This window comes from Xiphias gladius, chromosome 15, assembly GCF_016859285.1.
Source record: "Xiphias gladius isolate SHS-SW01 ecotype Sanya breed wild chromosome 15, ASM1685928v1, whole genome shotgun sequence".
Taxonomy (NCBI): domain Eukaryota; kingdom Metazoa; phylum Chordata; class Actinopteri; order Istiophoriformes; family Xiphiidae; genus Xiphias; species Xiphias gladius.
In genome coordinates, this window is record NC_053414.1 from 19,773,038 (window position 1) to 19,894,933 (window position 121,896).

General features: G+C 41.4%; 1 protein-coding gene across 6 annotated transcripts; it reads right to left on the bottom strand.

Annotated features, from left to right (window-relative positions):
* Nucleotides 1–49,079: 49,079 nt before the first annotated feature.
* LOC120800031 (septin-9-like) lies at nucleotides 49,080–120,840 on the bottom strand. Of its 6 annotated transcripts, none has more exons than XM_040145769.1 (11): nucleotides 120,804–120,840; nucleotides 91,989–92,663; nucleotides 67,448–67,633; nucleotides 63,288–63,416; nucleotides 63,046–63,127; nucleotides 62,266–62,403; nucleotides 57,884–58,001; nucleotides 55,329–55,424; nucleotides 54,896–54,992; nucleotides 52,252–52,303; nucleotides 49,080–51,286 (listed from the first exon to the last, which is right to left on the bottom strand). In XM_040145769.1, the coding sequence occupies exons 1-11, from the start codon at nucleotides 120,823–120,825 to the stop codon at nucleotides 51,070–51,072; spliced, it is 1,812 nt and encodes a 603-aa protein (XP_040001703.1). In that variant the 5' UTR covers nucleotides 120,826–120,840; the 3' UTR covers nucleotides 49,080–51,069. The 6 variants fall into 6 exon arrangements, with proteins under 6 accessions (XP_040001703.1, XP_040001702.1, XP_040001701.1 ...); XM_040145768.1 differs by lacking the exon at nucleotides 120,804–120,840 and adding an exon at nucleotides 106,431–106,521; XM_040145767.1 differs by lacking the exon at nucleotides 120,804–120,840 and adding an exon at nucleotides 100,516–100,740.
* Between the last annotated feature and the right edge of the window lie 1,056 nt (nucleotides 120,841–121,896).

Genomic DNA, 121,896 nt, shown 5'->3' on the forward strand with positions numbered 1-121,896 from the left:
TGAGGTTGAAGAGAGTGCCATTGTGGGCCAGAGGGCCTCCTTATGCAACCCTGTCTCCTAGAAATTATGTTTATATACAACTATTTTGAAACACTAAATACGTTTTGACGGAGACGTAATTGCAACTGGATTACGTTTTCTATAAACCTAATGAGGAAATGTTGTTAATTTATGTATGGGCAAGTCTAAAGTATGTTAATACTGAACGTATCAGTAACATGTTCACAGACAACATATTTGTATTCTGCCAAAATATCCAATCTCGCAGTGCAATATCCACTTATAGTGACTACAGCATTATTAAACTTTCTTAGGGTTTTATTTAGACACTCGCAGCATGTGGTAACGGTTAGGGAAAGATCTTAGTCTGGTTTAATACAGAAAAGTTCACAGTGACTTCAGACGCTACATGTTTATTTACATTTAACCAAAACCATGATCTTCCCCTAACCTTAACCAAAGTGCTTCTGTTGCCTAAACCTAACCACACACAGCACTGTGGATGTGAACCCTGCTCCCTGGTGTGACAGTAGTGCGCTATGTACGTCAACCACCCACCCAAGCCACCTCCTGGTAGCTATGATTTCATTAATAAATGTACCACTTCATTCATACACTCTAAAAACAAGAACAAAAAAAAAAAAAAAAAAAAAATTACCTCGGAACATAATCCAGTCAGTGATTATGTTGCCACCGCATCGTTAATGGGAAAACAGTTTAGTAGTATATGAATATAATTTTTAAGAAACCGGGTTGCCCTTTGATATAATATTAAAAGAAAAAAGACTATTGCAGCTTTAAAGTTTAGATTTTTAAAGAGACATAATAGTATAGGAAGTAAACTACTGCAGAGCACAAGGTGTGTCAATGATGCCTATGGTTTATGATGCACATACACAAACACACAGACAAACACACATTCACAAAAACAGACATATTGAGTCACACATGCGTAGTCCAAGAATGGTGCAGGGCCAGGCCGGGAACTATTTGTTCTATGTGAGTAAAGGCTTATTAAAGGTGCACAATGCTCCCTCGGGAACAAGGGAGATTGCCGTTGCAAGGGGCTAACACAAAAACACAGCGGACACGGACTTCTGATTCTCACACCCAAAGGCACCATATCAAACACACATACACGCACACACACACACACACACACACACACACGCACACACACACACACACACACACACACACACACACACTCATATGTACCGACACACAGCACCCTGTGGTACTGTCTAATCACACAGCCAGTATGTATTTCTGTGTAGTTGTCTCAAAGGAGTGTCCATGCTGGGTTTACAGTTCCCTGGTGAATGCCAACCCAGTATGTGCATGTGTCTTGATCATGTCTTGATCACAGCGGCAGCTCTTTTCACACAGAGGGATTGTTATGATCAAGAAGCTACAGGAAAGGTCAGGTGTGGCTAAGTAACTGTAGGGAGAAGAGAAAATGGAGTGATGGAGGAATTTGGCCAGAGTTAGAGAGGTGCAAGTAAAAAGAGATAGGGGAAGAGAACAAAACCTGAACGAGGGGACTTTGTGCAGTCTGGAAACTGAAACAGAGAGAAACCAACTGCCAAATCAGCAGACAGCTTGTTGTGAAAACAGCTAAAAAGCAGAGGTGATCAAGCAATTATCATTTTTTAGTTCAGAATGGATTAGTGAAATAATAATTAAAAAAAAGTCACAAAAACCATTTGAAAAAGATATTGTGAAAGGATGAACAATGGCACATATGCATTCAGTTTGTAGACTCTGTGTTGTCCACTCTCATACATGCAGACACACTTGTACCATACCCCCAGACACACCAAAAAACAAACACATACACCCAGAGACAACCCCATTTCACTGCCATGTGACACAAAATGGGATTTTTGTGTTTGAGCAGAGGGGGTCCGATGGCTACAGAGGGACACATCGAGAGGTGAGGGCTTTATAATCGCTGATGCCAGATTGGATGTCAGCTGCAGCATAAGTGACTATCTGTCACCAGCGCGCCGAACGTGAAGAGGCCTCTTTATAGATGGCCAGACATCAGACAGCACAGAAAAAGCCTCCTCCCTCCAGCCCACTCCACTGCCCTGCAGGAGGGATTGCCACTCATGCAAACAGAGGCCTGCATTCATGCATACATGCACACAGCAGATACACACATGATGTTCACCCATACTGCTGTAAACACTCATGCACATGCAGTGGCAGGGAAATGCTTGAAGACACAAACAGGCTCATTTGCATTGCAACCCACACACGACTCCTTCTTCAGAAAACACATCACAGACGAAGCCTTGGGCCTCCTTTAAGCTCTCACTCGCACAACTGCACACTACAGTTTTTGGTTTTCTGCTCGTGCATAACAGCTCACTGCATTGCTCACACTCACAGCAGCAGCAGTACCTCCAATGGCCATCAGTTCAGAGGAAGCTCGGGATGTGTGTTTGGCATTTTAGTGATAAAATAAGTGAGTTTTACTTCAAATTCAAATGATTATGGTTATTCCTTTTATACATCATTTTAGATACAGATGAAACCCTTGGAAAATTTACTTTTAATTTAAGAGCAGTGAAGAAGAGACAAAGAAAGACAGAGAAAGAGGGACTGTGGTTGGATAGAAAGATTGACACGAACAGTGTTTGTTTTCATCACTGGGATCCTTTGCCAAACCATGCATGTAATTTGCCTCCATTTATACATTTGTGCCTTTATGTGTAAGTGCGATTATGTGCTAATACGTAGTCTCTGTCTCCAAGTGTCCACACGTACAATGTGTGTGTGTATGTGCTTGTGTGTGCTCTGTCTAGCAGTGGTGGTGGCAGCAGCAGTGGCAAACACTAATCTGTGCTGAGAATCATTATCTGTGTTTCCTGGGCCATTAGACTAATGCTAAGGGATAACACAGAGAAGTGGATGAGACCTGACACTGACAGGGGGCTAATCATCAGGACCACCTCTCCCTACGAGTTCAGCTTTGACACTAAATATCCCTCAGAGGCAGGAACCTGAGGCACTGGCAATCAGATAATTGCAGAAGCTTGGAGCATTTTATTAATAACATTTCAATAAATTGTCTCAAATATTTGAACTAGCTGAGGTGTGTGTGATTTGATTTGACACTTGAAAGGCCTCAGAACTGCTTATATCCCTTTTGTCACAGTTATTAATTATTAATGTACTCAAATACTGATCATTTAAAGGTAATGTAGTTTTCTGGTCTAATATGCTACTGGAATGAGTGTGGGGTTTTTCATTGGATTTGAAAAAAAAAAAATCTCCAGGGATATCAAATCTTCAAAAACTGGTAAGTATGAAGTGATGCACAAAGCCTGCTGAAAGAGATACAGGTGTATTCCTTACAGCATCATAGTTCCCCTAACCCCCACAATTACCCTAGCAACAACCATCTCAGAATATTCCTGGCATGTGGTGTTGGAGCTTTCTCTTCACCAAGCATTGGCACAGCACGGCAGCTGTAATCTGCATACCACTTGATCTGACCAATGAATCGCTTCCTGTTTAATCATTCCATTTGACCTAGCAACCAAAAGCACCCGGCGCGCTTTTGACTAGTAAACAGTAAAATGGAATCCTCGGGACCTTGGAAGATCAAATGTTGAAGAAAGTGCTAATGAGGCAGGTTCCTGAGCCTTTTTTACTTTTTAATGAGCTACTACCCAATGTGGGTGACCCCGCTGCTTCACATTGCACTGGGGCTATTGAATGCACCCCCATGGATTCATCGAGGCTACAACTCAATATTAAACAGTCACAGGTGCGTATTTACTCGGGGTTAATTCACTGTCTTGTCCCCATGAGAAATAAACTAGATTGCATAGTAAAATAAAAATAAAAATATGGAGACGGAGAGGAGACAGGAGGGGTTGATGTGTATCAGATAATTTACACCTGATAAAAAAGAGTGCTTGTCTGTACATGTACAGTATGTACGGTGTGTGTGTGTGTGTGTGTGTGTGTGTGTGCGCGCGCACGCCTTCACCTGCTTCAAACACAAATCTTTAAAAGCTGAGAAAGCACTGTGTCCCTGTCTTCTGTCTTCCCAGTATAGCTGAATTCTGGCTTTATGTCAAAACTGACCTGACTGAATGACTGACGCTTGGCCACAGAAAGGGCAGAGGGAGGGCTGCATTTGATCGAAGAGAGGCTGAAGAAATATAGCACACACAACCACACATACACACATACATACACGCAGACGCACACACTTCTCTACTGGAAGAAGCAGTAGTAGGCTCCACACTGGGCCTGGCTACAAAGAAACCCCACTGAGGCTGAGCAGACAAACAGAGGTGGCCCTGGGCTGAGAGAGATGATTGAACCGACTGACCAAGCGACGAGTGAGAGAAACTTCAAACAACCTCCAAGATGAAAAGATAAAGGGAAAAGAAAAGAAGGATGAGGAGGAAGAGAAGGATGAGCAGGAGGCCACCGCTTCATTAGACCTTGCAGGACAGGCTGGTAGACTTATGAAATGGATGGAGGGAAAGAGGAACTAGGAGAGCAGAAAAGAGGAAAGGAGATGAGAGGTAGAAGGGAGGGGTGGAGGAACGAAGAGGGCCCCTATTAGCGAGGTCCATCACCTTTTGGCCTGCCTGGATCTACTCATCTCCATAATAGGCCGACCCCCTGTGTTTCAGGCTCATTAGAAAGGCAGACAGCAGGGCCAGGCAGACACACGCCTGTCACCTCTCTGCTCCCATCGGGGACCTCGATGAGACACAGATAAAAGAAAGATGAATGGAGAGATGGTCGAAGAGAAAGAGAAGGATGGGATGGAAGGTTGGGCCCCAGGTTTGATCAGGAGAATAGAAGAAAATAATAAAAAGCTGAACGGCTTCTTTGGTGGAAAGACAGAGGAGAGAGGGAAAGAAAGAGTGGCTGTGTGAAAATAGATCTGCCTAGAAACAGTAATTTGATAGGAGTAGGGGGAGCACAGGAAAAATAGTTTGCTCTGATTTGCCATTGTAAGCCAAGCATATGCGTATGCAACACTAAACACAGAAGTCCATATAAACCCAGAATCACTTATGCATCTTTATACAAGAGCATAGTTTCCACTTTTTTGTCCCACACTTTTTCCAGTTTTAGTTTGATTCAATCAATCCCTCTAGGTCTGAGTTTATTTACATTATGGGGTCTTAGAATGAGGCCTTAGAGGAAGAAAGCAATACTTCTAACTCCTTTGCATGTTTATGCCTAATACTCTCCTAAAAAAACTCTAGTATTTGATATATACCGTGAGTTAAAGAAAAACGACAGCACTCTTTGTGGTAAAGATGTAAATAACATGTATCAGGACCCTATCAAGAAAAATAAAAGTTGATTCTTTGTATTAATAATTCAACATTTTACATGACATTTCTTTTTTTGGTTATGCTTCTAATAGTATGAAAAGCATGACAACCAATTTCAGCATGGTTTGTTATTTGTCAAATTGATATAGATTTACTAATTAAACTTTTGCCTTTGGCTGTACAGCACAGACAGAGAGAAGAACAGTGGAACTATGAATAAACTGAGGGTCCGAACTACTTTAGCTTAAAATTACATATGATCCCGAATGAAAATGATGATTCAACTTAAAATCGTCTGATGTACCTGTGTTAATTGTTATTTAAAGTTTTAAAAATGATTAATTAATGAAAAAAAACTTGAAAATCAAGAGATTCTCCAGGATCCTCTCATGAAACATGACAATCAAATAGCAAAAGGGCAAAACCATGTCACAAATGTGTTCCTCTCTCTAAATCCTTGTTCTGTCTCTTCTTATAAAAACAAACAAGCTTGTAAGAAGCGTGATGCTGTACATGAGCAAAAGAGGTTGATTGACAGTCAGCCTGGCCATTCAGGACACTGATGGTTCGTTTGGGATCTTCCCTGGGGAGGCCTTGTTTTATTACATGCTGCTACTGCTATCGATTAAGCTGGCATCCCTATGACAGACTGTAGCCGGACCAGCCCCGAGGGTCAAAGGAGCAAGGTCAAGAGTGACAAGGTCGATGACCTCATCTGGCCTTTTCACTATTGGATGGTGATCAGTTACCTCATGGCTGACTGACCAGTGGGTTAAGTCGATTTTGCATCACTCCCGCAGGGAAATCATGGCTGATGAAATCACAACTGCCCCACAAGGAGGGAAATTACAGATGACTGAACCTACAGGAACCTTAATAGGAATGTGATAAAAGAGTTTCCAAATATTTGATATAAAAAAATGGAGCAGACACTTCCCCAATCCATTTAAAAATGTATTTAGTGACCTTCCCTCCTGTAAGACAAAAGAAATACTTAAACTGATCAATCCTTTGCTGCTTCCTCCCTGTCTGATAAAAAAGCCTGATCTCACCTTAGATCTCTCTATTCCCGTCATCCCTCCATCCATTTGAGTCTCTAGCTTCCATGCTCTCCCTGTCTCTCTATCATTTAAATTTCTTGCCCTCTTCTCCTGCATCAGCTCATTACAGCCCTCCCTCATCTGTCAGTTCTCCTTTTTTTTTCTTTTGTTGCTCTCTTTCATTGCCTGTTATTTCTTCCCCATACAAACCCTCTCTGTGTGTTGTGTGTGCATTTGCTTGCCACACACACACTCAAACACACGCACGAACACACACACGCACGCACACGCACACACAAAGGCTGCGCTCCCCAGAGGAAGAGCCTAGCTGTACAGTGTATCAGTGTGCTTCAACAGGTGTGTCCTTTGGGTTTTCGTGGATGTGAGGACACTGGACTTCCCCCCAAGCACCCTTTCAATGTTTTACAGCAATTCAACCATTAGTAAGTGCATTAAAATGTAAAAGTTTAATGACTTTTTACACAAAATGACTACAATACAGGCTATTGGCAGGGGTTACATGTGTTCTTATCAGACTGAGAATGGTGCACATTCAACTAGTCCTTCAAAGAAAATGACAAAATCTAAATCTTCAAAATGACCCATATCTGACCTGGTTCTCCTATCGAAGACATACAAAAGGCATATGACAATTACAAAAATGATATTAAAGTTTATGGAACAATCTTCATCATAGGGAAAGATCATTAGAAGAAATCAACACTGATTGTTGTGCGGCCGTGCAACAATGTCATGTTACATCCACTTCTGACAGACAGCAGTCTGTACGCAGCATCAAGTTAGTTGTTTTTTTTTTTGCATTCAAATCATGGAGGCCAAACCAAGAGGCCTTAAGTTATCTAACACCTGGTTAACAGCTGGTGACATCAAGGTAAGCGGAGTCATCAGGTAGTGCTACGCAGTGGTGGAAAGTGTATTTACTTAACTACTCTACTTTAAGACAATCTTAGAGTACTTGCACTCTGATTATTTCCATTCTATGCTACTTTATTACTTTATGTATTGAGTTCTTACAGTGTGGTATTGCTACTTTTAATTAAGTAAATGATGTGAATACCTCTTTCACCACTAGTGGCACAGCACTGATAGACACCAAAATCTAATAAAGCAGAATGTAGTGGACAGACTGCTTGATCCCTGGGAAGTGGGGATCAGAAGCACCACAGCAGTGAGCGTTTAGGAGCGTCACCACCAAAGATGACAAAACAGAAAAAATACTAGAGGTGTGAATTACCACTTTCATCAAAACAAACCTGGGATAACCTCTTTCTCTCTCTTTCCGCAAATACATACTGACTGGAACCTTTTATGTTATTAATCAAGCATGCATTTGGGGAATGCAAAAGCTGCACTCATATACAGAAACCAAATACAATACAGCCTTTAGGACAAAAAAACATGCAATCGCTATCTAAACACACATCAATTAAAATGCGTCCCTCCTTTCCCTCTCTCTCTCTCTCACTCTCTCTCTCTCTCAATCTCACTCACTCACACACACACACACACACACGACCACACGCAGACACGCACACACGCACACATGCACACACAAAACCCTCCTCAGCAATGCACACACAGAACTAATTGAGTGGATTTCAGATTTTACTTCCTCACAACTGATACACTGGAGATCCCTGAACAAATGTATCCAGCTTTTACTTAAAGCTCTCCCTGGCGTCTTAGATCTACGCCCCCCCATATCTTCCTAAGTCTCTCTCTCTCTCTCCCTCTCCTCCCATCTCTCTGTGTCTTTCTCACCCTCTGTTGGTAAAGAAAAACCCTGGCTCTTGGGGAGCTCGACCATTTACACTAACTGGCCTCACCTGTCAAAGAGCCATTGATGGAGATGGAGAGAGAAGAGAGTTGAAGAAAGGAAGAGTAAAAGAGACGTATGAATGCATGTGTGTATATGTCTCCCTCCATGACGAACCCCCCCGAGTCTAATGTTTGCTTTGATTTGCCCTGCTGGCCATGACCGTGAGCTCATAGTTTATTTTGATAAATTGAAGGGGAAGCCTTGCTAATAAATCAGGGCCTGTGATGAAGAGAAACCTTAAATAGGATATTAAGATGTATATCAGAGACTCTGGTTGTACTCTGACAAGTACACAATTGCTCCCTCTTCTCCCTGTCTTTCTTTTTCTTAACAAACTCATTCTATCTTCCCCTCCTGCTCTCTCCCCTTTTTCTCTCCCTCTCTCTCAAGTCAAATTGTCCTTGTTTCTTTCATGGCACCAGCAGTACGATTTCTTATCAGGGCTGTGGAAGGTGGGAGTGAGGGAGCGAGGGAAGAAGAAATGAGAAGTAAAAAGGGGAGGGGGGGGTAGGAAGCCGGAGAGCAGACGGGGTTCTCTGCTGCAGCCTTTGTGTTGTTGACTCAGTGGCCGAGCGTGAATGCAACACACAGAGCTTCATTACTGGGGCGCAGGGGCTATCTGTGTGACAGGATGCTGGATGGGGAGCGTGTGTGTGTCTGTGAGAGCATGTATGTGTGTGTTCTGCATTTGTAGCAAGATGCTAGATTGAATTTGTGTGCCTGTTCCTGCTCCTGGGAGTGTGCACATATGTGTGTGTATGCTTATGCATGTGTGTCTTCCTTAGATCTGCGACGTGAGCACACACTCTCACAGTGACTTATTTACTCCAGAGGCGAGGCTCTAACCCCAGGTACAGAGCCCTGCACAAAATAATTGCTTTTTTTTCCATCCCCCTGCATCACGTTGCCTCTTTGTTCCTAACCGCTCGCATGCAAGAAGTGAAATCTATTTGTGAGTAAGAGTGTATCCGCATGCATATGAATAAATAAGAATGTGTCTGTCAGTCTGCCTGTGAATATGTGCGTCTACATTGATATGAGACCAAGAATGTGTACAATAAAACTGTACTAATTTGCCGTCCTTGAAAGAATTAGATTTGGAGATGGACATTAATTTCTTCTTTGTGTGACTACAGAAAAACATTTAACCTAGCTTAGCTCAAGCAAAGGGAAAAAGCTAGCTTCCCTCACAGAATTACCTCTGTATTGAAAACACAGTGATGAAATTTATATTAATCTCATCAAACTCTCGGTGAGGCATACTAAGCTAAACTGCCAATTTTTTTTTCGAATATTCCTTTAAACTGTATTTGTTGTGTCTGTGTTTTCAAATACGCTCACATCCTCTTTCAAACAATGCAGCTATGCAAATCAGCAACCACAACTGTGAGTAATTACCAGTTCAGCATTCGACCATCATTTCATCCAGTTTCAGAGAAAATGGCTCCAGTATCTGGTCTATTAGACTGTTGAGTAATGCTTTTAACTCCGTTCCCATAATTAAACCCAGTGTACAATTGAACACTCAAAGGCGGGTTACTTGCATTGCGTAATGATTGCAATTAAGGGTCGCACACAAAGCTGGGGCTGCTTTCGGAGTTGCCGTGCATGACGCTGGCAATTAATTGAAAATGCAAATACACAAGCTGACGAATGAGAAGAGTGCTGGGTCTACACTGCGTGAAAAGACTATCCGCCAAGGGGGGGGGGGGTGCTTGTATTCCTTCAGAGAGGAAATCAAACCAATTGGATATGAAGCATAGCCGTGCCGCTGGGGAGACCGTGTTGTTTGCTGAGACAGTGTGATACTGCTGACTCCGGGCACAGACACATTAAGACGCTGATTAGACAACAACAAGGTCGCGGAAAAACAAAATGGCTCTTATAGTTTACATTTGCAACTTACAAAAAAAGGAAGCTCATATAATCTATTCATATAAGCACTGCGTAGCCTCCAAATTTACCAATTTATCAGTCAGACGCAGCCTTTCTGTGATCAGTCATGCTACTGCTGCTGCCAAACTGCTACCAAATATTGCTCTCAGTCGTCAAAGTACTTTGATATCTGAAAAGTACCAGGCGAATAAAAATAGACAGACATGTGGACACATGGACAGAGCCACTGTGTGCCGTTGTCTTGGCAACAGAGAAGGAGCAGCACGCTGGACTCTGAGTGCGGATGGAGGATGAGAAGGGTTGGAAAACACTGCGTAAACCCCATTAAATCTACCCAGCACTCACAAAAATCAGTGCACAACATCAACCTTTGTAAAATATTCACCTCTATTTTTCTTTCCTAAGGGGCGAGGAGACACTGGCTACATGAGGTTATGGAGAAGGGCTATTTTTCCTCACAATTGTTCATACAGCCTCTCCCAGAATACTAAATGAGCTTGTAGCAATCCACCAAAAAGTTGCCTATTATCCTTCATTGCTATAACACCTTGATCGACTGACTACCAACATGAACCCTGACAAGAGTCTGAGCTGCAGTCCAAAAAAAAAAAAGGAATCCAAGCCTGAATTTCACTATGAGTGACTCTTATGTGATTGCTTTGAGTCTTATTGTGCAGCAGACTGATTTATACTGTTGCTACAAATCCAGTATTTGCGTGTCCAATTGAGCATGTCTATAGGCATTCATCGCATTGTCATGGTACACCGGCAATGTGACAGTAATGGTGAGCTGTCTGTATCAGTGCCAGCTATCAGTGTTCCACATTAGCTGCTGCTGGTTAACCCTAGTTGGCCGTGGCATGACACAGCCGGCACAGCCTGGCAGAAAGAGCCGGGTTTATAGAAGCACAGAGTGGATAGAATGGGCAATTCAGGTCAATTACCAACTCCACCTCCGATTTTCTTCACCCACTACTTTTCCCGGCACTGACTCTCACATGATCGCTCTGTGGTCATTGGAAAAATCAATGGCCCCCAGCTCGCCACTTCTTCCACTTCCACCTGTAGGTTTCTTGAATATTCAGATTATAAAATTTGTTCTGCATCACTGACATGTTTCGCTGCCAAATGACTGGTGATTTTAATTCAGTCCTCTTTTCTGTGCCTTACGGGGTCAGTGGTGACTGGCAGTGTCCAGCTGGCTGAACCTGGCAGAGAGTGAAGGATAAGCATCTGGCATCCAGGCTCCTGTATATCTCAATGAATGCAGAATGAGACTGACAAACGTCTGAGTTACACTGCCACTGTTGAGCAACTGGTGAAATCAGACGTTTCAGACATCAGCAAAAAAGTCGGACATCAGCAAAAAAGTGAACAGTTGAACTCCTACGGAGACTGGGTTTGCCATTTCAAATGACAGACTCCAGGGTATATTTTGTTAAATTATGCTCCCTAGTTTTAGTTATCATCGACTGCTTCTCCCTTTCTCTATTACAAGATAAGAGAAACTGGTCTACATCATGAGTGAGCTTTGTGTAAAGCTGTGCAAAATGCTGTGTAGTTGCCGCAACCATTGCAAAGTTCTTTGTGATATAACAAACTGATATAACAGTCCAAAGAGTGAGTTGTGTGAGTTATGTTGACCACAGGTGGTACTGTATAACCACAGCATCATGAAGGCATTTAAATTTGACGTTATGCTTTTGACTTTTTGGTTGCATTACCCGGACTTAAGGACCCACCAACCATAAAATCATTCCAGCTTTGGTCTTTTATCATGGTCTGAATGCAGTTTGTAATTGAATATTTGAGCCAAACTTTGAAATAAAATTCAATAAAAATATTATTTCCCCTCAAAAATGTGTGTTGGTCAAAATCCAACCGCAGACAAACACACATCCAGGAAATGGTCTCCCTCTTCTCAGTTTGGCACTGAAAAGCATGGCCGGTCCTGGCACAGAGAGCCATACCACCTGGCCGATGCCAACTGTGATGTATGGGTTCTGCATTGGTAGGAGCCCCCTGCACAGTGGCACGGGGTCAACAAGAAGGGTACCGCCAGTCTCATGAACAAAAGGCACTTAACTTCACCACTCTTCATCAACATCTCTATTCTTCTCCTCTGCGCAGAATGGGCTGACCCTGTCGTATGCCGTGAAGCACACATGCAAATGCACACACACAGGTTCATGTCTGTGTGTGCGCCTCGTGACAGATGGGGGATGAAGTTGTCAGACCCTCGCTCGGCGGTGCTGTAGGCCCTTGTCGGCTGGCTCCTGCTCGTTAACGTGTTAATTAGCCTTCTTGCTCCTCCTGTTTGGTAATTACAGTCAGCCTGGGCCAGGACACTCATCAGGGGCCACCGAATGCAAGACGGCAGGGCAGGCAGGGTTAGTGTGGGGACATATGGCTGAAATGGTGTGAGAATACATGGATACACCAAAAAAATGGAATGTTAGAAAACTGGCCAAACTTAACATAATGCAAGATTAGACAAAATGTGCTGGCAACTGTGACTATACTAGTATGTTTGCATGTTTTCTCTCTTTAATTACAACAATTTATATTCAACATTTTTTCTGATCTCTTCATTTGTTTCAAACTTTTATTTAGACAATGAAGATCCACTGAGAGAAATACACTCTTGTCCTGAAAGGCTTAGTTCACACTTACACAGTTACACACACTCACACTTAGAAGTTGCAACAACCACAGTCTGATCTGTTGGCCCCTGAAAAGCTCCACTGGGGTGGTTATAGATCATGGGCCTTGCTCAAGGGACAATTAAAATGTATCCTACAGGTCTGGGGATCGAATTGGAGTCCTTGTAGCCAAATGTATTAGATCCTTTAAAGTATTTCTCCCACAGTTCTGGAAATCTATTGGCTTCCATTACCGTGAGCATCAAGTCAGCGTACATTTTTGTCATTATTACGTTATCACTGAGCGGTATGCAGTTTAAGTGAAGATTAATTAATGAAGTAGTATATAGACAACATGGGAATTTCTAAAATATAGTATTATGGTATACATGTAAATCCAAGGAAATGAGGTTGTGACAATGGGCAGACATTTAGAATGTAAAAAAATAGCATAAGATGTATGTAAACATACACAACCGGCAATTTATACACTTACAATTGCTAAACTGGAAAAGATTTGGTGGAACATGTGAATAAGAAGTACCAGAAAGTAGTTTTGATTAAAGGATTACTAGAATGAATGAAAAGAAAACAGCACTGAAAGAGAAAACAAAAAAGGCTTAAATTGTCATTCACTTTGACTGATTACCTTGAAGTTGGCACTGATATCTATAAAAATAAATGGGGTGACAAAAGGGAGAAAAGATGGAGATAATATATGTAGAAAAATATGAGCAATGTGTAGGAGAAGGTAAACTAAATGAACATGCTGAGCAAACAAAGCAGGCAAGAATGGATAAAACATGTTTCTAAACACCTTGAATGGACATCAGATAAGTGCTAAGAGAGGTGGAGTGGTGGTGAAGGGGTGTCACCATCTTTACCGTTATCTCTCCCCCTCTCTCCCCCATCTCCCTACAGGAAGCAGCCAGTTCATTTGCCTATGAGTGTCTGACAGAACCGATTAAGAGCAGTTTGTTTTATAGACGTGGGCTAATTGAGTTGGCTAGATTGCTGCCACTCGGTTCGCTCTCTATATTGAAGATTACATATTTCCTCTTCATATCTTGGTGCTGCAGCCGCCCGACCCATCTATCTCCATTCCTCCTCTCTTCCATTCCCCCTCTACCACCATGTAAAGTGAGAAGTGGCTTTGGTCCTTCGTCTAATTAGTGCTCCTCTCCATCACTCTCCCTCTGCCTTGTTCACTACTATATCCTTGCCCCAGAGACCTTGCTTCGCCTCTCTCTCTGTCTCTGACCCCTCCTTCCCATTATCTCCTCCTCTTCCTCCTCATCTTCCTCTTTGCACCAATCCATCTTTCCCCTGCTTCATGTCTCTGTCATTATTCACCCACCCCCTGCCTCTGTCCTTCTCTTTCTCTCTACACCCCCCCCAACTCCACCACTCCCTCCCTTGCTCTCTCCTTCTCAGTGAGTTAATTAGGCTCATCTCTGGCACCCTCTTGCCAAAGCCTGTGCCCACAGGGCCAGCCGCAGCACTCCGCTGATGATTTGGGGGCTCTATTTTTAGAAGACAACATAGGGAGAGGAGAAGCAGAGAGAGGGAGAGAGACAGCTGAAGGTCATTTGGTACTTTAACTTTGAGCATATCTATATCAGAATGTGAGAAAAAAAAACCAGGGAAAACATAAGAGGGAGAGAGAGAGAGAGAGGTAGAGTGAAGCAAAAGCCTTACAAGTGGATTCCGTAACTCAAGGAAATATATACATACGCAGTTCTTGAAGTATAGTAATTTCACAGAGGAACTGCACAAAAACGATTAATCCAAGATAGTTTACATAAAATCACATAACTAAAAGAGTGCTGCCCTGTATATCTCAGTGATAGATGCCACATGTTGAAGAAACAGACTAATATGTGTCATCATAAACTCAACTCACTAATGAGCCAAGTCCATTGAGAGCTGAGTATGCACACTGTAACTCACCAGACAATGTAGCGCTGACATTGTGGCTCATTCCCAGGTAAGCCATCCATACTAAAAATACACATCTTCATGGGACGTGCTTTGTTAAATTGCCTCAGCAACCCAGTGGAGCTCCACTGTTACTTTGACTCTTAGGACAACAGAAGCATTTCAGTGGTCTAAAGGTGCAGTTCACTAGAAAGAATCCAAATCATTCCACTTTTGTTTTGCACCCTCATGATCTCCCACACTGTAGTGCGGCAAGGACAGAATGAGTCACTCCTCATACGTAGGCTATGGAGGTGAGGAAGGTCTCGCTCTTCTGTACAGGAAAAAAAAAAATTCTCCCAACCTGTAACACTGTGGTCTGAGAAAATGAGGAATCTAAATTTGTGGGATGATAAAAAACATCTACATTTGCTGCATCATGCATTACAGCAGATCCTGCAAAGTGGTACAGTTGTGCCAGCTGTGTAGCAAACAGCATTTGCAGGTAATACTCGAGTTGATTCTGATGAAGTAGGTTGTAGTGATCCAAGACAATTTGAAGAGACTGAAGACCCGCTGTAATGTTTGAAATAATTCTATATGTTCAACTGGATTTCACTTTGACTCCAGAGTAATTTTAATTTTCAAAACATCTCATCTTATTTCAGGCAATAGCTGGAGGCATGCCTGAGGGAACTTGTTATGAGGCAATAACAGCACACCACAGAGAAACAAATGTACTCTACTTTGCCGACTGCTGACTGAGGTTACATTCTCTCACCACTTTACTAATATACCAGGGGTCTACTGTATGAGAACAAACAGGACCACAAGGCACAGATGCCTAATACAGACAATATAGACTCAGATGACACATATAGAAACCAGGAATAGCAGAGACGGTATGAGTCAAACCACCAGGAGTTAATTTACTCCTCTCCCTCTAATAAACAAAGCGATCACTGACAGTGACAGAGACACAATTATGAGGTAATTACGCAAAATAACAGATTTTCCCTCTTCACCATCCATGCTTGTTTCACACGGGTACCCCCACAGATTACAACAGCCCCTGTCAACCTCTACTTTCCTGTGCAACTTTTACTCCCCCCCAACCCACACACTCCCCAAACAGATACATGCTCACATGTACTTGCACAGCATTTGAGTATACACACAGATACAGACACACAAAAACACACACAGATTTATGCAAAAGGTTATTCATGCGAGCATGTGCTCACTCACACACAGAGTCACCCCCCTCCCTCCCGGAGCTCGTCTTAATTAGCAGCCAAGTCGTCTCATGGCAACACACTCGTCAATCTCCCGCTATGCAGCCTAGTACTAATTAACCGATTTAATCGGGAGTGTGTAGCGGAGTGACACAGGGCGCAGGTTCTAGTCCCTGAACCGCCCACCTAGTGTAAAAATCCACCACTAGCTCCCTTATTGGACTGATCTCCATTTCTCACCACCTAACTTTTTCGTTATCCTTTACTCTTCCCCCACTTCATCCCTCCTTCCCTGCTTTACTGCCTCTTCTCTTCTATCCTCCAACACAACCACTGACTTATTAGATTACAGTTATTGACCCAGGCAGCCTCGGTGCCCTGCCAACTGGCAAGCTCCCATGCCCACATAGCCTGTTGGCACAGGCACCACCGCTCATTTCACAACATGGTCATTATCTTGGGCAGCTCCATGGGGAGGGATTACGCTAAATATGTAAATGAGAGCAACGTCGAAAGTGTCATACTCAAGGGAGGAGAAGGACATGTTGCAGAGAAAGCTTCAAGCTGTGTCTCGGTGTCAACATCATATGTTTGTAAAACTGCAAAATTACAATTTGAAGAGTCCGGGGTACATCTCAGAATCAAACTGAGCCAACAGCCACTGGATAATGGGTAACTGCAAAAATGAAATCTTATTTCCATAAAATGTTATGTAACACAATCTGTCTGATTCACAATTTGTGTTCCATAGACAGTGCTGCCTCCAGCAGTTTCAGTCCCAGCAATTTCTTTGTTTTTGCAGAAAATGAATGAATCCCCTTTTGTTGCTGTATATTTGGAGGAAACTAAGTAGAAATCAAAACTTTGCCCATCCCACTTACCAGCCAAATTTGATCATATTTGAAAGAAAAAGGAATACAGTCTTCATCTGTGGGGCGATCCAGATGTATGCTGCCATCACTCCCAGTAGAGATGGAATTAGTGACTTAGCAGCATTTGGAGAATGAATGATGTCTGATTAATGCGAGATGAGAAAGTAGATTCCCCACTATTCTTTGTTTCAGTCTATGAGACATCAGGGGAGGTCCTTGGTTAGAGCAAGAGTGGAGCTAGTGGCTCTTGCAAGCTGCCCTGAGGGCTTCTCTCTCCTACTGCTCAATTACAACCGAAAATGATAAAGCACCTCAGCTACAAAGCTGCAGGATCCATGTTGGAACCTCGTCAATATTTCAGCTCCTTTCCTTTATACTGTATATACCCTTATCTGTACAATGATAGGCCATATCACACCCCCAGCCTGGCTCCCCTCAGGCAGTGGGTGATGTTTGGAAATGAGCTGTTACACCTGAATGAGAGCAAGAGCAAATCGAAAGAGATGGGGTTTCACTGAGGTGTGTATGTCTATGTGTTTTATGTGTTTAGGGGGAGGCAGGGCTAAATTGTCTCAAACTGAGCCTGAATCTAGTGAAAGTTTGTCCTATAAGTGAGGATACAGTCCATCTCTGGGGACTCTGCTGCTGAGTCACAAAAAGACCCCTCAAAAGGCTGTTGACTTTGGATTCCATCGGCCTGGCTCGTTTTAAGACACACCTTTTTCTTCTTTTCCTTCTCACTCTTGTCCCTCTTGTTGTCTTCCCACTTAAAGGATAATTATAGTTTTTTACAACTGGGGTCATATTTTTCTGGTATAGGCCATCAACCCTTTTGGTAGTAATCCAACTGTACTCATCAAGTTAATTGGCGAGATCTGGAAAGGTTTCACGATTGGTAATAAGAAGTCAATAAACATGAGCAGTCAGATGATCAGAGAGAGTTTAAAACAAACTACCAGGTTAGCCCAAATTATTTGGAAGAGAAAATTAAGTGAACATAAAACTTTGATTACGCAAACTGCCCATTGTAAACATCCATCAAAGCTTACAGACTGATTTCCTGTTTCTATGTTGATCTAGTGTACTCAGTGTGGTTGTGTATGCACACGTTTTCTGTTGGCAAAGAGGGATTATTATTAACAACAATACAGGGATGTTCACCCTCAGTTTCACCTACAACTGGTGTAACAGATAATCTGTCTTAAATGTTGGCTTGCTCATAACCTGTCTCAGTCTGATCATCAGACCGCCTTGTGTTTCAATACACTATAATTTAGCTTTGTCGCCGCGTTCTCACATCTCAGCAGTTAAATTTGGTGAGCACAGTGTTATCATACCCAAAAAGAGATGACAGCCAAACCAAAAATGAGACCCAAGTTTTAACCTAAATTAAATGTCAAAATATGTTGTTTGTAACTGCCCCTAGAACAACACATAGAGGCTGCTCTGAAAGTCATTACAAATCAATGAAAAATAAATTAATTTCATGCTCGAGATAAAGTTTGGTTAGGTTTATGCTCAAAACGACTCGTTAAGTATGGCCAGATGTCATGGTTTGGGTTAAAAGTGCTACTTTTTAAAGTTAGCGGACATTTGTCATCGTGGTAATATAATTACAACCACGCAGTTAAGGTTACAGAATGATCGTTGTCATTGTTAAAAGAAACTAATGCTGACAGTTGGTAGGAAACAGGAAACAAACACTGTTTTCCATGTTAAAGTTTCCTGTGGAAATTAAAGGGCTAGGTAAACATATTGTTGAGGGGTATTTGCTGAAACAACTAATTATGTCTCAAAATACTGTTTAAGAGAATGCAAAGTAAAAACAGCTAGAGAGCAACAGATAAAGAAGCCAAAGAAAGAAAGGGAAAAATAAGGGATGATGAAACTAAATCAGTACGTAGGAGTGAGGGTAAGTATCTGGGAGCCTATTGAAAGACAAGCTGAAGGGGTTCTGAAGGCCCATTTTTCTCACAGCAATCCAATATTATCACCGACTGCCCTCAAAAAAAAAACCACACATACACACTCTAACACACCATGTAGAGGCTGTACCCCCCCTTTTTGAAACCCCCTGGCTCTCCATCACGGCTCCTGGTGCCCGTTTTTCACAGTAGGTAGCTAATTCCGCTTTTATCCCCAAGTAATATTGGCCTTATCGCTCGCGCCACTGCATCCATGCCGAGATTCAGTGAGCCACAGGGTGGGGGGTTGGTGGTGGTGGTGGAGGGGGTGAAGGGAGGCGAGGCAGGTGCCGGTGGAATGTCTCCTTAGTGGAACTGATTGCGTTTTGCGGTCACAGAGCTGTTGCTCCATTACACACAAGCACACACACACAGACACACACAGACACACACAGAGAGTGAGGAACCAACTCCCCTAGGTCCTGTTCACTCTAGGCCCTTCTTAGACCACCAATATTGCCACTGATATTGCCTTGGTGTTACATCAGTCAAGATTCACACACATGCATAGAGTACGCATGCGCACGCACACACACACACACACACACACACACGCACACACACGCACACACACGCACGTCTTCGTTCCCCTAAATGCTGCTATCACTTGCCATCCAGCCATCTCAAGGTGCCTGCAACCTCTGCTCCTGCCACAAGGTGAGTCACACACTCACACACACACACACACACACACACATAAACACACACACACACACACACACACACACACACACACACACACACACACACACACACACACACACACACACACAGGGAGGGGCAGGAAAAAACCATTTCACATTTCGCCCACCCTTCTCCTATGACTATTTTTACTTTTTCCCCGTCCACATTTTCTCATTTCACTCCTCAATTACAACTGAGACCCAGGGCTCCCCTTGTGCCCCCTCCCTCTCCCAACCCACCCTCTTCACCCCCTTCATCCCCGCTCAGAGGATAGGGTCCCTCTTTTTCAGTAAACAAGGTGCATATGTCAGTATACAGCAGCCTTGTAACGTACTCCGCTGCTATATCACACCACACATTACCATGGTAAGGTCTCTTGCTGTCATTTACCCTTACACACACCCACACACATACTGACGGGCTGACACACAGTACTTGGGAGACTGTGCAGTATTGAAAGCTAAATGTCACTAAGAGGTTGATTCTGCACACACAGTGAATTTGAATTGCCTACTGTTCAGCACATAGAGCTTAACACACTACACTTGAGCATTCCCATCAAACTGGGGGCATTTCCCCTGATGCCTATCTGTGCTGTGTTAATGAAGATATATGGTGCAGGTACACTGATGACATTTTCACGGGCAGCAGACAGCTTCCATCTGTCGTGAGGCATCAGTTCATACAATGGCTGACTGCTTGATGATTTGGCAAGTCCATGTTTTCGGACAGAACAAGAAGCAGGTAGGGACGAGTTTAGGGGAATGAGCCCTCTGTGCTGTCAGAAGGAAAACTATGTGATTTTATGTTATTGTTTTCTAGCATTCAAGGATTACATGGCCCTGATTGATTGCATGGCACCTTGGTTTATATCAGTTATAAGAACATTGTACTTACCTAAGTAATTTCTGAGATCTAGGAATATGGCAATGCTAAACTGTTACAATGAAGTCTGGAAGGGTTATAAACAAGCCAGATATTCAGCCACTTTAACTGAAGGTAAAACCAAAAGTGGACACAAAAACTGTCTGTAATAATCCCTTTTGCACAGGAAATCTATGTGTGACCACAGCCAGAGTAGCTCAAAGTTGAACCAGTTGATTGGTCTGTAAACGTGATGATTATTTAAAGTTGACAAACATTTGACAGGAAATAAGGGGAAACAGAAGGATAGGTGATCACACACAACAAAGTTCCTGGGTTGGACCCAAACTAGGGACATGGATGATTACAAGGTCAGCCTCTTAAATCACTTGGCCACAGGGACACCCAAGTTTCTTATCAAAGTTTGGCTAGTGGGGGTTTGTTGTAACACACTATAATGGGCATTTGAAAGATGCCAAAACTGCGTGGTTGTTAACCTAATCTGAGGTCTGTTTTTCAGTCTTTGAAGAGTTTTTTATTCTCTGCTATTCAAATTCTCAACTATTTCCTTTCCGATGCTTTCCTAATTCCTCTTTCCTTTTCTCTCTCCCTTCTCCTCTGTCTTCCTTTCGCCACCAATTTACCCAAACCCTTACTCTCCCTTTCTCCCCTTGTGTTGATCTCTCTGTCTCTCCCTCTCCGTCTCGAGATGGTTGTAGCTGGGAGGGCTGGGGTGCTGGCTGGCTGATGGATGCGGCTGAGTGCGTTGCCATGGTGCAACCTGATGGGGAATGTTCTGTAATGGGAGGCTAAAGCCAGCAGCCTGCCAACGGGAGAAACTGAGGGAAAGAGGAGGGTGGTGTTGGCGGTGTGTGTTTGAGTATGGAGGGAGGGGGTTGTCTAATTTCACAAATACATACACTTAGTAGCTCAGACAAAACCTTGCAGGCATGCATGCATCCAAGCAAGTGCACACACATTCAAAGACACACAAACACAGTCATTCGCACACATGCACACACTTTCCATTCTGTAGAATTAAATCTCACTGCTTCCAGAGACAGTGCAGTTGAATTATTTATGGCTGCCCGTCTCTTGGCCAGGCTGTAATAAAGTTATGGCCGAGACTAATTTGCAGTTTGATGAGGTGGGCTTTTAGTGGTGGATCCTGGGCCAACATTAAGTACATATTGTTTTTACAGATTTGATTACCTTTTTATTGTTATTGTTATTAATGCACTGGGTGTGTGCATAGGGTATAATGGAGGACACCACTCCTCGTTTACTCTAGACAATACAAAAACCTGGCCAGAGGAGAGAAACTGAAACTGAATAAGCAGTGTGTGGGGAACCATTAGACATATACGGGATGTAATCTCCTCACTTTAAAAATCCAATAAACGTGGCAGCTCAACACCTTTTATAGCAACCAGGAGGCAACCTGCTTCTAAATACATAAGACTCAGCTGTGAATCACCTGTGAATTGGACCTGCGCCATCTGCCTGCTCACACATTCTCACTCATACACACACACACACACACACACACACACACACGCAAACATGCACACACACCTCCATAAGGGCCTATAGAAAAGTATCAGGGCTGGTGAGCTGATGTCGGCACTGACAGATAGTACATTAAAGCTACAGTGGGGAGCTTTACAGTAATGGGATAATGGTGTTGGGAATAACAGATTTTGATTTGCGATTTACCCAGGCTAAACAAAATTCAATTTTACACAATTTTCAAAGAACCCCACTTTGCCTTGCAAAGGCAGCACATTGTAAACCCTGTGGAAAATTTGATGGAGTGTTGTTGGGCTTTAAAATAAGGACTTTCAAAAGGTATTTAAGGTTTAAAGCCTGTAAAAATGTTATGGCGTTTAAAATACAGGGAGAAAAGTAGGGTTACACAACACCTTGTGGACACCATAACATCTCACAATGCTAAACAAGAAACAGACACAGTGCATTCGCCCTCCCCCTGGATGCATGATAATCCTTTGATTAATGACACCCAGCATGTTTAATGGTTAATACATAGAACAGGAGCTGACAAGGCAAACGATTAGGTCAATTAACCGATGACAACTATGTTGTGCTGGGTTAATTACTGGAATCTTCCGTGGCAGGACAAAAACATTTGAAGGCCTATGGCATGTAATAGAGCACACATGCAAATTAGCTCACCTACTGTACAGAATACATCCATGCCAGAACATGTGAACTTTGTTATGTATGAGGGCCGGCTTGTAGGTGCGTCTTTCATTGTAGGCATAGTAATTAATATGAATGAATCAAAAACAGAATACCTGAGTCGGTCACAACCACTCCATGGGGCCCATCATGTCACCATACTCTCCCCTCATTTCTACCCCTTCCTCCGCAACTCGCACAAACCTCCCTTGAGTGCTATATCTTAACTACAAACGCAGACGCACGTTCTTTTAATGCTTTGACAGACACATAAACAGAAACAGGACATACTGATCTCTATTGCACTGCTCTGTGCATTTGGAGAGGTTGGCGTGGGAGCAGAAGCGGATGGCAGAGGTCATTTCCATATTCCCTTAACAGAGTGTTGCCTCTCTCCTTTCTGCAGTGTAGCGCTTTAATCAAAGCGGGCGGCGCTGCCACTGCTCCTAAATGGCCCTGAAGCGCCTTTGAAACACACTGACACCGGTGTCGTGCTGAAAAGGACATGCTTTTTATCCCCTTAAATAGCTTGTAAAAGGGCCCCATTGACTACACAAGCAGCCAGCACTTCCATGTCTCCTTGCTTTGGGCTCTATTGTACAACCAAGTGAATGTGTCAACGATACTGGACGAACACAGGCGCCCTTGTTCAACAATATCCTGTGGGGTTTTTTTTCAATAGGCTTGGAGTGTTAGTGCATAGCAAATATTTATTTTGACATCTGTGAGCAGGACTTTTATGCCACTTATGCCACAATGAGGCTGCCTTGATGCAAAATAATTTTTAAAAACCTTATTACCGAGATGTGAATTTCAAGGGCATCATTTTCACAGTTTCCTTCTGAGAGTGGATACACAAATGTTGACACAGACAGTAATGGCTCGTAGACATGCACATTCAAATCAAAATACACAGCCGTAAACACACAAACTTAATCACACACTAATGTGTGCATATACACTGAAGCCCCCGCAGTGCACAGAGCCTATAAGCACGGCAGTACAGTATGAAGGATGTCATCCATCAAGAGGTATTGCCTGTCCTCGTTAGAAACTCCTAATCCACTTGTTTCTGCAGTCTGTTCTCCTGGTAGTAGCCCTGTACTATCACTCTAATGGGCCCATAGAGCTCGCTAGACACACACACACACAAAGACTCTGTCTCTCTCTCATTCTCTCTCTCTCTCCCCTCCAAAATTGGTCTTGGAGTGCTGAGATAGAAATAGGAGAAATGTTGGGCCATTGCTTCCAAACTCTGTGTGTGTGCGTGTGTGTGTGTGGGAGTGAGTGAGTGTGAGTTTTTTCGAGCTTAACCCAAATTACAGAGACAGGTGCAGTGTAACTTTTACATGTAGCTGATTCACTCTTTTGAATCTGACGGTGTGTCCCAGTTCCATTCTACATAATACTTGTATACTTATACTAAAAGGAAATGATACAATATGTGCACCGTCAGGTGTCAAGCAAACTGCGACTTTAGAAAGACACTCTGCCAATTAAACTTTGCAAAGAGAAATCAAAATGTGTATGCAAAGATTTAATACTTGTTTAATACAATTTTTTTTTTTTTTTTTTTAAACAGCTGAGAGCAGCTCCACCATTTTCTTTGCGAGGAGTACTTTGGAACAACATTGTACATCTACAGCAAACTTGAAAATCATGTCTTTTTTGAGCATACATACTGATCTATCTCAGAAATCTTTACTATACTGGAAACCTACTTATAATCGGCATGTAATATGAAATCATGGGTCACAGTTTAAGTTGTTTTCATTCTCCTACATTGAGAGGTCGCATAACTTATTCATACTACATGATGATTTTATATCTTCATGTATACGAAAAAACATATAGAAACATATAGATATATCTCTGAATTTATATATCTCCACCTATAATTAGGAATACTAAAATCCTGCCTATACCAGAGTCATTATTCATTACATACATTATACCATGTTCTAATGCAATTATGATGCATCACAAGATCTCGTATCCGGCCATGTGATATGTTATACGAATGTGTAGTGAAGAATCATAGCTTGGAGAGTGGGCTCAGACACAACAACACAACAGTGTATCGACTATTTGGTTTAGCCTCATGCTGTGCTGAGAGGCTTTTCAGTGCTGCTAGATTAAGTGCAGCTGTCTCTTCATCAAATGTGACTGGTGTGTGTGTGTGTGTGTGTGTGTGTGTGTGAGTGTGTGACAGAGTGTTGTTACTCATAATAAGGGCATGTGCAGTGGCTCTACAGTGGCTCTATTACCAGTTTGTAATGCTTTATACTTCTTCATGTGGCTACATGTGTGTTGGTGTTTACTTGTGCGTGCATGGAAGTGGTGGGTGTGTTTGAGGGTGTGTGTGTAATTGAGCTTGTGTAAGCACGGCCCTATCACTTCTCTTTCTCTCCCTCTCTCTCTGTAGTCTCTCAATTAGGTGGAGAGCGGGGCCCATGGGGAACCATTGTTTGAGCAGCGGTGGAAGACAAACAAGACTGCCACCGCACGCAGGAGCTCCCTGGGCAACACTTGAGACTGCTGCAGTCATTCACTCACTGGCTCCTGAACGCACGCACACATCTGCAGTTCTACCTCTAAAATTTGCATATACTAATGCATATAGGCACAAATAAAAACACACACATACATGTGCATTAGCACTCACCACCAAATTACAATGCATGCTCATGTTTGGGGGTTGAAATAAAGAACAGAAAAATGAATGCGCGCACACACACACACACACACACACACACACACACACACACACACACACACACACACACACACACACACACACAACACATACTCATGTAAAATTCGAACGTAAGACATGAAACTTATGCACTCATACACTCAAACATACACAGAGGTTTACAGCGCAGTGCTGCCGCTCTTGGTAAATGGACCAAAACCACAGATCCGGGGGGAAAAAATGAGGGCACACATGTTTACACACAAATTGCACCCTGTGGGATAACTTAGCCCCGTTTCTACAACGAAAGGCCACACAGTGTTAGATGATAATGTGCACATTGATATTCCCTTAAGCCAGTTTTCTTGCACCTTAATAACAGCAGCTTTGGTGGGACAAGTCAAAAAAAGACCGATGAGGTTTGTCCATTTATAGGGGAACAGGAGCAATAGTGATGCTCATTTTGTAACTTTCCATCTGTTTCCATTTCTCCCTCATCCTTTCATCCCTTAATCTCAGCTTTTCTCTTTAGAGAGAGAAATAGAGGATTTTCAGGTCATAAAAGTTTTATAGGTTCTGTAAAGGGTAAGCATTTACAGTCGGCCCTTCTGAACTCTTTCTCACTCTTTATATCCATCTGAGAGGAGAGATGAGCAGTCAGGTAAAGAGTTGCCCTGAAAATAATCTAATTGTCATGAACTGCCTTTTTTCAGCTTTCAGGTTTCTTTTTTTTCCAATTTTCTCTCTTTAGTTTCTTCATTGGAGTTCTTACTTGCCCTATTTTACCTGGTTCCATTTGAAGGCTCCGGATTTTGTGACGTACTTCATATTGACTCTACTTGCCAAGTGTGTGTATGGTGACTTGAAAGGAATGACAGCAATGCCAAGGAAAAGAGAGCTCATTGAAAGATAAAAACAAAACTAATCATCCAAACCATAGACTGTACAGGTATCAATTCATAATACAGTCTGAAGTACAAAGACGTACTCCAAGACTTTCAGTGTCACATTAAAGCACAGGTATATTTATTGTTATGTAATGTAGGGATATACACCACCATTTTTATTGTGGGTATTTCTATCTGTCTTTTCACAAAATAAGGAAATGACTTCCACATTCGACATGGGCTTGCAAATGGGAGATGACAGTTATTCAGCTGAATTTGGTGGCAGTCGGCTCTTTCCCCCTAACCTATGCGGCAAGCTGCAAAATGGCAAGTGAGCGAACAACAAGAGAAATAAATGACTTTCTGGACAAAGGCAGCAGCAAGGCAGAAAGCATTTCTCCTGAGGCTAAGAGGGAGAATGAGAGAGATGGAGAGATGGAGGAGGAGGAGGGGGGGGGATACATCACCTTGTGCAGCGCTCCATATCATTTGCATGGTTTATACTCTCCAAGGCCCCCCCATGCAAATGGCTCATAAAGTAGAAATAGAGAGACTTTGGAGCTGGTGTCAGGAGTGAATTTATATATGATTGCCAGGCGGGCCTGGTATCCTAAATCATTTTCAATTAGATGACACTTTCAATATCGAGCCGCTGATTTAGAGATATTAAAACTTCTCCCTTATCCTCCACAGAGTTGAAAGCAAGCAAGCTTATCTGCCACCCTCCTTACCCCTCCTCTCTCCTTCCTCTTTTTCTTTCATCCCCGTTTTCTCATCTTCCTCCTCTTAAAGGTATATGTCAAAAAGATCTTTTACAGGAACGAGCCATCTCTTCAAGGGAGGGGAGGCCCCTGCATATAAAATGAGGGTGATTTGCAATTCATTTTAAATTTACCATGTCATTGTCTGGGTAGTCATATGCAGCACTAAAAAAAATAGGATTTTTTTTTTTTTTTTTGCCATTTGTGAGCATTTGACTTTTGTTACAATTAGAAAGTGGGGATGTAAGTAAAGTGGCATCCATTGAAGGTGGAGAAAAAGAATACGTTTTAGCTTTATGATGATATTGTGCTGAATTTCCTTTGCATTATTAACAGTTGAAGAAACTTTAAACTTTGAATTTTCAGCACTGTCAATGAAAAGTTAGCTCACAGTGTTGGTGAGTTAAAGTAATCAGCACGTCTTTTTGAGCAGCTGAAACTTTCAATACCTCACCCTCACAGACAACCTTTATGTCCTCTGTCTTTGCTCGCACATCATCAAGGCAAGCATCGATCTTGAATCTGTTTAAATAGTCCTCCCTCATTCACATTCTGCTCGTGTGGCTGTCTCGACCTTTCTCGAGGCTGCCTTTCAAGCATTCATTGTACCCCACTTAACAAGTCCGTTGCATCTGCCTGCACTATATTGTAAACCTCAGTCTGAAAGGCAGCTATATTTAACCAAAATGCATCAGTGCACTCCTGCTTCATCCAACCTTTCTTCAAGGCAATAAAGCTGCGTAAAATTGACAGAGTGGGGTCCATATCAAAAGCTTCACTCGCTGGGGCCCTCACCTTATCCTCCCAACACTGCACTGAACACGCATCAACCCCAACCCATTCTGTGGCAATAAAATCTATATCTTAATGGACATACACTAGCAGAATGTCCCACAGTATTGCAACCAAATGGCATCTCCACCTCTCATTGTTATAGTCAAGCTCTCACATTTTCCCTAACTTATGTCTCCCTCCCCCTCCCTGCACCACCACCTCCACCCTCTCAGAGACAATAAAACCAAGACTTCGATGGACATCTCCCATTTCTATATTTCCTTCAACATACTGCCCCCCAACTCATCATCCTCTTCCTCCTCTCATCCCACCCTCTCTATTTCTCCTTTCTCTCACCCCACCCATCTTTACCTGCCACTTCTCTATCTCCCTCTTCTTCCCAGCACTTTTTCTCTCCCTTCCCTCCTCCTCCTCCTTCTATCTGTTGTACCCCACCTCTTCGATCTCTCGCTCCGTCCTATCACCACCAACCCCCGCCAAACACACACACACACACACACGCACACACACCCCTCGTTGCTCCCGGTGTGATTGTGTGTGGGGCAGGTCCTGCTGACAGGCCTGCGCAGGGCCGATAACGCCAGGAGCTGAACAATGGGGGGAATATTGTAAAGCCTAATGGAAAGGAGCTGGAGGTGGAGGGGATCAGGGACATAAATCACCGTGCCTGGCACTGATGGGGCTTTTCAACAGCAATAAGAAAGGCAATACCTCTCAGAGCAGCAAGGCAAAGGATAGGAGAGGGGACCTACATACTCCTCCCCTTGTCTCAGATTAAGAGAAGACACATATGAAATGACCTGACACAGAAAAAATACTCTTACAAAGACATATACGCACATCTTCATGCATACACAAACCAACAGACATACACAAAAGTCTCTATTTAACAATACATGCATGGACATCTAGTATAAAAGGAATTCTTGTATGTAAAAACATCTGCACACACACGGATGTCTAAAAGCACTTTCTGAAGGGCTATGTTAAGTAGGCACTGTGTCAATCTGTGTGGGGATGGATGTGTGTGTGTGTGTGTGTGTGTGTGTGTGGGGGGGGCTTCCATGAGCCACTAAGTGTGATAACCAGTGGGGATGGATGAGTCACATTTTACCTTTATGGTGTTCTGCTATTCACTGTGTAAAGATAATGGACGGAGCCACTTAGTAATCAGAGGTAGAATTAAAGAGCTTCTCTCATCTCCATTCTGACTCACTACAAAGCTTTTCTTATTCCGTCACTTCTTTTTTTTACCTGCCATCATTTCCAATTATCTAGAAATAAATGAATAGCTTCTGCATTTAAAAAAAAGGTGCTGTGTGTGCTGTTTTATCCAGCCAAAATGTGAATGAGTGCATCTACAGTATGCAGAGTGGCTATGTGTTTTTTTTGTTTTTTTGCTCTGTTTGCTGCGAGTGTAGAGCTCTAAAAATATTTAAACTGTTGTTTCTACATTTGACAAACATATAGTACTTTAATTGTTAAAGCATAAATCTGGTTATTACTATTTTGTTGATTCGGCTTATATTTGTATTGTTTCTATTGGTCATCTTACCACATGGATTTTTCTTTCTGGCAATGTTGCTCTGTTCCAAAATCTCAGCAATTAACTTGTTGTTGAGTTCAGTGTTTTTTTTATTCTGGAGAGAATAGAGTTCATAAGAATTTAACTTGTGGGATATAGAGTGCACCATTGGAAAAGTTTAATAGATGTGTCAGGATCCTTTGGTGATTAGACGCCATCATGACGTCATCATTTTACAGGGGCAGTCACACCAAGCTGTACAGGAACAACCTAGGGACAGGACCTCTGATTAGCTCAGTGGAGGGACCGATGGGAGAGCCGGTTTTGACGAAAACTGGAGGTGAATTGAGTTGAGGTGGGCTGCATTGATCTGACACTGAAATGACAGCTGACAACAGCAGGGAAAAGAACAGTTATATTAAAGTTTGACAGCAAAGAAATGACTGGCCCGCAGAGGTTTTTGGCAAAATCTGACTGGTTTAAGTGAAAAGTGTAAACGCCCTCTGTCAGCTGATTGAGTTGGAAGTGGAAAGGGAAAACAAATCTGAATAAACAGTTAGCATGATGACAGTCTTTCTGACTAAACTTCGGCTTCATAATTGCCAAAACCGGGGAAATACGACTCACATTGTAATAGACCAGAATTATCCTTTAATACTTATCCCTACAAAATAGCTTGATCCAGCTTTTAAAATACTCAAGTTTTAGAATTCACGACCTGTGGTAAAGTAACAAGAAAAGTGACTGGCACTGACACATGCTGGTTATCATTTAATCACTATTAAACAAATGAAAAGACTGTATGTAGCACAAGCTCATGTGCAATACAACTACATTATTATTATTAACAGACAAAGGGCAGTCTTATTTGTCTGCGTGTAGACATTTGAGAGTAAAGGGTGAAACGACTGTTGTTCTGTGAGAAGAGTCAAGTCAGTGAAAACAAACTTTGGACAAAGAAGATACACGGCAGATACAGATGTACAGAGCGGGATTCCCACGCACGCACTTTCACTCTCATCTCACCTCTGATCTCACAATATCATATAAGTGTCATGGGCCATCTTTGAACATTCATCACTGTAATTGGCCACATAACTGCAGCTGCTCAGTCTGAAACTCGGCCTACAGCAGTCAGTTTTGTTTAAGGAGTAAGAAAGAGAGAGGGAGAGGGAGAGGGAGAGAAAAAGAGAACGTGATTAGACATCCTTCATAGGTCTTAAATCTCCATTAATCATTGCCCTTCTATTCACATCCCACACTCTTACACAGATAAGCGCTTGCTATAAAGGAGGAACTGGGAAAGACAGAAAAAGGGAGAAAAAGAGCAAAGGAAAAGGGGGAGATCACAGACTTGTTAAAAATAATAAGCTGCTACAGAGCCACGTGCTGAGGCCCTGGTGAGATGGGAATTGCTGATTAAATTAAAGGCTCATTAATCAGCCCTTGACCATGACTCCCCCATTTTTCTTGTTCAGCCTGCACCCCTGACTTCCCCCATTTTTTCTCTTGATTTTCTACCTCCCTCTTGCCAAGGGAGGGATCTCCTGCTGAAGCGTTAGGGGGTTAAGAGTCAGCAGGAGAGGGGGCATAAGAAGTGAAAAGACTTGGCAACCCACTCCCATTATTAGCCTGGAAAAATAGCAATCTGGCCTCTAACCTCCTTGACTGCCCCCCAGTGAAAGTGGGTAAAACCAGGGCCGCCAGTTTGGCAACACCAAAAGTCCACTAACTCTCCCACAAAATCCAAACTCATACTAACAAAGCTTTGTTGGCGGCCTGCTAAATTTCTACTGTGATTTGGCCGTAGATCTGGCAGCAGTGTTGGTAATCTGTTTGGCTGACTTTGTGGAAGAGGAGTGAGGATTGAATGAGCGATGGCTGTGGGCATGAGTGGGCAACACTCTGATGACGAAGTGGTTTTGAGAGCTGAACGCCTGTTTCATAATAGTGGTGATTATGCTGAGGTCATTAGAACCTACGCATTACATCATGGCTGCCGGCAAGGGGAATCCCCCCTGGTTCGGCTTAATGGAGAAAAATGTATTTTCCCTTCATTACAAAACCAATCAATTAGTCAGTCAGCAAACCAATCAATCAGTAAATCCATCAGTTGGTCTTGTAGGACAATGATCCCTGCATCCCCTTAATGTGGGACATGTATTATGGATGTTGTGTGTCCTCCGTTGCTCTTAGTGGAGTAAAAACATTATGTTCTCAATTATGACTCAATCAAGTCAGTCAGATAATCAATCACACAGCCAATCCATCAAACCGTATTGGGTGTTTAACATATGAAATGCAATCTATGTTTACAGTAACTGTCATGGTGACATTTTATATTATTAATTTCCTGTCTTGTCTTTAGTCTTAATAGTGATAGCACTTTCTAAAAATACTCCATTACAAGTAAAGTGCTATCAGGAAAATATACTTTAAGTATCTAAATTGTTCATTATGCTGACAGAACAGCCCTATCAGTGTTATTACAAATTATATTATTAGATTATAATTAGTGGTGCATTAATTATGCACTAATATCATAACCTCTAAAGTAACTAGTAGATGTAACTGTAAAACAAATGTAGTGCTGTAAAAAGGAGCTGTAACTGTCTTTGAAATGTAGTGAAGCAGGAGAAGCAGAAAATAGAAACACTCACGTTAAACTTGAATGAAGTGATTGTTTTGGCCACTTGGCATTTGACACATGCAATCTCTTGCTAGTCACTAACTTTAACTGACTGCTGTTTGGTTCTGGGCAGGTGGTGTACAGTGGGTTTATCAAAGCTTTTTTAGTGAAAACAGCTGCCTGCTGCGTCTGGAAACGACACTAATGAGAATTATGAACTGTTTTTGGGCCCCAAAAACCAAAACAGTAAGTTGAAAGACGCTGAAAAGCACCACAGAGCTAAGGGGATCTGCAAAAATAGTGGTTATAGCGGCTTTAAATAAAAATATCCCAAAATTAGACCTCAAAAGCCCAGTGACTGGGGGAATGTATGTACAGTACATCCCACACTCGTCTCATAGTGAAGTAAGCAATAAAAAGTTATTTCAGGATTGCAGTTTAAGTTTTACACATAAACTAACAATATAAGCATTGCTACCAGTTACGGGCTCAGATCAGAAATCTCAGAATAAATGTCACAATTTAAAACACCTATACAACAGATATCAAGGACAAATATAAATCTTCTCTCAATTATTGTCAGGTGGATGAGGGGTAAGAAGAATGTAGCCCTCAAAAACCACAAGTCCACCTATACTTTTTGCACCTCGCCCTGTGTGGTCCCCCTCAGGATCACCAGATAAATTGAACTGGAGCCCTTGACATATCTGGCAGCATCCTTTTCACTCCTCCGCCGCTCCATCCCTCGCTCACCTCGCCGTCGCCCGCTCACTCTGTCACCACAGAGCAGGGGAGTAATAAGATCCCTGGGCTACGTGACCCCCACATATTTAAAGGGCTGAAACACAAAGCAAGGAGGGCGCGGCCACTTAAAAAGGAAATGGAATGAAGGTGAAGGAATAGAACAGGAAGGAGGGAGATGGAGCGAAAAGCAGAGGAGGATGATGAGGTGAGCATAGAAAAAAAAACAAGTGCCCAGCCATGTGTGAAAGACATAATTGAAAATGTCAAAAGATGTAAGGAATGACAGCAATGAACTGGCTGAGCATGGCAGTGGAGTCTGTCAGTGAGCTACTGCCTCCATCCTGAATAGATTCTCCCTTTCTCTCCTCCATTACATATATCCTCTCTCTAAGGCATGTACACACACACACACACACACACACACACACACACACACACACACACACACACACACATGCATAAGCACACACTTAAATAATTTGCGACATTCTCATTTACTCTTTTGATTTCATCCATCTGCTTTTTGTCTCTGTGTGACTTAACCTCTCTCTGGCAGGTCTCCCAGCAGAATGTGTGAGCGTGCAGCTACACACATACAGCTGAAGACTTTAATGTGTGCGTGTGAGCGTATGCATATAGATGGATTTGAAAAGGAAATGTGATGCCAGATCAGCACTTGACCCTAATGTAGGCTTTACTGCTGATCCTCACTTCTGCCCTTTATTCTCCTCTTCATAAGTTACCCCCCCCCCATCTTCTTTTTCATCCCCAAAGATGAAGATGAGATTCGTCACCCACATTGGCCATAGATGATGAATTGAACGCATGACTTGTAATCCAGCAGTTCACCGTCAGGTATGTTTTATCTCATAATATTGCAGGGTGGGGGGTCTTTGTAGGTTTTAGATGTGCCACTCACTGAAAAACATCAATTAAACATATCAGTGCTAATAATACTTCATACATTTTGGCATGTTAAATATTTTTCATTAGCAATGGCAAGAAGGAGGACAGTGTCTCACAGTTATAATAACTCTATAGTTTGAAACTAAGGGCAATATAATGATAATAATAACATACAAAGAAAATTGGATGTGGGATAATTATCAGTTAAATGGAACAGAATTAGAAATTAATGGAAAACGCGCACTCCTCATTTCAACTTAGTTGCATGCGACGTGAATGTGGTGGTAGTGAATTTACAACATGCATTTACAAAGTGTGTAGATTCAACCCTGTTGCTTGGAAATCACGGAAATACGTTTAGAAGAGAACATAATTTCTACCTAGATTATGTTCAGTAGAATTTTTTTTGTTCTTTTGATGGTTTAGGCATCTAAAGCACTCTGGTTATGGTCAGTGAAAAATTCTGTTAAACCCCTCTCCTAACCTTACCCAATGGGTTTGAGGGTTCAAATGTAAACATAAAAATATGAATCAGGATTTAGATGCTTTTGCATTGAAACAGCAGGGGGAAAAAAATGAAATACATTCTTACTAAAGACTTTGTGATGTGGCAGATATGTTCACTAAAAATAATTCCTCATTGTGCTGATAAAAGCATAAATATATTTTTTCTTTATTGTGTTCACTTTAGTTAATCAATTAATGCATGCAAAATAATAAATGGGTTTGAGTTAAATTTGTTGCAATGGTATTAGAAATGTGTGAGACCCTATCCAATCAGATTTCACCTTTGAATATTCATCATCTGCAGGGTAAAATTGGCAGCAAATTCACTATTAACATCTTCAGCTTGAGGAGAGTCACGTAAGGAAGTGTGACCATCTGATGGGGAATATGTATTTCCTCAAGTCATCAAGTCAAAAAAAGTCCAGAGTTATCACTTCCCATTAATATCTGCACCGATTCTGTCTTGAAGGAGCTAATTTTCCTTGGAAGAAAAAACATTTTCTCAGCGTCATTAATTAAGGAGAAAGAGGGGGCTGTATGGCCGTATGGAGATGTGAGGATGTAATTTGCATAGCTTGATGACACGGGTGGAAATCACGATGATACATATAGGCTTTCCGCACATTCATGAATATTCATTTATTCAGAATGCCACCAACACAACGCATCAAAAATAGATGTGCAGGGTGGAAAATGATCTTATCAGAAAATCCATGGATGACATACAGCATTCAGCTGCAGTCCTCCACCATGGAGAATCTGCTCAGTGATTTTAAGTTCATTGAGTTCAGAGTGTTGGTGTAAGCCGGTTTACACAGCCATTTGATAACAGAGCTCAACAGAAATGTCATGTAAGTGTTGTGAGAGAGATACCAGGACCCCCTGCTGTAAAAACATTAAACTCGGAAAGACTTACTGCGGAACAACATACTGTAACCCTCCCATTCAGTAAAAAAAGCAAATAACACCATGGCTCTCTGAGACAGTAACGGACTACATCCTGCAGTGACGTCGACGTGAACAAGGTAGCTCATCCTTGAACAGTAATAGGTGTTTCTTTTTTGTTGCCTCTGGGAATCAGTTTTAGTTATACTGTAATGCTCCTCTCCCAAAAGAGAGGGAATGAGGAGAAAGGGGGAGGGAGGCATGCAGTGAGGAAGCGAAGGAGGGGGAGGAGGGTATGGACGCAAAAATGGCTGCAGGGTCTGGGGAGTTTATTTAAGACTCAAATTAAACCTTTAATGACAAATTATTACATCCATATAAGCAACTCATCAAATACACAGAAAAAGGTTGGTTTGAGAGACCTTACATATGCGTGTGTGTTTGTGTGCGTGTGTGTGTGAAGGTTGAGTTTATGTAATCTAATCACCTTTATTTTTGAGTTTATGTAATCTAATCACCTTTATTGCTCACATGCCTCACATTAATGTGAAACTAGAAGAATATCTACTTGTGATAGATTTTTAAAGTGATAAGACCTGAGCCTTTTGTGTTGGTGCTCAAATGAACATCAACTATTCCAGGAATATTTACTGAAAAAAGAGAAACAGATAAGACCGAATGAAAAAAAAGTCTAGTAAAGTAATACATTTTATGTTACAAAGTTTATGCGTTTTATCTTACATGTCTACCCTTTTGTACAGAGTTCACGCAATATGATATTTTGCCTACTATGTATGTACACTGTAAATGTGCTTTATGTCATGTTTGAAACATACAGTGTACTGGAACAAAGCCTACATGTAGTACAAGTATAATGTCATTTAAAAGATATGGACAAGAAACAAGAAAACACTTTCAACAACTATTCATCTTTGTAAAGTATACATTTACTGCACATAACATAACATTTTCAATAGATTTTGTCTTTTATATGGATTCTGTCATTCTTACAGTATCCCTCAACAGGTATAACCTGGAATGTACGACAGAAGAATTGTAGGTGTGTGTATGTCTGTGCACATCTGTTTGGGAGAATGTGTGCCTCTGTCAGCATGTGTGCTGGCATGCACGTCAGCGCTTGCGTCCCTGTGAGCACAGTTGTGTCGAGCTCAGCTGCATCCACACAACCTGTGAGCGCCTCAACACACAACACAGTGGAAACTGAGCCGGCCAGCCGGCAAGGAAGAGTGCCGACACAGCAAACAATGCTGCGACCAGGGACAGCCGGTAATGGGATAAGTGGCGGGTTGCAAATGTGTCAACTGGAGTATGAACGCCATGTTATGTATGCAAATGAAGAGGAGAACCTATTGGCCTGGCATGCATGGCCCATTTATTCCACAGCAGCCTGCCACAGTGATACAAGACTTGTCAGAGATGGCCTGTGGTGGCTGCAGCAGTTTACACTATAAATTATAGTTTATGGGTTATTGATTCCAACCTAGGGAAATTAATTCAATATATCTCTCGCTGTAAGCTAAGTGATAACAAAAATGTTCTTTCTAAATGCACGCTACACTGTTGCCCGACCCCCAAGAGGAATTTTTAGAAAATTTTGCTGCATTAATGCAGGTGACATACAAGACAGTAATGCACTGGCTGCAGCTTTGCAACGCAGAAATGACAACATAAGGCCAAAATGCATGAACAAAATATTGGCCGGTTAACACCACAAAGCTGTACTTGTCTGCTCATTAGCAATGACTACACCATGAGCAACTCCAACACTTACAGTTGCACCTTAGATTGCCTCTGAGCATGGGCGGCAGCTCTTATTTAAATGATAAAAGGTCTTTAACATTACCTACTTAATCACAAGTTTAGAGCATGTCATTCTCACTTCACTGTTCCCAATGTTCCAGCTGTAAGTGCAAAAGCTGAGAACCATCTCTCCTCCAAAGCACTCTTCATCGTCTAGCAGGAGAAAAATACTTTGTGCTTGTCCTTGTGGAAACCAAAAAGTATAGCCATGTATAGCGTCTGAGAAAGTGTAACTTCTGTCCCAGTTTGATAATCAGACTCAAACGGAATTTTCCGAGATGTGGGCAGTGATTCAGGGGTCGGGAAACCGTCTATACCTGGTCTAGACCTGTCCAGCAAAGTCAACCCTGACACAGTGCTACATGTTAGCATATCAGAGCACCCATTCGCAAGTAGCACTGCTGTTGTTGTTGTTGTTGTTGTTTGAAGGTGCTGGTTGGTATCAAACAACAGCTTATTCAGTTGTTCGGCCAATTCAAACACAAGCACAAACACTCCCTCTGTACTCCACCATCGCTCACCCTCCTCTTCCCCCTCCAGCACCCATGTTTATCTTTTTGATTTGGCACCCTGTCAGCCAGAGAGTTTGTTTTTCCTCTCTGTATGTAAACAAATGAGAAAAGGCCGGCGGCAGTGTTAAGTGTACGGAGGAGGGGCAGAATTTATGGTGAATGCAAAGGCAGAAAACAAAAGCAAAAGAAAGTGAAAATGACCAAAGGCAGCACCCAAATGACGGCATGCCTCCAGCAGCTTTGAGGAAAAGTCAGGAGCCCTTAAGATTCAGAGAGGAGAAAAAACATGATTTCTGTTCCTCTGCATTTTTCTTTGTCCTTCCAGCTCTCCCTTCTTCTCCTCCCCTCCCTCAAACCCCCCACCTCCCACCCCCTTTTTCTAATTTTCCTGAGCACGGAGGTGCCTGCCTGCCTGGCACATGACATTGATTTCCATCAGCGCTTGGAAATAACCTCAGAGCCGTTGCCAGGGCAACCCGCATCTACCTTTTTGCATTTTTGCATATTGCCGATGAGGTTTTTTTTTCTGCCTCTTTTTTCATTGCATCGGCCATGGTTACAGAGCGACGGGATGACAAATGCTCTCAGGTAGAGAGGCGATGGCAGAGGATGGAGGGAAGGGGAGGGGGCGGGGGGCGGTGGTCGGGCCGTGATGGAAGAGGAGGAGTGAACAGCGGTCGGGTGGGTGGCGGTTAGGAGGAGGAGGGGCTGGGGGCTCAGAGAGATGGATGGCTATGCCAGGCAGAAGCAGGCAGGGCTGTGGATACTCTGGCACGCACTCTGTGTGTGTGTGCGCGCGTGTATGTGTGTGTGTTTGCGTGTGTTGTGGGGGAAGGTTATTGATGTCTCTCTGCTGGGGGCCAGAGGGGCCAAGAGGGGGGAACAATAAAACACCAGAGCACTGACACCGATGGACTCCTGCCTCCTAATTAACTACATAAGGATAAGAGAGGGAGAAAGACAAAAGATGCATGTGGAGAGATAAAAAGAGATGGAAAGAGTAGACAAGAGCGAGAGGAGCAGGGATAAAGCAGATTGAATTACATTTAGTGGGTCACAAGCATAGCACCATGCTTCCCTCTTTCCAACAAGAATTGTCAGCCATAAATATGACTGCCTGTACTGCAGGCCAATACCAGCACTGACACTCACGGTGTAGGCCTGCAGGGGCCACCGGGTTCCTTCACTGACAGCGACAGCATGCGTGTGTTTATGTGCTTGTGAGAGCCAGTGTCACGAGTGGTCTTCTTGCCTTGGTCATTTACAGTTCAGTGGTGTGGAGAGGGAGGCATTTCTGTTATTGTGTGGGTCTCTGCAAATCTGTATGTGCACAGGAGCATAGGGCGCGTGAATGGGTGCGTTGGGGTGGCTATCGAATCACTGGAGTGTTTCATGAGAAATGTTGATGCACACACAGGGAGAGAGGTAGAGAGAGGGAGAGAGAGGCCAGGCTATCCACGACATTCCCTCACCAACATTTGCCTCATGATTTCTCTTCCCCTTCCCTGTATCAACACTCCAGTCAAAGTGCAGCCAGGGAGAAAATTAATTTCTGATTACCTGATTATATTATTAGGTTTCGCTTGGAGTGTCAGCTAAATATTCCACATCAGCATTTCATCAGGCAGGGTATAGCATGGTATAGAGGAGTGTATTGTAAAGCAGGGTTCTGGGTTGAACAGGGCAGGCCAGCGGTATGAGCCTGAATCGGGAACTGTTATCGTCTGAGACGTGCCTCCCCATCCTGAGGAATAAAGACTGGTGCTGGCAATATGCTGGCGGAAAGCAATTTGCTCGAGTGCTATTCACTCTCTGGCGTCCACCGGTCACACACACACACACACACACACACACACACACACACACACACACACACACAAGCGCAGTGTCCAGTCGTTTTCACAATGGGTTCATGAGTTACACTCAGGTAAAGCACTCACCTACACACACACATACACAAACAAGTTACAGGTTTTTTTTTTTTTTTTTTTTTTTTCCCCCAAATAGACTCAAGCTGACTGCATTCATTCAGGCAGCCTTCAGATTTGCTTTTCATTCCCCCTCAGCGCCAACACACAGCGGGTTTAATTCGTGACCGATGCCTGAGCGCAAACGGCCAAACAAACTCCCAAATCATCTCACAAACACAAAAACTGATAGTGGAATTTAGAAGCCATCTGGTGAAGAAAATGAAAAATGATACTCTGAGCACTGCAGAAAGAAAGAAAGAAAGAGAGAGAGAAAGAAAGACATTCCAGGTGTAAATCAATCTTATCTTATATATCCCTCGCTCAAATGTCCTGATAAGTCTTGGAGAGGGTACGGTAAACAAAATTGATCATTACAAAATTCATGAGGTCCAGAAATCCCAACTTGGGTCTCTTTTCTCCTGGAGGGCAATGTTATTATTTTTTCCATCCCTTCGTAACAAATCTACACACTCAGTGGCCGAGACTCGAGAAAAGGGCAAATTTGCATACCTTCCATAAGGAAGAAAATCTGATCATATAAATGTAAATAAGGTAAGCTTAACTTATATTTTCCTTGAAAAACAGTGAACTGATAACACAAGTGATCAGCGGGCAGAGGAGAAGAGGTGGATGGAATCGAGAAGGCTTTAAGGGGCTCGTGAATCAGTATATGCATTAATGCCCAGGACTGACGGTGGGAAATTAGCTTTTTTGCACATGCTGGCGCAGGCTTGAAATGTCACTGCTGTGGACAAACAGCAGGAGGCAGTGGTGCAGCAGCATAGATGCAAACATATGTTTCTTTTGCATGCTTCTAGTACCCATCTACTACCCCCCATTTTGCCATGTATTGTTTCAGTTTTTTTTTTTTTAATTTTCTCTAGCACATTTTTTGACCATACTTCCAAACATTAAGTGTAATCACTACACCAATCATTATTGTGCAGCAAAAAACGTTATTTCTGCTGCAAAAGGCTGTCTCTCACTCAAAGCATTGCACTTGTGTCACAAGCAAATAAATTCATTGACTGAATGACGGCCACCAAAATGAACTGTTTTTTTTTTGTTTTGTTTTTTTTTTAAATGTAGTTTTTTTTATTTAGTATGACAGAGGACAGTAAATTGTGTTTATTCTTGTCATTACTCATTGAGACTTACACTCACCGATCACTTTACTAGGAACACCTGTACAGCTGCTTATGCATGCAATTATCCAATCAGGTGGATATGTGACAGCAGTGTTATGCATAAAATCATGCAGATACAGGTCTGGAGCTTTAGTTAATGTTCATATCAAACATCAGAATGGGGAAAAAATATGATCTTGGTGACTTGGGCTGGTTTGAATATTACTGAAATTGCTCATCTCCTGTGATTCTCATGCACAACAGTCTCTAGAGTTCACTCAGAGTGGTGACAAAACAAAAAACATCCAGTGAGCAGCAGTTCTATAGAAACGCCGTGTTGATGAAAGAAGGTCGGAGGGGAATGGCCAGACTGGTTGGAGCTGACAGAAAGGCTATGGTAACTCAGATGACCACTCTTTACACCTGTGGTGAGCAGAAAAGCATCTCAGAATGAACAAGACGTCAAACTTTGAGGCGGATCAGCTACAACAGCAGAAGACCACATCAGGTTCCACTCCTGTCAGCAAAGAACAGAAATCTGAGGCTGCAGTGGGCACAGGCTCACCAAAACTGGACAGCTGAAGACTGGAAAAATGAAGTCTGGTCTTATGAATCTGGATCTCTGCTGAGACACGCAGATGCCTCTGCCGCTCTCCCTCTGACCAGGCAAATTTCATACATCAGTGGTGGGCAAACAGTGGCCCGTAGGCCAAATCCTGCCCTCCAACAAAAATATTTGGCCCCACAACAAAAGCTGAAGTTTTCACTTAAAAAGTTTGCATCAAATTTTACACGATTTATTATATATCTACTGTACGTAACAATGAATATAAAAGGCCTGTTTATATCTCAATAGATATGACACTGTGATATCTAATATTAGTCATTAATTAGGTGGCAGACTACCAGTAACAGTCTAAGGCAACAATAATATTAACAACAGTGCTTTCATTCAACCCTATATGAAGCAGGCCAGTGTCATTTCTGAGTTATTTTCGTGCCAAGCAAGTATTAAATAAACTTTAGATCTGTTATCCTTCACTTATTAACTGTATTCAAATACAAGCATAGAAAAATAAATTAAATACAATACTCAAATAAAACATCTACAACATGTAATAGATGCCTGCATCACCACAGTGATGGTAAAACTGTGTTGACCCCCATAAAAAATAAAAAAAAAAGCTGAACCTAATTGGGACACTTGTCCAAAGGTTTCCATCAACCGAGCGCTGGGTCTGCTCCACCAGCACCAACGTCTAGACTCCAGGGAGTCCTGTAATGTCTCCTATCTTAATATGGGCCTATGCCTAGGGGAGATGCATAATTTTGATGGAGTCTAATTGGCAAAAAAGTCTCTGTGATGCTTACCTCGATAAATTTTGTCATTCACTTCGATTTGATCTCTCCTTATTGAACTGAAACACATCCTCCACTTCGTATGAGAAGCACCATGTCCCTCCCTGTTCAGTAACTGTGATACATACATACATACATACAATAAAACTCGGTTTCACCACCTGTAGTGGAATTGTGCTTTGAAAAAATGACATCTGAAGAGCTGCACCTGTAAACTACAATTCCCAACATGTGATAAGTTGCTCTAAAATTGGAGGTTGATTGTGTTATTTCATCAGTTCCTTTTATGACAAGAACAGATTACTGAAACCTATGAAACAAACGCATTTGAAAGGTCATGAGAGTTGGCGCAAATATTTTTGAGAGTACAGTGAAAAAAGCCGTGCATTGCATTTATACCACCAAGACTAACTCAATATATCATCAGAATTCTGTGTGAAAATAACAAGAAATTTACAGTATATGCTGAAAATGAGCTGTGCATTAGAGAATTGCATACACGATTTTCATTTGAGGTTTTTGCCAAAGCAACTGAGAAAAACTGAAGCGATGTGATGTTTTATTATTGTTTTCTAGAAACCCATAAGTGTAAACATATAGCAAATTCTGCACTTTTTTTTGCAGAGAACAGAACTTCTCTCACGACATATGAATGGACGTCCTTCTCGAATTCATCATAAGCATTTGATTGCTACACTTTGGCCAGGATACTGTATTTGGCTGTGAGGCACACGGGCTTTCAGACTGAACGTAATTGTGACAGAGAAAAGTTCATGGCTGAGAAGATACAAGACAAGCATTCTATTAGCCCGCTCCGGGACATGCTGCTCTACCTACAGAGAAAATGAAAGGACAATCTCTCTGGCTGTATGCTAGAGGCTCAAATCAGATTATTTTCCCCACCTATTGTGACTCAATTTGATCTTTTCATTTCTGTTCTAACAGACATGGATTTTCCCCTTGTTTGACATACAATGAAAACATCATATATGCCACAAACCATAAGAGAAACAGAAGAAAAAAAAAAAAAAAAAAATCAGGTTTGAAGGTGCTGTTTAATTCTTCCTCAGAACAGTACATCCCACCGGGAAACAAAATGTGATTTACATTATCATGACTTCAAAGGGGGTTTCATCACAGTGTGACTGTGAGGATGCCAACTCGGTCAATGGCGCATGAAACTGCCTCTTTTTATTGGCATGGCATTCAATCGGTTCCTCTTGTGTATATGTCCTTGGCTTTGCAGTGGGGGCCACCTATTACAGCACTCCCCACACCTGCCCACATCTTACTACCCAGTCCTTTTTAATGCCCCCCCCATCGCTTTTATCCCCGCATAAATACAAACAGCCTTGTCAAGAAAGGCAGAACCACTCGCTCTCTTCCTCTATTGTTTCTGATTGATTATGCAGAGGAACCATTGCTACATCCTCCCTTCCCATGTCTTTGAATTCCACTGGAGTTGGCTCAGTGCCAGGAGGTCCTCCCCCATCCTTCCTACTCCCACTCTTTGAACTCATAGGGTGCCCACCCACCTATACATCATCCTTGTCCACCTTTATTGGGATGACAGTCACCCTCAGCATCTAAATGAAAAGGGGGGCAAGGTGGGGAGAAGATAACCTTTTCACAGTTCCACTGATAAATTCATACTAAAAAAAAACACAGATTCATTCATTAATTCACGCTATAAAATGTACCATTGCTCAGCCAGCCCCCGGACACTGAAAAGACAGAATCACAGCTGGCATAGGTGAAAACTTTAAAGAAAACAACTTACTTCTCTGAAGAAATGATCGAGGAAGCAATATTTTTTCTTAACCAAGCCCACAAGGGAGCAGCCTATCTGCCACAGAGTAAAAGGATGGCCACATGAGAAACCATTTCTCTTTTTATTACTCAGAAAGACGAAGAGGTTGCTGTTTTCTCTCAGCAGCCTGGCAGTGGTGGGTAGAAATACAACTACCCTAGCATGCCAAAGCACCTTGATGGCTGATGGGGGTCTATATTTCATTGTCAATTGCTCCTGTTATCATGCAGTGCACATTCACTCGCGCTCTGCATCAGTATGATTTTTAACTGATGTGCCAGTCAGTCAGTCCCATTAAACCCCAAAGCAGTCCCTGGGTAGCCCTTTTGTCTTCAGTATTTGTTCCCCTCAGCAGCACTAAACAGCAGCTCCCACAACATTCACTCCAACTAAACAACCTTCGCTTCCCCGGGGAGGTATGCCTTCTCCTCTCCCACCTCCACGGGTGACTTTAATGAAATATGCAGCTGTCCTTTAATCGAAAACAAGGCCAATTTGCATGCGGACAGGAAGGTGCGGTGGACCCTCCTCCTCCCCCTAACCTGACCGCGCCAGAGCTGGCTGCGATCCAGGCAGATGAGCGCCCTGACGTCGGAGCAGCAGGAAGGAGATGGCAAGGAGGCGGAGGAGGAACGGGAGATGCAGGAGGTTTGGATGGGGGCAAGGAGAGGGAATGGTGCGGTAGGAGGGGCGGGAACATGGCTACAAACAAGCAAAATCCAAATTAAGCAAACGAACAGATGGATGTGACACATTAGCATATATCAACAACAAACAGGGGCACCATGCTTCTTGTCCAGGAGAGTGACTTGGCAGGGCTCAAGTGTAATTGGGCAGAGGATTAGAGAATACTAGTGGTCTGTGTATGTCTGCGTGTACACATATTTGTATTCGTATAAATAAGTTGGTGATTTGAAAGGTGCTGATTAGCCCCAGAGTGAACAGGATGACACAAAATACAATTGTCAGCATGCACAGTTTTAATAAATGCAAAGCCATTAATGAACAGCGATTAATTACCAACAAATTACCTTGTGTCGATTATTTTGGAGACGCTGTGCAGCGAGGCGGGGGGTGTGTGAGCTGGGCAATTACACGCTGTTACATTACAATGGTGGAAAAGGCAGAATGGTATGCTGGCTTTATTCCTGCAATGCAATGCAACATAAATCACTGTTTTCCTGCCAAAAGACAGAGATAACATGCCGCCATGGAGCAATATGGGGGTGGGTGAAGTACAGTGATATATTAGGCGATATGATCCAACTGAGACATATAATGTACCTCCTGTTACATTTGGCACAAATTTCTATATTTCTAATGCAGAACTGTGATGGAGGGAAGAGGAGAGCCACAGCTGAGCCATTTACATTTTTCTCATCCCATTTAAAGAGCTATATTGCCCTGTGAATTATTATCAAGCCACATTGGGAAAAAAACACACTTATACCTTGCCAATCTCCAAATGCCCGACCAATGCTGTCAATCCAGCTGACACATCAACACCGAGCCCCAAGCCCAACCTGCGACCTGCAGACAGACTGCTCACCATCTGAGAGAAAGTAAGGAATATATTTCACCATGCTGTCAAACCTAAAAGCTCTACCTATCTAGTTTGAGCTGATGTAACTTAAAATTATTCCATGTAGCTAGTGAACAGACTGTCACTCAACACGTGCTGCATCTGCTAAATCCTGAGAGCACTCAGAAACATGATGAAAGCATCCCAGAGGAAGTTTCAACTGTTCTGGTGACTTCTGTCTACATATGTTAGAAAAGGAAGGCTTTGATGAGTGCCGATGATGATGATGATGGGGAGTCAAAAATTTGTCAGAACTACTGAATAGGCCGGTTCAAGCTCTCACATTCAGCCATCCCATTGACTGTGGTTGTTCAAATGATTAGCCAAGAAATCATTCTGAACTACCTTCCAATGCATGCTCTGATAAATCACAGACCCGCAAGGAGGTGGACTGAATGAATGAATGGATGAGTGACTGACTAAATGAGTGCTGATGGCAGGTTCCAAGGCGAGTGCAGAATCTATCATTGAGACTCTGGAGGCGTCCTGCAATTCAACAAACTCTTCTCACTTGACAATACCCGGTAATACTTCTTTCCGAATATCATGACATTATTAATTTATTTCACTCACACAGAGGCCTATTTGGACATTAAATGGGAAAGCTGTAGCAGTAATCAGCAGCAGCCAGTAAAGACCTGGCTGAAATTATTGCCATCTCTGAATTTCAAGTTCAGAATTCAGAATATCTTCAGAAATAAATTTAAATTTAAAACCATAAAACAATGTCTTACTGTAGGTAGCGTTTTCTTTTCCTTATAGGATTCATTTCATCACCTATAAACAAACTGATGCACTACATTCCCACAGAGCCCTTTGGTTTCATCTGCCCATAGAACATTATCCCAGAAAGACTGGGGCTTCTCAAAGTTTTTGCAAACATTAATCTTGCATGTTTGTACCTTTCTTCCATAGCGGTGTCCTCCCTGGCCTTCGTCCATGGAGCCCTACTTGGTTTAGTGTGCGGTGTACGGTGAGGGCTGAAACTGCCACTCCAGATTGCTCCAGTTCAGCCTAAAGCTCTTCAGATGTCTTGCGTTGTGTTTTTTCCACAATCCACATCAACCTTTGTAGACTCCCCTCATTGAGTTTCCTCTTAGCTCCACTTCCTGGAAGCGTCTGAACAGTTTTATGACTGTGAAACTTCTTGAAAACATTAGGAACTGTTGAAACAGGGATTTCAGGATCTTTGGCAACTGACTTGTAGCCTTTGGATTTGTTGTGTTTTTTATATTAGCATTTCTGATGCTTTCAGACAGCTCTGTTGACTTCATCATTGTGAAAAAGAAACTGGAAAAAAAAAACAACAGCCCCTATTTATGCAGTAAAACCATCGTTCATTGGTTACTTCAGGTCATGTGAACAAAAAATAGGCACAGGTGAGTCTTATTTGTTTTTTATTTAGTTTGAGGAACTAGTTTAAATTCATTTGCCAATAATTGTGTCAAGCATACATTTTATGTCTGTATTTTTTATTTCACTATATGAAAGCATTTTTTGTTGTTGTTCAATAACTTTGTACATTTTACATTTATCTGGAGTCTGTTATGAGCCTACATAATAGCCTATTTAGCCACTAATCACTAAGTACCCTATAGTAGCTGGAGGTAACGAGGTAGCTACCTAACCTAGCTAACCTCTAGGTAGCTAGCTAGTATGGTAGCTAAAATAAGGTAGCAAACAATTCAAATATTTTGATTGCCATTTTAAAACTTTAGAGCTAATTTGGTTTAAATGTATTATTCATTTTAACTCATACATTTTGTAAAGCCTATTCCATCCTCTCACCTCAAATTATTAAAATATCAAATGAATGAGTGATTGAAGTGCAGTCTATCACCACAAATTTGTTCATGCACTGTTGATAATTAGATAGATTAGTAGGTTTTTAGTTATTACTCAGATTTTAAACACTTTCTGTGTCTGTACTTTCTTTCTGTGGTTCTTTTTTATGTTGGAGGTGGCCTCCAAAGCTTATATTCCTCATTGGGAAGTAAAAAACATTCAGCCATCTGTGCTGTATAGAGGTTGTGCTTTTACCCCCTTTCTTAAAAATCCTGCAAAGACCATAAGCTGAAATATATTTGCTGAATAAAGTGCAGATTCTTCCAATAAATCAGTGAGCATTGCCAAGTTATCTTTCACATTTACAAGCCACATGAGAGCACAGGCAAGTTCATATTATCTATAGCACCACCAGGAATACTGTTAGTGCCTGTCAAAATGTAGATAATATTTTCAATAAGTCAAACATGACCTTTGTGTCTTTGATCAAAGGTTCTCTATTTGTCTTTTTCAGGAGGATACACATTGGAAATGATTTTTTTCCCCACAGTTATTTCAGATTTTCCACAGTCTGCCATTTCTAAAAGAGGCCCCTGAAAGCTCTCTTTGTGCCATAAGGCAATCCATCTGGTTTCTGAGCAAATCTTTCCTGGTGCCATGCAATGTAAAATGCAGTGTAGAAGGAAATTCTTGGTTACACTCACAGTAACTACAGCTACTAATAGCCTACTACCGTTTACTGTCCAATTTATGGCTCTTTTACAGGAATTGCCATTGAATGAATCATTGAATGAGACAAAAATATGCCATATCAGTGAAACAGTAGGGATGTCAGTTTGTATGCACCACCAAATTGGTCTAGTACCAGTGGACCTGGCTTTGTCATAGCAGTGTCGGATGTCATTATCACTCACCTTCATGCTTCCGGATGGCTGCCTGGGAAACTGTTTAGATAGAGGTGTCAACGTTGGGTGAGTGTTCAATAGATACTGATTTTTCTGGAACTTTCATTGTCTCTCACCTTCACTTTTCTCATTTGTCACCATGGTGGTGTTGTCCTCACCAGAGAGGAGTTTCAAACCAGTGAATCCAACACAGAGGTGGCAGGAAAAGCCACAGCAGGAGCTACAATGTGTGAAAGGGTGACAGTGGCCTTCGACAAACAACACTGTCAATACATTACGATCAGCAGGGTAGTTGAGAAAGAGTGTGACAGGAGGTGTAAATGAGAAGCCCTATTAAACGGTGTCTTGCGAGCATGGCATGATGCCACTGTGAAAGCTGAAAATTCACATTTCCTCTCAGTAGGGTTTGTATTGTGAATGTGGTATGCTGCATGTTTTATTCTGTCTGAATGCAAAGCATTATGAACTGAGTTTAAAAAAAATGACCTGTTCTATTCCTGTAGTTATTGTGCTGGTGTCTTTACATCAAAGTTAAGGTTCTATAGTAACATCACAGCTGAGCATATCGTTGACACAGTTGACTATAGTCTTGCAAATGACAATAGCCTAAAGGACATACTGTACTGTAATATTTTCATCCACCTATTTGTCAATGAATAAAAAAAATGATTGAATGTTTTTACAATGTTGAGTTATTTATTTAAAATGTAATGTGAAATGAACGCCAAGCATACCGTGTACATGACTTCCTATGTCATAACCATGAGCTCATGAGTTCAATATGAAGGCAGCAGCAGTCAAGGACATTCAGGGATATAGCACTTGACCATGGCCGGTCCAGCCAAAAACAGCCACAGTGTCCCTTACAATCAGATTGTTTGATACACCTGCCTATATATGTCCAAAATTTGTACTTTATTTTCCACACAATTATGTTGTTGTTAATGCTGATATATGTAAGTGAAAAGTAAGTAATGTGGGTTTTTAATTTAAGAAGAGCTAAAAGACTTTGAAGGAGTCAGACCTCTTTGAGATGTTCTAAGTTTACTGCAGTAAGCAATGCGTTTAGTGGTTTATTCCTTAATTAAAGAGGTAATAGCTCAGTAAACATTCAGGGTATAGGAATTTGTTTCAAAAGATTAAATGTTGATGAGAAAGATTTAACTCCATCAACCACATATCAGGCAAAGTCTAAAAGATTAAGCTGTGATATTGGAAACCATGTTACAGAGAAAATGTTCTGAACTAGTTCAATAATGCTGTCATTTTAACCTTAGTTACTAACTGTTGAAATGTTGAAACGTATTTATGGGTTTAACACTGTGAGAATCCCTTTAATTAGTTTAAACTTGGGAATCATCAGCACAGAGAATACAGTTTTAACAATGAAGACAATCAACTTTAAACAATAAAATATCAATCTTTATTCTTTGAGATAGCATATCAAAGATAAAACCTTGATCTATAATACCATAACAAATTACACAAGAACTATACAACAGTAAACAAATTGTAACCCAATAACTTTCTCTGGATAAAAGACAATAGTTATCTCTTCTCTTTGCATGTATGGAACGTATTTTTATTGTGAGTTAAAGAGGCAAAACACACACTGTTGACTATGCTTGTTAGGAAATTATGAGAATGTTATAAATTTAGATGTAGCCTCAATAAAACATCCCCTTGAGCTTGCACAAATGAACACATTTTTCACAAATTTTAAAAAATACAGTGGCTTTGTGTAAATTTATGGGTGTTATTCAATCAAGTTTGGAACAAATTCTTGTTCAGTGAATAGTAAAATATCCTCCTCTTACAAAATGCTTTAAGCTTGCAATGTAAATATCACAGTTCTAACCATTACTAATTGGCAGGATCAATTGTAATTATTAATATTGAATGAACAGTTACTGACCACTTCACTAGCAGGTTTACTCCTTGGGCACCAGTTACAGTGGAGCCTAACCAACAGGGCACGACATACTGTATAAGTGCAGGCAACAACAAAACAAACGCTGTCCAAACCTTTAAGATCGTCACTGTTTAAATCCTGCAACAAACCTCTGGAAACCAACACCTGGAATGAAAGTTGCATTATGCTGATTACACTAAACATACACATAAATACCTATTCATAAATCAACTCTATATACTGTATGTGCTTCTCTTTAGAACAGAAAAATGGACTTTATTTGGTTTACAAAATTGACAAAATGGCTGCATGGGATAACAGTTGCACAGACTTGTCCACAACCCCATCTTATACAATAATATTAGACCATGAACAACAGAAATAAAATTACAATAGTAAATGAGCAATGTAAAATGCAAGGTATGACTGTATTACACAACATTGGCATAATATAGAAAGAGACAGGATGATTTGGCAAAAAGGGGTTTTAGAAACATAACGGGAAAAACAAAACAGAGGAATAATTTTTTCCGAAAGCTGCTCCACACTGCCATTGCTTTGTTTTTTTCTTTTGCAGTGCAGAGGTGTCAACGATATCTTTACTTCCTCCACAATACTATAAACCTAATCTAATTATCCCTACTTAACCCTAGTAGCTATACAAAACTATACATCACAACACAAAGCAGACCAGGCCAGTGGCACTAACAGTTATTTCTAGTTTAGAGCTAATCTCGTATCATCCGATATGCTGTGCTGCCGTTTCTCCTCATCTGGACAGCCCTGCATGGCTAAAACTCTTGCCAAATCAGGATCCTGGAAAGGTATTCTGTAAACTACAGGATTTTTTTTCACCTGGATAGTCTTTTTCCGTCATTCTGATTGATTCTGATCAAAGTCTTGTGTCTATTGCTTCGCTGTTTAGTCACTCACATCTAGCTTGCAGGGCTGCTGCACTCCAGTGCAGACCTGACAATCAGTGGATGCTCTAAAAATAAATCCAACGGCCAAAGCTGACTAATGAGACATGTACTCTATGTATTTGGTTTTGTTTATCCATGACCTGACAGCCACCGTGGTTTATTGTAAACAATCCTGAATGTAGATTGCATTGGGAAGTCAAGCAGATGAAAAAAAAAATAAAACAATGGGACTTCTGTACAATATGTGGGTCTGCGGTGAAGACATGATTTTGCTCCGAACTGTAATGAGGGAAAAGATTAACGAAAAAAAAAAACAGCCCTAGGAATAGGAACAGGAAAATGTTGGGATTTACTCTGAGTCCTGTGTCTTGTAACCTCCTTATAAATTAAAAGCTGTGTTTAGGTAGTCCTTTTAGGTAATACAAATGGTCTTCACAGCATAAGTATGTGTCTTTGTGCATGTGGGCATGTTCATGTAAACAGAATACATGTGTGAGTGTATCTTTTGTGCCTGACTGTGTCCTGAAATCATAATTTGGCACCACACACGACTCTCTACATCTCATGGGACAGGGCTTCATGCTGGGCGGCAACTCCGTTGGCCTGCAGGGCGCTGGGCTGCTCCTCAGGCTGACCGTTGGTTTTTGGCTCAACAGCAGGATGGTCAGAGGGGTGAGAGGTGAAATGGCCGTTGGATTCATTTAACCGGCGAACACGATACGTCTCATAGTGGATGCTGCCTGTGATGTCCTTGATGTTCTGCATGTGTGTCCTGAAAGAAAGAAGACAGTATTACAATAACAGAAAGTAATGTTCCCAAAGTGGACGCCTTGAGGACAGGCCAAGGGGGCCATGTGATCTGTTAGTTTTAGTGTTTCCCTGTACATTTTTAATAATATTTCAGTACACTTGGCTACTTGGCCTACAACTTTTTGTGAATGGGGGAGGCAAACTGTCTCATACTGAAATGCCCCATCTGCGGGGAAAAGTTATCATACACTACACCGATGGTTCAAATATCCAAGACAACTAAATTTGAAAAAAAATAACAGAATCAACACATTATGTCATGTATTCCTGTATGTTGTCACTAAAAAACAAAAAAATGTAAGCAAACAAACCCTTTAGCAAACTTATTTTTTCCATAGCCACTATAAAATATCCATAGCAACATTACATGACATTTTTCTAAGAGACTGAGAAAAGGCCTATATTATTTAATGTAATATTGATGGTGTCATATATTTTACATCACAGTTATTTGATACACAACAATAAATTCAGACATCCATGGTTATTTTTAGCTGAAAGGTTGTATGTGTATGCATGCCATGGAAATGGGGGTGCGGTGAAATATACAATCACTGTGAAGAAAAACGTATTAAAAAAAGTTTGGGAACCGTTTTTTTAGCCTGTAGTCAGGCTTAGACTAAGAGTCCTGTACTATTAAGCAACTTAAATGCGAAGACTCATTGGAAAAACCTGAGTAGAAAATGCCTGCTGTAACACTGTCTAGGAAGACACTCAATCCATTTAGAAGAATTTAATTTGTATTGACTTCAATGGGGAAGCGAAGCTTCACAGGGTCTCAGTACTGTTTCCAATTCATTTCAACAACTCTATGAGATAAAGTTAGTCTCTGATCTAGCAGGAGGGTCAGTCCCAAACAGGGCTTTTACACGTCCCAATATATGATACAATTCCTAAAATAACCTCCAGAGAGCGATGGAAGCTCACCTGATGAGGAGGTCTCGCAGGTAAGCAAACTCACAGTGTGCAATATTCTCAACTGTAACGAGAGAAAGAGAAGAAACATTAGTTGAAAAACATAAAACAATCCTGACTGCAAAATTTTTATGCAGAAATCAAGATAAAATCGGAGCTTTAAACGCAGAGAGAAAGATGCCCCAGGCATGACATAGTTTGGATTAAGTAATGAGATAACCCCAGTAAATATGATACCTCAAAACCCCATTTATTCCAGCTCACTTGCTCAATTGCTTAATCTACCACAAGATGGCGGCGTTGCTCACAAGTCAAACAAAGGGCAGCGTCTAACATGACATCTCCGGCAATTTTCTTAAGCCAAGATAACACCCTCCTCCACTTTTGAGTAATTTAATACATCTCAGCTCCCCCTCTATATTGGAGGACTTTAAGTGAGACGTTTTAACAAACTCTGCGTGACAAGCGGCTGGTGCCTCCAGTAGAGCTAACACATGTTTGAATTATAGATTATGTCAAGAGTGTAAATGAAAAAAAAAAGGAGGGTGCTATTTATGTAAAGCTTTGAAATCCAGGGGCAGGAAATTAAATTCTCTTTGAAAGGAGGAGAGTGGAATAACTGCTGGGTCTGTGAGCGCTGATTAGTGGCATCGAGGGAGCACACTACTGACTCGTAACGAGCTGCACTGCTGGTATCTCCCCTCTCTACTCCTGGGGAAGCATGAAGTCCCTATATACAGTACAATATATACATTTAAATGCATGCCTACCCTGCTCCTTTTCCTCTCTCCATCTCGAGTTGTCCCCTCAATCCCTGAAATAAACAGTTTCTTCTCCACTTGTAATATATAAGGACTTAACTTCTGGCTTCTCCTCTGAGGCCTAATTTATGATGTCAGTGCCGACAAGTCCGGCAGCTTCCTCTCTCCTCCTTTTGCTTGTTCCCTCTCTCCGGCTGCTTGGCTTTACTAGAATGCAGCCATTGTTCTTTTGGCCGGACAAGACGGCAATAGTCCAGCAGTCTGTGTACTTCGCCTCTCTCACCCTGCAGCTCTGTGCAGTAATTTCATAATGCTCGCAGAGAGAGTAGTAGCTCCTGCACTGCCTCAGGAATGTCATCTTTTTAGGAAGACAACAGCCTTAATTTGAACTTCATGGACTTCTAATGTTTTTCCGGGGGGTTTTAGAAATGTTTTATAAGCTCATATAATACTTGAGTTAAATTGTGAAAATACCTCGAGTGAAGTTACAAAATTTTCAGAACAGCAAGCATCTTACTGTATCTAAAATTATGATCATCGCTCCATGCTTTCCACATACTGCTTCTCAACGGTGTCTTGGAATTCAGTATGTTCTTTTAATGATTCATAAGATTCTTAGGAGTTCAACAATCATCAAGTTACAAATTTAACAGACAAGTAGCTGTCTTGTCCAAAGTAATAATAAATAAATTATTTATATTTTTGGTAAATGATTTATATTTTACAATGTATTTAGAGCACAGCCAATGGACTAGAGTTCTTTATGCACCACAGAAGCGTGTGCTGAAGTGCATCCTGGGTAGGAGACAGTGTTTGTTTAACAGTGGTAGCCCCTTGTCCAGGCCTCCTTCAGCTGTCTTTTTGCCAATCATACTTTCACTCCGTGTCCACACAGATGTCTTCTTTTTCTCTCTCTTCTCTCTCGCTCTCTTGCTCTCACATACACACACACACACATAGGCTCACGGGTGATGTAAGGACACTCACTTGCTAAGAACCACCTTGGCAGTGCAAGCGGCAGCACAAGCCAACAAATGTAAACTGTATCAAAGTCATTGCATGCATGCGTGTGTGTGTGTGTGTGTGTGTGTGTGTGTGTGTGTGTGTGTGTGTGTGTGTGTGTGTGTGTGTGTGTGTGTGTGCGTGTGGGGGGAGGTTCGTGTGTATTTTATGTTTCAGCCTGTTATCCCCCCCAGACGCAGAGTCCCTGTAAATCTTTTCCTCCTGTCTCATACATTTCCCTAGCTACAGACTCAGAGAAACGTGTGTAAACAAACGGCTGGTAGTCAAACAACAGACGGTTAAACCAGCTGCCCAGATTTTAAAGCTGCAGTTCGTAACTTTCCACATGTTCAAAATACACCAAAAAAAACCAATCTGTCATCCTTTTTGTGAAACTGTTTCACCTCGCTGATGCTTGTACGTTGTGTGAATGCCATCAATGGACCAGGTACCATCATATTATCTATTAGCAGGATGAATTTAGACTGCCGTGGCACTGTAAATGGAACAGGTGTGACCCAAGTGTGAGTGCGGTAAATGAGCTGTTTTTTAGTGTTTGACCAAACTCCACCATGCAGATGGATGTTATAATATATTATTAGTTCAATCTGTACTATATTAATCTAATAATTAAAAACAAAACTCTATGGATTCCAGCATTACCTGACGCTGGCAGTGGGAGCCACACATGAACATGGCTGATCTTAGTTTAGACTTTCAGGAAACATACATTATTCTGCCTCATTTTCTGTTGTCTGTTTGTCAAGACAAGTAACCGGCCGTGTGTGCGCGTGTGTCTGTCTGTCTATCTGTCTGTGGTTGCACACTGTATACGTATATGTGTGTGTGTGTGTGCGCGTGTGTGTTTGTGTGTTAGAATTTATGTGTATTACCCTCTATGGTGCCCCATTTTGTTTTCCTCCCCAGAATCCTCTTCCCGTTCACCTGGTACTCCTGGTCACTGCCCACCACAGCAAAAGGGATCATCTCCTATTGAGTGCACACATGCAAACACACACACACACACAGGCAGAATTGCACATACTCATCAAAGTGTTTCCAGTGATTTGTGTTCAGGTTGTGCTTTGATTGTTTACCTTTCCTAGAACAAGATGATATAATTGACTTTTTTTGTGGCTATCAAGGCTTTTAAGATTTCCCAAAGAAAGCAAAAAATAGGAGACAAAAAGAGGAAATTACACCTAACAAAGGCTTAAATTTGAACATGCAAAATACACAGTTGTGATTGCTATGTGAAGTGCTGACGCCACGGCAGGATACTCTCTACTGTTTCTGAACTGACTGAACGCGGTACTGTGAACTTACCCTGATTTTGTCATTGATCATCCTGTCGTCTGCATCCTCATCAAACTCTTTCTGAGGGTAGACATCGATCCCATTGGCTCGCAGCTCTTCTCTAATCTGCACAAAGCCAAACACACGGAAACATTAACTCAATTTGGCTAAACATACATTATAAAACCACAGAGTTATCTTGTGTACAATGTGATATTTTATCACTCTAAAGCAGCCTTTAAAGTCTTGCTAAATCACCATTACATAGAGGCAAAGACTTCCATAATGATAGCTGAGACAAAGAGAAAGGGAAGTCAGATTGGCAAATACATTGGCAAATATGTCAGGTCTAAACCCTTTATCCATCAACTCTGCATCCCAGCGCTCACCCCAGGCCAACACCTAGGTCAATCAGTCACCATAACACACAAACGTACTTGATGCTTGGACTGAATCCTGTTTACATACAAGTATATAAGTTTGGGACAGAGACCTGAATATAAGTTGCTCTGACCCACTAGAGGACTTAAATAAACACTTGGTTATGTTATACTGCCTGGGGTTGACAAAAATTGGTCCCTAATATCCTTGACGTGGAGGTTTTAACATAGAGGTTAACCGCTCTTAGGAAAAAAAAAACAAAACTCAAACATCCAGACAGAGGTATGGCTTATAAAACGGCCAACCCCAATTCTCTGTATGTATTTATAATGACAGAAACTCAGGCGCAGATGCAGAAAAATAGACAGACAAGCTTCTGGGAGAAATGTCCTTTTAATGAATGACTGTTCACTCCCACAATTACTACTCTGACAATTTCCACTTGGTCCTTCATCAGACATTTCATTGTTTATCCTTGGAAGCGTTCTCAGGGTTACATTATAGGACGCAAACCAAGTTAAATTCTACCAAAAAGCCACATCAACTGTTGGTTAGAGGAATGCGACCAGACACTCACAGCTGGACACACTGAGGCCAAACATTTAATAAAAAAAGAAAACCCCTCTTATTCTGTTTGCATGTCAAGTTACTGCAGGGAAATTTGGGGGAAAAAAACATTTGGCACAAGAGGCTTTTAGTCAATAATATTCAGGGTCATATAGAGCATGTGCGGCCAACCAAAACAACTCAGCTACAAGCCCTTTGGCTTCCTTTCACTGCTGGGGCCTGGTCCAATCCCTGCTTTGTTCTTATTGGACGGTCTTACAGGCATCAGGGTGAAAGTGGTAGCCAAGACACCCTTTGAGCTTCTACCTCTCTAAATGAATAAAGCTGTTAGGGAAGTCTGTAGTCTTGGAAGGAGGGATGGAGAGATAAAGGAAATGATAGAAGAAGGCAGGTGGCAGTCTGCCTCCTGTGGATTGAGAATTATCGAACAGAAACACACTGAGGAGGGGATGCGGCAAAGACAGTTTAAGACTCCAGACAGGTGGAGAAAAGAATCTGTGGTAGCAGGGAAAGCCATGATAAGGAGATGATGGCTGTGAGGTTACAGTGGAGGATTATCAGCCTGAGGAGTCTCATAGTGTGTTAGTTTGCTATGAATGAGTCTATTGTGACATACCAAGTAACAGCAAAGAAAGGAACAAGTGACTAGTGTAGCCTACTGCTAAGTTAAAATTTGAAATGCAAGTCTGCATTGCTTTCCAATGTTTAGTCTGTATACATTTGCTGAATTTCTTGAATATTTTGCATGCTAATTGACTCACGATTACAGTGTAAACTAGCTGATATATAGCTTGATCACAGTCTAGTGTGTTAGCATGCTAAAATTTGCTAACTCACCCTCAGCACAAACTACAGCTGAGGCTGATGGGAATGTCGTTAGTTTTACATAATTTGGTCATAAACCAAAGTATTGGACCAAGTCAAATTTTGACTTGCTGGTGACACCAGATGAAAAATCAGAGGATCAATAAAGTTATTACAGTTCATCCTCTGGGCACCACGGACATCTGTACCCAATGGCATTGCAGTCTATCCAATAGTTATTAACACATTTCACTAAAAACCAAAAATCTCAACCTCACGGTGGCACTGGAGGAAAAGTCAGGGGATCCCCAAAGTCAGTAGGATACATTACCTGGGAACCATGAATGCCTCTATAAAATTTTGTGCCAATTTATCCTATATTTGTTGAGATATTTCAGTCTGGACTAATGTGGTGGACAAACAGTGATCAACAGATGAACATTCATTGTTTAATTAAATGCTACTGTCTAACTCCTTTAATTTTGGTCATGTTTCAGAGAGATTTTTTTTTTTTTTTCAAATGTGCCACAGAGTGTAAAACTCTCTGAACTTGGCAGACTTGTACTGTCACCCAGTAATTCACTGGTAATGAAGGGCCTGCCTGCTCGGTTGGCAACTGGGCAGAGGTTCCCCTTTTAATAAAGTGCCAGACTTAGGAGTTGTGGAACGCCGCTCAGTAAATAAATGCTTCAAATAAATAGTTCTTAAATGCTTCCGTCTGGACTGAGCATGACTTTCAAAGTGCAGTCATAAGATGATACAGTATTTCCCAGGAAGGGTACAGTGTGGGTTTGCACAGATGGCTTTTGTTTATTTTGCCTGGCACCTCTCACCGTCTGTTTAAAGTAGTCCCTCTCCTCCAGGGTAAGTGTGTCGGCCTTGGCAATGACTGGGACGATGTTGACCACCTTACTGAGACGCCTCATGAACTCCACATCCAGAGGCCTAAGACTGTGGGAGGAAAGAGGCGACAGGGTACAACTTCAATTTCAAGACTAAATAACATTAACTATACCTTTGTGCTGTTTGAATACTCCAAAAAAGTCTTGAGCTGCTGGAGGAACAAGCCAGTAACAATGAAGAGAAAACATTTCAACTGCAGATTCATGTGTTTTTGCTCAAAGAGCTAGTCGGGTGTGAACTTTTTCCCTTTTCATTCAGGAGTGACAGAACTGTGAGACGCTAGATCCAGCATGGAGGAAAAGATGTTGCTCTGGCAGCAAAGAAATATTTTCTACTGCAGGACTACATGATATCTATATATATGTGTGTGTGTCTGTATATTGCTTGCATAATGTTTATTGCCTGTACATACTATGTACACTGTCTGTATATTGTCTGCCTTGTTTGAGAGTCACCACGGCTGGAACCAAATTCCTTGTGTGTGTTAACATACTTTGGCGAATAAATCTGAATCTGCAATGGAAATGAGCAACCACTAGAGGGCAATCTTGGTCTACTACAAAATATTCAGTGCACCCTGCTTTCTGATATTGACCCTCGTCATACTGCTTTAACATAAGCAGCTGTTTCTTTCCTATTCTCACTGAAACCATTTCACTGTTATGCTATCCTAGGTGTGATTTCAGTAAACTGATAAAGAGCCTGCATATTCATTATGAGGGTTGATGCATAAAACAGTCAGTCTAATGCAGCTCTTACTGTCTCACATTTGTCCTTAATATTCTGCTTTTGCTTGTAAGGTTTTCTCTCTTCTCCTGTAACCGCTTTATGGTTGCCCCTGATAAAGCAATGGTTAGCACTGGCCTTGTATTACACTGTTCTACAGTGCTGTTCTGTCCATTTTTTTCCTATTTCTCTCAGCCGTCCATGCTTTTTTTCTGTTTCAACATTGCCGCCAGTTGCTCCTCCAGACAGACTCCCCTCACGCTGTCTGCTCTGCCCTCCAATTAGTCCCAGCCAAGCTAGGCCAGCCTGGTTCAAAGACTCGGGGGCAGCTGGAGGAGAGGCCTGGCTGGCTCTCCTCAGTGACTGACAGGCATGTCACCATGAACACAGGATAAAACGCAGGGGAGCATGTGATACATACAGCGAGAGAGATGAACAGAGAAACAGATATGGACAAAGGTAAAGAGATGACACAGTAAGTGATTCATTCAAACCAAAACAGAGAACATCGCATTTCATGCATTTTTCGTGCTGAGGGGACAACTGGCATATTTCTTATGCAAACAGAGAGGTAGGAGAGCAAGGGATCAAAGAAAAGACCAGAGGTTGATGGATACAAATAACGGAACTGAATACATAAACTGTGTATGCACAGGTGCAAGAATGTTAAAAAAGGCATGTGTGCTGTGTCACATGCATGACTGAGCATACATCCACATTTCAATGTGTACGCATGTATCCTCACACTCTAACTTATGATGTATGGACAATAAATATGCATGTATGCACACGTGTACATTTATATGCCTGCATGCATACACAAATTGTCCTTTTTAAGTGAATGGAGAGAAAAAAAAGAAAAAAAAACAGCAGTCATGTTTATATAAATTGAGAAGGATTACCGATGTGGCCAAATAAGAAGTGGAGCAGACAACCTACCACAGTGCAAAACGCTCTGCCTTCTCTCCTTTTTAATAACAGATCAGAAACCAGCCCTGAATTGATGAGAATCAAAGTGCATTCTTCTTTTTCTCAGGAGGACATGCTAAGTGAGGTAGCAACAGGACTACCCAGAGGGAAAATAGTGCGGCTGACTGTGCCATTATCAGAAATGGCTGCTGATGCAAAGACTGCGTTCTGGTTCACTGAGCAATGTTCATCTATCTGAAACCACAGAACCAACTTAAAAGCAAATTGCTGACGCGTAAATTACATTAGAGCCTCGGTAAATACAAACTGCTGTTTGGGATGCTTCAAACAAAACAATAAAAGAACAAAAAAAAACCCAGCATATCTCCAATAACAGAGGCCTTAAAGAGCTATCATGGAAGTTCTGTCTCAATTTTCCTGCCTGTCATGCTTGGACTGTGGTCACATGGCGGAGGCATCCAGAGGCTTTTGGCATCATGTCTGTGTAATTGGTAACAGGCCCTAATTTAAAACCTAAACTGGTGTGAAATGGAAAAGGAAAAACAAGCAAAAGGAGAATAATATAGTAAGATTTTAGAGTTTTTAGATTTGTTCCAGCACTTTTTTTTTCTCATGAACCTGGATAAAATCTTTTTTCTTTTTCTGTGCACAGAAAATGTGATAGGAGGTATGCACCATAGGTATGTATGTCGGGCAAGCCTGCCTATCTAAACATATGCAAACATGCAGTAGATACTTGCAAATCTGTCTATTTAACTATAGTCATCTCTATGCCAGGCTGAAACAGCACCCCCAACAGATGTCTCCTTCGTTCTCATGCCTACAACTCTCAACTCTCACTACTTCCTGACTGATGTTTGCATTTTTGTTTTTGAAACTTGACTGCAACTTTATGTAAACGCGGTCCAGTAAAGTGTGCATATCTTGTATGTGTACGTGTATGTGGATAGTGACACTTTTGGGACAACGTATGAGGATAAAGCAGCTGAGAGACGGAGGCAGTACAGATTCAGAATGAAGAAAGAGAACAGTGGTTTGGGTGTTGTTGAACTGGCTGAACTGTGCAGATGTAAGCAAGATGATAACGAACACATTCAGGGCATTCACATGCAAGTGTAGTTCTACAAGTGTTAGCATGCCTACTTGAGTCTGCCTCACATGAACAGGGGCACACACACACACACACACACACACACACACACACACACACACACACACACACACACACACACACACACACACACACACACACACACATGCATTCTCTGCAGCAGCAGCTGTGGTGACATGACCAGATGATGAGGGGGCCTGTCAAACAGCGGGCATCACAGACGCACACATGTCATCTCCAACTCATAGAGAGAAGGTTTAAGGGGACAACTGCTGAGTTAACGGTGCACAGAAATATGAGGCAGCAGTGGAAGGAGCCGTCACTGATGCGTTCAGATGATTATTGAGTGAGTGTGTGTTTACAGTTGGTGCGCTGTGAGTGTTTTGTGTACTTTTATCTACTTGTGTACAACACAGTATCCCTATCAAGATGCCTCTATCAACCACAAATACTCTGAGCCATGGTGTTTGTCTGCAGGTGTGGCAGTACGTCCTCCTTGACCCCCAGTGCACATGAGGACGCACCACTTATCGCTGTTGAGTCGAACAAATGATAGTCGACTGGAGAAAATGACCCTAATCAGAGGAGAAATGTGGTTTTTCTATTATTTTGGTATTAGTAAAGTTTAGCCGAAGCCAACGTCATGTAACTGAATCAAACGTCCTCCATCTGTTTAACAAGAGACGTGTGTTTTGCCAAGATACTGTAAGGACGCTTTAAACATATCCGGTTTTTGATTCTGCAAAGCCCCTCTTCATTTAATTTACTCGAACACATCTTGTGCAAAATTATATCTTCATTATTGGTAGAATTACACTGACTTTGGTCGGTTAGCATCATTTAATCTGGGGACAATCTTTTCCTGGGATCCAAATGTAGTCTTGTGCTGGAAAAGAGGCTCATTAAAATGGGCTAGTGTCTGACCACTGTCGTGTTGATTTCTACCAGAAGTGGGCCTGTTAACCACTTGGAGTCCCCTCTCTCTGTTTAACAATGGTAAATATTTTCCAGATGAATAAAAAGACGCACTGATCGCAAGATAAACCAATTATCAAATCCAGACCTCTAATGCAACAGTTTTTCCAAATTCAAATACTTTTGGGTCTAATGACACAATAAATTAAGACACTGGTAGACTGTGGCAAGGTAGACACTCTTGAGATTATATCATGCCATACATTTTAATGGTGAATGCACTGATCAATAAGCCTCTAATTGGCTCTACCACTATTTCTCATTTTCAAGATAAGGTACTCTCTACATCCTGATAGTTGTTTCACTGTATCTCCCTCAACTGTGAGAACTGTAGAATCCAATTTCTTTGTGAAATCTGACTCTTCAAGTGATACTTTAGTTTCTCTGAGGAGAGAATGAGTTCCACATGTGGTCTGTGGAGATGAGAAAGAAGAGCTGGATAAGGACACAGCTGAAGTTCTGTGGAAAGACAATATGTCAGGGGAAAGATTCCCAGAAGGCCTGATTCATCTCTGCAGCTGTGGGGCAATTAGTAACAAGAATGTGCCGCTCTTTGATACGTTATCTTACCAGTGGCCTGTGGGAGGTATGAAGTATATGCAGCAGTGCACCCTGGAGTCTGGGATCCTCTTCTTCCTGTTGATGTTGATTTCCTCCTGCAGGTAGGCTTCATACTGGTCATTGATGAACTTCATAATGGGTTGCCAGCTGACAAAGGAAAGACAGTTCAGGAATGAGAAGGTAACTTTGTATAAGCCAACAAACCTATTGCCTTCAATTATTCAAGCTTTGGCAGTAACTGAAGGGGTATAGTGATGAATAATGGTCCAATAGCTTCATGTAGATATAGATATTCATATAGTTATGTTCTGCAAAACAATTAAGCATTTGTGTCTTTTTGCCTCTATAATATATGTCATCAGTCATGCAGTCCAATGTAGCTTCCCTCTAGGCTGTTGTTAGTAAAGCCAAAAAATGAAATTTGAGAAAAATTATTTGTCAATTTACTGATTAAATTATGGATATTTGTACGTTAAATCTTTACATAAACATTTAATGAGAGTCTTAACTATAATTAAATCAGGTAAATTGGTTTTCTTACACAGCTGCTAAGCCTAAAAAAAAAAAAAAAAAAATCAGAATTTCAGTGGAATGAAATTTTCAAATTTAAAGGCTCACAGAAAGACACAAGTCTTTCCAGTGACTAAATGAAATAATAAAATGAATTAAAAAAACACCATCAGTGAAGTTTGGGTTTGATAACCACGTGGACTGAGTAAGTAACAATACAAATGCAATGAACTTTAGTGACAGCTATTGAGGCCTTGAGATTAAGTAACTTTAGCTCACCAGTTTTCATTGTTGATCTGATCTCCGAAGCCAGGGGTGTCGATAACTGTCAGCTTCATCCTCACTCCTTTCTCCTCAACATCTGGACACAGAAGGGTTATTTCGTTAGTTTTTCTTTTGGACACACACACGCAGACAGAAAGAAAAAAAGATCAACAGAGCAGCAAGAAACGCACATGCTGAAAATTAATAATACTACAGGTGTTTACGCTGCAGGCTACTGAACGTGAGCTTTGACCAACCGTGACTGATGGACTTGATCTCGATGGTCTTGGGGATCCTCTCCTCTGGGTTGGGCTGAACTGATTTACGGCTCACCTTGGATTTGAACAGGGTGTTCATCAGAGTGGACTTCCCCAGGCCGCTTTGCCCTGATTGGGAAAACGCACACACGCACACACACACACACACACAGACAGAAACACACACAAAAGAGTTAGAGAAACTGGGAACACATTCACTAGTGGTTTTAACCCTAGACAGTCACAAAAACAGTGAGATTATTCACATGACATAATTTCTAATGTATGGGTTGTGTGGTGTGTGTATGATAATGGACCATGAGCATAGCAGGACAGCTGCAGGGTCAGACCAGCAAGCTGTGGAGGTCAATAGGACAGATGTATCGTATAGACACCCCCCCCCCACACACACACACACACACACACTCTACTGTGGACTAATATTCAAAAGTGTTTTTTTTTTAAACAATTTTAAGATACACCACTGCACTCAAGCCACCTGGGGGATGAAACCCTTGAGTTGGATCTACAGTATAATTCTAGGTGAAGCAAGTCAGGACTATCTGTTACCTGTATCTGTTAACCCCTTTCTTCCTTTTGTCCCCAATAAAGCAAATAACCAAATAAACTATTTTTGACTAAAAATAAGTAAGGAATACGTTATTGCGATATGAGTATTGTTGCATTTTTCCTTACTGAAAATATAACTGTCCACTGCAGTGTAAATTATGCATCAAAGTGCATATTATGATAATGGCTCCTATATTTTCATTCAGCCCTACATGTACTTTAAAATAAAATAATTACATTACAATGTAATATAATGTTACATTACATTTGCTATTTATTAGTTAAACACTTACACACACTTACTATATAATAAACAGTCTTACAGTGTGCACACATTAGGTATCGGTATCTCTGTTACACATCGCCTCTGTACATCTAACATTTTTCAGTGAATGTGAACTCACTGAAATAGGAAACTTGCTTTCCAAATACATATAAACTATTTTCCACTCAGGGATGGTCCAGTGAGACAAGCCTACTGGCTGACAGAGTTTCAGAAAAGTTTCAGAAATAAGCAACCTTATACATTTGGAGCTACTGTAGATACATGTGAACTTGTTTAAAATAAAACATACCAGTTAAGAAAACATGGGTTTTGTGTTGTTTTAAGATGTTTAGACACTTTTAAAATATGTAATTATTTGTGATTTAATATTTCTCACATTAAAAAAAAAAAAAAAAAAAAAAAAACACGTATATGTGCCCAGCATGTTTCACTTCTTTCATTTCGCTCCCGCCCTCTGTTCACTGCCCCTGTGGGCATCCACTGTGGCGTGTGGACCGTTGCCAAGCTGCCAGGCCCTCTGCAACACCCAGGGCAGCTTTTTACACCACTTTCTCTCTCTGTGTCACACACTCACAAACACCATACATGCAGTCTTCTCAGTCGCCTGCATTCACACACACTCACACGTTCTCTCTCTCTCACCCACGCACACTCAAACACACACACACACAATGTGATCCCCTGGCTGCCCTTTCCTGCATGGTGCAAACAAAAAGGTCAGCGGGTTAAGGGCAAGGATTAGGCAAATGCATCTCATAGAGGAGACCATAAGGCACAGGGCTAAGGCCACAGCTGCTATAACCTTTCACATCCTAACTAGCCATCCAAGTGACAGCTCTGCTATCAGAATCCCAAAAGGTGCTCGATTCTTAAAAGTTTTATTTTGACCCGGTGTCATCCTAGCATGTGTTTAACTCTCTGCCACATTTACATAAGGAACCAGCAATCTAGCAAAGTAAAGACAAATCAAAATATAGGTATGTGACTGCATGGCATTGTCACAAAGGACAATGCTGGCCTTACAGTCTGAAATATGACTCCAGTGAGGGGTTAGGTAGGTGCTTTTTTATGTTGCTAGAGCACTGTCTATCGAACCTGCCTCTAACAATTAAAAATCACTTCATGCTGATTTAATGTCATCATTGTTCTCCTCTATTGTAAACTTTTATTGTAGTCTACTCGAGTCTAAACAGTGTGAGAGTGTTATTTTACAACGCGGTGTTATATATGATCTGACGACACACGTTTCATTTGTCCTTGAGGAGCACTGCAAGTGGATACATGCCAGCGTTATGTGGAAATGTGCACTTTACCTGCAACAGTAATGAAAGCTAAGATACGCATCTGAGAAAGATTAAAGCCAGTGTTGTTTCACTGAGGCGCTTCATTTTGTTTATTCCCACAAATAAACATTCGCTGACTCACGCTGCACGGTCCTCACTTTCTCACTCGAGCTCTGTCTCACACTTTCACTTCATTCGCGTAACAGTTATAAATTTATATGCCTCTTTTGATGAACAGGATCGGTCAATGTGTAACAAATCCATGTTTGTCATGTTTTGATGTTTGGGATGCGTCTCCTTGGAGATGTGCCGACATGCCATCTTGCTATCTGTACAAAACGCTGCCCTGCAGGGCCTGAAATCAAACAGACTGCATTCTGCAGTAACTACCAAAAAGCCAATATGAACAAATATAAAACATTAACATGAAGGTTTTAAAAAATCCAGTAGGCATTTCGCTGAGGCACTAGAACCAAGTGTATGATAGAAACACATTTTGACATGGATAATATTTTCATAGTTTTAATTTTATTTCAGATGTGCCCGCCTGCATGTACGTACACAGATGCATTCATGGAGGTGTGTGTGTGTGTGTGTGTGTGTACATGTAAGTGCATGGTGCTGGCACCTAATTGGTGGTGTGTTGCAGCTCTCTAAGGAGGTGTGTGCGCTCCCTCAGGAGTGTGTGCTTCGGCCTGTCAGAGTAATCGCCATCATTATGCCACTTTCTCAGCCTGACAACCTCCTTTTATCCACTCAAGTGTGTGTGTGTCTGTGTTTGTTACATCGTGGAGACAAAGAAAAGAGCTTGTTGAGGAAGGCAATAGGCTGGCTGACCCTTAACAGAACAAATGAAGTAAAAACAAACATTTATTTCTTTGCTGTTTAAGGCTGCATCAAAGGACAGGAGAAGTGTCATGATAAATGTAATAAAGAAAAAGAAACTATGGGTATTTTGCAGGTCAGAGAATCTGCACATTAGCATTTTGTGTATGACATCCTGACAGTGAGAAAAGATGTGCACAGTGTGTGTAAGTTTAGGGCTGATTTATATACTGTGTTACTCATTCTGGATTGTAGAGCACCTTCGGAATGAATTTAACTTGCTCCTTGCTCTGTTATGCATTTTCTGTTGTTGCAGCCTAAATTGAAAATATTTTTAATGGTTACCATCTGATTTTTTTTTTTTTTTTTTTTTTTTGCTGAATTCAGTACTGAGTCAAAACTGTTTTAAACACAAGACATACGGAAGCAATTACAGCTTCAAATCCTCTTGGATACATCTGTGTCAGTTTAAATGTTAGGATCGAGTTTTATCCAAATCTAACATGAACGCGTAATCAAGCTCAATGTCAAGCTCAGGGTCGGGCCAGATGAGAAGCTAACAGGTAAACTAATCTTTATATCGTACCACAGATTTTCCATTGTATTCATACAGTGAGACCACCACCTGTTCTCGTGAAAATGACATCTTTATACATGGTAAGATTTTGCATCAGCCACATATGTCTTGAGGGCTGACACACTGCGAAAACATTTTTTAGCAGGTTTTTGACAACAAAATCTGCTCATGGCAACTACAGCATGATTCTGGCACGGTGAAGCTCGTGCACATAAAACCACTTGGTTATGCTAAAGGACAGATTCTGGTTATGGCTAAATATGAAAAAAAGTGTCCATACTGATTCAAGCAAGCGGTTTGTGCCCCATTCACCCTGACCTCCGCACTTAGTTATCACTGTCCTTTCATCACACTGCATCCTACACTGGCACTAAATAATGCCAACGAAGGTAAATTACTTCTGTAAATTGGTTGCGAATGAACATAATTCGTGGGAGATGAGCTTAGGGTTAACAACAAAGCAAAAATATTGTCCAAAAATTGTCCTTGACCAGTGTTTTGACTTCCTGCAGCTTTTGGGCACCTGTTCATTGTTTTGTGCATTGATCAAAACTGCAGCTGATCGAGCAGACTGAGGGACTTTTTTATTAAATGGTGTTGATGTGCATGTCACGCTTACCAACAACCATGATGTTGAACTCGAAACCCTGCTTCATTGCCTTCCTCCTCATCTGCTCCAGGATGGCATCGATGCCCACGTAGCTGAAGTCACTGCCATGGGTCTTCTCCCCTTTACCTTGAGGACTGGGGTGGTGGGGCTTGGCGGACTCAGACATGTTGCTGTGGCTCATATTAACCTCTGACCCTGAGGGATACAGAAAAAAGAAGAAGAAATAAAGAGATTTTAAATTTAGGTTATAGATTTCTATGTTATGATTTCAGGTTCAATATGCACGCATGCATAAAGCATTATATATGAAATTTGAAGTCTACGACAAATCAAATAGGCAATAAAAATGGAGGCAGTAACTTTAAAAAGCAACTGCATAACTCAGTCCACAAATGCAAGTGAAATCATATTAACCACATGGAACACTAAGTTCAGTGTGAAGACTACCGAAGGTATTGATCTTAGCAGTTAATTTCCTGTGTGAAACAGGATATACCAGACTCGAAATTCACATTTATGAGCTCTCGCCTTTACACAAGACTACACTGAAAGGTGATAATCTGCCATTTTCACCTGTCGGCCAAAAACCCAACTTGTGCCAGCAGGGAGACATAAAATACCAAAATAAACTTTACCCTAACGGTTTGATAAATAAGTCTTATTTTCCCAGTGATCCTTACTCCAAAGCACACACTCAACTATAAAACTAACCAATAAATCAAATGGGAACAGGCACACATCTGCTTCCTCGCATTGCATAAATTTTGTCCGGAAACCATCTCATGTTAGCAGCACAGCCCACAGGAGAAATTCTAACTTTTCAGAAACAAACGATGTGGGAGTTGAAGCCCAAGTGAAACAGTACAGCTGAAGATTAGAGACAAACTTCATAATCATGAAAGAATTAGGAATACAAAATGGACAGACCTTGTTGGGCCAAGGAACCTCCAACTACAAATCATGGCTTACCTAAATTTCAGGAGGATCAATTGGTAAAAAACAAAGGCTGTGTGCCAAAGCACCGCTGCAACAAGCAAACTGAAAACCAGCTCAACCCTGCCAAATGAGCTGGTATGTGCCTGTAGCAGCAGCAGACTTACATGCTTCGTGTAGGAGGAGACAACGTTTCCTGTGCTGTGACAGAAACTTGTGGTAGTGTCTGTGTGAGGTCTGCAGTCACTGACGATACAAACCACAGAGACATAACACCTGAAGGAAAATGGACACAGCCATCCTGACTATATACTTACCTCTTTCTGGGTGAGCAGCCTCCATACATACAGGCACAGGTGCAACTGTAACAGTTTAGGCTCTGCTTTGGGTGCATTATTTTTCTCAGAAAAGTAAGAGTTCAAAACACCAGCATCTATCAGCTGAAGAACAAAGAAGCCTATATGTTTTTCATTTGTCTGTCGGACATGACACAGCAACAGCCTGCCTGTAACATGATTTTGCAATACTGTGCCTACTATGAATATAAATGAAACATATATGACAGTGAAACATTTTCTGACATCAAGTCTTCTGCTCAGTTTTGCCTCGTCTGCAAAAGACGTGTGATCCTACTATGGGTACCAATTTCCCATCTTTTACTAAACTATGATGAAAAAATGTTTTCAAGGAAAAAAGAAAACCCCTCCTCTCCAGCTGCCTGTTACTTTGTCTTGGGAAAAGGTGTCTCCTGTCATGGTATAATTTGAAAGATTCAATGTAACCAACTCTTAATTGAACAATGTAAAGGAATAAGAATGCGTATTCCACGGTGTGCACTGGAATATGTACAAACGTCACAATCTCACCCTCCTACGCACTTGCACGTCCCAAAAATCCAAACTCATGGGAGTATTGATGAGCAGCTGATATATCTCTGACCTCAATACTATTTTCCTCCTCTCCACACCAGACAAAAGACCCACAATTTTGGACTACATGTATGAGAAAGGGCTACACCACACCTTCAGCAGTCTCAACAGTATACGTCAGTCTCTCCAACCTTCAGTTCCCGCACAGTATGGTGAACTGTGCCATGGAAGCACATGTGGCTTGGCTAAACTTCCCTAAATCCATTGCTAAAATCTTGGGGAAAAGGAAAAATCCATCCCCATGAGACCACCACCGGTCAGTAAATGTTCAGTGCAAAGGTTTTTGTTTTTGCACCGTAACATCAGCATCCAAAAGGGGCAATAATTCCCACTATGCTACAACATGGATTTTATCAGTATAACAGCAATGCTAACATTCAGGAGGACAGTTCAGTCCATGCTATAATGTGAACCCTCTGTGAATACCACATCACGGTGGGCTAGAGCTGATTTAGTGCTGCATTGATGTCCTAAGGAAACCTGACACAGAAACGCTTTGTCTTGGAAGTGAAACAGTAATCCTGAAGTATTTGGATCGATTTATCTTTAGCCTGTGAGATGTCACACAGCGTCATTTGGCTAACTTTGCACTGAACCCTGCTACACTGAGCCTGACTGCATTAGTAGCCTCTTGAATGACACAGTGTAAAGTAGCCCTAATGTCATACTCCAGATCTGCAACCAAACTGTCTCCTGGGCAACATAACCGCGCAAGCCCTGGGCCATCTGCTGGCTTACAAGGCCACTCTCTAAGAATAGACAAGCAGTCAGGCGGTGGCAGAGGCCAACACACAGCCGTAGTAACAAAAACAAGCAAATGTGAGACATGTGAACACATACAATGGAAAAAGGAAGAGCAAACAGCAGTGCCAGGAGAGTCAAAGTGTTACCCAGCCTGACAACCAGCCTGAGTCCATCGCCAATTTTTTTTTTTTTTTTTTTGAATCAGCAATGCTTCCTAATGATTCCCCTTTCATTCTCAGGGCTAAGGATGCACTGACAATTAGCAATCGTCATTCACTGCTATTTTATACAATTGTCCCTTATGTACCCGAGTTACAGCTCTGACATTTATACAGTACATCCACAACAGGCTCTAAAGTGTCTATTTATGATTCAGATCTGTTTTCGAGTGTTACGATTTCCCACAAACAAAGCATTAATAACCTTTTCCACTGCAAATAAACTACAATAATGAGTAACCTCATTATATATGAGCAGAGACATACAGTTTGACTCAGATCACAACTCAGCGGCCTCAGCCGTTAAATCCAAACTGCTCTCAAACGAGACAGACCCAGCAGATGCATCAAAATAGAACAATGTATCAGACATATGAGACTTCACTGGAATACAATTCCTACGAAGGGCACCGTTATTTATCTGAGGCAGAAAAAAAAAAAAGCCAGTGAGCCAGTGGGAAGCAAAGTTAAATCAAATGAAACATATGGAAAACTGACCTGGGCAGAGCACCAAACAGGTGCATCAATGAGCTGTGTTGACCCTTCAATGAGAAAAAACACATCCAAACTTCTGGCCTGCCTCTTATCTCCCTTCATCTATACAAACTCGCCAAATGAAAACAGCTTTATTAAACTGCAATGAGATGTTATGAGTGAAGATAAATTCCAATAAATATACTAGGCAGAGCATTTTTTTTTTTTTTCTTTTTGCCTCATGACATGCAAAAACGGCACTTTAGGATTAGCTGATTTGAGAGCTTTGCTTAATCAATGGAGATGAGTTCAGGCTTTTTCTTTGCATGATTGGATAGATCCCATCAAAGAGATGACTTTAGTACTTTATCTTCAAATGAGGGCGATTATAGTTGAATTGGGGCTGTTGCAATTTTTATCATTGGCATTTCTATGTGTATCCTTACATTTCTGAGGAGGATACTGTGCTGTTTGTTGTGGGTCTGCATGATAATGTTCTCTGAAAGACAAGACAACTGGTGAAAAATGCCTTTACTTCAGAAAACTTGTAGTTCACTCATACTGCACTCAAAAGTGAGCTTCTGTTGTTTGTTATTTCAGCATTACGGTAGTGGTTGTTTCCTGTCACCCAAGGCTTCAAAGCAGTACAAACCACAGCATTTACTTCCGCACTAGAATTAATTGTAGCTTAAAGGCGCACTCCACTATTTTTAAAGTTTACTCAGTCACAAGGGGTACTACTCAGCTTGTGAGCACAATCATAAAATGGCTCTGAATGTTTTCTGTGGCTCTGAAGGAGGAATTGTAAAGTCTGACAAAATAACCCTGATAATGTCACAGCGATGTCATCGGGGTTATCTCAGCTTGAGCTTCAAGTATATCAAATTTTTCTACAAACTCAGAGTGAGGACTTTGAAAGAGAGAAATGTTGTGTTGCATTATTGGATCCATTGTTTTTGGAGACTGACCCATACTCCTGACTAAAAGTCAGGATATCTCGGCCTCTGATGCTTCAATTTTGACCCTGTTTTTTTTATATGGCTGTTGCAAGTCCCCTAACTTTATGGATGAACAATGATAAAATCAATGGAGTATGCCTTAAATTAACTATTATTCCTTTATTTAGATTGAGACAGGGCATTTTCATCCGTATGTCTCATGTATTGTACAGTATCAGAGCACTGTAGGGTCAAATAAGTAAATATGGATTATTACTGTTAATTCATCATTTCATTTCATATAAAGGTGGATAAGCTTCTGAAAAACTGCATAAATCCAGTAACAGTTAACCTCTCATTTGTAAGCATTACATTATTTTATTCAGGACAAAAGTTATGACTGTACAGCCTTTAAGTGAAAGAGTACTCAACATGTTTCTTGGAAAACATTATAGTAGAATACAGCAGAATTTATTGTTGTTAATCCTGAATGCTGACAAAGCTGGACTAGAAAATACAATATGGTTTTCACGCAGGATTCTTGTCTGGCTTCAACCCTCACAGAAAAGTAATACATCATGTAAATATTTCAAAAAGTATGCAACATGTAAACATTTAGCTGACAGATATCGATAATCGCTATCCTGATGCATCGAGGCCACTTTGTTCCTTCCTTAGACTGACCTGTAATCTAACTCTCCTGGAAAACTAACACAAACTGTTTCGATCAGATACAACTTTCAGTCTTCGCTGTAACAGAGAATCCCCTTCCCACTCTAGATTCACACATAACTCAAAAATCCCCTCTCAAGGCCTTCATTAAAATCCCATCAGGAACATCGCATCCAACCCTACATTTAATATTCACTGAGTGAAACTTGAACGCGCCAATGCCAGAAACAAAGTCTTCATTGTATTCTTGAGAAGACTCCTAAAAACCAAAGAAATTCAGTTTCCATCTATCCACACATGCCACATCACCGCTCCCCTGTTTTGAATTATGTGAGAACGTAGGTTTTTGTATGTTATTGTTTGACTCCAGCCCAGTTTCTGACAGTATCAGTATGGTAAATATCCTGCAGAAAAAAAAAGAGACAAAGACAGAAAGAAATCGTAAAATGATTTGCATGCACAACATGTAATTAGTCCTGATGAGCCAACAGTTTTTGCTGTATGCTGTATGCTTTAGGTGATGACTGACGTTGTATATAAGGCACTGGTCTATGTGGGAGGATTTCATAATTGACCATTTGATCTCAGTTCTGGATTCAAACAGAAATTCTGCCATCAGGGAAGAACTAAGCTTTTAATGTGCATGCTACGCTCATACTGATGTTACACTCCACCTCTGAGATGAACTGTGTGGAAAATCCTGCTGCAGTCATGCAGGATACAGTTGCAAGAAAAGGAGACCTAAACAATAACAAGATATTTTCTCATGTTCCCTGCAGCAGGCACATAACATTGAACTTTGTTGCATTTAGACACATCAGCGTACCAAAATCAGGGGTCAGATAAAGAGATTCAGCCTTGCAAATATATCAACCAAAGAAATCTACCAACAGTCTTAATCACCAAACTCAGCCTGTACTGAGGATAAGAAATGTCTTTTATCCACCTCTGACTCCCCTTTAAGCTGTTTTCAGTTAAGTGGGTCATGAGTGAGGTTGTTTACTATAAATAAAACCTTTTTAACCTCTAGCAGACAATGTTACCTTTGATGAAAAGTTGGGGTGGTACCCAAATTATAGATAACTGATAAAGTCGTTTAAAAAAAATAAATAAAGTTAACTTTTTAAGTAACGTGTCCTGGACAAATGGGATTCCTCTAAAAGTAGGGATGCTTGTAGTCAATTAAGGTAATCTGGTAATTACTTGGTTTCCTTCCTTTTCCTGTCTTCAGTCTGCCTAAGCATATGTTCAAAAGCAATCCAGTCACTCCTTAGGGGGGCTGAGAATTGGGGAAAAGAGGGTATCATGTCTGTTCTTCCACTCACACACTTTAACTCACACAGTTACTGACAGCTCTTAAACACTGTCTGCTATTTGAAACAACATTTTTAACATGGTTCCCATGATGTAAAACCCCTGAATCTCTGCCCTGGTGAATTTCAGTTGCATTTTTTTCTCTCCCATGTGTGTGTCTATCTAAGTGCATTTCTCTGTAAGTGTTTTCACTCTCTGTCTTTTTTAAACCGGAGATGACATTTCCACTGGTCCTTTGGTGGCTCTCTCTAAAGAGGAAGAGATCATAAAGTTTTATGCCTGCTGCCACTTGGAAGAGATAGATGGAGAGTCCAGAAAGAAGAGGGCAGCACAAGAGTTGAGTGACAGTCCTAAGTGTGTCACATGAATACAGGATTAACATATCATATAAAAAAATGTATGGAGTAGTTTTACGAGTAGAGTCTGATAGAGTCTCAAATGAGAAATACACCGTTTCGTCTTCGGATACAAGCACATTAAAACCTATCACTACTCATTTCAGTTTCAATGTAAACACATCACTGCCATTTCCAGTCACACACTAATTGCTTATTTTCCTGATAATGAGTAATGGCACTAATAGACTTAGTGGAAAACAGGAGAGACAATAGTGGCTTGCCCCCAACTGTGACAAAAAGTCATCCAACCTCTTACACAGAGCAGATGGTTTAAACCCACGGCGCATTTGAGTGCAGCGCAGCTGTAATCTGCAGTGACAAATCTTCAAATTTTAAAAGCATAAGTATATGTTTCACAGGAAGGGCTCTATGCAAAAATAAGACATCAGGCACAGAAATACAGCTCCGAAAACGGATAGCTGGGCAGAAAATAAACTCCTGTATGTCAATGTCAGTAAGTTACTACATCAGATTGCAACATTTGCACACACACACACTCAAAAATAAAAATAAAAATAAAAAAAGCCTGAATGCTGGAGCTGCACTTAGGCTATACTTTGGATAAGCAGTAGACAAAATATTGTAAAAACCTAATAGACCTTGAAACAAAAGGGTTGAGTTATATTTGTTTGGGTGCCAATTACCAGTATTTGTCAGCTCTACTGAGGCCCAGAAATCAGCACTTTGGTATGCATGTTTTCAAAGAAACGCAAGACCAGATTTTGAATCCTCTTTGCCCAAATCACAGGTGCACTGGTCAAAGAAGTGTGAAAGTATTCATGTCAGGGATTACAGTCAGAATAAAGACAGCACAGGGATAAAACACAGGAACCACAGTCACAAGTTTAAACTGGCAAGATGGATGTGATCGACTACTAGGTTACGTGGCATAACAGCTAATATTGTGGCAGTGCCTAAAATCCTGATTTACTACCAATGACTTTCCAAAAAAGGAGTTAAAATATTATTTTGTAAAAAGGTCTGATATTGGGCAGACCACAATCCTGGAGTGTGTTTCAAACACTCAACTCTTTCTGAAATGTTTGTGAAAGCATTTGCTGTTTTTTTGACTGGCGTACCTGACTTCCATGTCAAGTGTAAGCATGGTTTTAAAAATGAGCACAGGCCACTAGTTTAATGTTACACTGCATTGTTTGAGTGAGATTAGATAACGGTGTGTTTACAGGAGGTAGCAACAGAGTGAGGACAACAGAAGGGAGCTGGGAGGATAGAGGAGGTTCTCTCTGGGCTGTCATGTACATCCAAGTGGAAATCCCTCTCACTCATACCCCCATCGATACTTTGAAACCAGAGGAACGCGAAGATTAAAAGTCCTGAGGTGTTTCGCCATCATAATAACTCCCTGCCGTGTCTGACGATGAGGTTCGGCGAAGTCGACGACAGCTACATCTGACACAAACAGACGTCGGCACTTCAGAAACTGGCCCACTTCATCTTTCAGTGTTGTCACTTGTGTGGGCCCACTGAGAATGTGACCCGTGCCCTAACGTGGGGCAAAGCAGATGGTGCTGCTCGGTATTGAAATAGAGTTCTACACATGGAAACTTCTGGTAGTGTAGATAGCAACCTGTCCGAAAACACCTCGAAAAGATTGAAATAGTGAGAAGAGACGGAGCGGGGGGTCAGTGAGGCAAATGGCATGACCAGAGACAGATGAGATGTGAGATAAATGCTATAATAACAATGGTTTGGATTGATAGCTGTAAGCAGAGAGCGAGCACATGAGAAAGTATAAAGCCTAACACAGCAGGGAAGTCATAGTGGTGCTGAGTACTATTGTGAGAGCCCACTGTTCTGGGCAGCTCTCAGTACTGTAGGCTGACTGACCACAGCCATAACTCAAAGCCCAAACGTTTCTGAGAAACATGGAAGGGGACACTAGGAGGTTAAAGCCGCAAACCCCTCCACAGCTGCAGTACGGCAACTGGTACAGGGCAGGGATGGATGCTGTGCAGCGCTTATTGAGAGGAAATGAGAGCTCATTTAGTTGCATATAAAATGTATTGTTAATTAGGTCTTTTTTCAGTTCACCATTGTACTTTTAACACAGTCTGGTGTGTGGAGATGCGTGATAACGATCATACTGAGAAGGACAAAAATAAAAGTCAAATAACTCTGTTTAGACGCCTCAGCAAGACAGTATAACAGCTTGAAGATGTTTGGAAATGAATTAAAATACTGCGTGCCTCTCTTAGACTCCTAAGTAGTAAGTAGTAGTAAGAATAAAATACAGTTCTTGACTAATTACCAAAATGTTTCCATACTTGTCTACAAATCTACAACCCAGTCTAAGAATCCAAGTGCAAACAGCACCAGAGGAAGAAACAAGAGTAAGCGATCCAAACTGTTTTATCAAGATGTCTACATTTAAATACTTCTATGAAGAAACCAATAAATTATATGTTTTATTAAATATGTGGTGACGGTTAAGGAATTCCATTCTGTAAAATACATTTTCAATAATAAATTCTCAAGTGCAAGCTGGGGATCGATTGTAATGTGAACAAATAGGACATTCTGTCATTTCCAATTATCGTCCCAGAATCTAAAAAAAAGTGACAGATGAGACATAATACCACAGTGCCTCGTGGCATTATGCTGCCACAGTGCTGTGGAAGAGAGCAAGAAAAAAATGGCATATTCCGCCCTCTCCCCTCCACCCCTCCACCCGTCCAGTGTTGGCAGGTCCACAACTTGTCACCTCTGACAGGATATGAAATGTCTCACTTCCTCCCATCTGTGACATACGTGTAGAACAAAAAACATCCTCCCACTGTGGGCATCTCGAGTGATACCCAGTACAAGACATGTTTGCAGAAATTTATCTTCGACTTCCTTCTGCATTTTACAAAAGGACTGCTAGTCAGTCATTTCTTAAGACAAACTGCTGATGACAAAACCACAAACAAAAACACAACTATGCTATTCACTTGCTGATGGAACAGGAAAATAAGGCAAGTCCACATAAGATTCTACTGTATACACATGGATACAATTAGCTAGAGAACTACGAGGACATACTGTATGTGGGAAAGAATATTTTCAGACAACCAGTCTGGTCGTTCACTGTAAAACAAGTTTATGCCTCTTCTCCTCCCAGCCTTGCTGCCTTCAGGGCAAATTCTTTGGTCAAAAAAATTGGGCCAAAAGTGCGCTGCAGTGTCCAACATGATGGGAACAACAAGTTAGATCTATACAGGGGTGGATTTACCTTTGAAGAATCAGGTTTGAACTCTTTGCGTGCACCTGTAACACAACACATGGTTTCTTGAAAATGATTTCTCTCACAGGACTAGCTATGTGATATCAGGATTTTAATTCCAGCAAGAAAAAAAAAACTGTTTGAATTTATTTCATTCTGCTGGCCCAAAAAAATCCTAATGAAGTGCTTATCTGTGGTGATTAAATTAGCCATTATCAGCAGGTCAAAGCTGATTAGCAACATGCAAACAATAGCTGAGTGGCTTTAACTGGCGCCTATTGTAATAATGCTCAGATATAAATCAGATAGGAGGCAGCATTAGGAATTTGAGGATTCATTGAATGCTAAGCTTCAGGACACTGACATAACAGGGTGACAACTGTGGGAAAATAAATCCAAATTAAGTGTTTAGTTCAATGATGCTCTGTGGGTATTGTGGCACTGTTACTGTGATTTGAGGATAGCACCCAAGTGCAGCTTATTCACGTGGTAGTCTCAATGTGCAAGGTCAAATGCAACACTTTTCTTGTCAGATATATTGTGGCTGGTGCAAAGCGAGATACTTATAACACAGGTGATAACACGTCTACAAGATTAGACTGCAAATGGAGCAGAAAAACACCCACTGTACAAGTGTCGGTTCTCTTGTGTTTCTTTAGTGAGGAGTTGACAAAGATTTTGAGTGCAGCATCCAACAAAACAGCTATTTAACCAATGTACTGCAAACTGTGTACAAGTTAACCATGTGATGAACTGAAAACACAGAAGATAACTGATTTCTCTGGTTTTGCTGTCCTCTGGGGCACAAAATTAAAGCTATGTGACTAACCTCAACCTAATTTTCTTCCCACCAGAAGACTCAGGAGAAGAGCTCATTCGATTCCCTGTGGAAGAGCAAAACTCAAACTGAAAATATGACCTGTTCATCTCTTCAACTCTCCTTGAACTTGGCAAGAAAATCTCTCGAGAGCAGACACGAGGGATTGCCAAAATTAAATCACGTCAAAACAGCTTGGCCCCATCAGTGCCTGGCTAATCTACTGCACTGGATCAAAGACAGCCTGGAAACTCTGCCTAATGTGACAGGAGCTGAGGCTAAAGGAGAAAAGATGACTGGAGAGAGCTCTGGAGAACTGACAACTTAAAGAGTAATAGGGGCTATCCTGATTGGTCGACGCTCTGTCCCATTATGGCAGATTGATTATCCATGCATGCTCCCGACCTGAAGACACAATGGGAGGGAAAGGGAGAAAGAAAAGAGGAGGGGAGTGTATGAGGGAGGGGGTAGAGTGGTAGAGCTGACCCCCCAAACTCGCCCTGATGGCTGAACAATGGGAAAGGGAAAGGACAGAGAGAGAAAAAAAGAGAGAAATAAGAGAGCACACAGCCTGCACACTAAATTTGGAGTTTTCAACAGATCTCCTGCGAACAACACACTCACTCTCCACCTCTCAGCCTCAACACTTCATTTTCTACACGGCACTCACGCGACACCTGGTAAACTAACTTTGACAACAGCAGCCTGAAAGCACCAATCCATATCTGTTTCAGCCTCCCCTCCCTCTTCAGCACTTATTCTGCCTCTTTCTCCTGTCTCTAATATCATTCACAGCTCTAGTAGCAAGATGGAAAAGCACACGGCAAACATGAAAATCGACAACTCACCCAACCCTTTCCTCTCCTTCTCCCCTCTCTCTTCCTCTCCCACTCTCTTCCTCTCTCAATCACAGCTCCAGCTGGTGAGGCTGGGCTGCTGCTGCTCTCCTGGCCACGCCCACAGCCCAGTCATGTGACCGCCATCCCAAGTGGCTGGGAAGGCACTGGGCAGCCACACCCCTCATTCAGAGAAAGTGAATGGAGAACAATGTGGATATCGACGCAATCTCAAACCACGTGCTATCAAGTAGACCCACTCGACGAAAAGCTGTGTTTGTACAGTTTAATCAAAAAGATAGACAGTGGGAGAGTGTGATTATGACAAAATACAGGAACATTTATTTTCATTATTTCCTCACTGTCTGTGTGTGTGGGTGAAAGTGTGTGTGTGTGTGTGTGTGTGTGTGTGTGTGTGTGTGTGTGTGTGCTTGTGTGTTTGCAAAAGACAGGAGGCAATATCCTCCTTACTTCCGTCCTTGTGTGTGTCCATCTGCTTTCTCCCTCCCACCACGTTGTTTCACGGAGGAGGGTATGAGATCATTTGTGCATGTGTGTGTGTGCGTGCGTGCGTTGTTTGTGCATCGTGTGTGTGTGTGTGTGTGTGTGCGTGTGTGTGTGTGTGTGTCCGCACTGAAAACAATTGGTCATGTCTCTCCTTGAACCCTCCAGGGCTCTCTCTCTCTCTCTCTCTTTGACAAACACGCACACACACACATATCCCTCAAAACTCTGGTTGACTCGTAACTAAATCCATGACTAACACAGAACATTTCTGACTTTAGAGAAAAAAAAAAAAAGCAAAAATTTGACATTTTAGGAACTCTGCTCATTCTAGGCTGTGAAAAAATTAAAACCACTTGCTGGACACTTACACACGTAATCAGTGAGCTCTACAGGTGCTGGCAGGCAGATTTTTTTTACCTTTACACAGAGCCGGGCTAGCTGTTTTCCCTTTTTCCAGAGTTTGTGCTAAACTATGCTAATGGGTTGCTGACTTTATCAGCCATAGATTCACCAGACAAACATGAGAGCGGTATCAATCTTCTCATCTAAGTCTCACAAAGAAAAGAAAGATAAGCAAGAAGGTGTAGTTTTTCAAAATGTCAAACTGCTGCTTCCAGAAATCATCTTTCAGACAGAAGGGTCCCTGACTAAATGACAAACATAGGCAGTTATGATGGATGTTTTTATACATTTTCTATGGTGCTGTTGCCATGCCATCTCTATTTTCATTTGCCTATTTTGACCCACCACCACTCAGCTTACAGTACATGAAATACTCATGTAACAACTTAGTCAATAATGGCTGCAAAACAGATGAAAGTGGTTCCAAAATCCAAATGTTCTCTGGAAATCTGTATTGCTCTGCTGTGCTTCCTGTGTCCCAGTTCACCCGCAAGAGAGGGATTCGCATTTATCACAGCCAACCCGCGTACTGCAAAATACTAATGTAGTCGAAACGTGAAAAGATGTTTTCTAAGAATAGATTTTAAGATTAAAGAAAGAGGCTGGTTATTAAATGGATTTTATCTTGACTGAACAAGAAAGTGATTAATTTGTTCCTTTGTTGATATGGTTCATCCTTTTTCCATCAGCATAGAGACTGAAGGCCTGAGAGAGGTTTTCATAACATTCAGCACAAATGTTTCCTTCCCGTCAAAGTTGGAGCAGAAGCTCACATTTGGCTGTGGTTTTGTTGTGAATGTGAATGCACAGAAGCCTGAACGCATGGATGTGTATCAGGTAATCTGTGCTGCACAGTACTGAAACGTAGGCATTATTGTTATGAGTTTCCATTTACAAATCTTAAAGGTCTCATGCTATTGAAAAATCATGCAGTAGACTCAGCTATCACTGCTCTAGCTTGTCAATATTTTATCAGCTAGTAGTGTTATTGATAGATTCATCATAGAAATGCAGTCATGTCTGGCAATGGACTGTCTCTCAACAAATGTCTTGTTTTTTTGTTTTGTTTTTTTCTTGAGATAAGGATCCTAAATCTGTCACAGGTCTACGTACCATGTGGAAAAAGGACAAAATTTAAATGTTTTTATTGTCCCGCAAAACTGAAGCACAGCTGTTCTGGGGGTCTGGGCAAAACTTCTGACACATTCCCACTGTATATCTCTTTTTATCAAAGAAAACATTTTCCATATAGCTGTCACTAAACAATAAACAACGCTGTCAGTATGAAACCCATGACCCAGCAGTGTCAGAAGTTGCCATTTCTTCCCGTGGGAACTAAAGATCAAAGTAGAGGTCTGCGGTATTAGCATTATTTTATTAGTCCCGCAAAGAGCCTAAAAAGCAGCTTTCCGCAAAAAACGTTTGGAAAATAAATTCAATTACAATCCAAACTGGGTGATTAACTGTGTTAGGCAGGGGCCATGCAATGAAAGTGTGTGTTTGTGTGTATCTCATGGACAATTTTCATCTACACCCATGTCAAAATAAGTATATACTGTATCATACAGTTCCATGCTTACATTATTCATTGTCGTGACAAGACAGGCACATCTTCACAAACAGATTTCAGAAAACGCATAGAGAAAAAGGTCTGTGCAAGTGAGATATCCCATCTAAATGTCCACCCATATTTTATCTACAAAACTCAACCAGGAGTCTGATTTTTTTTTAAAGTGAAGTCATGCGCTCACCGGTGCTCTGCAAAGCTCAAATTAAGGGACTTTCGTTGTGTTTCATTGCTTTTCTTTTGAAACCTAGTAGCCATTTTGGCTCAAATCACATCACAACTTTTAACAATTACATCAACCCATGTGGGCTGAAGAGGTAACTGAAGACTAATATGCGGTGATGACTGGCACGCTGAGAGCCGCACTGGGGAAACTCTGTGATTGGCCCAGAGGTCAGGGCTGATTGCTTAAGGCCACCCAATCAGGGCAGAGCACATATGGAGCTGGTTAAAAGAGCCACCTCCATGACTCAGCGGACCAAGTGACTCAGTGACACGTCCTCCCCGAGGGAGGCCTAGAGCCGAAGAAAAGGCTGAAAGCAAGGAGGAGGAGGGGAGCAAGGAAAAGAGCAGGCAAAGGGAAAAAAAGAGATGAAATGCAGGAAGAGGAGGCGGGGATGTGATGGGGTTGAGGATGGAAGAGTAAGGAGCAGAAGGGAGAAGGGGAAAGAGGAAGAACATCTGGCTTGGCCTGGATATCTACAGGGAAGATATCTGGTCTGTTGGAGACTTCCTGTTGTGTTTCTTTTGCTGTGGTTGCTTTGCTCCCCTGTGGTGCAAATGGAGACAGCATGTGTGTGATGAGTGAGGAAGGTTTATCTCCACACCCTAAAGGGGCCTCCAAGAGTCAGCCCCCCCCACCCCCCCCACCCCCGCCCACCCCCACCCCCAGTTGAAATTCACTGAACATACATTAACAGCACAGATGGATTAATCTGTGTATTTATCTTCAGCTGCCTCACATGCTGACAGTGAAATACTGCAGTCCTCCAGGCTTATTCCTCAGACGTGTACATTTCTCCTAAAGGTTACAATAACTCAGGCATGTGTTTACTTTTTCGTCAACTTTTTACTGGGTAACAGGGTAAAAAGTCTGCACTGTTTTTATAATGACGACCGCAAAGAAGATAAACTGGTCAGATTTTGTGGCCTGAGCATTTGTTTATGGGGGAATGTATGTCTAGGATGTCTTTTTGTCCGTTTTACGCCACCAAAGCTTTCACAGCTGGACTGCTTAACGCTGAGAGCTGGCACTAAGGACTTAGAAAGACAGAGAGCACGAGCAGCCTTTGCCACTTTCAGGTATCATGCTCAAACTAAGCCATTTTTCTTTTAGAAGCATTGTTTTCTTTCACATTAAACCACAGCAACTCTCAGGCGAGAACCTGTTTCCTCAACTCGAGAGAATGACAAAAGGAAGTGCAGAATACTGTCTCATAAGCAGATTTGTTTCAACTAAACAATGAGGTTTGCAAGAAAAACAAAAGAAAGAAAGGGGAAAACAAAACAAAAAAAACATTCAATCAGCATCTCGGGATGTTTCAGTGCATCCAATTCCCATATCCCCATCTGAAGAGGATACATAGTGCCTCGGCCTGATCGGCCCTAATGGAAACCAGTCAGTCATCCTGCCTCTGCAGAGAGATAGTCTAAAACAGCCAAGCTCTTGCACAGACACAATAGACAGCCAAGCAGATACTCACAGAGATTTTCCATATTGTGGTTGTTGTATATCTCACTGCAAGTGGAAGCCATTTCTGCTGTCAGCCTTTTTCTGTCTCTTCTCTCTCTTTTTTCCAGTAGGGTTTAACATGAAAAAACACAATGATAAGGCAAGAAAGCTCCAGAATATTTCCCAGCCTGTATGTTTTGTCTATATGACAGCTGCTGTTAAATTTTGCACTGGTCTGTGGATGAACAAGAGCTTATCTAACTAACTACGCTCCCTGATGCACACACCAATGTGTACTCTCTATTTCTGATGCTCTGGAGTGGAAGCCTTCCCTGATGAACAATAAACACATCGACTCCATGGGATCGGCCTTCTGGGGAATCCCTGGCCCCTCTCTGGATGTGTGGGGGCGAGGGACAGAGATGACTCAACTTCAAAAATGAAGAGAAGATGGAAGGAGCACTGTAATTAAACTCTTTGTGCGGTTGCTGCATGTTTTCCAGAATCACATAACCAAGTTATGATGCTAATTATCTATAATAGAGACCTTCCATGTGAAGATACAGGGAAGGAGATAGAGACAAAGAATTTTCTGCTTTTAGCAATCACGAACCATCATCTTTGTGAATCGGTCATTTGGTGTTACATTTAAAATTGGTTTACCAGGAATGGTCTACCAGAAGCCCTTTGGTCCATGACAGAATCTACATATTTAGTCTTACATTAGGTATCACGCAGTAACTCATCCGTGGGAACTCACCTTTCCCCCAAATCTTCAGTTGTGTGTGTGCTTCCTTGATCGCCCTGAGGGATTTTGATGTCTGCGCTCAGCTGTGTAGCATCAAGAAGCACTTCGCAACATCGAGGCTGGGGTTGAAACTTCACCTGAGGCTGCCCCAAGCTCCATTGCTAAGGCTTTTCTCAACAGAAGATGGTGTTCTTCGAAGAAGCTACAGTAATGGCCCACAAACCATAAAGCTGCACTTATATTTTCTAAACCCCTAAATCATTACTGCAAACCTCAGTTATGGCAAAATATCCAGTCATAGAGCAGCAGTCTGTGCCAATTATTGCACAGGTAAGACTTGAGTATCCTTAATGATTCAATAAAAGCTGTCATTCAGCTACGCAGCACGTCTGCACAAGGCTTGCTTGGTTAATCCAAAACATTAACCTGGGGGAGAGAAGGGGGGGGTACTTAAACACAAAAGGATTAATACCAGAAAATGTATGCATTACTTGCCTGCACAGAACTGTTACCAAATTCTATGTTATACAATAAAATGCCAAGTTTTTTGTTTTGTTTTGTTTTTTTACACTGTACTGCTTAAATGCTTCAATTCTTCCCTTAAATAGAAATAGCGATGAGATTTCTACAGTAGAATGTCACATGTACAGACCTGAAAGCCCGGAAACACTGTAAATGGCACTGAAACAACACTTCAGCGTCACTTCATCACAGCCAAGTGGACCGTTATGCTTTTACAGCATCTTGGTAACACTAGCCCTGCTGGAGTTTTGTTTATGTCACATTAAAACACCTTTTAAGACTCCCGCATCTGTGGTTTCAGGCTTGATTGGTTTTTTTTATTTATGGAAAAATACTCACAAAATTACAGCAGAAATGTTTGTTTTGAGTATATTTCACTTAGCAACATCACATCTAACCATTTCCTTTGTCTGAAGTTCCAGTTGATAGAGGAAGTTTCCTAAACACTGTTAGTCCAGGCCAGACTCTATGCATGTTCTTGCCTGCTGTAAGCTGGCAAAGGTTCGCTACCAAAACAAAGTGCTGTGATTAGCTTTTATTGCTGAAGAATATGAACAAGCTAGTTAGACTGGCTTTATCTTCCTCTGATTAACAATTCTGTAACACATTTCTGATGTGTTGCACCAGTCTACACGACCAAACAAATGACAAACACTCAACTGCATAGTCAGTTGTGGTTGGTGTAACATAAGGGAGAAGACTACACCTCCTCTCATGTGTCATGTTCCACACATGCTGACTTCAGACAGACACACACCCTCACACATGAATTCCTCTCCCAACTCTTCGACTTTCATCTCCTCATTTCAGCAGATGGCAGGACTGTAGCACAAATGGCCATCTGTCAGTCCACACACACACACACACACACACACACACACACACACACACACACACACACACACACACACACACACACACACACACACACACACACACACACACAGAAAACAGTTATTGTTTTTCCAGTATGTCTTCTACCAGCCAACAGGTGGGCCAAACATCATTAACAGAGAATGTGGAGAAAGAACTGACCTCACATGAACCATTCTTCTTCATTAAAGCCACTCGGGGTGTAAATATAAACCTGTCACTTTGCAGATGGTCCAACCGAGCCAAAGACAATTTCACCAAAACTCCATGGTCATTAAGGAGAAACAGTTTTTTTCAGCTTCAGAAATTACAAGATAGTAATACATTCTATTATTGTGGCTTTTATGAGTAACAGAATTGCCTTGCAAGTCTAATTGATGTGGTAATAAAGTATGTAATTGTGTATTTTGAGGACAGGTAGCCCTGGCTACTGGCTGCAGCTCAGTCCTCCCAGGTCAGCTATGTTTGATTAATGACACCGGAAAAGAAACCAAACTATTACTCACACTGCCATGGTCTCTTTTCCATCTCATGCCCAACATGACTGAGGTTTCATTTCTTCATTTTCATGGCCAAGATAAAAGACATGATTTTCCCATCAGTTTCTTGGACAAATGAACCAATCATATCTGGATAATAAAAAGGGATGATTCACCTGGACATGGAGCAGATAAATGAGGATAATGTCAAATGAGACTAAACGTTATATCATTTTACTTCATCAAACTGCAATGGCCCATATCCTACTATTTGTCATTTATCTAATGGAAATGGAAAAAGGTCAGCAAAGGTGGTTTGTGTGTGTGTGTGTGTGTGTGTGTGTGTGTGTGTGTGTGTGTGTGTGTGTGTGTGTGTGTGTGTGTGTGTGTGGATGTGTGTGGGTGTGTGTGGATGTGTGTATGTGCGTGTGTGTACAGTTTGTCTGTTTTCTTAAAATCCCTGTGGAAGACAAAGTGCGATCATTCTGCCAAAAGTCAAGTTCCCAGTCCGAGAGGAAGTGGAGTGCTTGAATCCATGTGTGCAAGTATGTTTTTTTAAATGTATGTAAAGGTAAAATGCGAGAATATGTCAGCTTTACATCACACAGAAGAAAGTATTACAAGAAAAGGCATTTTCTGTAGATATGGGATTTGGAAAGATGACTAAAAAGGACAAAGGTCTTTTTGCAGTGGTGGGAAACTTCTTTAACCCTTGACTTCCCCCAGATGCTCAATGTAAACTCCAACTTCCGAAAGCCTTATCTGGGGAGAGGGGGACTCTGTGTGTGTAGTGTGTGTGTTTGTGTGTCTATTTATCTGGGGCAGAAGGGCTGCCCCTTTCCCAGTTCTCTCAGCTCCTCCATCCTCCTCCTCCCCCTATATAAGATGTTCATAAAAAAAGAAAACCCTTTTATGTCCAGCTTTGTTAGTGTCCACACACTTCAAAAGGGCATGACATTGTTTCGAATGAGTGCCTGTCCTAGTGTTATATTGCAGTATTAAAAACTGGAACAGGAAAAAGCCTGACATCTGCATGTTGATGCATTTCTGTGGCAATTAAACCAATGTGCTTCAGAGCCTGGAGTTGTTTGGGGAAGTTTTAGTAAGCTCAATACACACAGAGGAAGCGCATCGTTCATTTTTAGTTTCATTTGTAAATGAAAGTGGCTTTAAAAAATTAGGAAATACAGCTTTATTTCACCTGCCAGCCAGGTTCATCGTCTAACCAGATTTTACCTGTCACACACTGCCTCCTAGTGGCTTCTTTAGGAAGCACACCCACACTTGTCACTTATCACTGTAGGACATTTTTGAACTGAAAAGACGGACGTAGCAGTTCAGAGGCTCACTGACTTCAAGCGAGCAAAACTGCCCATTTTTTGGCAGCAAAGCAAAGACACAGTCAGGGACAATCTCTGCGTCAGTGTAGGGACATTATCATGTGATCATCTTAAGGCAAAGATGAATTAGATTTGACCCAAAAAAAAGCTGTAATCTTTCCCTTACATGATTGTATCTTTACATAATTAAACTTTGATGCCATGATGAACCATGAACTTATTACAAAGATGTATATCTAGCTGCAAAATATTACAAGGATATTGATATCACCCCATTGTCGGCGGCGACTGTCTTCATCAAACAACTCAGCTCATTATGGAACATACATTAGGTGATGTAATGTGATGAGTCTGCTGAAAGTCATTATATGATAATATTGAACTATTATCCAGCCATAATAGGAAGTGTTCTAAATGTGTAATTCCTTAAAACAGTTCTGAAATGAACTAGTTGTCTGATCTTTCTGATTGATTATACTTGACTGAATTGTTTTGTATAGGGGAGGCTTTTGTATAAGCCCTTTGGCTTCCTTCCTCGCCTGCACATATCCTTTGATGTTCCATTATTGTAAGTCTTTTACCATGATGTTTTAATTATGTGAATAAAGACAGAGGCAGGGCTAAAGATAAGGTAGGGAGATTAAAGCCCTGGAATTGTTTAGAATTTCGTCAGAGTACATCTCGACGTCTATGACTACTGCTCTGCCTCATAAAGCAGCCACGTATGAAACTTCACAATGACGCTATTCTTAATCACCAGCAGTTCCCCAAAAGCATGTAGGCAAAATTATCGCTGTCCTTTCCTTTGCTTCTCTCTTTTTTTCTGGGTAATTAGCCAACAGGTCACACTGAGTAATGGTCTGGGATCAGTGCAGAGTAATTACACTGGGGGAGGATTGACCTCGGATATGCCTGCGCCTAGGGGTGCCTGTGTGTGTGTGTGTGTGTGTGTGTGTGTGCACTTGTGTAGGTGTGTCAATGAGAGACAACAAAAGTAAGACAAAAATTTGAGATGAAGAAAGTGTGTTAGTGTGTGTGTTTGCATGCCCTTTCCTGACCTATGGACAGGCAGAGACAAATCATCCACTGCCCTCCACTGGTCCCTCTTCCCCACTTTCAGAAGGTCAAACCGAATTAGAGACAAATGGCTTCACTTGCTCCTTCTTCCAAAAGGACTATACCTCAGTTAGGAAAACAAATGTACTACAAGATAATCTGTTTATTTATGCAATATAAGGATAAATTCCAGTTCAGCGTAGAGCATCTGCTCAGCTGAAATGAGGATATTTCTTCCGTTCTTTACCATCACAACCGGAAGACAAGACACAATGGCACTAAATGAAGTGACTCCTCAGTAACACCCTTTAAAAACAAATTTCTGCCCCACACCTGAAAGCAGCACTATCTATACCCTTGACTTCCTGTCTACTTTTTTTTAGTGTTGTAACAGTTGAAATGGAAAGAAAAATCCATCTCTGCTACTTGAACATCTTTTTCTCCCTTAATAAAACAGTAAGGTAGTTACTAAATGAGGTTACTGGGTGTGACCCCAATGATAACCTACGAGTTGGCTTTATCCCAGTGATAACTACACTATTTATGGTCAACCTCTCTATCTAATGACCCCTCTAGGGTCTAGTTACTGTATAAGTGAAGTCTATCTTTGGTGTTAGGATGAGAACAACTCTTTGTTTCCCTGCTCCAATATAACAAAGTAAAAAAGGGAACAAGCCCAATCCTTTGGTCCCTTATATATGTATATTAATCCTTATCATTCCGCTCCCAGGTTTCAACATTGAAAGAGGCTGGAAATAAGGGTCTCTGTTTCTTACATTTGAAATCTGGTCTGAGAAGTGATAAGAAAATGTGCTATTTCTAACCAAAGGTGGTCTATGCTCTTCTGTCTAGAGATGTTAGATAGAGCTTGTTCTGCAGTGTTTGATGGATTGATGAACAGCAGGCCCGCCCGTCAAGATAAGGTTCCCCCATCTGGCTGAACACACAGGAGCAGACCAGATAAAAATCAGAGCGAGTCTAGTGTCTGTAGCCTGAAGTGAACCTATCGGTGAAGTCTCTCTTTGTCATTTTCCTTGAATGTGCTACAGCAGTTTAACATTACTTATCACACCAGTTTAAAGTCATTACAGATACTGTAGATTTTTGTAGATCTGCCCGCTATATCACAGCTATATCAGAGTTAAATTGTGTCAAATGTTAAATTCTATTTTATGACTTCACATTATACAAATGTTAGTTTCATGCCCAAAAGTATGCGTGTGTCTATGTGACCTCTGCTGACTTCAAGCAAAAAAATGATGTATTTGCTAATCATCAATCTACCACCAACTGCAGTTCACTTTAAATTCTGTGTATGTGTGCCCACATTTTATTTCACGCTAACCTTCCACATTAAAACCTCAGTGTGTCTCACTCTCTGTGACACTTATATCAAAGTACAGAGGGATATTGGCTAGGAAGCTGACTGACATAGATCACATGACCCCAGAGAGAGGAAGTACACTGCAGTGAGGTCACACAGCAGGGAAAACAATCACACTGACAGAACACGGAAGGAAGCACAGGATACTGTGTGTGTGTGTGTGTGTGTGTGTCTCTGTGTGTGCAAATGGTGTGTGATGTAATTTTTTCCCTGGAAAAACTGAATGGGCAGGAAAGCAGCTTATCAAATAGACCTGTGACAAGCCAATAAAACAATGTGTGTTCATGCCTTGGATATGACTTGGACTTTGGTGGCAGGTACATTACATTCATTTAAAATCTGTGACTATTATACATGGGCCCTCCACGCCACCACGCCTCCACGCCTAGCTACAACGTCCCTAATGAAGAAGAGAACTCTAGAAGAGAGCCATGTAAAACCTTCACCATAGACACAGACAAGAAATTTATGGTCATATGCTGTAGAAACATTATGGCAACATGACACACAGAGACAGACACTGGGACAGTGGGAAAAGTGTCTATGAAAACACTGGCCAAATGAGAAAGTGCCACATTTCCAACTTTGTATTTCAGACTTTGTACTTAGAGCCAGTATAAAGTACAAACCAGGATTATGTAACGAAATGGACTAAATCATTAGGAAAACACACCCATCATTATGTTTCATCAAGAGGTAATTATAAAATACTTGGCAATGGGGTTAATAGTGATATGGGGACACTGATTTATCCAATCAATACCACACAGTTTTCCCTTTTTACTGTAGTTTTGTGATCTAGTTTCATGGCTAAAGGCACACATAAATAAACAAATAACACACAGAGCAGTGATGGTTAAAGCAGCTATAATTAATATTTTTTATAATAGCAATGTGTCATATGATGATGTGAAAACAATGTGAAAGTGATGAACCTGGAGTGAATTATCCGCCAGAGCTGCAGCTCACCTTGGCTTTACACGGCATAGTGAGTTTCGGCTCATTGTTAAGCTGCCGCTCCCGCAACTTTACTGTTTTGGTTCACTCCCATAGCCTAAGTATTAGGTGCAGCAGGTGGTTTACAATGGCAAAACTGAAAATCAGCTGAATACAAACACAGCATGCTTTTTCACATCAAGTCACAAGCTGCATCACAGAAACTCATGTAACCCTGTGGGCAAAAATCTGTCTCTCTCTGTTGTGTATAGTTTTACTGCAACTGTAACAGTAATTCCTATTTAACTGCCATACTACTGTCCTGGTGCTGCCAAGGTTATGCTTTCATCACATAAGAAAAACCACCCGGCTCCAATTCTGCATTTGGATTACCACAAATACAGACAGACAGTCTGCTCTTTCTACAGACAGACAGGCCTCCAAGGACATGGTTACTTGTATTACTGACAGACATGCAGACATCAGATTAATCAAACAAGCAACTCCTGTTACTGGCTTTTTTTTTGTTTTTTTCTTAGTGAGAGATTTGATACTTGGGTTAGTCTGTTACCTCAGTGTGAGTGGGGAGCGACCAGGACGATATGAAGTAAGAAGAAAAAGTGAAAAGAATCAGAGTCCAAATGAAATTAAATCTGGAAATGTGACGACATTCTTTACTCAGTGGGATTTGAATGTAAACTAACTAACAGCCAAGAGGGAAAAGTTGCCCTTTCCTTATCACATAAGAAAATGTAATCTGGTTTCATTTGATTTTAAGATAGCCTATTACTCTCTTTAATCTCTTTTCCATTTATGGCACTGTCACATTAAACTGGTGAGTCTGTGCTAAAGCGGTCACACAAGCTGGTGAGCTAAATCCCAGCACCAAAGTGCCGCTCTATTTAATTAGTAATCTACTGTAGTCTCTGATTCAGCTTTTAAAAAAAACTCCCAAAGGAAATGATTTATGAGCAGACAGAAAAGGATCAAAGCATGTTAAGAAAGTACATCATCTTATCTATTCTCAGTGACTACTTAAAGTACATTTGTACCATTTTTTGAAAATTTGTTTTGTTTTATATTTGTTCTAAAAGCAAGTTTTTTCTGCATTTTTACATTACAAACACAGGTTTAGAGGAATTTTTCGGGCACTCTGTCTTTAGTCTCAGTGAAGATTGCTATTGAGAGCAGCAACAGTTGTTTTGTCTGGTGCTGAATTGGACCCTCATGCCGAGTGGGCCAACTGATAGAATCTTTATATACAAACACATTTTTTGTTCTACTCATTTGTCATGCCTAATCACAATGTCAAATTGAAAAACACACATTATTCACCATTTTTAGCAAAACACGAGAGATTTGTGTTTCTGTCTTTACTTTCCAGCAGCAGCGACAGCAAACTGATTAACAGAAAAAATAAGAACTGGGTAAAGATGCAGTATTTTGGATTTGTTTCCATTAAGAGTCTAGAAGAGGTGCTTGGCGGTTTCAGGATATGACAGGAAGGGGAAATTTGACTAGAACAAGTATGGGTTAGACTATGACATTCATAGGTAAAGCAGACTTACTGTCAGGGTTGGGGGATTTGCGTCCAGCATGGTTAGGTGAGGAGCAGCGGAAGGTGGTCACAATGGTATTGTGGTGTGGGTTGGGGTGGTGTGGGTGGTGCACTGCTGGGTGGTGGCCGTTGTTCTCTGGAGGAGCTCTGGTGATGCTGATATCAGGCTTACGTACATCCCCAGGACTGGGGGGCTCAAACTTGCGAGCATGATTCTGCTCAGGGGTCCGGCTGGTCCCGTTGTTATTGTTGCCCTCATTGCGCCGTATCACTGGGGAGTCAGTAGGCGTCTTAGCAAAAGTGACCTCCCTCTTATGGCTCATCTCGGGGGTCTTCGAGTGGCCCAGGACTTCAGGGCGTTTCAGGGCGCTGTTGGTAACAAAGCGTGTGGAAGCGGGGCTGGTGACGTTATCCACCTGCTTGTTGGATGAAGAGGAGATGTCGATGGAAAGTTCGGAACGGCGTGACACAGGCTCGGGGGTCTTAGAGCCTCCTCCACCCATGATGGAGCGAGGTTGGGTGTAGTTGAGGTTGTTGTTGTTGTTGGCGGCAGTGCCCAAGTCACGGTAGTAGATGCTGGTAGGAGACATGGCATTACGGTGAGGGGAGTTGGTTGTCCGGCGGGAGCCGGGGGAAGAGTGAGATGAAGTGTCCACATCCTCCACCTCAAAGGACCTCTTCAGAGCTGCATATAAGGAAGAAAGACAACATTAGCTGATCAATCAATTAACTGACTGACAGAAAATCATGTCGGTCCAAAATCTCCCAGAGGTGTTCAACATTGGTTTGCCATTTGTTGACTGCGGAGGTACATGATTCACATCACTGAATGGTTTGATGAGTATGAAACTCATCAAACCATTCAGTGACCCCTCATGCCCTATCAATGGGGACGTTGTCATCCTTTTTCTCCACTCAGTTTTCAGGTTTTTCCTTTAGTTTATCACCCATCTGTATTTTTTAAGCTTATCCATTTTTGTGCAAAATAAATGGAGTGGAGTAAAAAGTGCAATATTTATGTTTGAAATGTTATTGAAAGGAATATAAAGCAGCACATTATGGATACACTCAAGTAAAGTTTAAGTACCTCTAAATTATACTATGTATAATATATACTTATTTACTTTCCACCAATGCATAAAACAGGACATAAAATATTAAAAGTACATTGACTCACTCTTGTCTTACAAGTTCTTAACCAAAATACGGTCATCTTTCCCTTATAAACCAAGACTGCTGTTTATAGGAAGTAGGAACAATATCATAAAATATTCATTAAAAAAGTCATACCAATTAACTCCGCTGTAAACAAAGTGAATTGTTTTTCTAAAACACATTTTGAACAGTATCCAAGTAGTAAAGAGCCTGAGGTTTGAGGGTGGGGTAGCTGTAAAAGCAATTTTGGTGGCAACACAAAAGAAGCAGCACACACCAGCAATTAAGCCATGTCTATCTGATATCATTACATTCCCCATCACAAAAAGTTTTTCACTACAGTGCATGACATGTTTAAGTTGATTTATGTGTTGTTTTTGTCATGACTTGGATGCTACGTGTGTGGTACACTACAATATAAAACTCTAGGGTTTTACAGTGAGCCATTTGAAGCGTTTCATGAGATTTTATACTGCACACAAACTGCTAAGCATTTAGGCAGAAAATGTCCCAAGTCTCCCTCTTTATGAGGAACATGAGCAGGGAGTTAGAGGCACTTCCTTCCCCTCGGCTGTGACTGCACTGTCCAAGATGAAGATACTGAAGGATGGAATCACCCCCTGGGAAGACTGCACTGGCTCAAAATCAACTCAAATTTGACTCCCATCGCGGAATTACTGTGCCAAGCCAGTGGCCGGGAGCTGCTATCATAATGACACACTAGTTAGACCAGTCCACTCACGCACTCCCTTAAGAACATCTCCTGTTTCAAACAATCCAAAACTCAGTGCTGATTATTTGATCTGTTTGTGGCTTGTGGTGTGTCTGCGTGTGCACGTGTCTTTATGTCAGTAGTTCTGTTCAAAGTGTCTGTAAAAACGAGTATGTTTTGAGAATGTACACATGTTTATTTTTAAGCGACTACACCCACAGGGAGAGGTCCATTCCCCAGCCCCACTGCTCTCTGCGTAAAGCCGAAACTCTGTTAGGGGATGCGGAGTTCAACACAATCACATCAAAGCTGTCTCCCCACTCACATCAGCCAGCACCACTAATCTAATTTACTGCTGTAAGCTGCTTCATTCCAACATGGTGGACATTTGATACAATTTACCCCCCTAACAAATATTCAGGCCACAGCCAATGCATTGTTCTCTTTTCGTCTTAGTCGGACACACCAAGGACATTCACCATAGGAATAAATGGATCTGTACACACGTCTTGGAGTTTATGGTGATTTGTGTTACAAATCTCCTTAACCCTCCACCCCTCCATGTAAACCCTTTATCTAGACCTTGAAGCACACTTACCTTTCATCTGTGGCATTCTTACTCTGCAGAAGACTGGTTTTCTAAGTGTTGCTAAGGCTCCAAGGCTAGCTATAGTAACTCCAGATAGTTTTACAGTACCTACATTACATGTGGAAAGCATGAAATGTCCCTTAATAAGCAAACAAAAGGTCTTTGTGTCAAAAACACAGTAACACAGCCACTTATATATATGCACTTCAACATTTCCTCACACTCCCGTTGTTTATTTACTATGCTGAAGTTCTGATGAGAACCGCGTTCATTATCCAATAAGGCACTATGAAAAAAGCTTTAAAATCCATCCTTTGATACATACAAAAAAGATTATATACAACAAAAAACTTGCAATTCATAAGTGGTGTCCAAATCCACAATGTCACTGGACTGTGTCCTTCTTACCCCTGCTTTCCTCTGTCTTTTTTTTTATGATTGTTGAGAGGGGAGTCCAAGGCTGTGGCTACTTTCAACTCAGGTCAGAGAATAAGTTGGTCTGCCAAAATCAGTCTGCAGATTTCATAAGGAGCTAAAAAGGTTGTGATGCACGCTAAGGCTGCACTGTGTCGCGATCCGTTTTATCCTCCGATGAGAGTCCCAACACTTTAGGAAATTGCGTACACTCCAATATCTCCTGACCCTTGCTTGGACTTTTGTTACATTTTGGAAGAGCTGTAAATGTGAGAAGTAAAGCTACACATGGGAGTGATATCAGGACCCTTATTCATAAGTTTTGTCACGATAAAAGAACTGAACCAAGACATTGTTTTTCTAGTGACCTGTTAAGTGATCTTAGATTAGTAGATTAGTAGTTCTGTTCTTGGCTGCTTTGTGATTATATGCCCTCAGGTCTAGAGCTTTGCTCTCAAGCTGTTTGTATTTAGAGACTGTGCAGTCTCTAAATATTCTGCTCTTCCGATTTAAGAGCAGAAGTGAATTAGATTCTTTCTGTGCTTTAATGTTATTGTTTAATGTTGGATATTTCTCACTTAGATGACTATTTAGCTCTTATATTTTTAAGGATCACGCTTCTTCCCACCGAGTCGGTGGTTTTTCATGTGGTCAGTGGTAGTTCTGTCTCTCTTTCTTGTTTAACTAAAGCAAAAGGGGAAAGGAAGGGTATTCTTTGCATAAATATCATAAATATCGCATCACAGAGCAAACGGAACAGTACTTGTTCATGAGTGTGGGACTGACAGATGGATGAAGGAGTAGCGTTCCCAGTGAAACGGCATTCCTAGACTATGAGCTGGAAATGAGAGGTCCAGTCTACCTCAGAGGAACCTCATTAACAGCAGCCAGGAGTCTCGTCTCCCCACGTCCCTCCACTACCTATCACCGCCCAGTGTCTAGTATCTCACAGTGTCTCATGTGGGAACTAATGCAGCACAGATAATACAGCTCAGGATTATTGGCAAAACAAAAACAAAGATGGAGGCAGCTGTGTCCCTACTTTGGTTCATGGTCATTTGTTTTAATACAGCCCAGGTGTGAGGCGTTTTTATCATTGGTGTCATCACTTAAATCTCAAGGACATCCCAACCAATGAACACAAACATCTCAGTATCATCTCAGCCCAGATGCACTAATAAGAGATAGTCAGGAGTTAGTGGGAGGAAACCGAACAGACAGACGGGAGGGAAGGAAGGACAAAGGAGGAAAAAGCGACTGGAGATAGAGAGACAAAGAGGTTGAAGGGTTAGAAATGGGGCGTTTAAAACAGGTCAAGACAAAGTTGTCACTTATTGAGTTCTCTGATGATCTAGTCATCTAGAATGACATCAATGTTATATTGCACCTGCAAAATCCAAAATAAGGGCCAGGAAACAATGTAAACAACATAATCTACATTTCCATGTATATTCAATCATTATTACAACATAGCCATAGTACAATCTTTGCTGCTCTGAGTTACTATGTACAGTACTGTGCATAAGTTTTAGGCACTAAAAGTGAAGTGAGATTGCTTTCAAACATAATGCTATGAATGGTTTTAATTAAACAAATAACTGCATACAAAGTGCATTAAACAGAAAAAACCTAAATCAAATCAATACTGTGACCACCCTTTGCCTTTAAAACACCATCAATTCTACACTCTTTGTTCTTCTTATCGCTGAAGATAGTTCTTTATGACTATGGCTGTATGTTTGTTGTTAAGCTGCAGAATGAATTTGGGACCGATCTATGTGTGTATATATATATATAACAGAGAGACTGTTTATTGATTAATTCATTCTGACGACTGATCTTAAGCTGCTGTTAATGACTTTCAACAATTTCTACGGATGTATCACAATAAAATTCCTCCAGCCAAGTGACGGGATAATGCCTCCTGAACTCCCAAACAGACTTTTAATGTAAAACAGATGGAAAAAGTGCTGAGTTTGCATGAATACCAAACAGCAACAGCATATTATCAGGACAAAGAAGAGCAGATCCAGAAAACAAGGTTTCTCACTACAACATGATAAAACAGGGAAAGTTAGAAATAAAAGCAAGGTTCTCTTTTCTGTTGATATAAATAAGGCTCAGACCTTATTTGCTAAAGTTTGCCCAGCTGTAATTTGCACCGGTAAACAGAAATACCATAATGATTAGGCAGCCTCCTATAAACTTGTAACTGTTAAAAGGACCACTCTTTACATAAAAATACAGTTAACTTAAAATTCACTGCACCCGTATTTTAATTAATAAAGGATCTACTTCACTGTACATAGCCTTGAACACATAATCACTCTTGTAATTCTAGCCTCGGGCAATAAGTCATGTGATCAAGACAGTTACTCTCTGTCAAACACTGGTTATATAAAACCATTTCATGCACTGGCGAATTTGTCTGTTGTCAGTCGCCGCAGAATACAAGTCGATGTGGTGACCAAACCTCAAATCTGACCAGGCCAAACAACAAACGATAGAATTTCACACTATGCTTGGTCAGATAAAGCTTTAATGCTACACTGTCAAACACATACTTCCTCCTACTGCCCACTGATGGTGTTGCGTTTCCTAAAGCTGACCAGCAGCAGTGGAGCTCAGATTTACTGCATTGTTCCCTACTGGTCTGGCCGACACCCTGTATCCAGCCCAAAGGAATTCTGAGAGTGTTAGAGGTGTGTGATAAAGAGGGAAGACATGTTAGAAGATGTTGGTGCAGAGCTTGGGTCAAATTTTTAATTTTTTAATTTTCTTTGCAGTAATGTTGAAGTACAAGATGTTTAAAAGGAGGATCTGAACCCCAATGAACAAATAGGCAATTTCACCCCTGACTGAAGCTGTCTGATTGCACACACACACACACACACACACACACACACACACACACACACACACACACACACACACACACACACACACACACACACACACACACACACACACACACACACACACACACACACACACACAGACAGACAGACAGACAGACAGACAGACAGAGAAAGTTATTCAGGCAGCTGTTAAATAGCTGGTCTGGTGCCTAGCTTCAGGCTCTCAAAGCCTCAACCTTTGACAGGTAAAGCCTTGTTCTGTTCCTTTGATCAAGTGTTGGTTAACTATCTCGCTCATGAACAGATTGATTTACATCAGTGACCAGGGAAGATATGAAGAGAGAGGCTGCATTCCACCCAACACCTGCTGACACACACTGTTTGGACTGACTAACAAGGGAGAGTGGGGAAGAGAAGAGCGGTTGGCAACATGGACTGTTACAGAGAATATTACATGAGATTAACCGGAGACCTGTGACCCCTGAGCATTCTTACTTATGAACCGCACATGCTGACACAAAAAATATGTTTCAGCAAAGAAAATTAAAAAAAAAAATTACGAGAAGGCAGGACATTGCCAGTAAATTATTGGGTAGATAACATGATGATGCAAAGCCATCACCTCTCCTGCAGTCTCTGGGAGCTTAGTGTGTATGTGTGTACATTTGAGTGTTTGTGTGTGTGTGCGTATGTGTGATGATGATGATGATGATGATGATGATGATGATGATGATTGACTAATAAAAGGTTCAGTAAATTGTCCTGCAAGTCTGAAAATAACACACAGTACATAAAAAAATTGAATTTTTATTTAACTGGACTAACACAGACATAATGGCAATGCTTTATGCGTTTTTTTTCCTGCCACCTGTGGTTTTAATATAACTGTCTTAGAATGAACAGGGCCACCGTGAACTGTTAAGATAGTTTTGTATTTACATAATCCACTCAAACTAACTTAATACCAGACTGGCCTCTGTGCCAGGTTTAGAAAGTGTACCACACACATGCACTCTCTCCATTTCCATGTTAATTTCCTCTCTGTGTCCACATGTCACACTGGAGCAACAACATGGCAGCTTTAAGCAGATAATCAGCCCAAATACCTTGGAGTGGACACAAAGTTCAGTTTAGGTTGGCAAACATAGCTGGAGCCCATGTACGAATCTAGTAAGCCTCTCTGAATATACAAATAAGGGCTTATTTTGGGCTTGCTATCTGGTGACTCATAAATTTTCACCTTTTAGAAAATCATATTATTGTTTCAGTGTGTAGTTTCTATGGTAGTTTTTATCATCCATTTTCCATACTAGTCCCACACACAAATCCATCCAAAGAGGCATTATAAAATCTTTAGTGTGCTCACTAATGAAATTTTGCCTTTCCTTCACTCTGCCCGTTTCCCCCTTAGTGTGAGATACAGCACACTGCAATGTACTGGAAAACAATGATCTGGGATAACATGGGGATTTAGTCAGTCAAGTGTTTGCCATGCACCTCTCGCTACAGTCGCTTACATACACCACACTGGTTTATACTGACCATTATAATCTACTGGTGACACAGGTTATGATGGTCACTATTGGATACGCAGTGCTTTCCGTGTGTAGATGGTAGGTACATACAGAACGCTATCTTTGACAATACATTGCAGGAGCACATGCAGGGAGTAACCCGGTATTGGCCTTACTATAACTTCATTTAGGAGTTATCTATTTGCATTTTTGCTTTATTGCCTTTTAATGTCACTCTGAATAAACTAGTTAACATGATCTTCCCATCCACCTTTAAAATCTAATTTGCACTAAGATGGTCTGCCAGCAAATACATATGAGAATGTCTGGCCACCACTGACTGAGGACTAGGTTACTTTCACCCATAAAGGCCTAGGAATTCTCAAAACAAACTAGTTTGTCAATGTGACGTCTGGCGGAGCATTAAACAAGTTAACACATCCCTTTTTTCCGGTTACTGTGGTTTTTCAATTCCCCCGGACATGTTTCTTTCAGTGTTTTCAAACTTCTCATATAGGTCAGACACAGTAACACAGATGATTCACCAAATAAATGATGTGGTGCAGTGTAGTTGAGCAGTTGTGTGATTATTAAATAACTCCATGTTTACCAGGTTATTGGAAAGAATTCGTAATTATTCTGAACTTGCTAGTACTTCCACTGATCAGGATATTGTTGAGGATGTACACTTTTTCAGGCAACTGCTCTCAGCATCAGTCCATTACATCTGACAGTGACTATCGGCCCAAAGTGCAGCTGAGGGGACCATCCTGACCGGAGGAGGAACAGGAAAGAAGTGGGCAAGGAAGAAAGACAGAATAGCAGAGGAAAAGGACAACAAAGGGAATTAATGCCAGCTCCACACTGACTTAGAAAACAAAGGAGAGACACAGTTGTGAATGTTGTATGAGGAGTTAGATAGATGTTAACTCTTAGAGCTGAGGTTTCCAGTGTAGCGTGGTGTCAGTGCTGTGTTTCTTTCTATTATTGATATAAATTCGGTATAATCAATAACAGATGATAATGTACATGGACTTGGCTAGAATAGCCCGCCACCCTGATTTTAAGACAGTAACAATCAGACACAAACATGCACAGTTTCCCCAGTCACAGAAATACATGTAAGATACTTTACAGACATGCATACACAGCACATTCGCATACACAGTGAAAAGATATTGGTCAATATTAATACTACTCACAAACAGAATATGTCTGAGAGATGTTGCTTCTTTCCATAAACTGTCAGCATGAACTTTGTAAGTGATAGAAAAGTGGAAAAATAAATTACAAACCTTCAAAATCAGAAATAATTCCCTCCAAGTGTGGATTGACTCCAGAATCAGACATCTTTTCAGTCAGGAAATATCACAAAACTTTTTTTTTTTTTTCAACTTTCAAGTAGCTCACTGCTGATTCTGAACAAATTCCAAAACAGAGTCAATGAGAAACAAGTCCAAGCCCACAACTCTCTTAAAAGACCAACTTATTTTCTCTAACTTCCAACCAACTTTTCTATATCACTGCTCTCAAGCTTCAGAGAGAGTGAGAGGGCAAGTCTCCTCCCTTCTCCTCCCCTCCCTGTAGCTAGAAACACCCCCCCACCCCACCCCACCCCTCCCTCATGTCCTGTGTGAGTGTCAGTGTTTCCCCTGCCCCCCACACACTCGTGCATGCACGCGCAAGCACTGACACAGACAACAGACCCTGTTATACCCTGAAACCCTTTACGGCCAAAGGTGCTCTCAGGTCTGATTTGCTTATTCGGCCTCTGAGCAGCAAGCAGTGTGAGCAGTGCGACAGCATGTCCCAAAGTCACTTTACCCACGTAAACCTGCAGGCGAGATCCCCTCTTACAACTGTGGTTCTTCAAATGGCCTTCAGAAGGGCTGTGAGAGTTTGAGGCTTGAGTAAAAAAACCTCTAAAAACCAGCCTTGTACCACCAAATGTTGGATGAATAACACACCAATTTCTTAAGTCATTTCGCATGTTACCACCACGCATTTCTTGCTTTTTCACATGTCATTTCACACCACGTCATTTCTCTATTGACTAACCCCTAACCCCAGCCCTAACTAAAATGGCGTTAAATAACACGCAAAAAGTTTAAAATGTTTAGACATGACATGCGAAATGTCCTTAACAGTGGCATGCTGTTTATATGCCAGCCCATGATATCAGATAGCTGCCCTGTTAATTAAAGTGCAGTCACCTCTATAGTAGCTGCTTTCCTCAGGGCAATCAGAGGGTGATTCGTGCAACTACCCGCTCTTTGTGACCCCGTTATCAGGAAGAACATGGGAATTTGAACATGGCGGACACATCAGACCAGTTAATCTAGCAATGAGCACTTCTTTTGAGAGGAACACCGATGACAAGCTGGCTTTTTGAGGTAGCGGGTATGGTTACACTTCTGGTCCTTGAAGTTGCTGCGGCTAATTGGTGAATGTTCTTTGGAGCGACAGAGAAACGCAGTGGAAAACGTGTTGATAATATAATCTCAAGTGATAAAATATCAAAATTAGCTTTGTATTAATTAACTGCTTCCACTGTCTCCCTTTGGGATGCACTACAGGATTTCATATCCCTGAATCTACCACAGAAACAAAGCAATAGTGATGATATCTCTGTAATCACTTTTTCGTCATGGGTGAGCAGCTTTTTGCAGCTTCCGTTTTGGGGCCAGACGAAACCACAAATGAGATTTGTGATGTATTGTCCCTTATCCTGGGTCATTTTGTCCATTTCCACAATAATTGTTTAAAACATAACACTTAATGTAGAAGCTAGCCCCCGACGGGCCCTCAAAATAAACCAAAGAACTAAAGCAAGGGCAACAGGAATCTGGTATTTCCACTTGCACATATCCAGGAGATGCTGTCAGATATCACAAATCACAAACAGTTTTTCAGCCTTAGTGAAAGCAAAAAGGCACAAAACAGTGCTTGGCACTTTTATAGGCTCCAAATAGTTGGGAAATCCCATTTGAAATGAAAAGCTCCATTCAAAGGGGCACTAATAGGATGCCAAGCCCACCCACTGGCCCCTAACCCTAACACCTGAGAGGTCGATGGTGACACAGAATAACACCGTGTGTTTATGGTGCAGCCTGGTTGTTTTATAAAACTGCTGCAAAGGTGTCTCAGGATAAAGAACAGAGTATGGCGGTGGTGTGTGCACAGTATTTGCATGTATCCATCAATCAGGAACTTTACTAGGTAGAATATAAATCCCCTGAGGCGCTTGTTGTCATATGTTGTTCAATTAAGCTTCAAGACCATCTTCTAAGACAGCACTTCATATGCATTATACATCCTGGCAGCAAGCAGTGTAAGGGGCCTTTATAGTCAATGTGTTGGTTTGTGCTACCATCCATGTTTATATTTGTAGTGCACCATGACATGCACCCAAAAACACATCTTTATATATATATCTTTATATATTTATATATATATACTGCACTATACGTAACAAAGCATGTGGCCCCTCAGTGCCCATCCAGGCCCAAATGCACTGTAAACCACATGCCACAAGTATTCAATTAAACCAGAACACATGTTATGTGAAATACACACCTCCACCAGCCAGTGTGTATTTATCTAAACATGGATACACACTCTGGGTTGGCTGTGAGGCAAAGCTGAGCGACAGAATGAGGGAAAGCTCCAAAACAACATCTGGAGGAGCCTGCATATGTGCGTATCTGTTTGTACTGGAAGTAACATTATGTGAATATGTGCCTGTGCATACATGTGCTCCTGTGGTTACATGACTCTGATTGTGGACGCGGGTGTGTTTGTGTGTGTCTGTGCGTCCTGGTGCCCCCTGAAATAGAACTGTAAATACAGAGGTCTTTGCACATAGTAGGATAAATCTGCCTTACCAAAATCATTCAGCCCCATTTCTTTTTGGTGCTGTGAGACACCAGAGTTGTGCTTGTTATGTACCATTTAAATAAAAATAATAAAGTGTGTGAAAGACTTTAATCTATGTAGAAATATAGTATTGTTTCCCATGTTATTTTATGTTTTCATCAGGGAAGTTGTCAGATTTCATGATTCATGCTGAATTAAACCGTGTGGAATTTGTTACCGCTTTGTAGCTTGTAAAAACTTTGAGGTCGCTCTTCTTTACAGATGTACGGTATGATTGATGCTTTAATGGATCCAACTTTGTACAATTATTCTCTGTAATTTTTTCTTTAATAGTTGAAGATACAATACATATCTCTTATATGCAGAAAATGACTGATGGCCCTTGGAAGAAATAAGAGCAATAATGTTGTGTAAAATGTCAAATATTCATGTATACCATTGATTAAATCAATTATAATATGATATTTATGCAGGAGATATTTATTATGCACCTCAGAGTTTAGACTTTGTTGCTTGGTCAGTTTAAGACAAAGAGGAATTCAGCACAGCCACAAACGTTTATTGGCAGGAAGTTGCACAAACCATAACTCTCTATTTGAGTGTTACTTCTATTTGCAAACATGAGCTAAAGTGCGTGGTTTCAGCGTTTATCTAAATTAAGCCTTTTAAAGTTGATCAGTTTGACCTAGATGTGCAGGGTGAATGATAAAATTACATTTCTGAATGTTAGCTGAATAAACTGACTTATTGTACTAGAGCCAAAATAACAAGCTGTCGCTGCAGAAATATTGTGAAATTAAAAAAGGGTAGCGAAACCGCTGCACAAATCCAGAGAAAGACTAAAGGGAAAATACAAACAACTGATGATTTCAAGAAAGAACAGTGAGACTGAGGGTTTTGGAGAAGTAGAACGAGTCCAATGAGAGTAGGCATCAGCAGCACATAAAACCTTGTTTTAACCCTAATCACTCTATGCCTCTACTCACATAGTATACGTATGTTTTTATTAATATGACAGTTCTTTGGAAAAACAATTATCCTTCACCCTTTCATAGTAAGCTTTTAAATTGGCCTAAAAACCGGGTGGACAATTTATGCTGGCAGCAACAAGACTGCAGTGGTTTCAAGGCTTGGATGTTACTCACTGCACAGGGAACTGTTCCACTGAGCACAAATGGCATTTGTAACATGGATCTGTGAAGTCTGTGATATCTTGGTGCAAGCAAACTATCCAAGTATCACATGAAAGTTCAGCTATTGACAACACACCAACCTCCTGACAGAAGTGTCACTGTGGACATTAGAGCTTCCACATTAAAAAAAAAAGTAATAAAATATTATTACTATCATCACTATATTCTATTTTGATTCTTACAGAAGACATGTCTGTTAAACAAGGTGGCCTTGACAGTTTGGGGATGAAAGCATTTTTGTAACATTTTTCGGGATTAGTGCATTTCACACATTTATAAGTTAACAATACTCTAATTATGGACAGAAATGTATATTGTGGCATTAAAAGTAATACTTTGGCTATTTCTTGCATGCATCAAGTTCCCCACAGTCAGATTGGCTCTATTTTAACATCCTGACACCACTGATTTCCTCCTTGCCCCTAACTAACCATAAGTGGGGTTGCTTGTAAACAATCACCTTGGCTTGACCTGTTTCCATCATGTTGAAAAATGTCACCCGTCAGAAATCCTCCCTCAGGATGACTGAAGGTGGGGCTTCCCAGTCAATTTCCTGTACTCCCTGTGCTGGCTATTTTCATGGCTCCCTCACTTATCATTACTAAATAATAATCTGAAAAACAATATGAGGTGAGATAGTGGGAGGGCAGTGGGAGGAGAGCTGCGGGGCGTTCACTCATAGAGGATATCCTGTACACTTCTTTTATGGAACATGGTGAGCTGAGTGATTTCCTTGATTTCCTTAAACTCTGGGTTCATGTGTGTTTGTGGGGGTGGGTGGGGTTTTGTGCATGTGCGTTTTAGTGTGAGAGTATGCAGGGTTCTGTGCCTGACAGCTGTGTTTTCATGGCGGAAAAATAACTTCTTCACCTCTCTGCTACACTGTCCGTGCCCCCACTTGAGCCAGTCTTGACTAAATTCCTCCAACTCCCATAAAAAAATTTTTTTTTAAATCCTTCTGTCTGCCAAATATGGATCATCCACATGGAACATTTCATAGAATATAAGGAAATGGTGGCTGCCCTACAGAGGACAAAATGACACAGCAACAACGCCACCAAGTGGTAATAAAAATAGGTGTGCAGGGTGTCTGTATGCATCATACTCACTGAGCTCAGCCACCTTATTAACGGTCAAATTAAAGGCTAATTTGCAGAGTGTCGCTCAGCTTGATGTCCAGCCTTAATCACTGTAAGATGGTAGATTAGTCCTTATCCTCTCAGTGCAGACTGAAAACATATGGGCCTGAACAGAAGTTCTAGTGAGTCTCCATTAACACTAAACTAAGCACACATTAAAACCAATAAAGAGGAACTGATTAAAGGAACCAATAAGACCTGCTGATGAGAAATAACTGTGGCAGAAGCTTCTCAGTGGGACAGAGTTATAATGATGCAGATGCAGGACAGTATACGGACTCTGATGCAAGCTAAACATTCCTCAAGAGTCTGCTGTCTCTCGAAAACAGAATCATATTAGCCGACATATGAGCTCTGCTCTCACTCCCCCGTAACTTAAAATAAGCCATCTGCGTCAGTCAGAATTAATCTGACAACTGGACTCCTCATCTTAAAATCCAGTCATGTGATGACAGCATGAGGATTTCATTCTGTCCATCTATCGACGGATTGTACAGTATGTGGGTCAGCTGTAAGTCAGTATCTGACCCAAGGCTGCCAATTACAGTACAGCGGCCAGCTTGCACTGGATGATTATGTATTCTCATTATGGGAAGTTGTCTTTGACAGCCAACCGTATGAGCTTTACTCGCCGTTGCGCTGCATATGGTAGCTATTCACCGATAGTGTGTGCACTTCACAGTGAGCTTAGCTGTAGCTGTTCATTCAATCAGAATGAGAGGAGAAAATTCTTCTGGCTTGTAGCTCAGACACCATCTCTGAGAAATAAATCAGCGGCAAAGCTGACACGCAGACGCACATACAGGCAGAGGTCTCCAAACGGCTGCTCCGGCAACTGACCAGGCAAAGCAAACACAACCAGGGTGGCTTCCAGCCGAATGCCACCACTGAGAAGCTGCTTCCTCTCAAGTTTAACAAAGAAGAGAAAAAAGAAACTCCCTCCCGAGGATAAAACTTCTAACTGTTAAAGTATCGAATAAGTTGGAAAAAGCCACAACTTACCGGCTATTCTGTCTCGCTCCATAACTCAGCGGCCACCTCAAATAACCACATGTAACCTCTCCTTTTTCTCTCCTCTCCTTCCTTCCCTCCCTTTTTTTCCTCATGGAGACTTCCTCTTTCTCCTGACTTAGTCACCCTGTCCCCCACTTTCAACCCTCCCTCTCTCCTCCCTCCTTCTCCTCCCTCTGTCTCCCTTGCTCTTACTTCCCCCATGTTTTAATGTCTTCAGTCTGTCAGAATAACAAGTGAACGGAATAGACGTCCGCGGCCATGTGCTAGTCGTATGGAGTCCGTCTCTCTTGCTTTCTTTGCTCTGTCCCACATACATGTGATGCAGGCTTTTATTACAGAGACATACAAACTGACAATTTTTCATTTTCCTCTTTTCGCTTCTCCGTTTCTCCAGTATTTTCTGTTATTTCCTTGATACTGAAGCTGCCTGCCTTTTGCTTCTTTCTCTCTCTCTCTCTCTCTTTCATACACACACACACACACACACTCCCTTGACACTGAAGCTGTATTGTGTCTTTGAAACAGAGCCTCAGCCCATTTGACCAAAGGTCCTCATCTCAAAATAAACTCGGTCCACTTATTATAAGAGTAAAACTCCACCAGGACATCTTACACTATACCAACATCACACACTCCTATCAAGTCATCATCACCATACTACTTACACTATCACGATGTAGAAACCCACATAAGGCCGTGATCCAAACAACTGGCAACTGGCTCTAAGTGGACTCTAAGTGGACTAAAGACTCCAAAACAATCATCATCTAATGAAACTTCAGTCCGGGTTCCTTAATGCATGAAGTGCTTCTCAATGAGGTTTGTTTACAGCAGCTAATAATCAGTGTTACCAGACCTCAGCCAACAAGCTTGTTGACCTCCTGCACATCAGGTAAGTGCCTCTCAGGTCAGTTCTATAAGCAATGTCTTGATATTTCTCACCAAATGGACACATTGTTATTTTGTGACTCAAAACCAGATTTAGCAGCAAAAATCCCAGACACACACAGACACACAGACACACAGACACACACACACACACACACACACACACACACTACCCCCTGGCCGCTGACCCTCAATTTATAGCTCGCCAGGTCAAGGGCCACTTAGCGCGCTGTCATTTCAGTGAAAAAGTCGCAATCTCACACACGCCCCGTCTTTATTTTTGTGTCAGAGTGAGAAGGAGAACAACACTCAACCGCTCACTTCCTCTTCCTCTTTCTTACAGGGAACATACCTCCTAAACCCATGTCTTCCAGATTTACACATAGCAACAACACTAGCTTTAGCAAGAAGCATAAATATGGCCCAAAACAAACTGTCACACACCCACATGCATGTACTTTTAACCACTCAATCATGCACGCAAACCTTACAGAGTACAGAAGCACACACGGGCAGCTGGAGTCAACAGGAACATCTTTCTTGGGTGAGGCCAGTGCTTGGATAAAGCAGTGATATGACTTGCTGTTTCTCCAAACATGCAGTGATGACAAATGCCTCTTTCTGTCAGACCTGCCCTGACACAGTGTGTGTGTGTGTGTGTGTGTGTGTGTGTGTGTGTGTGTGTGTGTGTGTGTGTGTGTGTGTGTGTGTGTGTTTGTGCGTGTTTAACATTTCAGAAATTGTAACAGGAAGAATTTTCACATTATTTCACATCCTACAACATATATTTATAATATGAATACAAAGTGATAACAGCCAATTCACACACACACACACACACACACACACACACACACACACACACACACACACACACACACACACACACACACACACACACACACACACACACACACACTTGCAACTGCCACTCCTCTGCAGTCCTGGGGCCTTTTCTGACATCTGCAATAAGTGAAGAGAAGCAGAGCAGAGGAGGCAGATTAAGGATATTCAAATGTAACTACACGGTAAGAATTTGAGTAGATTTAGCCCCATCAGGCCCCCGGACTACGATGGGATTACAAACAGGCTTTATTTAGGCCTATTCAGTGTGACTTATATATTTCTTTCATTTTTTTTTTTTTTTTTAGTTGGAATTTGGAACCTTTGGCCAGAATAGTTACTATTAGTTAGTGTGTAAGTCAAGATGTAATTGTATTGACACTATGCCATATATATATATATAGTTGGGGTTGGGGCAGTCATCCTCGGATTCATTTTAATTCGTTAGTGAGGGCTAAGAAAGATAACAAAGCAGCTGAAGTACAGCCATATGCAGACAGTGACCCAAATAAAAATTCTGCTCAAGGAGATTAATTAAACCAGAAGTCTGAATAAAAGCAGAGAAATCCTAAAGGAGTGTTGAATCCATATAGAAAGCAGGACAATGATGCTGTGACAAAAGTGTGGTTTTAAAAAAACAGACATATCTCTTTTGGCCACTGGCTCTCTCTGTCTTGTGATCATTTTTCAGACTTAAAAAATTTACAGTTAATCACAGGGTCAGGGCCAAAAGAACACATGAAACACCTGTTTCATGTGTTCACATGAAACACATGTTTCATATGTTTCATGTCACCAAATGCTTATTTATTTGGTGACTCACTCCCATATGCACCACAAACACATGCAGAATGCACATTAATACATACATACAGATGGTACACTGCTACTGTTTTAATTATTTTAAAGTTGTTAGTAAATTAGTTTGTTGTTTGGATCGAGCCAAATGGCAGTGCTGCCCCAGCATCACACACACATACAGACACACACAGACACGCACACACACACACACACACACACACACACACACACACACACACACACACTCAAACCTGCATCTCAGGTCCACCCTGCCGTGTGCTCTCCCTGGCACTGAACAAAGAGCAGTGACCTAGGCTTTAATGGCAGGCCATTACATTTGAATGATGAGGACCTGTACTTACAAAGATATAAATTACTCAATGAACGACAAAATGAATATAATTAAGCAAGATTATGGGTATGGCATGATTCATTTTACTTGCAATATGAAAATGAAAGCATGGCATAATTTCTTTTAAAGAATGAATGTGTTTCAGACCTTCATTTTTCCTAATAATCTCACATAACCTACTTTAGAGAGGTAAAAATCATCCATGTGTCCTTGGTAAATTATTTGCTCCAGCGCTCCAGAGCATTATCTAAAGTTACACTGACCTTTCAGTTTTACTTAATTTAATATTTTTTTTATTAAACAGCATAAGTATAAATTAAAAGTTTAAAAACAAACAAACATCAATACAGCTCATACTGGCATATTTATTTTTGGAACTATTTTGGTTTTACAACAACATATTAATCCAATGAATAAGCGTAGCTTCACAGCTGCTACACATCTTCAATTTCTAAGGCTTGTTGTTTTCATTTTTTGATCTATTTTTAATCAGATATACTATATATAAAATCATATAATATAATCTAGATTTTTTAAAATTTGTACGTGGGTTTAAACTACTTTTCACAAAGATTTTATTTTATGTGTCCAAAAATTCTAGTGTTTCCTGGTACAAGAAGACACTTCACAGCAGTTTACTTTAAATTAAGTAGTTTAAGCTTGTACAGGACATAATTCAGATGGGCTTGATGCAGAGAAAACAGACTGAGAGGGCCTCCCTTACTCATAACTTTCACTACCTCCCCTCTCCGTCATCCAAACCTGCTGGCGAGATATGGCCAGACCCTCCCACCACACATAAACACACATTTATACAAACATATACACGCTCAACTTACACAAATGCACTCAAACATCCACTTAAAACCAGAGACACACATACACACACAAACTCAAAGGGTTATCCGAGCAGATTAATCTGGCATGATAGTACTTCCGGTAAACACAGATAGAAAACACACACACTCAGCCTTTTCTCTTTTTCTGACTTACATACACATACAACTAATATGTAGCCTATATTTGCAACTGACGAGGGAGATGTTTGTGAGGTGCAGACGGACACGTGCGCTTGTTCACTCATGCCTGACAAACTCAAACACACGCACAAAAAAAAAAAAAGAAAACTGTATCACACATTGACTAAGAGTGGATAGTGAGCCTGGGGTGTACATTAATGTACGCCGTCACTTTCAGAGCATTACCTATGGCCAAATGCGTGACTCAAACATGCTAAATTTAGTTACGTAACAGTTGAACAAAAATCTCCCCAGCATGCCAGCCGACACTAAAGGGATGCCTGCAGGGCAGCGATGCACAGTGAAGGAGAAAGAACAGTGGGAAGAAGATAAAAGATAAAAGGAGAAGAGGAGGAGTGAGCAGGGGAAGAAGAGAAAAATGGTAAATGGAGGAGAAGAAGAAAGGAGATAAGGTGAAGGAGAAGGGGAGGAGGAGGAGCTGGAGTTGCTTGTGTTTTCAGGGGTGAAAAAAATGTGAGACGGATCAAACCACACACACACACACACACACACACACACACACACACACAGACACACACACACACACACACACACACACACACACACACACACACACACACAAACACATACATACACTTTAAGTGTGGAATTGTACATACTGTATGTGCCATGGTGTGCAGCAGTCACACCTTAAGTGATTTTAGGGTACTGGTTTATAGTTCGGTGTCACATTTCACCTGTCGTTATCACCAGCATACAACTAGACAAATGTGTTGTATATTATTAAGTAAGTATGGTGCTTTGATAGGCCTTTTTCATAGAAGCCATTTTGACATGTCAGTAGGAAAAGCTCAGGTGTAAATAAAAAAAATGAATGATGGTTTTATTTTCATTTAGCTGCTTCAATTACAGGGTCCTGGTGTCGTTCATGCTGGCTCACTGCCGCAATGTCACGACTTACTGGGACACTTGAATAGAACAGAGCCATTGTTATCTGTGACGTCTGTGACAAGTGTGTTCGGAGTAAAAGGTCTACGATACAGTATACCCCAAAGTATGGAAATGGCTGTGTGATTAGTAGCAAGCAAAATAAATGAGTTTAAATTCTTTAACTCACCGTGATAGAGAGCGACGATGGAAGCTGCGTTTGTGCTACTGCAAAAGCGAATATAACTGAGTATTTCTTCAGCTTGCTTGATGTCTTCTTTCCTTTAAACAATCTCCACTGAAAACAAAAGCAGCCCAAGCTAACCAATAACAGTTCTTTTGTGGTCTTCACATGTATCTGCCGTAATCACAATGTGTAGTTACATTTTTTTTTAGGTACTGCGTAGCCTATTGTATAGCTATTGAGTCTCCTTCATGCTCAAGTATGAATGTGGCGTCAAGTTTATAGACATGCTGGACACAAATGTTGTAATTCACACTATCAACTACTAAAACTACACTTTGCACTATGACATATTTCCATATGTAAACACACACAGGCATGCTTAACTACACACACACACACACACACACACACACACACACACACACACACACACACACATGCTTTATTCCCTGAAGTCCCCCAAAACCCTAATTTCTCCAAACATAACAGCAGAGGTTCAAGAATCCTGTCTGCACATAGGAGGTGGAGAGCGAAAAGGAGGCAACGGTGTGATGTGATGTGGTGCTTCTGGCCACAGTCTGATGACCTCACCAGAGCGCTACGCAGCACTCATCTCCCCCCTTGCCTTGCTCCATCATACCCACACATAAGTGAGAGAGAGAGAGAGAGAAAAAGAGGCACTGTCCTCTTCATTTGTTACTCTTGCTGCTGCTGCTGCTCCAGCTTACACATCCAACCTGGGACATGTACAGGGACACCACAACTCTTCACATCAGTCTACACAAGCCTAATTTAGTACTGGACCCCATACTCACAGGTAAACCAAGGGGAAATGTATATTTTTTAAACACACATCCCAACTTCTAAATCACTGTGGTTCTTACAACAGATCATTCAGGTGATGGTTCTCAGTGTTTTTCTCCAGTAACAGCTGTGAGGTTAAATTTTAAATCTGGATTTCATTTCTGACAAGTGATCATCTTAAACATGATTTACCATCCAGAATAAGCCCAGGAGTTATTCAGACACTGTTAGACAGTAAGTACACATCATCACTGCAATCTGGAAATAAGTAGGTCTGATTGTATCTCAATTTTCCAATCAGACTTCCCAGCCGGGCTTGATGGCAGCCACATGGCCCCACAAATGATTCCCACTAAATCTGACCGAGTATAGGGGAGAGTAATGAGTGGGATAGCTGGTCTGCTGTTGTCCTCTAATGTGAACTCAGTGACTTGATGTGTTTTTCTTTTTTACGTTGCATCAGATCATTCATGACAATGCATTTCGGGTATAAATGCAAGCTGTATTTCTCAGTCTACTTCCCATTCAATGGTGTTGTATTTCCGTGCTGGGGTGCAGATTCATAGCTGCTGACCTGCTGTGTTAAGTGAACAAAGTGAACCTGGAGTCCATAAAATGTATGAGTAACTGTCTGAGAATTGCAAACATATCATTTATATGCAATTTATAAATTTTTGTCAGGAAAGCCCCTTTGATTTCCCCATGTCTTAATCAGACTTTTGTGGGTTTTCACAACAACTGGAAAGTTTCATAAAATGTTGGTAACATAATTAAAAGTAACCCAACAGCTCAAAAAGCTACATCCATTTGAAAACACACTGTAGTAACACAACAGACTAAAAACAAGGGGTACATTTCGGACACGTTACTGTTAAATGAGATTGAGCAATGAGTGCGAAACAAGACTAACATCATGTCTACACAGAAGGTGTAGCCTGAGCAGCACATTAGCAGAGCAACAGCTGTAGCTAAGGTCCGTGTCTACACAGGATGCATTCAGGCACAGTGCTGAGCTGTAGTTCTCCCATATTTTAGAGGCACTCAGAGCCAAATACACCGTTACTGTAGTAAATCGCAGGAAAATAGACTTGAAGCATAAAGACACGCTTCAAGTCGCATTTTTTGGGTTAGCATTAGAGCGAGTAAAACTTGAGCCATTCCAAGACCTGTGTATACAGCCGAATTGATTTAAATAAGGGCCTATCTGTTCTCTCAGACAAGCGTGAGACAGAAAAACACGGCTGAAACTCTTTCTGTGTAGACTCTACAGCAATGTTACCGTCTCTGTGAGGCTGCATTTAAATAAGTCAGTACTTTGAGATATATGCTATCACCCTAGCACGGCAGTGTGCTCACAATATCAATGCTAAAATGTTGATGTTCAGCAGGTAAAATGTTTACTATATTCACCATCTTAGTTAAACACTAAACACAAAGTAAAGCTGAGCCTGACGGGAATGATTTAATTTGGTCATTAACTGAAGTATTGGACAAATCAAAAATCTGACTTGCCTGGAGGGCTAGAGGAAAAGTCAGGGGATCGACAAAGCCAGTGGGATTCATCCTCTGAGGACCATCCCTGTCTGTAAGAAATTTCATGGCAATCCATCCAGTAGTTGTCGAGATATTTCAGACTGGACCAAAGTGGTGGACTGACAGACAAACATTGCCATCCCCAGAGCCATGCCGCTAAGCATGGCTAAAAATACAACGAAATCCGAAATGAGACAGAACGCAAATGTCCTCTCACAAATTCACAAATTCTCAACTACTGAAGATGTTTCACAGCTCATAATAGTGGGAGTCAAAACAAAGCTAGGAAAAACCCACGGCCAAAGTCATTACTGATGCTGAGTCAGCAACTGGCACGACTTCAAGTCAGCACTGAGAGGAGCTCAGCCAATCATCTGCGAGAACCAGAGAAAATCATGATGATAACCAATACCTGACCCTGTTACTCATGACACACACAGTACACATATGCACAGAGGCATTCTCACACACTTTGTCCAGTCAAATCCAGTTCACAGAAAACCCCATCCCTTAATACTATAACTCACATTGGCTCCTCTTTTCCAGTTCTCTGACAATTTAAATCCAACTTTCAGGTCATTTGGACTGTCAGAGGCTGTAAAAGTGCTAGTAGTGCAGTCTGTGTGTCTGTCCGTCCCAGCATGGCTGTGGTAAAACTGCTGGCTATTTCCTCCTCGCCATAAGGTAATCATTAGATGTGAGAGAGAGAGAGCTAGCAGCAGACTACATAAAATAGGATATCCTCAAAGTTCCAGATCCAGAAGGGGGTCTGTTGTAGCAATTGATAAATACGTGGACCCTATGTGGATACGGCAGATAGAGTAGAAGCCACTGTAGAAGTCCTGGCATCTTTCATCCATCCTGCGGGATTTTTGTAAGAACTCATTTGGGGGTTTTGAGTGGCACTGAAACAAAAACAAGGACAGCCTGAAATGTTGGATTCACAAATCCATATGAAATTTGTTAAACTGGAACAATATATGCTACAGCGTGTAACATACCTCCTTTTGCTTTGTACTGTTATAATCCTCACCGTTTAACGGTGCGCGTTAGCTAATTACGTAAAGTTGAGCTTCAATAGAGTGTGGATGAGAGGAGCAAGGCTTTGTGATTTGGCTGATTATCATAAGGCACAGAAATCAGCCACATCAGCCCGAGGCCTGCTGCTTTCACCTCCATCCCTGCAAATTAGCCTGAACTGATGGAGGGATGCTGCTGGAAAGAGAAAGTGGGGAGAGAGAGAGAGAGGAGAGTTCCTGTGGTTCCCTGTGGCTTCAGAACTCTGTAATCAGCATGCCAAGCTCCTGATGTCTAAATCCACAACTCGGACCCAGACAGTCTACATTTACTCTACACACAAACACACACACACACACACACACACACACACATACTGGTACAGAGACACATGCACACAGACACACACAGAGTGAGCTCCTGACACACGAGCTCTGCAGTGATCTCTGTTCACGTGGAGTTCGGCCAAGGAGCACGTCCCAAATAAATGCAAAACTACCGAGCGTTTCATACATACAGTATCTATGCAGGGTTACAATGAGCCATTACACAATGGACATGTATAATTCATTAGCATCTGAGTTTTCTGATTTCCCAGTTTGACTACTACATTCCCGGTGGAGCCCGACAGATAATGGATTTTTTTACGGCGATACCAGCGTCGTTCTTTGGTGGTTTTTAAATGAGATTTTTTGATAAGGATGCCTTAAATGTGTCTAATAAAAGACTCCGATCCAGATATGAGCAGGGCATTTTACAGCTGGAAAATAAATGAATAAGTGCTTTCTAAAGTGCAAAACATGTAAAAATAGAGAGAACTCCAAAGAGCTCATGTAAAAAATTTAATTGGTTGGAAAATTGTGTTTGTCTTTTACAGCCAACTAATTTCAAGAAGTTAAAACTCTGTAAAAGTATAAGTGGTTTCTATGTTATGGTTGGAACAGAAAAGGTGGGAACTTTTTGCACTTCATCAGCTTTTCTTTAATAACATAGGGAAAAGGTTGACTACATCTCTTTTGTTAAAAACCCTTTCTATTTCTATACACACTTACACAAACAAGAAAATCTCTCTCACACAAGACAAAACATGTTATTCCTTGTACTACATCAAATAATCTGGCAAAGTAACATGTTGGTGTCATTATGGTAAACCCGCATTTTCTAAAATAGCATCTGCTTGTAACATCAGGTGTTTCTTTAATGGGCATGTGGGAAAATCATTCACGACTGGCTGGCTGCTCATCATGATAAGCAGCAGTGACATGGCCCGTTTTCATCCTTATGTTATTCAAAGGGGGGCTTTGTTAAGATGAAACGTCATGATCGACCGTCTCTATTTATAGCCAAACTCTGACACAGTGGCGGATGATGTATGATGTCATACTTGCATTGGTGCGTGCATGTGTACGCACAAATGCGAGGGTACGGGGCACTATTCACCAGAGTAGAGAGATCTCCTTCATTTACACACGTATTGGGTCAGCATTTCAGAGCCCAGGGCTGAGTTGAATCAGATGGGAATTACAGCTGTGAAGAGAGATAAATTGAGAGATAAAACCACAAGAGACGGAGCAAAAACCACGTGTCACTTCCTGAAGTGGGAGGGAAAGGATTAGGCTAATAGCTGAGGGAAAGTTTATCTAAGGGGAAAAAAGGTCAGACCTTTCAGTGAGAGAAACTTTTGTTGTATAACCAGTAACTAAGGCAGCCCTTGGTGGGTAAGACAGTGAGCTTTTGTGCTTGGCATTTACGAAAGAAGACTGATAAAGGTAGTCTAATACTCAAGGTTTTAATGTGATAAGATTATATGAAGAGGAGAGCTTGGCAGCTTGACTCTTACGTAGTGAATTAAATAGACGCTCACCGATGAATAGCAAAGTCTCCAAAGACAGCTTTATTATCGCAGGGAGTAGTAGTGAATGTGACGGCAGTCCAGGCCAATATATGACTCAGACTGAAGGGAATCCAGCTCAGCTGTCACTGAAGAGCCATTGTTTGAAGGGAAATAAAGAGCTGTATTGACTCTGCTCATCTGTTGGTTCTCTATGGGACCTAGTGTTGTGGCTTTAGTGGGAGGATGGATAACATGATGGATGCTACAGTTTAAAGTGTCGTGGCATTTTTAAGAAACCAGTTGGACCCTAATGTAAGATTTAGAGTTATGGGAGTTGAGCAGTGGCCACAGATTAGTATTTTTATTCTTATGACCTGCATGAGTTAAGTGCTGATGCATTTAATCCATTACACAATTAGTAAATTGATATAAATTGATTGACAGCAATTTTTATTATAATAAATTAATGGTGTAAATATTTTACCATTTGCTGGTCACAGCTTTTGTAATGTGGGTATTTGTTGTCTTTCTCTGCTTTATTTCAGTATGTATCTAATCCCTGTGGAAAGCTTGGGCTCTGGTAACTTGTGGTGGTTACTTTTCACAATTTTCTTTAGATTAAACTATTAACAAATACATTTTTAAAATAAATAATAAATCAATCGCTAACAAAAATAAGCAATCACAGCCTTACACGAGTTAAAGTCCAATATTGACTCTCTTTTAGTTCTGTTTTTGGTCTCTACCAACTCCTAAGAGAAATATCTGCCTCTTTATTTGCTAAATGCTCCACTAAATTCAATAGCTTGTCACTGACTGTGTCTGTCTGCTGTTTGGTGCTAAGCAGCCAGTTTACCGTGGGTTTAGAGCTTTTTAGCTGAAAGCAGCTGCTTGCTGTGGCCGAAAACATCTCTGTGAGAGCTGTGAGACTGAACCAAAACAGTAAAGCTAAACAGTAAAGCTAACGAGTGAGCTGAAACTCACTATAAAGCCCCTCAAAGCCAAGGGGAGCTTCAGATTCAGGTGATAATTCTCTGTAGGCTCAAGCGACACCTTTCACAATGTCACATTGCTTTCACATTGTCACTTCATACATTGTTATCATAAAAATATTGATAATTGACAATATTCTTTTAATTAAAATTTGCATAGAATCATTAATTTGGATAACAATTGTCGAACAATGCCAGGTTATGATCATAGCATCGTTATACAATTTCACCAATTAATGACAACAGTGAAGCATCTCTAAGTCCTACTGGAAATATTGAAATTTGTGTTTGGATGCAGAGAGGACCTGCGTTAAAGAGTGGCCTATTCTCATTAAAAGTACATTACCAGTTTAATGCATTAAGTCAGAAATGTAGTGTGTGGGCCAAAGTCTGTACATGCCCCCTACAACATCTAATCCAGTTTACTAAATCCTGGCCATCAGCCCCTCTAGTCTGCTTCAGAGTTCAGAGACGTTCAGTCATTATAATAATTAGCCATTTCTTTATAAGACTGCATCGGGGTAGTCAGTGTATATTGTACGAAGTCTGTGGTTCTAACATGACAACCTAAAAATACTTGAGTGAAGATGATTGTTGGTGAAAAAAAGATCATTGTCATAGAAAAATATGTCTACAGCCAAAGTCATCTTCACCGGGACCACATCAGTCAGTGTCCTGTGTTCCATCCACAAGTCACATCAAGAATGCCTGCCTGAGTTTTTATCAAATCTTCTACCAAAGATGAAAGGTCCAACAAAATCCACATAACCAGCCTCCAGCAAATGTTCACCACAAAGGAGTCTATTCAAGCTGAGGACAAGCCTGTTTTCAAAAACGACCCAACCATGAGAATATATAGCACAGCTGACTGGGATCTCTCATGCGTAGGAAGATAGAAAGGGCAAAGGGGGGAGGAAAAAACACAGTGGATTTACTCCGCTGGGTCTCCCTGTTCATTCAGGGTCAGGTTACTTGAAACCTCAAAACAACATAGGCACATTCAGTTCATTAAGCCCAACAAGCTCCGAGTCTCACCGGCATTACCTAGATGGGAGCCATCATTTTTTTGTTGGTAATCCAAGAGGGGACAACACAATGCTCGCACTTGGAGAGTAAAATTAAGAGTGAGTGACTTCAGATGCATTTTTCACAGAGAGGATTTCAAAATTGAGGGGTATTTCCAAAAAACAAAGCTCTAAAGTGGCTTTTACAGGTAGATTTTAGCCATTATATTGAGCTATTGTACGGCTTCTTGGTATTAAAGAAAAGTAGAGGCTACAGTAGGACATGAAACTTGATGACAACATAAACTGAGAGGGATATGGTATGAAAGGGTTTTCCACATCAAGGTTCCTTCATCTTGGTCTGCGCTTACTATTTTAACAGATGATAACAGCTCTGCACAACTCCACACATCTGCAAACTCCAGCATTATCACACCCTGAGACAGCCCACACAAACTTCAAAATGTAGCAGAAGAATGACAGAACGAGGCTCTTAGGCATAAAAAGAAATGTTACTGCTAATTGGGTTCTCTCTCAGTTCAGCCATGAAATCGTCCAGCCTGACAGATAATTTGACACTTTTAGGTCAAGGTGCTGAATTAAAAAAAAAAAAAAAAACTGCTATGAGCTGTGAACTCAGGAGGATGCAGTGTAGCTGTCTGGTCTCATGGTTTGGCTTTGCCTGGAGAGAGATCCGACTACCAGACACCTTAATGTTCAAAGTGCCTAAAGACAATTTGGTCCTTCAACCCTCCTGGACAGTATGTTAACATCTGGACCCAGACCCACCACCAGCTTTCACAGCAGTCTGACCACCTACTAAGCTATCAATTTACCACTGGCTAAATACAACACAAACAGCTTGATGGTGTTTGTATAGTAGCGATGTGTCAGTGCAGGTGCAGCAGAGATAGCAAGTGACAGTTAGTGATAAAACTCCTTATACAGGCCAGTGCCTCACCTCTAAGTATGACCCTTCCCACATTTCTATTCCATAATAGGTCAAGCACTGATTCCTTAAGGCTCGAGACTGCTGTTGTGTTTGCGATAGTTACTATGCACATGGTAAATACTTTGATGATCTGGATTTTCTGATAATACAGTAAGATTGTAGAAAATCAAACATGGACCATGTGTAATGCAACAGCACAGACAGAGCAGACTTAAATATACAGACTTGAAATTTGGACTTGAGTAAGACTTAAGTAACAGAAATGAGGACTTGACAACTGTGAAACTTGATTTATATATGACTTGACAGCAAAGTTTTGACTTGGCAAAAGCCAACGACATGAAGGCCTTGCGCTGCCAAACACCCGAAATGTAAAGAAAACACTCTTAACATAGCTCTGAAAGGAAAATGTTCAAATCTCATGCCATTTTATTGGTCACCATCCAAAGACCCCTTACAACTTACATGCAACTTGTGCCACATTTCTTTTATTGCTTTATTTTTCTCCTCAACTCATCCGGTATTATTAAATGCTGAGAGAGCTGAGAATACACAGATGGGTCCTGTGCAAAGCCAGAGATGCGTTGTATGACACACAAGCACACACTATATAATCTCATGCATGTGAAATGCAAAAGCAAACATCACAAAAACATGTTCACTGATATCATGAACAAGCAAACATTTAAAATGTTTGTTAAGGCCAAACACACACACACACACACACACACACACATGCAGCACTATGAGAGCGCAGCCTGAAGGGGCCAGTGCATCCAGACAGAAGGTCAGGCTGAGAAGGACAGATGATGATGCACTTCAGGCTTTAATAGCCAAGGGGACCCCAAGGCGCTCCCCTGGGTGCTGTACACTCAGCCGCAAAACACAGTGGTGCAAAACAGCAGAGGGGGCAAAGAGTTTGAGAAGTTGGAAAGGGATAAAAGGATACTTATTATACTCCAGATAATCAGAAATAAAGTTTAAAAGAGAAAATAAAAATAAGCAGACTTGTTATACAGGAATTCATCTCAATAATACAATGATTTCATAAATAATATATCCTCTATATTATATACAGCCTGCGTGGTATTACTTTGACATGCAAAAACAAGTACTTCATAGATCATACTTAAGTTTGTGCCAAAGAGAGGTCACATTTTTATAATTCATCATTTTTATGTATAATTCATACTTGTAATTATTTAGATCACGTGTTTAGATCACGTGATATCTCAGCTAATCAGTACCTGAATTTGGAGTCTTCTTCATGCTCCTCGTCCCTCGGTCGTCGGTCAAAGGCAACTCTGCGGTCCTCAGCGGGAGCCCGGGACTGTCCGTCTGACGCGCCGCCGTTGCCCAAGGACGACACTTGCGCTCTCAAGTTTCCCTGCACTTTGCTCTCGTGCAGCTCGCTCGCGTGATGGCACAGGGTGAGTGCGGGCAGCGGCGCAGACGCAGCTATGCCGTGTGATCGGCTGGGTTCGCTGATGTGCACTTCAGTGGGATGCTGAGAGCCGCGTGACCGCACGACCATGATAAAAGAACTGTGAGAGCACGAGCTGGGGGGGGGGGATGGGGGTCCGCGCTGACGCGCCTTTACGCACGGATCCCAATCGGAGACTACAGTATCTATCCGGGCTTAGACTGCTCACGCCTGACAAAGTAATTATTATTCAGTCACAGCAATGAATAAGCGCTGCCTCGAAATCAACTCGATGTGATGGACTCGGCGGAGGAAGGGGACAAGAGGTCTTGATGCCAAATATGAACCTTTCCCTCGGAGGCTAAACTCTATATCATATACATACAGCATTAAATATATCCTACGATAATAACTGTTGGATAATAAGTGATTATTCTCCTTCCGTCTAATATGAAGCTGTGAAACAAGTGAGCAACTGACTTCGATTGATTGATTGGTGGATTGATTGATTGATTGATGTGGGGCAGGGCCTTTAGTACCGAAGAATGATGGAAACCGAGCCATGCTAAAAGACCTGACACGGAATAGAGGCCGCGGGCCTCTATTCTGATGCCGTGGGGAACTTTCTCATCACTTTTCATGTCACTGCCCCCAACAGACTCACACTCTGCTCAGGTCCTGACCTGCAGAGGGCGATGTGGACACAATCCTCTCTGTGGGTTGGGCAGATACGCTCCCTGAGCAGACACATTGCGGTGCTATTTAACAACAAAGATAACCTTTTCTGCTCTAAGTTGTCCATGTTTCACTGCGACCACAAGCTGACATGTTGAAGCGTACAGTATATTGCAGTATAATTACTGTCCGATGCTGCTCTTTAAAGGTTAAAGGTGAGATTGGAAATACTTCAGTGGCTT

Excerpts from the sequence above, each read along its gene's own strand:
- LOC120800031 (XM_040145767.1), bottom strand. The coding sequence starts at position 100,570 with ATGTCTGATTCTGGAGTCAATCCACACTTGGAGGGAATTATTTCTGAT. Across the intron at positions 54,993-55,328 it reads TGATCAATGACAAAATCAGG|GAGATGATCCCTTTTGCTGT; the intron begins GTAAGTTCACAG and ends TGCACTCAATAG. Across the intron at positions 52,304-54,895 it reads AAAATGGGGCACCATAGAGG|TTGAGAATATTGCACACTGT; the intron begins GTAATACACATA and ends CTCTCGTTACAG.